The 136,864-nt window shown below is 37.1% G+C and overlaps 1 protein-coding gene across 5 annotated transcripts; it reads right to left on the bottom strand.

Annotated features, from left to right (window-relative positions):
• Nucleotides 1-18,031: 18,031 nt before the first annotated feature.
• On the bottom strand, nucleotides 18,032-127,776 carry LOC128982890 (misshapen-like kinase 1). Of its 5 annotated transcripts, none has more exons than XM_054401942.1 (12): nucleotides 127,487-127,776; nucleotides 107,875-108,284; nucleotides 70,153-70,627; nucleotides 62,795-62,916; nucleotides 59,999-60,127; nucleotides 57,073-57,199; nucleotides 50,408-50,673; nucleotides 47,739-47,914; nucleotides 44,446-44,879; nucleotides 42,452-42,523; nucleotides 33,595-33,783; nucleotides 18,032-18,285 (listed from the first exon to the last, which is right to left on the bottom strand). In XM_054401942.1, the coding sequence occupies exons 2-12, from the start codon at nucleotides 108,162-108,164 to the stop codon at nucleotides 18,244-18,246; spliced, it is 2,322 nt and encodes a 773-aa protein (XP_054257917.1). In that variant the 5' UTR covers nucleotides 108,165-108,284; nucleotides 127,487-127,776; the 3' UTR covers nucleotides 18,032-18,243. The 5 variants fall into 5 exon arrangements, with proteins under 5 accessions (XP_054257917.1, XP_054257918.1, XP_054257919.1 ...); XM_054401943.1 differs by having other exon boundaries at nucleotides 127,568-127,776; XM_054401944.1 differs by lacking the exon at nucleotides 127,487-127,776 and adding an exon at nucleotides 126,935-126,978.
• Between the last annotated feature and the right edge of the window lie 9,088 nt (nucleotides 127,777-136,864).

Here is a 136,864-nt window from a genome sequence, read left to right as displayed (position 1 = left end):
CGATTTTCCTAATATTTAAATAATCTATGCTCATTCTCACCATCTCATGTAGTATAAACTTAAGGGTGCGCTCTACCCCTGCTGTTTTGTGTAAACGCGAGGGTCTGGGGCAACAGTGTTTCCGAAAGTTACACTTAACGTAGCGTAGAATCAAAGTTAGGTTGGCATTTTCAAAAGGATTAAATTATCTAGATTGTTGAGGTTTCAGTATGTTTAATATCGTACCATAAAGCCTGAAAATCTTCTTTGAATATAGGAAAAATGGCAATTTTAAACTGCTTTAACTCATTATAGAATTATTACTTAAAATTCTAAAACCAGGGTCGCATAGATTGTTCTTTGTTTTGTAAAACCCCGTTCATTGTTTTTTACTAGCATGTATGGGTAGTTTACAAAAGCAGTTGCCTTGAACGTCTGAAAGCGCTTCTCGCGGCGCTGTTCAATGGCACAACATAGCTACTGAAGCCCGACAGCCCGAGCTGAGATGATTTCCGAGCTGAGGTAGAGCACACTCTTAACACTGGAACTCGCTAGCATCGGTCGATCGTGTGTCGGAACTGGCTAATTTGGAACTGACTAACCGTCCCAGTAAGGAATTGGCTAACACGGCAGCGCCCATTGCACGGGGCGTTGCCAACCTGTACGACGAAATCATCGTACACAGACGTATTTCAAAATGTCAGTGTCAATAAAGATACAGTAATTGATATGGTTTTTGTTATCAATTCCACTTTTTCAGCACTCTTAAAGAGCAATTTACAAATCATTAAAAAGTATTTATTTTTTATTTGTACAACGTCAAATTAAATGTTTATGATTTCGATCTTAAATATAAATGCCAGTAGCCTATTAGGAAAATAACAGAATATGAAAAATATTGAAAATTCAGTAGTACCAATCACGGTTACTAGGTGGTACCAATTAAACCACTATGAAATTAAAATACACGTGAGTTCTCAAACACGGATGACAGATTTAATGAACAAAATTAATGGATGTCGTAATAAACCAAAACCAATAAATAATTAATACAGTCATTAACCATCGTGACTTTCATAGCTAATTCATATACTTAAAATTAAAGGCTCGTCGTTGAATTGTCCAACTTACGTCTAAAAGTTTGACATATGTTTCATTACAATTGATAGAATATCTGTAAATCTATAGGCATTAAGGCCCCTTTTATTCACCGCGGTTGCCCGCCAGCGGCCTCAGAAGTTGCGGGTAGCCGCGGAGGTTTGTAAATTTACCCGCTTGCACTTAAAAACCGCCGGCGGGTAGCGGTTCGTATAATATGCATTGTGTTATATGGGATCGTTTATTCAACGCGGGAGCCCGCCGTCCGCCGTCGCTCTCGCCCAAGTTACCAGTGTCAGTGTCACTCACTACACGTGGTCTAGTCATTCCTCGGATTCGATTCGGCTCTTCGGCTGTGCGCATTGTCTTCTCTTCTACCTACCTACGTACTATAGTTGGTTGGTCGTGTACATAGCTGAACCTACCACAGTTAAAAATGACTTCATGTCATGTTATAGACATAAATACTAATAACTGAAAGATTTTATAAACGAAGTGAAGTCAAGAAGATCGTTGTGGGATTCGTCCACATAGAAGATTAAATAGACAGGGACATGAAAAAGAGACAATGGACAGACCTGACCTGTGTATATTTGTTTCAGGAATACGGTACTAAAATTTGAGTGTAAGGAGAAGATAGGTGTTATATTAAGGTAGTTAAGTAGTAGCTCAAAAGATATACATTTTAAATTCAATATAAATTATGTATAAAAGAGTACTTTCAGTCTTAGGCTCTTACTAGACGAGGCAGCCAAGTTGCGCAACCAGCTGGGCAGCCAGTCGCCTGTCTGGCTGCCTAGCGTAGCAACCAGTAGAGCAGCCAGTAGAGAAGCCACAAAATTACCAACTAGGCCAGTCTCTTGATGATAGTGGAACAGTGTTGGTGGAACAGTTCTTTTGGGGAGAGACGCTGTCAGAATGCGAGATGAATATTTGCTTCTTCTGCTACTCATGAACAAGAGAAGACGAAGGAAGAGGAGAATGCATATACATCCTATTCTTTCATCAAGAACAGAAAAAAGGATTATATTACACCCTTTTTGACGAACTTTGCGCAGATGATACTGAGATGAACGCACTTCCACGAGTGAACTGGTGTATTTCCACTACTACTGATGTGTGGCAGCGGGCGACTGGCTGCCCAGTGTAATAAGATCCGTAAGCTACACAGGAGCGCGACTAGACTGAGCAGCCAGTGGTTGCCTGTGCGGTCGCCGGGCTCGGCAACCAACCGGCAGCCAAACAGTGGCTGCGCAACTGCCTGCCCTCGTGTAATAAGCTCCATAAGAACCAATGCCCGGTAAGAGTGACTGGCTGCCCGGCTGGCTGCGCAACTTGGCTGCCTCGTCTGGGCCTAGTCTGAGGAAGACTTAGATATTTAAAAGTGTTAACGCTTAAAATTCTCATATAAATACCAAACATTTTCAAATTAAAAGTAGGTTATGTGGGCTCTACCAGTCTGATATAAAGTGTCAATAGTGAGGAAATGTAACTGTCTTGGATTTTTTACCATTATTTATATTATATATTTGATAAAAAACAAAAGCATTTTGTAAATTGTATGCTTTTCACACACTAAAAAATGCTACAACCTATAATTAATAGGTGAATAGGACCTCTAAAGACAAAAATGTAATATATTTTTGTCTGAAATTATCTACAGTAAAAATCATTTAGATTGAACACCACTCTGGCAGTATTTAAAACTTTTACAAAGGATTTCTTTTGCTAGAGTGTGTTTTTAGCTATTGTACGGCCCCGCCGGTCAGGGCACAACATGATTAATTTATAACCAAGACCACAGAAAACATACTACTATAACCCAGAATGCCAACCGCATGGTAAAAAGCATTAAGTGTTTTGAGAGAGCTTTGCCTGTCAATTCGTAGGCAGCGCCACCAGCGTTGCTATGCTGAGTGCATTGCAACGCTGGTGGCGCTGCCTACGAATTGACAGGCAAAGCTCGCTCTCAAAACACTTATTGCTTTTTTTTTACCATGCGGTTGGCATTCTGGGTTATAGTAGTATGTTTTCTGTGCCAAGACGTACTTGGACTAAAAGATGATTTTCGAACAGCCCAGGAAAGATTATACACTATGATTGGAAAAGATGATGACAAGCTTGATGCTGTGCAAAAGAAAAAAGTGTATGGCCTAGTGCTGAAAACTATCAGGCGTGCGACCATTGCTTTGGCGATTTCCCAATCGAGCAACCGAATTAAGGGGATTTGGAACATTGTCAATTCTGAAAGAAGGGCTTGTGAGGAGAGGAGGGATGTAGTCTGAAAAATAATAAGCGCGGGTGAAACCATAGATAACCCTAAAACCATAAGAACCATAAAACCATCAATATTGTAGTTGTTGGAGATATTAATATAAATGTTCTGGATGTGACAGAAAGTTGTAAGCTTTTTGATGTACTTGAAATGTTCAGCATGAGATATTTGGTTAACTTCCCTACGCGCATTGCATGTTCATCAGAGACTGCATTGGACAACGTTCTCACCAATATTACAGATTATAAGCTAAAAGTAGATGGTATTAATACACAAATTTCTGACCATGATGGATTGTTGGTATTTATTGAATGTGATAATGTCAAGGATGTAAATTCAAGTAAAAATAAACTAAATAAACATATATTAAGAGAGGCTAGGGATTTTTCTAAGGATAATTTAGACTTGTTTGTAAAATTAGTGAGTAAAGAAAATTGGATGCATGTTTATATGGCTACAGTCGAAGAAAAGTATTCTGTTTTTTACAATATTTTTAAGTTCTATTTTGATCAATGTTTCCCTAAATTAAAAAAACGCTGTAAAATCAAATACAACAATTGGATTTCACAAGAGTTAAAAAATGAAAAATCAAAGATTATTAGACTGAGTAAGACTGCTCGGGCTTGTAATGATAAAGATCTTTATGATAAGGTTAAGAGATTAAATAAGGAGTTCAGAAAGAAAATTATACATGCCAAAAGACAGTTTTACGCTAAAAAGGTTAGTAATGCTGAAAATGTATGTAAAGCTACTTGGAAATTACTTAATGCTGAAATCTCAAATAAGAAAAAGAATGTTAGCAATATTGAAATAGATTTTGATGGAATCTTGTACAGAGACCCTAAAGAGATAAGTTGTATTTTTAATGACTTTTTTAATAGCTATGTTAATTCATCAATTATTCCTCAGCTAGCTCAAAATGATAGTTTGCATGGGGGTGAGACTTGTCCAAGCTTTCAGTGTCCTCCAACGGCTAAATTTAAATTGAATGCTGTATGTGATAATGATATATTAAGTATTCTAAACTCTTTCGATAATAAACTATCAACCGGTTACGATGAAATACCTATGACAGTATTAAAATATGCTGGCAAACAATTGGTTGAATTGTTGAGACTGATGCATCTGACACTGTATAATAGCAGCAACACTGACCCAGGAAGGAAAACCTGTAGCCTTTTTCTCAAGAGCTCTGTCTCATAGTGAACTAAAGCACAGTTCGGTTAAAAAGGAAGCATATGCAATCGTGGAGTCAGTACGAAAATGGAGACACTATTTGCTAGGCAGAGATTTCAAACTAATAACAGACCAGAAGTCTGTCTCTTTCATGTTCAACTCTAAGATATCGGAGAAAATTAAGAATGACAAAATCATGAGGTGGAGACTAGAACTATCGAGCTATAGTTATGATATTGTTTATAGACCTGGTAAACTGAATGTAGCTGCTGACTCTCTATCACGAGTGTGCTCGATGAGCGACAAAATGAACAGACTTCATCAATATCATGAAAGAATGTGTCATCCTGGTGAAACTCGTATGTATCATTGGATAAGAAGCAAAAATTTACCATACTCCCTTGATGAGGTAAGAAGAATGACTGCTTCCTGTAAGGTATGTTCTGAAGTAAAACCAAGATTCTTCAAACATGATGGAAAATTAATAAAAGCAACATCACTGTTCGAGCGTCTTAGCCTGGATTTTAAGGGTCCTCTTCCCTCTTCTACAAGAAATCGGTATATGCTAACAATCATTGATGAGTACTCACGATTTCCATTTGCGTACCCCTGTCCTGATATGTCCTCTTCGACTGTTATTTGCAAACTGAAACAGTTATTTTCATTGTTCGGTACTCCTAGCTACATTCACTCCGATCAGGGATCTTCTTTATTTCTTTCAAAAGAACTGAAGGAGTTTCTCGCTTTAAACGACATTGCTTCTAGTCGGACTACTGCTTACAACCCTCAGTGTAATGGCCAGGTTGAGAGGTATAATGGTATAATCTGGAGAACAGTAGAACTTGCCCTTAAGAACTATCAACTTGACCTGACAAAGTGGGAATTAGTTCTGGATGAAGCTCTTCACTCTATCCGATCCTTGCTTTGTACTGCCACGAATTGTACGCCACATGAACGAATGTTTGGCCATCCCAGAAGATCACAAAATGGTGTTTCCACACCAACCTGGTGGATGACTCCTGGAAAAGTGTTGATGAGACGTCCTATCAGAAACTCTAAGTATGAACCAATAGTGCAGGAGGTGACGTTGCTGGAAGGAAACTCTGATTACGCTCATGTACGATTGCCAGATGGGCGTGAAAGAACAGTGTCTACACGCAACTTAGCTCCTTGTGGAAAACAAACTGAGAGAACAGATTTGATGATGGATCAACACCGGAGAACCACACAATGGAACTTAATAGTGATGTAAACTCAGTAGACAAAACCCAGGATGTGTCTCATCCCGATGCAGAGGTGATAGAAGAATCTGCAACTCAAGAGCCTCTACAAACCTTAAGGACTGATGAAACCCAATCATAGAGACGAAGCTCAAGACAGAAGAAACTACCTTCTCATCTTAAAGACTTTAAATTATATTAGCCGGGAAGAATGTGATTCCCAGCTGTTGTTGGACATTGTTATTTTATTTGTTAACTAGCTGTACCCGCGGGCTTTGCCCCGTTTAACTTCATAAGTATTCGCATGGCTCAATCACGTCCCAGTTGAAGTTCGTTCTCTACGCTCACTCACCTTTAGGTTGGAGCTCGTTCGCTGCGCTCGCTTGTTTTCAGGTTAGCTCGTTCGCTACGCTAACTCGCCTCCAGGTTGATGTTCGTTCACTACGCTCACTCACCTTTTGGTTGCAAATTAGCTGTTTTCATAAAATTTAAAAAGTCATCCCTTTTATTGTTTATATAATACTTTGATAAAGGTTTTTATGTTTTAATATTTAACATTGGAGAATTTAAACGTTGTTATGTGCACAGGTGTGCTGAGATTGGGGTTTACATTTGAACTTATTCAAAAGTAAAATAGTTTTATGTGCTGCACTCTGTAGAAACACTGTGGCACTATTTCAAATCATGACTAATGCTAATACAGAATGTTGTAATTATTCAAACGTACAAAACAGTTGGTGAAAGTAAACATCTGCTTTTAAATTATATTTATTTGTAAACATTGTATATCAAAAAGTCTGACATTGGCCCACTTAAAACCCTCCGTGGCAGAGCCCTTTCGACAGATCTGTACCAAACTTCACTCGAACCATCCTTGAAAGATGCTTAATAATGCTTGAAAGTTTCATTACAATCTGTCGAGCGGTTTCGGAGTCCATAACGTATATACATATATATATATATATATATATATATATACACACATACATAGTTCCTCTTTTATAGATATATTAATGTTGAATGTTTGTAATCATTATTTCATTCTCTAGATTAAACTCTTAATTATGAATTCCATTACTTGAATTGTGTTAAATAAAGCCTACTCATTCAAGGCAAACAATCTTTATTCTTCAACAGTCTCATATTAAAGAGGATGAAATTTTATATAGTTCTGCATTTCATTATTTTATTTATTTTTATTACACACCTTATAAACTTGATTTGTAGGACAAGAAAAAAGGTCTTTTCAACTAGCCCTAACTTATTGAAAAGGCCTTATTTGAAATTTTGAAAAACGCAGAACTATAGAATGGTATTTGCACTAGTGTGAAAATTTAAAAACGTACGTTTTCAGGAAAAGCACTTTGCAAATTTTTTTCCCCTTTTTTCAAAACTTTTATTTTTTTTTTTATTTCATTAACATTTTAAGTTTCATAAAATGTCCATGGTAACGCAATATCTTTGGTAGTTTTTTTTTTTTTAAAGAGCATCTTTAGTGGAAAAACACAAAATCCTGTCACGACCATAACAGACGTTTAAATGAATATTAAAAATAGTTCATATTATTTTTATAACTATGTTTTGCTATAAACTAATTTACTTTTATGGCCATTATACAATAAAAAGGTCACTGATCTTTTGGTATATTTGGTCTTTCTAGAAAAAAATAAAAAACTCAAAAAATTGAAAAAAGCCATTAAAATCTTTTTAAGTTTGTATAACTCCGAAAAAACTTACCTGAGACCCGAAAAATCGTTATGATTGTATAGAGGTGTGCTTCTTTTGTGTATAAAACATTGAAATATGACAATAAATTTTTGAAATTTTTATGATAGAAATAATAAACGTGATGGTCAGGGACAAGCGGTACGGTCGTGAATTTTCTGAAATAATCTAAATCTTTCTAAACAATCCTTCAATTATACTGTTAGTTATAATAAAAATATGTCTTTAAATTGAACTAAACTATTCAAATTACAATTATATTAAAGTTATTGTCACGACCAAACACTATAATCCATAAGGCTGGATTGGTCGTGAAAAAACCCGCGATGGTCGTGAAACTTACTTTTATGGCCATTAATAAGTCCCAGGAATACCTTCTCATCTTAAAGACTTTAAATTATATTAGCCGGGAAGAATGTGATTCCCAGCTGTTGTTGGACATTGTTATTTTATTTGTTAACTAGCTGTACCCGCGGGCTTTGCCCCGTTTAACTTCATAAGTATTCGCATGGCTCAATCACGTCTCTGCATGTTCTGGTGGTAGCCCTGCACCTCATGTTCGAGGATACAAAGTGGACTTCTAGATTAATCTAGCAATTGAAATATCTTATAAACAAAAATTAACACCATGTCTACTTCATCGAATGACTACGTACGGTCATGGACACACCAAAATTACAAAAACACAATCTTTCCTTTATTAATCTTGTAATTCCTCCTTTCAACTCGAAACGACCGGCACTACAATCCTGACGTACGCCCCGAACTAGTCTCTAAAACCAACTGACTCCATCGACGCCAGGCTTGCCACTGTCATGCTCCAAAGTAGAAAATTTTTCCCAAATGGTCGTGACGCCAAATCGAGGGACAGACTTATTTTGTCATGTTAGTCAGTTTGCAATGACAATAAAATTATAATGTGCTCCTTTTTTGTAAGTTTAATAACCATTGATGACATAAAAATATGGCTTTATATATTTTGGCATGAATAATTAGTCTAAAAACAGCGTGAAAGTTGGAAAATGTACCCTAGGGACACGTCATGGTCGTGAATTTCGAGACTTTAAAAATAGGAAAAAATACCTAGAACCTATTTAAAACCAAATAAATGTGTGTAACATATTGCCCCCGTCCCAAAAATATTAAAACACATAATAATAAACTACAAATCCAGTATCTACGAAGTAAAAGGCCAGGGACATGAAAACATACGTTTTTAAATTTTCACTCACTACTATAAGCCGTTTAGTAGCTATCATTATTGGTTAATTCGAAAACAGTAATCTTGGAAACCTCTGCAAGCGCTTCTCGCGGCACTGTCCAATGGTGCAACATAGCAACTGAAGCCCGAGCTGAGATTTCCGAGCTGAGGTAGAGCGCACCCTTAATTGCATATTCTTGAACGTTGTAACAGGCCAAGGCTTCCTTCACAACCTCTTGGGCCAAAATCATAGCTCAATTTCTAAAGTTTACTACGAAAAAAAATAAACAATTTGTGAACACAAACATGCTTAAAATATCTACGAAAAACAATGGTAAAACCTAGAACTACAATGTAAATTTCCACTTTTTATTTTTATACAGGCAAAAATCATAACCATAATTGTTACTGATAATTACAAATCAATATAGTATTAGTGAAAAAATCTGTAATTATCTGTAGATATAATTATGACAGAATAAGATTTTTTAACGTGTTTCCTCAATGTGAAATTTTTGCTCTAGAATCCATATATAAAGCCCAAAGTACCCATGAACTTTTGAGAAAACTACAAGTCACACCCCCATAAACCATACTTAAAATGTTCGTTATGACGAGAAACCTTGCGCAAAACTTAAAACTATCCATTATTTCATAAATATATGGTCGTAATTGCTTTCCAAAGGGAACTTTCCATATGCCGGTACCTAGTGTTAAAAATACCTCAGCTGTACTTATTTGTATGTTATTCTTTTAATTTATTGCCTTATTAAAATCATGTGTGATTATTTGTTTGTATCACTGTATACTGTTCGTTTATTTCAGCTTAACTTAACCAATCAATAGTTTTATTAATACTTATGAAGTAAAACGGGGTGAAGACCGCGGGTAATAGCTAGTACTTTTTAAATTCTGATACATTTAAAATGTGAATCATTAAAAAAAATATGCCGGCACCACCCATAGCCACTGAGTGACAAAATCTCAGCACTGGCTTTTTTATCAGTTAACATGTTATTTTATGCCCTGCAAGCTGAAAACAGCAAAAGTATATCCTTTTCACAAAACAGGCTGCAAGGAAGATATGAGCAATTATAGACCAATATCGCTTGTCTCGACAATCTCTAAGGTTTTAGAAAAAACTGTCCTAGCACGACTTATGCATCATCTTAAGTCCAACGAAATCCTGCCTAAAGGACAACATGGCTTTATACCTGGAAGATCAACCATAACAGCAATCACTGAGATCGTCGAACACGTCATTGACAATCTGGAAACTGGAAGGACTGGTAGTGGAACTTTTCTAGACCTGAGTAAGGCGTTTGATTGCCTTGACCACCAGCTTATCCTCAAGAAACTTGAAGCCTATGGAATTAGATTAGAGACTCGGCTAAGGACTGGTTCCTGAAAGGAATGCGCCAGGTCATTGAAATCAGTTCCACGAAAAACGGCAAAACCACCTCTTTCAGATCAGAGCTGATGAATATTGCCAGAGTAGTCCCTCAAGGTTCAGCACTGGAATCCATAATTTTTGCATTGTTCGCTGCAGATCTTCCCACCTACATGGAGACACACAGTCATACTGTCATGTTTGCTGACGACTCAGTACTGTTAACCAGCAACTCATCAGCCGAAACTTTGGAGATTGAAAATTTCATTTCAATCAACAGAGCCAGGGATTACTGTTTCAACAATGATCTTGTTTTTAACGAGAGCAAAACACAACAAATCTTCTTTGGAAGGTTAAAGAATGAAGTGTCGTCTCCTCCAGAAATTGAAACAGCTCTGTTCACTAAATACCTTGGCGTAATCGTAGACGACAACTTTCGATGGGATATGAATGTGGATTTCCTCAGTCACAAACTCAGTTCTTCCCTGTTTGCTCTAAAGTGGATCAACCATGTCCGCTACACCTGAGCCCAGACAGCACACTTTATTCCAGGGACATCCCATAATAGTCCCATATGCCCGCATTCTTCTTCTTATTTATTTTTTTGGCATTTAATGTTATCATTCATTTTAACATAGATGATTGAAAACTTGATTTGGGTATTGGATAAAGAAAATAAGTTGTATCAAAGCTGAAGCTGAAGCTGTAGTCAAAGCTTAAAGGATAGTTGAATGTTCATTTATCTCTATCTGAGTTCAGCGTTAGGAATTTGTAATTACAGTAATGTAGTTCAATGATTACCGTAGCAAATTTTGAAACTTTCAATATTAAATAGTATTTATATTTAGAGCACCTGATATCATCATATTTAAGAATGCCAAATACCACAACCCAATTGGTATTTTGCTAGCCACGAAACAACAACAAAATGGTAGTGTCTCAGACTTAAGATGCGGAAGGGACGGATTTAATTCCCGGCACAACCACAAAAACGTTGCACAAAAACTTGATTCTCACGTTGACCCCTTGTTAAATGCCACGGGCGTAGAAAAAAATAAGAACACTGAGAACCAATTGTTCAGGCGGTAACAGTGACGGCAAAGTTAGTTGTGTTGTGTAGGCTACTTTGTCTAGGTTAACTGTTGCTTACTCGGCAAATATAATGGAGTCGTGTTGGGTGCAAGTTCTTAAACACTTCTTAGATAAAATAAGTTCTCTGGTTCAAAATCTTTGTCTGATTTTGGACATTTTCTGTTTAGCATGCAAATCAGCACCGCCACCAGTTGAAAGGGTATTTTCGTAAACCAATTGTAATGTTGCGGTATTTCTTCGTTATTAAAACTACAAGTCTCAATTATGAAAATTCTTTGACCTTTGAATAAACTGGGAAGCTTGAACACATTAAACTAGGTCCTCAAAATATCTTAAAAACCACTCATTTTATCACGTTATTTCCAAATATTTTTCCGGGGGAGGACCATTGCTGGGGGGGTATTCCCCCCAGGCCCCCCGGAGACCCCCCCCCCAAAAAATATATGTCTAGGACCGCCCTTGGAGTTGAATGTGATTAATGTGTTTGGATTAATCATTTGTCTTTCTCATTATTGTTTTTTATGTTTAGATTTCGAATGAGACCATTGTGTTTTTACTAGTATATTGTTTATATCTATCTGGTCGCTCTGTGTATACATTAAAAGTAAAGGAACCTCAACCACAGGCTTTGCCTAATGAGGCCCTAATTATTTTCTCAGATTTTTTTATTCAAATGTCATTTTTATTGTACATACAGTGTATGGTTTTTTTGTGCTTCAGATCACTTAACACTGACTTGTCTTTTGTCAGCCTAATGAGAAAAACTGACTTTTTATTTCATTTCAAGTCTATTTTTATTATAACCAAGTTGTTTTTTGGTTTTACTTCAAGTGAAAATTAATGTACAATAATTGTGAAAGATGTACAATGTATTGTAAATTCTTTGAGGAAATAAATATAATTCTATTTTATTCTATTGTAATTTTATTTAAGATTTCTAGATGAAATATTATGATTATTTTATTTAAAATGTCAATATTTCAAAAACGGAAAATAAAAATGAAAAAAGGATTGCAGCATTGAGTTCAGCATAAAAATGTAATTCATAATGATGGGTCACAAAACCATCTTTATATTTAAAATAATTTATCACATTTCAAAATGGCGGATCCAAGATGGCGGCCAAAAAAATACATCCGTCATAACCAAGTGAAAATAGGTCGACAATGACTTATGGTCTTAGTTTGTAATGCACAATGTTAAAATGGGCTAAAATTAAAGTTATAAAAAGTCCTCATTTTGAAAACGGATTGTAATCAACATAAAATTCTAGGATCATCTTCAAATGGTCCAAAATCGTTTGGTCCAACAGTAAAAACTCGTTCGTTTGGTCCAAAATCGTTTTATCCAATTTCATTTGGTCCAAAATCGTTTTATCCAACACTTTAATACGAGTTTGTTTGGTCCAACAGTATAAACTATTGCATCCCTCACATTGAAGGCGTTCAAATATCTGCCGTCGTATACAATAATAATATTAATACAATTTTTGCTATATATAAATAAATATATGTATATGTACGTGTATAAATGCAAACATATCAATCATTTAGAAACATAACATAAGCGATTATTTGAACGCCTTCAATGTGAGGGACGCGATAGTTCATACTGTTGGACCAAACAAACTCGTATTAGAGTATTGGACCAAACGATTTTGGACCAAATGAAATACTCCCCAACTGGAGGATAAAACGATTTTGGACCAAACAAACTGTTTTACAACTGTTGGACCACACGATTTTGGACCAAACAAACTGTTTGACCAAAACATTTTGGACCAAATGAAATACTCCTAAATTCTAGTTTGAAATTAAATGTTGGGTCAAAAACCCTACCTTTACATTTGAAAAAAAAAATTGTATCCAATATGGCGGATCCAAGAAGGCAGCCAAAAATGTATACCCAGTCAAAATGAAGTACTTACTACTTTAGAATGATCTGACGTGGTCCGGAGTAGATATCTTAAGAAATGTAGAAAAAAATATGGGGGGAACTTATTTAAAACTCACAACAGTAACACTTCAAATATTTTTTGGCGTTTATATATTTACATATGTAACTATATCAACATTTTAAAAATAAGCATGGGAATTGGTGTTTGAATGAAAGTGCTTAAATCTGATATCCAAAGTCATGACCTGACCCACTGGTGGTTCCAAGGGGAGGGGGCTTCAAGGGGCTGAAGAAAGTACCAATCGGTGTTTAGGAGGATATGGCCGTAGCCTAGAGTATGGTAACAAATTTATGAATGCAATCGTCATAGTTTGTTATAATTTGTCATAATTTGTAAATATCTACTTGCTTATGACAAACAACAGGTTAAATGGGAGTTTTTTTTTTAATTTGAGACAGTTATAGGCGTTAAAAATTGCGTTGGAAAGTCACTAAACTACTAAAAAAATATATAAATAATTTCCCCAGACCCCTTCTCATGACACCCCCCAAGCAGGGCCGGTTTAACCCATACGTGAACTACGTGGTTGCATATGGCGCCACAAAAAAGTGGCTCCAGTGGGACACAATTTTTTTTCAGAAGTCAAAATTGAAAACAACTTTACTGACAAGTGAAAAACTTAATTTTGTTTTTTTTTCGCTGAGAGTTCAAATATACAAAGCACCACACCAAAGGCATTTATTCTGTTTGTACCAACAGCACTTGAAAAATGTGTATAATTGTACAGCACTTCAACTCAAGGAATCAAGGCATTGATTTGCAGTTTCAATTTGTAGTGAGCTGACACTCGGCAGCGTACAGCGCGGCGCATGTGGGTTTCATTTTATGACTGATGCTCGAGATAAGCGCGCAGCGCCACATGTCACAATAAGAAACTTCCCCCTCCCTTCTTCCCCTGATCACTCACCCCTCCTAGAGCAGAGCAGTACTGTACGTTGTTTTGCTCTCTTAGTTGTATACCGTTACTGTTTTTCATTGTAATAGGCTTTATAAAAACTTATATGGTATCCAAGTTATCCTGTACAAATTGGTTTCACATTTAGAAATAAATTATTATCTTAGGGTTTTGCTAAAGTGTGATGAGTAAAAGTGTAAAAATTTTAAATTTCTGTGAATAATAAACAGTAGTTGAAAATTTTCACCACATTTTACCCCACATATACCCTATGACCACTATTCACCGCAATAATAATGCACACTGATAGTCAACTCAACTACAACTGACTGGGACGGGTGGCGTCGTCCTGTAATCCAGCTACTAGGAGGTAACGAATTGTGGATATTTATAGGCATGCACTGTGGATGCGATACTCCCCAGTGTGGATTAACGTCCGCACTAGTGAGTACTACGAATATCCGCAGTACTATCCTGATAATTAGACCAATTCGTAATTACCAAGGCAAAAATGTGGTTCGGATTCCACTATAAACTGTAGGTCCCATAGTTGCCATTAGCTGTATGGGCTATTAATTAACAGCTGTGTCTAAGGAATGTCGGCCTTAGTCACTAACAAGACTACAAGATCGCGCCACTCATCCTACACTCATCTCCATTCATACTTGGCTTAAAATACCTACTTTGTATGGTCGCCATTTCATAGAACAGTATTAACAGTACAACAGAACAGTATTAACAGAACAGTAAGGTTATGTGAAGAAATAATTTGAGGAATCAGCAAAAATAATATTAAATAGTTGAGGCAGGGGTGACAATAAAACAATTCTATTGCAATGCTATGCATACAGATTGTGTATTTAATATGCGGGCAGCTGATTTTGCGGCCCTAGGGATTTAAAAACCTGCTCGGTCCCCAAATGACGATGACAGCTGGCATGGCCAGCAAAACGTAACTTTCAGCCACCAATTAACGTATGTAAAACAGCTAAAAACATCATAGTGTGGTGAAATAGTTATTTGTGTAACTAGGGGTGAAAGTGGCACTTTGCTGCACACGAGAGCAATGTTTACGCACGAGCCGCAGGCGAGTGCGGAATGATCTCGAGTGCAGCAAAGGCCTTTTTCACTCGTGTTACACATTATATTTTTCCTACAGTCACTATAAAACATAAATAATTAGTCTTTCAAACACTATACAACACGTTTTTAGGTTCAGCTAGCAACACAATTACACAAATGGTGCCCTGGAGAAAGTAGTACGCGTGGTCCGTATCACTCCGCTATTTTTCCTCGGCAAGAAATGTGCTCCGTCTTTTGAGAATATAGTTCCGTATGTTTTTGTAATTTGAAGTGGTTTCCGCGCCTAAAAAAAATGCTTTAAAGGTATTTTCTTGTTTATTAGGACCGTAGGAATGTTTTAAAAACGTTTAAAAGAAAAGTCCAGAAAGTTCAGAAATACCAAAACTATAAACACGAAATGACAGGTTAAATCGTAGTTATAATAGTCAATCAGCTGTTCATAGTATTATTATCTTTAAGTGTTGCCAACCTATTTCCAAGCGTATACGGATTACGTGCATAATAAAACCACGCTGTTTTGTGTTGTTTGGTTGGAATCCTGATGTGCGGCAAAGTATAAACCGTGCGGCAAAGTATAAACCGTGCGGCAAAGTATAAACCGTACGGCAAAGTATAAATATGCAGCAATTAGCAGCTTTCTGTACTATAAACAGTACAGGGAAGCCAACTTTGTCGGGTGACTGTAGGAAAAAGTATTTTATTGCAAGTATTCTTCTAACCTAAACTTATAAAAAAGTTCTTCCCAACATTTCACAAATAGGGTTAAGTTATGTTCCTATTGGGTGGGGTGGGGGGGATTTCTAGGTGGCGCTGATTCGGGTGTTCGCTTAACTCTGAAAAATTCCTAGAACCGGCCCTGTCCCCAAGCCCCCCGGGAGCCCCCATTGACAAGGTCCTACATCCGCCACTAACCTGACCTGACCCCCCCCCCCCCCCCCCCCCCCGAAAGTTTGTCCTGGCTATGGCCTTGCGAAATGCATGACAATCTTTCTCCATTTAAACAATGGTAAACAACGTATAAGGAGTATTAGCATTGTTTAAATGGAGAAAAGTGGTCGTGCATTTGGAAAAGAAGACATTTCTCTGTTATTATTTATCCATTCTTAACAAATAATAAGGTATCACTGAAAACTACATAAAATTTACTAACTTATTTTATCTCTTTGCAACTTTTTTGCTAAGTTAACGGTTTTTGCGAAATTTGCATCAAATATTTTAAATGGCTGCCATTTTGAAACGTTTAATGATTTTTTTGTATAATTTTAAACAAAGATAAGCCTTAAAAAGATTAACATTTCTGCAAAATCTCAACGCTGTATCTCAAACCGTTTAGGAGTTATTAATGTTTTTGTAAAAAACACATAAATGCCGACAGTTGGTAAACTAGACACCACAGACCCATGTTCCTATGGTGAAATATGTTTGTCTTGACCTAAGTAATAACGCTATATACATGTGTCCAGAGAGTTACGGGACACCCTGTATAAAATATCATATGTTCATGTTTTCTGAAACCTTAATACGCCATAGAACAAAAAAATCTAAATAATGTTTTTTACAAAATTGGTCATTTTTAGTAGCAACTCCCCTTAAGGGTACGCTATACCTTAGCTCGGGCTTCAGTAGCTATGTTGTGCCATTGAACAGCACCGAGAAGCGCTTGCAGAAGTTTAAGTCCTCTCTAATTAATCAGTTAAAACTTAAAATTTCTCATCTGAAGGATATCCCTTACTCCTTAGATTCAAATTTATGACCCTACCATTTTAATTAATTTTCTTCTAAAAATCAATTTATATGTGTAAAAAATGATATAGAAAAAATCTTATTTAGAAGTATTTACTAGTCATTTCCCACTTAAAATTCTACGATTACCAAAAAATTAAAACGATACAAGCCTCCAAAAATAATAAATGAATAAATTAACATTAACATATTTTCTATCAGTTAAGAACTAAGCCTACAGTGAGGAAGATCCGAAACCCTTGCATTAGCGCATGGCGGACAGGTAGAGCGCACCCTTAAGCTACCAACAGATTTCATGCTTCTTATAAAAGTTTGTTCAATCAATATGCCTGACCAAACTCCAGACCAGAATTCATTGGTCCTTCTAGTTGTAAAAAATCCCACCTTTGCAAATTTATCGAATTCTTCCTTCGGCTTAACTGATGACACAATTATTGTCATATCTTTAAGGTACAAGTAACTTGATATGGCGTATAGTGTGTGACCACTGGCATGAAAAATAGGAATCATTTGTGATACACAACTAAGGTGGTTATTTCAGTTCCCTGATCTCTCCCATCAGTGTAACCAGCTTAAAGTACTGTAACCAAAGTTCTGCTGCTGGACCATTGCAACTCAGCTTGTCCAACTAATGGTTGAAACTAGATGAGAGCTCTTTGCTTTCATTTATTTTGGGAAATCTTTTTAACAGCTAGGTGATGGATTGATGGGAAAATCTATCAAAAGGTTTATTAAAACTACTTTCTTATGATCGGGAATACTCATCTTATCAATTACAATGTTCGCTAAGCTCCGATGAACTAATTTGTGCGCTCGAATAGATCGGGCATGCATGACCTGATAGCATTTTGTCAATAGAGTTTGGGGCATATATTGTACAAAGCAATTCTTTTAACCCACTTCCGGCCATGATTTGGCCAATACTACCAAGTTAAGGTAAGACTTTAATAAGTGGAATCATCCCAATCATACTACAACCTTTGACACTGGTGAGTTAGTCGAGGCAGCTCAACTCTTGAATTTTTTGAATAAATCGTTTATTGCTAAAGGTGTCTTATTAATTCTGTATTAACTGTATGGTCCAGAATTCTGCCAAATGCAGAATATCCAAATTTGGAAGTGCTCAGGAGTCAGGACCTGGACCAGAACATTTTTTCCTACATGGGATAGGGATTACAATTGGACAATTGAAGAACATTCAGCTTAAATATAGGCTTTATTACAATAAATAAAGCTGGTACTGACTCTAACTAGTTAACAATACCGGTGTTCAATACTATAACTTACAAATACACAGACTGTTTATCAATATGGTCAGGGAACTGGGTCTGGTAACAATAATTTACAAAGGTTGAAGGAAGGAAAGGGGGGTGAGATCGTTTGGCACATCATTGGTCAGCCGAGGATCTTCAACCTGAACACATCTCTGAGTGTTCCTCCCACGCATTCACCTGAAACAAGGTTACAAGGTTAAATTAATAAACAAGAACTAATTGAATGATTACTTGCTGTCAATTTTCAGATAATAAGGTCTACCTGATAACAAAAGATAGCTAAATTTAATTAAAATTTAAAGTCAGGTCTACAGCTTTTACTTTCTCCCCACATAGTATATGGAGAAAGTATTGTTTTCGTCAACATTTTCGAGTTTGGGTTTTTAGTGGATATCCATTTTGGGTCCCCCTGAACCCCAAAAAATAGTTTTCAAAGTGATGTCTGTCTATATGTGTGGATGTGTACAGAGCTACAGACCTGTGGTCCGATTTTGATGAAATTTGGTATGTAGGTCTCTTCGTGCCTCCAGGTATTTTTTATTTTTTTTATTTTAATTTTTAATGGTGATTTTTCCATAAAACCCATAAAAAACTTAAAAATCTAAATTTTTTTTAAATGGCCTGAACGATTATGATAAAAATTTAGTATGTTGTAGCCCTTTACATGCTGAAAAAAAAATTGTAGAACTCCTATTCCTGTCAAAATTATGGTTCATAAGTTATTGTAACTTATGTTATTTTCCTATAAAACCCATGAAAAAAGAAAAAAATTGAAACAAAATAGTGCAACCCCCCCCTCGTTCCAAAAAAAAATATGGTGGTTCAAAAGTTAATGCAACTTTTATGATTTTACCTATTTAATATCCTAGTTACTCTCATGGCTTAGCCATGATAAAGTTGTTAACAAGCTAATGGGAGCAGGCCCGCTTTTATAAACGGGCAGACTGGGCATATGTCCTGCTTCAATAATATAATACACATATATATTATTTCAAAATCTAAAGCTAAAACTAGAGGCTGCGTGAAAAGTTTAACAACCTAACCTACAATCTTGACTTGACCGACGACGACTGTAGTTGCAGTTTCCCGCTGTCAGATACAGTAGTAAGTCAGTGTTACCATTGATTATACAGAGGTGGTACATATATAATCAATATAGTTTTGCTAATCCAGTAAACATTTAAGTACCTTTAATACATTTAATTACCAGTACATTTAATTACCTCTGGAACTATATTATTCGTATTCCCAAAATTGTCATATTCATTACCCTTTTTATAATCCATTTGGAACGCCCATAATGCAATATAAACATATAGTAAATAATTAAAATAACTGTTAAATGATATTTTCATAGTGAAGTGAGTGATTTTTTTTACAAATGGATTTTCATTTTGGGTTTAAATATGTTTATATCTTCACAAATAATAAAAATAATTTTAAATAATCGTTGGGTCAAGCTTGGTCTTGGAACCAAGATGTTTTAGATTTTTGTCACAGACCCAGTTGAAGACGTTAAAAACAATGATCATGTTTTCGAGACCACGGTAGAGATGATCTCCACACGGCCGCGAGAGTTGTTCATGATTTTGCCACTATCGCGCGAGACGAAGATCATATTTCATGACCGCGGGAGACGATGATGATGTCTACACGGCCACGGGAGTTGATCATGATTTTTCCGCTATCGCGCAGGACGACAGAAACATTTTGTGACCGCGGGAGAGTATGATGATGTCTACACGGCCGCGAGAGTTGTTCATGATATTGCCACTATCGCCCAGGACGACGATCACATTTCGTGACCGCGGGAGACTATGATGATGTATACACAGCCGCGAGAGTTGATCATGATATTTCCACTATCGCGCAGGACGACGATCACATTTCGTGACTGTGGGAGACGATAATTATGCCTACACGGCCGCACAAGATGTTCAGCATTTCCCCGCGTCCAAATGAGTCGTTCATGATTCCACCACGATCGGAGGAGACATAGATAACGTCTCAGTGCTCCCAAAAGATGTTCACCATTTATACGGGGCCACATGGGTCGTTCATGATTCTGACAAAATTGGAGGAGACTAAGATGACATCTCAGCGCTCACGCAAGAAATTAATAAGACTTATTTATTACCTAGTCTCCTAGGTCTTTTTTCGATAAGATTGTTGGAAACAAAAGGTCAATTCATATAGTTGAAGCAATACCACGTGTATTTTCTAAACCCTTAAATTCTAACCTTTGAAGAATCAGAATATAGAGAGAGGCCTCTCTGGTGTAAGCTGCCGGGGGCCTCATAGATTCTTAATACGGCCCTGCCCGTGCCCCCCCCCCTTCATTGGGGGTTTCCAGACCCCCTGGAAGTTCCCCCCCCCCCCAAACTTCGTCTCTGGGTCCACCCCTGACGCATAGACGTCTGCCAAATGGTAACAGATTTCAAGGCACCCTTCTCATAGTAATCTAATCACACAACACAATTTTATACTTTTTGATAGGTATCAAATTTGAGCTAATAGTTAGCTATGCCGAGACCGGAGCTTGATCGAGAGAGACCTTAATTTATAGACAGCCCTCGTAATTTTGCTTGAGGTTTGTTTTGATACCCTAAAAAATTAATTTATCGTTTAATTTGATTTGACTAAACTATGCAGTTTAATGATTTTTTTTGTTTTTATTTATATAAAGAAATTAAGTTTGAACGAATTATTAACTAAAAAGAAAATACCTTCACTCCAGCAAACTTGAAGACTAAGCTACAAAAATATTTCCTTAATCAAGTCACATTTTTATCCACATTTAAACAACATTACATTTAACAAGTAAGTTACCTAATTAAGATTGATGTACGGGGAAGGAAAAATATCCCCTCCCCACGGCAGGAAAATTACATCACAATAAGATAATTGGAATTTGCCAGATTGGATTTATTAGATCTATTTAAATAGGTATCATTAAGTTTAACGAGTACCTAAGTTTGGAGGTATAAACACAATAATGTGTGTTTTTTTTTTGTAAAATATTAATAGCTTAGTTAAAAATAAATACATTTGCCAAGTTTGGTCAACGTATATCCAGAAACAAGCAAACTACAACAGTTTACTAAACTTATTCTCCATCAAAATAACAAGGGAATTTAAAATTTTAATTTTTTTGAATTTATCTGTAACCAATAACCGTACAATAACACTTCAATACAGTAGACTCCCTCTTATTCAGACTCCTCGGAACCAAGGCCAGTCCGGATAACGGGTTTTCCGGTTAAACCGACGTCCCCAAAGACTCGTTAAAACGGACCGTTTAAATGCATACTGTATACAGTATTTGACTTCAATTTAGGAGAGCATTGTATTTAGACAAGTGATCACTGGTCTCAAATCTTTTCCACGAGAACAGTCATTTCAGTACCACCCACATCCTGCCGATCTAGTCCGGTTAAACCAATGTCCGGTTAAAAGGTGTCCGAATAAGAGGGAGTCTACTGTATACCAAATTAATTGGTTTTTAAGATCTTCAAAATGGTTAAAACAAAAATTTGAAAATGCTATGTTTTCAGGGTCAAAAAAAGAAACCCCCATTTTCAACCCATAATACCATGTTCCCATGGTCCGACCAGGCTGGTTCGCTAATCATTCAAGTTCACCTAATAAATACCTAAAGGGAAATTCGCTAAAAGAGTGTTTTATCATATAGAATATTTAGGCAATTGGTCTAAATAAATAAATTTGCCAAATTTTATGAAGATATTCCATAAACAAACAAACGAATCATTCTTCTTTTTATCTCTATAAGAATAGCGTGGGAATATTTAATTTACAGTTTTGTGTAATTTTTCCCAAAACCTTTAATAGTAGCCTACAACAATGGTTCAATGTACTAAATTGTTTTTAAGCTCTACACAGGCTCTGACCGGATATCACATAATGCAACATTTTGAGAAATAAAAAATCAGAAAATATTTTTTATCTAACTATGGCTTTATACAAATTTTTGGAAAGGTCATTAACCATACTTTTACAAAATAACATGAGCAGTGCAGGACATGTTGATGGATAAGCTAAAAAAATAAATAAGGAAAGAAACGCACACAAATTATTCCAGGCCGTCCCCAGCTAACTTAGTTGCTCCCAAGATACTATTTTAAGGATATTCTCTCCCTAAAACATTTTAAATACTACTTTTGGTCCAGTTTGAAATTGTATCAACTTTAAAATTATAAAATATAAAGTAAAACTAAATGTACCAGCCCACTGAGACTGTGGCCCAGCTAAAATTGATAAAAACTTATATTTTTTTGTCAATTTGAAGTAATACCTAAGGAAAAAGTTATATAATTCAATTTTATTAGTATCCCTACATGCAGTACAATATTTAAAAAAATGTGTTTCGTACCTAAGCTGCTTTAAAATTTTAAAATTTTTGATAATTGTTAGGGGGACGGTCAGGAATTGAAGGGGACGGCCTGGAAACATGATCAATTTGGAGTATAAATATGAAGGATGAGCATAATTTTTAGTTTTGAGCTTTAATTATAGGTAAAATGATAAACAAAATATATGTTTTAAATGAAAAAAGTGTATTATTACTAATTCATTCCAGGCCGTCCCTAACAAGGTTTGATTCTTAAGGGACGGCCTGAGATTGAAACATCGTTTTTTATCAAAACTATCGCTAACCTCAAGGAAAACGCCGGTTGCGAGGATTTTACTTGAAAGTGATGTATTACCGTTGATAATATGTACTAAAAAAAACTTACAGGACGGTCTGGATTGTAATAAAATCACGCTTACCTTTTTGTAAACTTAACTTCATGTGGAAACATAAACTATACGTGAAACAATTATTCTAACCACACAGAGTCAAGATGGCGACCTTCTCAGGAAAAGCCCTTTTAAAATTTTTTGTTCCGTTTTTTGAAACTTTTTTTATTAGCGAATTTCCCTATAGGGAAGTAGCTATTACCGTAGGTCTCATGGTAAGACCTAGGCCCGGGACCGATTTACTTTTTCATTTTGATGTCCCCAGAGGCCAAAAACACCATTCGTTCAAATTTTTATATATCTATATATAGAGATATATATATATACTTTTGTGCCCACCCGGTTTGGCAGTCAGTGCGCTGGTAATTTACTCGGTGTGGCAGTCACCCGCCCGAAAGCCAGTCAGCTCTCCCATAAGCCAGTCAGGTATGGCTTCCCGTGCACTTTATACGTATGAAAACAGCAAACCGGTGCTGCTGCCTGTGTCGATAAGCGTAACTGCAATACCAATGCGGAGACTGTCTCATCGTGTGTTCTATCGTGGAGTAGTGTAGCCAGTACGGCACCCTACCCTACTTTGTAGCGGTAAAACCCAGCGGTCTGTAACCTTCGTTTACTCCTTGTTACTATTTGTGTTGGGATAGTGATTAACTACGTGTTAATGTTTAAACATGTTCATACTCCAAATAAATATGATGCACCTCTAATAAGGATCGTCGAATATTAATTAATTATAATTGGTTGAATCTTGATCCTACCCGTTCATCATCTCATATTTTAAGTTATTTTGATTTTTTTTACCTTCAGTTGAAATTTTAGTCAACTTCTCCTTTATACAATATTTTTTATCCTAGTATTTACAGTGTTTCCACGGACCGGGAACTATACAGATTTTCTTTATCTCGAGAAATATACGTGAATCTTGTCCGAGATACTGGAACTGTTTTTTACGCAATTGCGTAACGTGAAGGAGTAACTATTACATATGACAACGATATTATTCTATCTGATAAGAATAACCATGAAACTACACTCGAAAGATAAAATATTTTTATAATAATTTCAATTTTACAAACAAACTATTACAGGAATTATATTTTGGGACGGATGAATGATAAGGAAGCAACAAAAAGTGGTCACGAGTGCAAATACGGGGGGGGGGGGGGGAGGGGGTACAATATAACGAACGCCAGAAACGATTATTTGTTTACTTTTCAGATTCCTTATCAAATCTCTCTCTCTATCTCTCTCTCTCTCTCGCTCTCTAACAATGTACAGATTGTGGACTTTACTATTTAAGTTTTCCTGCAATTATTTCAGTTCAATCCCATACCTATCCTTATGGTTTCCTATCTATTATTTTTCAAAATAAATAGTAAAGCAGGTTAAACTATTTTTTATTTTATTTTCTTGAAACCAAACACTCTTTACCATCCGGTATTCTGCAGAGTCAAATGTTTAACACTGTGTTTATAAAAATTGAATGGCCACACAATTTTGTGTTTTATTTTTTTTTACTAATAGTAACTGGGATATTTATATATACCAATAAGTGCTGCAAGCTGTAATAAATGCTGCTGATTAATATCAAAATAAGTTATAATTTATTTTGTATAATAAATCGGTCATTGAATACAAACCATATAATGGGTTTTCTATTTGTAACTTTAACTTGCAAATACAGTAGAACCTCGCTTAACTGGAGTCGCATCATCATGATGCCTATATATTATATAACCTCACAAATTCCAAGAAAATGTTTTATTAACTGTGTTTTTCAGTCTTATATTTCGATATGAACGATATATTTAACTATTTACGGTAATTTTTATGTGCAGTAGGTTCCCAATTATTGAAATATTACAGTTCATTTAACAAAAATAAGATGGAAGCAAAACGGAGAAATATCGATCAGTATCGTCAAGGTCAACCTATACGCTCGCACCTACAGACTGACAATCTTGCACTGACACTGACATACTGACAATCGTCTGCTTCTGTCTGCTGTCACAACACTACAATATTTTGTGGTTGGGTCGTTGGGTGATTAGTAACCATGACAACTTGTGGATGTAGAGAAACCAAAGAAAGAATAGAACAAAGAGAAATAATAAGAGGTGTTTTACATCATTTTTATCTTATTTTTATCATTGTTATTATTACCAGAAAGACTTAAGTACAGTACTATGATTTTATGGTGTTTTATGAGTTATTTAATATTTTTATCCCCATACTTCTGTTCTGAAACATCATGTAGTAGTAGCCTAGGATGACTACGGTATCAGTAGTCTTCTAGTCTACATTTTCATTTTGTTTTGTTCTTTACGTGATTTATTGCTGTACAGTAAGCAAGTTTTGTTTTGTTTGAGTAAGCATACGGTGTAGTTTTTATTAGTAAACCAAGGTTAATGACTTAACATATCACGGTTGCGCAATACCTATTGTATTTTGACTATGTAAAATGCAAATTTATAATCACGTTAACGTCCATTTATATAGTGTCCCGGAACGGCATTGTTCCTGAGTAAGAAACATATAAATATCATATTTAAACTATCCAGAAGTCCTTAGTTACTCACATGGGGAAAAAAGTTTTAGGCCGAAATCATTTGAAACCTGTACATTACATATTTTTGGTCGAGTTTTCGACCACTGGACGACCACTAGTTAAAGTTAATTGTATTACAACAATCTTTATAGTAAGCAATATAAGCTTGAATCAGACTTATCTGCCTTCAGCTAATCCATCATATGATAGTACGTTAGAGAGTATGCCCATGCTGAAGTTTTACTTATACTTGAAGAATGACTTAATTTAGTACCAAGAAATAAATCACACCCCTTACATACACTGTGCTGTTTTAATGCTGTGTAGTTGATTGCTACTGTATTAACCTGTGATCGCATATTAATTCATTCATTAGGAACGTATTTAAAAAAATACTACTTTTATTTTTTTTATTTCTATGATTTATTTACAATAACAGAAATGTGTAAGATTAAAATAAATTAATGTGTTGCATTGTCCATTTAAAGTTACATCATAGTAAATTAAAATTCCACTGAAACTTAAACAATAAAAGCCGAAATTAGTTATAAAGAAAACACGAGTTTCCTTTATATTGCTTTTACAATCGAAATATACATACTGAGCCACGGCTCGGTCCCCCGGTACTTTTCATTTTAAATATTCAAATAAAGTCGATTATTTTTAATGTTTTATGAAACGTGACATAGCAAATTTCCACGGAACTTTTTTTGTCGGCTACTACTTTATTTTATTTTTTGGTCAGGTTAGTTTAAAAACAGTGGATTCTGTATACAAAAAGTGAAATGTTCTAAATCATATTTTTTTTATTTTTGGCTTATGTACGTAATTTAAATTGTACGAGAGGGGCTTCCCACCGTGCCGGATTGCGCCGTGCGGGCATATTTTGATCCAGTGGCGGGTGTTTGGTGTTTTGAATAAGAATACTGAATTGCTCGTTTTAAGATCGTATCATTACAAATCCTATCATTTTAAGATTTGCTTACACTTACGAGAAATGCATTTTCCATTTGTACATTTCTCAGGTACAAATTTTATGAAATAACGTACATTATTGCGTTGTTTGACAAGTAGCTGGGGACCAAGCTTTGTTCGGGAAACTTTACACTTTGAGAGTGTTCCTTGGTCAATGTAATGCTATCCCAAAAATAATAATTTGCGGTATTTTTTTTCTTGACATTTAACTTCTATTCAAATAATAATATCATAGTTTACTGAAATGATGAGATAGAAGAGTTTTTACAAATTTGTTTGGTTCCCCTAAATGGCCGAAACTATAGAAATTACCCAGTATTTTTCACGCTGAATTCAAAGAAGGCTATTAGTAGTATGAAAATCTTCCCACCTTCCTTCCTTTGAAGTATTAGTCACTGCAAGAACTTGGACTCGCTCCAAAACCAGAACCGAAACGTTTAATTTACCCTCAATTTTTAAAATGTAATAAGTTACAATTTTCTGGAAACTCAGGACACTTTCTGACTGAAAATAATTACGGTTGATCCTTGTTGGTGAGTACCAAAAAGGAACCTTAGGTATAAACATGGTTGTATATCCAAGTTTGGTTGTCCTTGATATTGCACTATTTCATTGACACTGACAAATTAGGGCTAGGCTGCACTATAAGTTAATTGGAAGTTTATTTGATATCTAGTCCTAAGCTTATAGCCATCTTAAGGCAAACATAACCAAAACCTAACCACAGACATATAAATATAAGTGATATAAATATAAACACTCATCCTCTGTAGGCCTAAACAGCTACCTATCTATATTTTTTTGGGTTAGGATTAGTACTTTTTTGAGAGAGTGTCATTATGTACTGAGCACACTTAGATGATATAGGGTATCAGTGATTTATGAAATTATTTATTTATAAAAAGCAACCTAACGGAGTTACCTTAATGATGCACACAGTATTTAATACAAAAATTAAAGCTTATGCCTATGTATATTAGTTTTAAAACAGAGTAGAATAAGGCACCTATAATCTAGATTAGGCATTGATTAGTGTTTATAAACTAAACATGGATGAACCACTAAGTCAAGCTACTAATCCAGTTGTTCAGGCTAGGCTAAACTGAACTCTGAAAGCATCCATCTCAAAACGGTCACAACTTAAGAACAGATCCCAGAATTTGATTTATTTTAAACTTTATTTTTCTGAAATAGATAGCTAAACTGTCCAGTGCAATCATCCCACACTGCAAATAGCAACACTCAAACTTAGTTAGGTAAGCTAGTGGTAGGTTACAACTAATTATTATCCCTGTGACCGATTCAGTGTAACATCTGACATCAGTCAGAATCAGACGACATTATTGACAACGACACTCGTCGTGTCGTTTCTTTAATTTACGGTATAATATAGTATAAAACATCTACCATATCCATAATAATGTTCTACCACTGCACCTAAACAGCAGAAAAAAGCAAATCACCAAATTCAAATCACCAAGATTCGCACAATATGACAAATTATTTATAAATTTAAAACAGTATATATCTTCTGTGCCAGTAGTTAATGCGTGATTGAACTTCAAACAAACAAACAAACACACAAACTTTCACATTTATAATATTAGTAAGATAAGATGTATTAATTAAATATTAATTACTAGCTGTGTGCCCGTTCTACGCACGGGGATCCTCTAGTGGTCAGTTGAAACCTTCCTAAATAAAGAAAAACTATTGGTTTGCATATTTTCAGATATGCTAGCCAAACTATTATATACAAACAAATACAGTATCTGACAGTTAAAAGTAAAAAAAAATGCGTAATAGATCTATGAGGGGTACACTTCCATATCTGTTGGCACAAACAACTAAATTAGTAATATTGATTATTCGATTGTTTAATTCCATATATCGTTTGGTTAGTTAGGTTAGGTTAACCTTACCAAACTAACCAAACAATATATAGTTAAAATACTATACCTCAACCTCGCCATTAAACATTCAGGTTGGAAATTTCACTATCAAAGGTGCTCTTGGCCTGTCCGTACGGAACACTGAGTTATATGTGCTACCAACTTATGAATAATTGTTTAAGCCTACGAACCCAAGAGATGGATAATTGGTCTGTTGGACGTATGGTCCAGCGAGTAGCACATAGCGTTGAGAAGACACATTAGAAATACGATTTGAGCATAATCCGTAAACCTCTGTTACAATCACCCACTGCAGTTGTCTCTAAACACTTTACACAACCACCATTGAAGTGCCGTCAACGAGTTGAAACCTTATATGTAAGCTATTGGTAACGCTTATGTAAAAAATGTAAGTTTCCCAGGCATATAGAACACTGAGTCAAAGTCTTTTCCCCGGTTATAAACCCAAAACTCGATAGAAATTCTATACACAAAGAAGCTCTATTTTCATTTACGGTTACCCTACACATTATTGCACTTGCGATTAATTAAATCCGTTATGTAAGGAAAAACGGTTTTAATCCAACTTGGTTTGGATTTGCTTTTGAAACTTGATATGAAATGATTGCGGTATTTGTAAACAATATTCAATGTAAACATGTCAGTGACAGCTAGAGAAAAATAATCTTGATCCGAACAGCTGTTCGCTATTTCATATGATGATTATGTGATAAACATTGTGAGAAAACTTGACAAAAATCGCACAAAATTGGGTTTTAAACGTCCGTAAGTTTTTTTTACAAAGTAGCGAGGCCATATTTTAATAGCTAAAGACACTTTCGCCAATCCAGTGAATACATTAAAATGATTCGAGGATCTTGATAGGTACTCTCGTTTTCAGGAGAAGGCCGCGTAAAATGGCCTTTGGACCGTGACAGACGGAAGATAGACAACAACGGAATTGAGATAATAATTGATGATTGAGATAATAACGGAATTGAGATGAAACTTTTTTCGGATTCTTGAATGTTTAAAACGTAAAAATAATCTAAAAGTTGATGATTCTGAGCAATGTACAGACAAAACTCTAATTTTATTTATATAGATTAGTACCTGTGGTGATTTTTATTAGAAATTTATTGAAGTAAATAAAAAGCAAAGTTAAAAACCATCTGACCAGTGTTTTTATTTAAAAAGTACGTAGGCCTATTTGATTGGCTTTGTTTTCTGAACTAAAATATCTATTTCCTGATCTATTTTTAGTTCCTGTTTTCGAAACATAATTTGGCAAAACAATTATTTATTCATTAAACAACTTGATCGAAAAATAATTTCTAAACATTGGAGGACAATTAAAAAACTTTTGAATTCTAATAAACCTAGCTGCCGTACCTGTGTTTTACATCGGAGAGGATTTTGAAGAGACAAAGTTTGATACACGTCACATATTTCAAATCCCACTCCAAACACGTCATGTTAATACGTTTACTTCCTTAACTTAAGAAAGTCACAATCTCCAATTAACAGGCTCGTAGCAAAAATTAAAAGTTTCACAATTCGAATAGTTTCTACCTTTTGGACCGCAAAATCAAAGAACTTTATTGACAGCATTTAAAGCTGACTTCGTTAAACATTCTGTTATCTACATTCTTCAAAAATGTAAACATTGTGAAACTTTGGAATCCCATGGGGCGTAACTCAAAGAAAACACGTTAAATGTAATCGGTATATTTGTTAACCAGGTACAGGGCTACCTCTTGAATTGATATAGATAATAAATCGAAAAATAAAGAAATATAAGTTGATTGATTATTGGCTCTTACAAAAGGGTAAACAATCAAGGAACATGATTTAATTAAGTAACCACACATCACTGAGTCTATATCTTCATTCTTTCTTGTAAAAATCGCTTTGATTGTGGCTATATAAAATAGGGAAGTAATATTTCACTGTACAACGAGCTCAAAAGCTCGAGAACCAGCAATAAGATGGAAATAACCGGCAGAACCTTTAACCATCCACTGGCTCGCTGGTCGCTACCCCAGGTCGGTCGGTAGCCGGGTAGCCCATCAATGGAACCCGTTAGGCTCGCCCCTACCTCTCGCCACAAAAGAGACAAGAATTTTGCCTTGTTCCACACGCCTTTGATTGTTTAAGGCGGGAAAACTATTTGTGTGCTACGGCCCGCGCAACACAGGATATTGTTTTCGTATTAGTTGGCCTTTTTCCAAGATGACCGTGACCGTTAACTTATTTTATGGACTCCCTTGGAGAATAATTCAAAACTACAAAGAACATTTCTAATCCCACAGTATACTAGCTATTTAAATTATAAACACTTTGGTGTTTGAAAAATATTTTTGGACGATAAATTTTGCAGCTTTTTGAAATCATTCAAGATGGCCGCTTGCCTCCAAGGACTCAACAATAGGCCTAATTGTGCGACTATAAAGCAATAACTTCCCACCTTACGCTTGCGAATTAGTACGGTACATATTTGTATCCACAGTTGCCAGGACGACTATTAAGACGACCAAAGATTACATTGACATTTAGGTATTTAATCTGTAGAATAGTAATTGTTAAGTAATCTGGAAGACAACTAATTAAAATTAAGTGCGAAAGATGGGTTATGAGAGTGCTCAATGCCTGAAGCATAATCCATTTGTTTGAGGTGCGGATTTTCAAGCTTGTAGAACAAATAAATATCACAAAGTAGAAGGGCAGGAGTGAAAGTGACTGAAGTGACGGGATACCCGGGTGGATTTTCAGTGACTGGATTCCAGTGGTACGCGGTAAAATATATAGTGACTGGCTTAGCAGCACAAATTTTACGTGACTGGCTTTCCCATGCAAATGCGGTGGTGACTGCATTAGCATAGCATTTTTTACGTAATTATATTTTAGTATTTTTAAGAAAAAAAGAGATATATACGTTCAGATATGTCTAGGCTTAAGATATTTACCAACATATATTATATATATATCATAGTCTTGAAATATATTGGGGGGTGCAACTGACTGACTTCCAGTGTATATTTTATGTGACTGGCTTCCCGGGCGCGGCCGTGTGTATATATATATATATATATATATATATATATATGTGTCCATCCGCACGATAACTTGAGTAATTTTTGTCCGATTTTGATAAAATTTGGTTTGAAGGTGTAAGGCGGGATAAACTCGAACGAGTTCGCGAACCAGCATGATCGGACTATGGGAACGGGGGTTTACGGGGGGTTTTATGGGGTAAAAATAGGTTTTTCCCATTTTTGACCCAAAAAAAATAAAATTTTGCAAAATCTTTTCAAACCATTTTGTAGAGCTTAAAAAAACAAATAATTTAGTATATTGAAGTGTTACTATGCGCCTAATGGTTTCGGAGAAAATTCCAAAAAAATGTAAATTTTAAATTCCCATGTTATTCTTATGGAGAATGAGTAAACCGTTGTAGTTTGCTTGTTTATGAACATATTTTGATCAAATTTGGAAAATGTTTTTATTTCTTACTAACTATTAACATTTTACAAAAAAAGTTTTACCCTCCCTGATGCAGCAAACCTAAGTACCTGTTAAAATAATTCTATTTAAATAGGAAATAAATGTTAAATTTTTAAGTAGACATTTTAGTGTAAATCCAATCAGACATATGGAAATTCGCTTAGTCTGCAGGTTTGCTGCGGCGGGGGTATTTTTATTTTTTCATTGACATTTGAAGTTTCATAAAATGTCCATGGTAACGCAATATCTTTGGTGATTTTTTATTTTTGATGGAAAAACACGAAATTTTGTCACGACCATCACGGACATAAAACTGAATATTAAAAATAGTTAATATTATTTTTATAACAATGTTTTTGCTATAAATTAATTTACTTTGATGGCCATTATACAATAAAAAGCTTACTATAAGCTTTTGGTATATTTAGTCTTTCTAGAAAAAAAAAAAAAAAAAAAAAATTGAAAAAAAGCCAATAAAATCTTTTAAGTTTGTATAACTCCGAAAAAACTTACCTGAGACTCGAAAAATCGTTATGTTTTTATACAGGTGTGCTTCTTTTGTGTATAAAACATTGAAATATGATGATATTTTTATTTTAAAAATTTTTATGATAGAAATCATAAACGCGATGGTCAGGGACAAGCGGTACGGTCGTGAATTGTCTGGAACAATCTAAATCGTAAGTTTTTACATTTTCACTCGACAACTAGACAAAGCTACCAAAAAATTATGAAAATTTTTCAAATTCATAAAACAAAATGGCGGGCATTAAAAATTTTGTTTCTTAATAACTCAAAAACCGTTGATTATACAAAAATGTTACGGTACAAGAATAACTTTTTTTTAGGCAATTTCATTCAAATCGATTGACATCTTATTTTTAAAGATTGGACGAGTATTAACTGAGATATGACAGGTTTAGTGATACGTGACCGCTGGAGGTTAGTTGCAGCGCCTGCTGAAAGCGGTCACGTATTATACTGTATATATTATGTATATACGTATATATACTGCATGTAGGGATACTAATAAAATTGAATTATATAACTTTTTCCTTAGGTATTACTTCAAATTGACAAAAAAATATAAGTTTTTATCAATTTTAGCTGGGCCACAGTATAATATATACAGTAGTTGCCATATCTCAGTTAATACTCGTTAATACAATCTTAGAAAATAATGTGGTGTCAATCGATTTGTAATGAAATTGCTTTAAAAAAGTTATTCTTGTAAAATCTTTGCAAAATCAACGGTTTTAGAGTTATTTAAGAAACAAAATTTATAAATGGCCGCCATTTTGTTTTATGAATTTGAAAAATCTTCAAAATTTTTTGGTAGCTTTGTCTAGTTGTCATAAATGTTTGTGCAAAGTTTACATTTTGTATGTTTAACCATTCTTTAGAACATTTTAATAACTGAAAAAAACAAAATGGCGGCTGTGTGAGTAACTAAGGACTTCCGGACAATTTAAATATGATATTTAGATATGTTTCTTACCCAGGAGAAATTCCCTAAAATATTGGTAGAGAGTTTCGGTACACTCTGTATATAGCCTTCTGGGGTCATCAAAATGAAAAAGTAAATCAAATCCAGGTCTAGGCATTTCCGTGCCTCTGCGGTAATAGCTTCTTCCCCATAAGGAAATTTGTAAAAAATATCTTCATAGTTTCACAGAACAAAACTTATCGGTTTTTCACATTTGTTTAAAACTCTTCACTTACGGTCTCATTATACAAGCAATATTTGTTGCCCTCTGGTGGTAGCCCTGTATAGAATAGTCATGATTATATAATAGTTGGTCATCGCACCTGACAGTCTCGGCTGCAGTACCACTGGTTGCCGCAGCCAGCACACACAAACTGTGCTGCCCGCTGGTGGCAGCCCTGACATTGAGGTACATTCTCCGGCAGTTCTCCCCCCGGACCTGCTGCACTGCCAGAGTCTCTCCCCTCGTCTATGATCAGACGATCACCATCACCTTCTTCATCTTCATCTTGCTGTCAACATCCACATATCTCTTTAAAAAGCAGCCTTTGGCATTATCTTTCTTATTCATTAAAGCTAAAAATTGTAAACATGATTTCTACTAGTTATAATAATTTATTTAACCCAATAAATTCACTTGAAATCAAAATTTAAAATTATGTTACAAAAATGTATAGCTTTTAAGGATTAACACTAATCCAGTCTTTTGGAGAACATGACTAAAGTGAGCCCAATTGATTTATGTGGGTATTTTTAAGTTTCTCAGTTGATACGTCTCTTTTTGATTGGAACACATATTCAAGATCAAGCCTTTCAAACATCAGGTAAGTTGCATACACAGTATCAGTCCTGGCATTTTGAAACAATGTAAAGTTTTGGGACCTGATGTGGTTACCAGTAGAAAAGCATTATTACGTTTAGTAATAAAACATTCTGTAATATCATAAAGTCATCATGACTATAATCCATGATACAAGTTCCGCCATTGTGTCAAAATCATAAAAATCTACCGCTGCCACAGAGACACAATCAACAATCATCGTCTCCTGAGTTTGGAATCAAAAGTCACTGATGGTTGGAATAAATCCTGTCTGGGAAAATCCTAAATTAAATGTATAATCATCGTCTCCTGAGTTCGCGGAAAACCCCTGCAATCGGTAAGACGTTATCATTGTCACTCATGACGCCAAAAAGTCACTGATGATTGGAATAAATCCTGTCTGGGAAAATCCTAAATTAAATGTAATCCCCTCATGAAGATAAAAATATATTTTCCAAGAAATGTCATGAAAAAGGTTGAGACCACCCATCCTCACCTTATCGTTATAATCAAACATTATTTTCAATTAGGGAAAACATGTTTAGACAAAGAAATAAATATCAAGAACTTCTGACCATTATTCAGCACCTATAATAAATATCATACAGCAGAATGCAGGCGCCATCCTTTTTTTTAAGGGAAAGGAGGGAAAATGCTTTTACGCACACAGGTAGCCAGCCTGTAGTGTGAAACTCCTGGATTTATCACAGAATACTCACTAAAAAATCCCCTCTACTCTGTTGGACACAGACCTGGAATTGTTTGTCACATTACGTCATACCAACATGTGACCTAAGCCCTCAGGGCTCTCACCGTTGCTGGCATTTAGATAATCTATGACCTACACCGCATCCCAGTCTAGGTCGAGCTTCTTGGCAGGGAGAATACCCTAGATGTAATTTTACACACAGGTCCAATTGTCCTCACCCTCCGTCATCATCGGTATGACCGTGTCCACCGACAGCAGTCCTACTAATTGTTGAGCCTCCAGGCGGGGCCTTTCCCAACGCTAGCAGTGGAAAAAGGTATGTTTATGTTCCACGTCATCGGAAATATGCCTAGGCAGTATATGCAATCGGGTGACACGGCTTTGCCCATCCTGAACAGGTACGACCGAAAAAAGCCGTGACCCGTCAGAAATTGGGTGAGGTAGAAGTCCACCTCTCCGCACCGCCGATTAACCCAAGGTTGGACGTGCTGTATCAGTCGCCTAGTCCAGCGTCCCCGTGTCTCCTGTTCCCAGCTCTCCTGCCACAGCTGGTAGGTTGGGGGTGCATTCCTCTGTTTGTGCCTGGTTCTCCCCACGGCGCTGATAAATTGCCTTTCTCTCCACCGTCTCCGCTGCCAAAAGTTTGACGGGGATGACTCCAGCAACCACAAGGACGGGTTCGGATACTGTTCGGTAGGCGGATGCTACTGTTAGTGCTGCCTGACGCTGCACTTGGGCGAGCCGCATCCTATATACCTCCTTATTGAGAGTGTCTGCCCACACCTCCACAACGTACAAGAGTACGAACTGGACAGAAGACATTAACAGCCTGGCTGGACCGAGGCCCTCCGACATTGGCCATCAACCGGCTAAGAGAGGAAACTACCCTAGCGGCCTTGTCCGCCATACGGAAAATATGATGCCGCCAGCTAATCTTGCTGTCCACCATAACACCAAGGTACTTGGCAGTACGAACGGTCTGGACTTCCACGGTCCCTACCCTCAACGGCACGAGTGTCAATCCGTTTTTTATTAGTATCACGATAGTTTTGCTCAAAGTGAGCGAGATACCGTGATCTGCCATCCTAGCGTTTATGGTACGCATAACTCGGTTCAGCTTTAGCTGAGCCAGCTCAACGCTACGTGCAGCTATCAAAACTGCAACGTCGTCTGCGTACCCAACCAAAACAGTTTCCTTAGGCATTTCAGACCTCAGGAGGCTGTCATAAGCGACATTCCAGAAGTCTGGGCCGAATATTGAACCTTGGGCAGCACCGGATGTGACACTCATCTGTAGGCCTTCTGTAGTGTCATACATGATAAGTCGGAACCGGAGATAATCCTCTATGATACGCATGAGGTATGCCGGAACGTGGAAGGTGTTCTCCAGAGCATCCAGCATATCGCACCACCTCGCGGAAATAAAATGTGTTTCGCACATAGAGTTTTACGAGCAGCACAACCTTACGAGAGAAGTGGTTCAAATCTTTAGCTCTCATCACGGCTTGCTTCACCTCCTCAACAGCGTCAACCGTAGACTCAAGGACTTTGCCTGCTGTATCCAACATACACAGAGGTCTGTACGGGGATGGCAGGTCTGGGTCTCCCTTCCCCTTCCCAACAAGCACAAGCCTAGCTGTTTTCCAGCACAAGGGGAAAACTTCTTCGACCAGGCAGGCGTTGTACTTGCGCAAAAGGATCAAGGGGTTAGTAGTCAAAACCTTCTTGAGGACTTCGCCGGGTACCCCATCGGGTCCAGGAGCATTATTGTTCTTCAGAGATAGGACGGCCGCCTCCATCTCTCCAAGACTGAAAAGTGGTACGTCATCCACCCTTCCAAAATCCTGCAGTGGGCGCAACGTGTGAGCTGGGAAAAGGGACTCGACTATCCTCTCCATAGTGGCCCCATCCATGATAGAAGGTGGAGAGCGGGTGCCAAGTTTCTTGGTTACAAGTTTGTAACCCAGGCCCCACAGATTGGAATCAACATTGTCCCTTAATGTCTCCCAGCAACTGCGTTTACTCCGGTTGATGGCTCGACGAAGAGACTTCCTAGCCACACTGTAAGCGCCATCCTTACAATAGATGAATCATGTTAAAAAAAATTGTTCCTTTGGCGTTATATACAACCTCCACTCATTAAATAATATTCTGTTATTTAGTTTCAGTAAAACTAAGATCTTATAAAACTCAACAACTGTCACTACTGTATCTTGACTTTTAAATTAATTCAACCTTTCAAACAATGTTATGCAGTGAAACACCAATCCTTTGAACTAATCTAATAAATCCTTATAGCACATATTGTATCCATTAAGAAGGTTCCAGCTGCCAGCTGTTCAGCACGTAAACATGGTCCTACAAAAAAAACCCCTCTTGCATTATTAAAGTGTTTATCGAGTTTAAAACTGTAAAATATTCACAAAGATCCAAACTATGCCCTGGATAAACTAAAACTTTGTAACTGTTTTTTTTTTTACAAAATTGTTTTTCAAATCCGTAAATTAGTCCTTTTTACATGTGATTTTAGCTTCTAATAGTTAAACAATTATTTATCACTACCTATTGCAAGCTCTGATATGTTAAGAGCACAAAAAGCACACAATCATTGGATACAAATTAGTTTTAGAGTGTTGAGAGACATACGTTGTACTGAGAGGCATGTTTAGAAACATTAAAATGTTTAGCCGCCATCATAAATTGACCAGGTAGAACCCTCTTAATTTCAATTTTAATATAATCAGCTGTTTCGAATATCAGAGTAAATTTCAAAGTATTTACTGTTCAAATGTAAACAAACATTTGATCTCTAAGAATAACATGGAAACTTTGAAGGTCACTGGGGCAGAACCCTAAAGGAATTTCAAAAAAGGTTTTGTTTGATGGCAAATCTATGTGCCTCCACCTATCCAACGACACCTTACCATAGCCGGATTTACCACTAGGCCGACTACGCCAAGGTGTAGGAACGCAAACAAAAGGGGGCCGCAAAGGATTGACAAAAAATTTTCAATTTGATGTGATTGTAAGTGACGATGATAATGTCCTCATGATCGCGGCCCACAAAAGAATTCAAAATTTTATCGCGGTCGTGGGTGTCGAAGATTATGTCCCCGTGATTGCGGCTCACAGGAGATAATTACGATTTTGACCCAGTCGCAGGAGACGATGATGATGTCCTCATGACCGCGGCCATGGGAGTTCACAATTTTGCCGTGGTCCCATTTGTTGATTACGTTGTCCCTGTGATTGCGGCCCACGGAGAAAGGTTCACGATTTTGCCATGGTCGCTGGTGACGGTGATAATGTTCCCGTGGTTGTGGTCCACAGTAGACATTAAATTGAAATTAAAATCCTTCTTCATTGAGGCAAACTTAGGACCTCAATGTTCAGGTTTTCTTACAGTTAATCTTACATCTTACAGTTAACGACGTTTACGATTTTTTTCCCGCGATTGTGTGGAATTTCCAAGACAGGGGTGGGGGCTGCTCGAGTAATTGGGCCTAGGGCCGCAGGTACCCTAAATCCGACACTGTCAATCCTTTATTTCAAATATAAAAGGAGGGTCTGTAATATTGAACTGTTTTAACCTCCCAATGCCTGCGTCAGCCAGTTGCCTCACCATGGAATATTCCCATCAGCCATGACTCGACGCCAGGCGCCAGGCCAATGTTCCCAGAATTATAACGCGCATGACTGGAATTCGCTGAGCTCTGCTCAGCAAATTCCTCGCTGAACCCAGTAACTGTGCAACTACAGTTTGTCTAACGCCCCGAGTGATCGTTAGGCTGCAGCACTGTCCAGCGTTGAACTGGCGTCAAGCGGCATAGCCGCAACGTTGATTGGCTGCTGCCTCTCCACGGCCAACTTGGCTACAGACGGAGAGCACTCCTCGGGAGGCTATGTTTCCCCTCTTTTCTAAATTGGAATTAATCATGACAATCTTCATCTTGGCATTGTAAACCTATAACTTAACCTAATTTGGAATTGTATTTTCTCATAAGCTAGTACTTTATGATTATAAATTTGTTAATAAGTAGTTTGTAGTTTCATTCGGCAACCTGTCACAATATACTATTTTAAAGAAATGAGGTACCGTACATTAGAGTCCCGCAAACTCGGCACTCGATAACCCGGCAGTCTGAATAACTCGGCCATAACCTGGCTCAGAAAATTAGTGATTTTTCGAGTCCACGTTAATCATGGACTCAAGCCAGCTTAAGTCAAATTATTCGCAAATCGTACTAAGTACTCGTTGTACTATATCTGATGACTTAATACTGACTTGTAATCTATATATATATAAAGCTCAAATACCACTGACTCATTCATTCATTCATTCACTCACTCATCACGAAATCTCAGAAACCATAAGACCTAGGAACCTGAAACTTGGCAGGCATCTTCCTTTTGGGTAGTAGACGCTCACTAAGAAAGGATTTTACCCTCCGACCTCTGGGCTTCGCCCCAGCGGCTCTGGAGTTTCCCATGTTAACCTTATGAGAAATGGAATTAATGAATCTTAACAGCTGTTTCAATTGAACAAGTTGGTTCTGTTATATGAAGTTCAATAGCATTAAAGTTACAAGGATTACCAACAGGGTGCAGCACTATTATTTCTTTTACATTTATGACTACAGCTAATTTGCAACCAAAAGGTGAGTGAGCGTAGCGAACGAACTTCAACCTGGAGGCGAGTTAGCGTAGCGAACGAGCTAACCTGAAGGCAAGTGAGCGCAGCGAACGAGCTCCAACCTAAAGGTGAGTGAGCGTAGCGAACGAGCTCCAACCTAAAGGTGAGTGAGCGTAGTGAACGAACTTCAACCAGGACGTGATTGAGCCATGCGAACAAGATCATCTTGAAAATTAAGAAGTTAATCGGGGCAAAGCCCTCAGGTTACAGCTAGATGTATTCCCTTTCTCGTGGGGTATCTGTGTCTATACTCTTAGTTGTTACCCACGGGCTTCACCCCGTTTGACTTCATAAGTATTAATAAAACAATTGATTGGTTAGGTTAAGCTGAAATAAACAAAATTACTGTATCCTGTTTTGTTTATTTCAGCTTAACTTAACCAATCAATAATTTTATTAATACTTATGAAGTCAAATGGGGTGAAGCCCGTGGGTAACAGCTAGTTATGAATTCCCTGTAATATAAATATAAATGAAAAAGGCGGTTAAAAAGCTTAACAATTGTATTGTTCTTATTTTTAACCCTAGTTCCCGATAGCCCGGCATTTCACAAACTCGGCACCCTTCCAGTCCACATTACGCCGAGTTTGCGGGACTCTACTGTATAGTAATTTGTAACAAATCTTATTCTCTTTCAGAATAATACCTTCCACATTGGTCAATTTTCTCACCATTTAAAAGTTATTTGCAAAAAAGCTTTTAAGCAACTTTTGAATTTAAGTGGTGATTCAGTTTTAATTCTAATAATCTAATTCAGTGATTTAATTAAGTTATAAAAATTCAGCATTAAACTCTTCAAGTGCCATTTTAAACTCAAACAACATTTAACACAAAAGCTACAGTATATGGAATACCCTACACCACAGGGAAATAATAAATACCCCCACCGCAGCAAACCTGCAGACTAAGTGAATTTCCATTTGCTTGATTGGATTTACACAAAAATGTCTCCTTAAAAATATCACATTTATTCATTATTTAAATAACATTAATTTAACGAGTACTTAGGTTTGCTGCAACAGGAGAGGGTAAAAATGTGTTTTTTTTTGTAAAGTTTTTATACTTTAGAATGAAATGAATGCATTTTCCAAATTTGATCAAAATATGTTCATAAACAAGCAAAGTACAACAGTTTACTTATTCTCCATAAGAATAACATGGGAATTTTAAATTTACATTTTTTTGGAATTTTCTCCGTAACCATTAGGCGCATAATAACGCTTCAATATACTAAATTATTTGTTTTTTTAAGCTCTACAAAATGGTTTGGAAAGAAAATGTTAAATTTTAAATTTTTAGGGTTAAAAATGGGAAAAAACAATTTTTACCCCACATAACCCTCCATAATCACCTGTTCCCATAGTCCGATCATGCTGGTTCGCGAACTCGTTCGAATAAACGTAGGTTTACACGTTTGTACCAAATTTCATCAAAATCGGATGAGTTTTGTTCGAGTTATCGCGCTAACGGACACATATATAAATATATATATATGAATTTGAACGGATGGTGTTTTTGGCCTCTAGGGACCTCAAAACGAAAAAGTAAATCGGTCCCGGGTCCAGGTCTTAACATGAGTACTACGGTAATAGCTTATTCCCTATATGGGAAATTCGCTAAAATTACTTCTCTGTGCCTACACTATCCCTGTTTGAAATAGGGATGCGTGTGGACAGTCTAGTCAAGTAGCGGGGAGTTGAACAAATCAACAACTGGGCCTAGTAACTCGTCTGACATAATCGACCTGTGTAAACCAGGCTTTCATGTCGTATATATAAAAGCAATAAATTTAATTTATTGTATATAAGAGTTTTAGTAACTTAAACTTGTCTCAAACAAAATATAATATTTTAAAAGTAAAAGGTTGCCATATTGCATTATTCATTTTGCCTAAGAATCAAACACTATAAAAATGTGCAATTTGCGCACGGGACCCCTCATGTATTTATAAAAATGTATTATTTATTTAATCCGAGCAAAGTTTGAGTCTCCCAGTTATATCAGACGCTAAGGGCACTATCCCGACCACGACCACGATCACGACTCTGACTGGTCGGATACGGCCAGTTTTATAATAGGCGTAAATCGAACAGGCTGACTGGTCGGACCCTGGTGGCACGACCAATGTCTTTGCAGTTTGTTCGGGCCCGACCCGCTGGCTGTTGCAGCCAAAAATAGCACACAATGTAATGGGATGACGCGCACTACCCCCGACTTGCCTCCAACCCGACCAGTACACCACTCCTATACACCGTTTTTCTTCACTTCCTATACACTGTCTCAAAGAAGTGTCTTGTCTCCTGATTTCACCAGCAACTTTTCTATGTAAGTCATCAACGCTTTTAACAGACATTCTTGTGTAATTAAAAACCGCCTGTCTTCATATTGACGTAGCTCTTCATAAAATGTTGCAAACTGCCCTTTTGTAGACCTGACAGTTAACAATGGATGTACCCAGTATCGTTTCTTCTTCCACTTAACGTACCTACGATACAAATGCAACACATCAACTACTTCTTCAACATCCATCTTGTCGTGCTCTGGTCGCATGGTGAACGACAACGACTGGTTGGGCGTTTGGTCGTGGTTGTGGTCGGATAGTGCGCGCCGGCATTAAACGGTTTGAGATAGGACACATGTTGTACCGGTATCACATTTTTTGCTTGTTTTGACCTCCCAAATAATCTGGTAAAGTTTGTCGTAGTTGAAGCTGGACACACTGTATATAAAGCATATATATATATTTATTTATTTAATATAAGAATTAGAACGGATGGTGTTTTTGGCCTATGGGGACGTCAAAACAAAAAGAATAATCGGTCCTGGGTTTATCTTACCATGAGACCTACGGTAATAGATTATTCCCTATAGGAAATTAGTTAATATTCCTTATATTAAAACCCTTATTAAACGAAGATATGTTCTTTTTAGTATTGAAAAAATTAACCTCTAACTCACCAGCATGACAACATCATCTTTGGTTTTATTTGATCCCGAAACAGGGGTGATGGTGATTTCATTTCGATTTTTCTGCAATAGAAAAACATGTTTTAATCACTATTGTCACTAAGGACCGTTTTTATAAAAGGGCCCAGGGGTACAAGAGGGCTGCAAGCAAGAGAATAGATTTTAAATTGTATGCTAATAGAATCCTCCCCACTCTCGGTTCTTATCACTGAGCTATAATGAATAGGCATATCTGGGGATAGCACTTCTCGAGGAGATTTTGTGCTAATGGCCACCATTTTGTAGTGGCATGAAGCTAAAGTGAATAAGAGTAAAACCCAACCACATTAACATTATTTGTTAAATCATATTGATTGTTGCTTACTGCAAACAATTTATTTTACTTGACGTTAAACAATTTGAGCTTGTAGTTTTACTTGAATATTACAAGGGCTTCAACTGAATTCATTAGCAGAGAGCTGTTGGAAGAACTGAAACTCAATGAAGTGTTTTAATCTCTGGATAAGTACAACTCTAGCTAACTCTTTACCAAAGGCTGGTTTGAAGTAGTCAAACTCTAAACTACAGTAGAACCCCAGTTAACCGAAATAAAGGGGGGAGAGCTGTTTCGGATGACCAATTTTTCGGTTAACCCGTCAAATGCTAAAAATAGCATATGTACTGCCATGGTGAGTTGGAAAAATGAATTTAAAACAATATCTTTATAATACAGTGTTTTATTTCAGCTAAATAAATGTTACAATGGGTTAGAAAACACTTAAAGCAAAACAACTGAAGTTACTAAAGCCTTTTACATTACGTATTACTTATATTTTAGTCCTGTATTACAGTACAGTAGAACCCCGGTTAACCAAAACGGTTCCATAAAATAATACAGGGCTAAAATATAAGTAATAACAACGCTTTAGTAACTTCCGTTGTTTAGTTTAAAGTATTTTATAACCCATTGTAACATTTCTGTAGCTAAAATAAAATATTGTATTGTATTATATAGATATTGTTTTAAATTTATTTTCTAACTCACCGTGGTATATAGGCTATTTTTAGCATATGACAGGTTAAACAAAAAAAAAAAATTGGTTATCCAAAACGGCTCTCCCCCCTTTATTACGGTTAACCAGGGTTCTACTGTATATTATGGAACAGTTTCGGTTAAACCAAATTCGGTTAACCAGGGTTTTACGGTAGTAATACTTCAAGTATAATAACTAGTTCAGTGGTTCACACTCATAACTCATCACAACTACTGCCTGCATGTTGCTACTTGAACATTTGAGTGAAGATTTGTTTGTCAATTGTTTTCAAACTTTTTGCAAACATCGAATTGCAGTATAGAATAGTTTTTTTCGTTTGTTGCAAAATCTTTCCGCAAAAAATTAGAAACATTTGGTGAGTCGGTGGCTCAGTTGGTAACGTCACAGACTTCGTGCCCAAAGCAGCGATGTCGTGGGTTCGGATCCTGGTCACTGCCGCAAACATTTATCAGTACAGTTCACCTTCGTACTGTACCGGCTCACCCCTTGCTTTGCTAGATACGTTCCACGCACAGATCTGTAGTCTATGTGGACGGGCAAATGCAAGGTTAAAAGAGGCCGCCAACCTCTTTTTTCAACAAAAAATAAATAAAATAAAATAAAAAACACTCAGCAAACAAATCTTCATGTGAGCACAAAGCTTAAGAGACTTTCTGTACAATGAGATCTTGGAGCCTTGGGTGATTATAAGAATACTGAGAGTTATGAGAAAAATGCACAAGAGAATAAAATGAAAAATGTACATACTATGTCACATACAAACCAATGAACATCTAAGGAGAAGCCAAGTCTGTCATTTGAAATCTTGGACAATTATTTTAAAATATATGTACAGGTTTAAAAACATCTTAACATATAGTAACCTTTGTGCTATGAAGCAGACATCTTAAAATAATAAAACGTCACCTAAAACTAATCACTTTTTCCTAATAACAAAACAAATAAAGTTACCTTGGATGAGGAGAGTATTTCTGAAATGTTGACTCCGCGTTGGTGGGGGGGCACGTGATGGTGCGGTGGTCGGAAGGTAGGTGTTGGAGGTAAGGGAGCAGAAGTGGGGTTCCTCTCAGGGGCAGTGAGTAGACGGGCAAGGGTGGGTGAGAAAGTGGTAGCTCTGGGACCCGGGTTGGACTTGGTCAGTATACCATGCAATAGAGAGGAGTGTGGAGGTGGGGCCGGAGGTGAGTGAGGAGCAGAGACAGGGTGAAGTGTCACCTCGGGGTAGGGAGGGGGAGGAGGTGGTGGCTTGTTGGGTTGGGACATTTTGGCAAATTGGACAAGAGCATCTTTAAAACTCAAGCCACCAGAGCCTGGGCCTGAGAGCATGTCTAAGTGATGGCTACCACGTGAGGAGTCTGCACTCGACGGCCTCGAACTATCCTGACCTGCCCAACAGCCATCACACTTTATGTTAATAATACTAAACCATATGTGATGCATTTAATAAATCTTTTTAAATCCATTATTTTAGCCCCTGAGCTGCACCTTAACTAAAAAATAGGCTTTACCTTCGTCAAACAGCTCAAATGTTGTAACTATTGGTTATAGAATCCTCCAGTCTTGCTTGGAAAATGAAAATGTCAACCAGTACCATTTGTGCGACAAGCCTATTCGTATTTGTAAACTATATTGGTATTGTAAATATTTGTGTGTGTTATCTAACTTCAACTTCGCTACTTTAGCCGAGATTTGTGTCTGATGATGGATGGCATTGTGTTACTGAAACGGCCGTAACCAATAGTTACAAGATTTGAGCTGCTTGACGAAGGTAAAGTCTACTTTTTAGTTAATAAATATAATATTAAATAAAGGGTTGGATTGTTTTCCCAAGCATATAAAATTTGTTTGAAGATTGTTACAACTGAACCAAGTGTTAACAGCAGCAAAACCTGAAATTGTTTAAAAGTTTTAAGTTATTAAACATTTTACATGGATATATACTCTTACAACAAATTGAAGGTATTCAACAAAATTGTATGTATTTAGTTATGAATATTTTTATTTTATTTTAACACGTTCGCTGATGACCGCTAGATGCCGGGACGGCGCCAGGAGCTGAACTAACGCTCGCCGCTGCGTAACATTGCCGCCGATACACTGAATTACAGTAAAAACAACAGTAGTTATACTGGATGCCAATGTTCTGCAATAAAACGGGCTTTGAAATGAAATGAAAATCGTTTATTTTTTCAGGCAAAGTTAGGGCCACATGGCCCCTTTCTTACACTTAACCTGACATTCAAAAATATAACAAAAATTATGTTACATTGGGATAACTTAATCTAATTAAACATAAAAATATTTAACAATTCAAGAACCTACATTTCTCAGAAAAAAAGAAAAAACATACAAATTTAACAAAAAATAAAAATAAAAAAACACATTTACACACTCTCCCATAAACGCATCAGCAAACACGCAAAACAACAGTAGCCCTAGGACACGCCAGCCGAGGCCATCTTCTCAAAATAGATTTTTTTCAGTGCCGCCACAAACTGGGAACGTTTTTCAAGTGTCTTAATGGGTTCCACAGACGACAAGCGGTAACAACAAAAGCCCTGATATAAGCTGTGGTCACATGATGAGGTATACACAATAAATAAATAAATAGCTTTGGACATAGTATTAAGTGATTCTGATAGATAGCAGCAGTACCCAGGTTGCAGTTGGTAAAGTAGTGTCGCTATCTACCAGGAAAGAGGTGGTACAAAGCCATGTTCCAAATGACCCTGGTGGTGATTTTGGGAAACTATATTTTTTATTGTCAGAAAAGTACGTCCCCTCGAGCTGCAAAGAAATATAGGACCCTCGTGACATGCTGGCTGTTCCAAGGAAACGTTAGACAACAATGAACGGTGACGTTCCGGAACGTTCCTAGCTCCTGGCGCCTTGGCCCGGCTGACGTTCCGGAACGTCCGTAGCAGCGAACGTGTTAAGACAGCTCGAGACTCAAGATTCAAGATGTCTTTATTAACACAGTACAAATTTTCGTACATGAATAGTGTCTTTTGTTACTTACTACCTAAATTAGCAATAAGAAACATTTAAACAAAATACTATAGGCTACATTATTTTAAATTGAAATTACTATAATCTTCTATTTTGTAAGGTGCAAGGTCAAGTAAGAATGCCTTCAGTTTTTTCATAAATTTAGATTTGCCTTTTTCTTTTTTTAAAAAGCAAGAAAGTTTTCTAAAAAAATAGTTTCCAATATAAGAAGGTTTATTTTTTTAAAAGTTCAAGTCTTGGTTTTTCTTTAGCTAAATAATTTTTACCCCTTGTATTATAATTATGCACAGGCAATTCTTGAGTCTCAGCAATATTTAAAAAATATTTAATTGTTTCAAAAATATATAAGGCCTGAACTGTAAACATGCCCATCCCTTTAAAATAAGATTTGACGGACTGGTTATATTTTAATTTATGTATTATCCTGATAGCTTTTTTTTGTATTTTCAAAATCTTTTTAAATTCTTTTTCTTTGTCCCACCATAAATACTAATTCCATAGTTAATATGTGATTCAATATGAGCATGATATATCATTTTAAGGACTGATCCTTCACAGAGATATGACATTGTTCTTAGGACGAATATACCAGAATTTAGTTTTTTTATTAAATACTCAACATGTTTATTCCAGCTTAAATCCTCATCTATTATCAAACCCAATAGTTTTGAGGTTTTAACTTTAGCAATGGAATTTGTATCTATATCTAACTCTATACTTTTATCATTTTTGTCTTTTTTTGTTTTGAAAAGAATGAAATTAGTTTTACTAGTATTAAGTACTAAATTATGGTCTTTTAAAAACTGATTCAGACTTTTTAATTCTGATTTAGCAGACATTTCTAAATCAGTTAGGGATTTCCCAGTTGTGTTAAGATTAATATCATCTGCATATATACTTATCTTACTACCTGGGTCTTTTAGAGAATTTGGAAGATTTTTAAGGTAACATATGAATAAAAGGGACCAAGAATCGATCCCTGTGGGACACCAGATGATATCTTTGATAATTAGATCTTGTTTTTTGGATGATGTTATTTTTTGACAAAGTTGATATTTCCACAAATTGGTAACGTTCCTCTAAGTATGATTTAAACCATTTGAGAGTGACTCCTTTAATACCCAAATTATCAAGTTTAGCTATTAATTGACTAAAAATCATTAGATAGATTTTGATCCTTCAAGTAAATAACCTCAACATCTAATGCATATAGTGACTACATTTCAAACACTGACCCATGAAAGGAGGGTTCTCCCTGACATGGGAGCCGGAGCCGAGGGCCATGTTAGCCATGCTCATTAGGGCTGGGCTACCAGATATCCTGGTGTTGACAGCAGGGGGGGGACCTGAGCCCCCCTCCGGCCCCCGCATCCTACGACCTCGGCGGGGCACGTTCTCTGGGTGTCGAGACCTGTCAACAGACACAGTTACAATCATATAGGCGATTTAAGGGTAGGCCTACATTCACACGTAAAAAAATTAAATCTTGGATGATAAATTACAATTGGAAACTTGTACTGTTTCCAATTATTTTTTAATTTGAGTAGCTACTTTGTACGAAATTCTGTGGTACACACTCTTTTAGGTTCCCCCCTCCTATTGTTAATTCAGTTAAAAAAGTTGGAAATAAAATATTTTTTATAAAAAATATTTTACTTGAATTCAAAACTTGATAGGTATTCTCTTAGGTCAGGCGTATCCTGAGAGGCGCCTGGCGCAGCACACGGCAGAAAACTGTGCGGTCATGTTTCCTTATGGCGCAGCGTAAGCTGAGACACACGTTTGTATGTCTAAAGTGCACACAAGAGCCGGCATGTCAAACTTTGTAGCACAAATATAGATTTTTGCAAACACACCTCGCATCTTGTGGTCAAGATGGCAAAGAACGAGTGACTGATTGAGTGTGTGCATGCGAATTATCGTGTGATGTTAACCAAGAAGATGCAAAATGGCATGATTTGACTATCGGAAAGGAGTTTTATGATAAAAAATCATTGTTTTTCCCATTTTTTGTCCCAAATAACATAAAGCAACATTTCTTAAAACTAGATTTAGAGTTTTAAAATCTAGACTGTTCAGCATAACGAAGCTTTATAGTAAACTTAATAACCACAGTAAACATAAAAAAAAACTGAACATGTGAAACTCACACATTATTTTTAACTGTTGTTTGAATTCACTAAAAATACGTTAAAATTAATGTAATTTAAATAGGGGAAAAATCCAATCCCATATCGGACTCAGAGGAGTTAATACTATCGCTGATCTTGATGACTGAGCCTCAATATGCGCTAATCAAACATTCGTGTGAAGCGTAGCTTACGCTGCTGAAATTGGCTTGCGTGCGTTGAATCACCTGAGTCTCCCTCAGCATACGCCCGGCCTTGAGCCGTGGAAAATGTAAACTAAGACTTGTTAAAACTATTAGCTTTAACAATTGATAGAACTAGACTTTCCATTCCAACGATAAAGTAGTGGTGGTCTTTAAAATCAAAATCAGCCTGTAGTAATTGAGTTGAGCCATAGCCACCATACTGATAGGGCAAATTATTGTAAGCTATAGCATCTGTTAATATGTAACATCCACTAACTCTTATCAGTAATAAAAACTAAGGCAGTAAATAGAATTTTTGACTGTAGCTTCCTCTATGAGTGGCTCATTCAACTGTTATTTAAAAAAAATTGCTACAGCTGGTCCATGTAAATGGGACGTCTACTTCAGTATTCAAAATTAAATGCTATTACTTGATAAAAGACATTACAAATCTATTATTCAAAGGATATTTTGTATATTTTACGTCTTGGAACATGCATATTTTTCAATACAAATTAAAAATCAGTACAGAAATTAAATTTAATGTTAATCCAAACAGTTGCCAAATCCAACCTTGCCAATGTTTTGTGTTACTACAAAGTATTGAAATGATTACACACAATATTGTTTAGAAGGTAAAACACAAACATAAGAAAACTATCTTAACTCAAGAGATGATAAATCCAACACTCAACTATCCAACTCACAGGTTATTGTTATCCTTGTGAGAATAATTTTTCTGAACGACCGCATTTAAAAATGTGAAAACATTTTATTTAAAATAAATCACCTAGTTTTCATTTTCACTAAATGCTAGCAAGTTAAGATTTAAATACAAATTTTAAATATTGCCTGTAATTGTTTAGCAACTTGTAAAATAAATAAGGTGTCCCTAACAGAAGATTAAATGCTCTGCAACTTTTAGAAGATTGGTCCTAATATAATGGCAAGATTTGTTTATTTTTTAAAGAATTGTTACAAGGCATAATACTTTTTAAAAAGTACCTATTTATTTTTTAACACCCTTATAATTTTCACAGGAAGATTCCAAAAGCATTATAGTGTGGTGGATTGCACAATAAAATATTATTTTTCCAACTTAAAGCTGTAGACATTATTACACTGTAAAAAAAAATATATCTTCGTTTATCTGAATGTATGGACAGAATACAAAACCGTCAACACACATCATTGGACACAGCATTTTGACTGTAGGCTATGCTTTTGTAGTTTAACAACATTTAGATTATCACAAAGGAATCTGATTTATCCAAAAGAAAATAACTACACATGATTTGACAATCATGGAACATTTTGTAAGAGTAGTAGAGAATTTCATTGGTGAAAGGGGATTTCTTCAAGGTCAAGAAATGGAAGAATAAATTTTATAAATTTACTTAATATTTCAATTTTGTTAAAAATTATATTTTTATTCTTTGCAAAAAAATGTCCTAACCACCCGTTAAAATTTGTTTAGACATAAAACTGAAAATTTCAAAAACAAAAGGGGAAGTAACTTTAAAAAAAAGTTAAATGTTTTTATACTAAAGAACGGCTAGTGTGTATTGGGTAGGTTAGGACGGTATGTACCTATAGTCCGCGATGATGGATTTAACATCAAGGATTGGCCCTTGCCTTCCTTCTCCAACGATAGGTTCCTGAGGTCCCGGTTTGGGCAGGATGGGTCGCTGCTGAGGTCGCGGGGCCATGCTGCGGGGCTCTGGCAGGCGGGGGGGACCCCGTCCGTAGGGTCCTGGACCTGACGACACTATTGGAACCATCATCAAACTCCCGTTGTTTGTGTTACCTGACGAACTCGGTGGTTGATGAGTGTTGTTGATGTTAATGACTTTCGGCTGAAAAATATTGGTTAAGTTTAGTCACAGAAAACATACTACTATAACCCAGAATGCTAACCGCATGGTAAAAAGCATTAAGTACTTTGAGAGAGCTCTGCCTGTCAATTCGTAGACAGCACCACGATAGTTTAGACTGATTATCGAAATGTGCTTTAAAAAATAGTCCTCAGCAAGTTTAAAATCAATTATAGGCTACATTAAACTATAGTCCAGGCAATGAAGACAAAAATACCAAATAGGGGAAAAGATTCATGTACAGTAGAATGTCAATAATTAGGATTAATTAGGACCGGACCCCCTCCGAATTATTGAAGTTATCTTATAAAAGGGCCACCAGCACCAATTGAGTAGACAACTTTTAAAAATTTTCTATTATAGATACAGTAAAGAATTTAAAAGAGAAAAGCACTGTAGTAGAACCTCGATTTACCGGGGGCGGATCAACCATGGTCAATAGATATCACTAAAATAATTACATAACCTCCTCATCCAAGAAAATGCCATGAAAAGTTTTAAAATTGTATTTCATACTTATAGCATACTTGCTGCTGTACCCGTGCTTTGCAACGGGAAGAGGACACAAAATAGAAACATTTTAATTTGATCTTTACATTTGTTGTATAAAAAAAAGTTACACATCCACTAACGCTTGGCTGCACTTTAGTATCCATTGACATAAATTAAAAAATATATTCTATAATGAAGTTTTATATTAAATTTAATAGTACTGCACCCTGTTGGTAAACCTTATAACTTGTTAATGCTAAATGTCGCATTGGTGTGCGGTGGTCTCAGACAAAAGACACAAACCGGAGGGAAAACTAAATTCAGTCACCCGTAGACCAGTATTGTGAAAAGCCAGAGATTGTGTGGTGTGAATAAAATGGATGAGGAAGTGGGCGTAGCAATATGTTGTGGAACTGTATACAACTTGCAGAATTAAACGAAGGAAGGGAGCATACATTTTCTGTATTTTCTGCATAAATCTAAAATGAACGACTACTAACTGTAAAGAAAATTATTACAATATATGGAATAAGCTGAAATATTTGAAATCGAAATAATATTTTTATTATTTTCTGCATAAATAAAAAAAAAACAACTACTAACTGTAAGAAAAATTATTACAATACTAGTGTACACGATGCTCAGAATCGAGCAATTACGAAGAAGTAAAGTAGTTATTTAAAAACAAATAATTGTCATCATAACTTCCGATGAGTTTAAAAGACTCAACTCATAGATTACGTACCTAACAGTTCCATATAATCAACATTTCTTGTAAATATTTTATAATTTTTCAACAGCTGATCTGGGTTTTTAAATGTTTCCAACTTATAGCCGTATTAGGTTGTCCATGTTGATCTTTGTCAATGATAATGTAGTCTGCGTACTGCGTGGTACCACCCATTGTCGATAAAGTTTACAAATTTCAGTCAATTTGTTATAGCTATAACATATATTGTTTACATGACTAAGAACTACCTGATTTTCTGCATAACTTCTCTGTCGCAATTTATTTTCATCAATTGGCATTCATTTGGATGGTTACCGTTATATCGTAAATTATATTTACCTGAAAAAATGCAGAATTGAAAGGCCTAATGTCGTCCAGATGGTTTTTTGTTTCCCTTAAATGTGAATAATAATGTGAAAAAATGGGAATCCTTCAATGAAAGTTTTATTAAGGTTTCTTGGATGTAGTCACATTCTTTTAAAATCACTTGACTTTTATGAAAACATATATTTAATGATTAATGTCCTTCCCATACCAGTTTAATTCAGACTTAGAGGGGTTTCCTTTGCCAATCATCATAAAGTTAAGTCCATGTTTCCTACAAAAAAGTAGCACTTTGGCTAACATCCTTGTTCATTGTTTGTGGGAATCTTCATATTGTAGCTGTAGGTGTTCTTCTTTATATAGGTTGATAACGATAGTAAATTGTTTTTAAATCTCTATTTCTTCTACTTTGTGGCGTTCTATGACTTTGCTATGTTTCCATGGTTAACAAATCGGTCCTTTCAATGATTTCTCAAGAAATACAGTACTATGTCAATTCATTTTCCTTATTTGGTAAAATATATCAAATTGTCCCAGGCTTTCTCGATTTTTTACATTGTAATATGTACGAATGTAAATTAAAATAGTAAATATTTAGTTTCAACAAAATCAGTAAATGTACCCAATGTGTTTCATTGAATTGAAAAATAAATAACAGCAATTAAATTATACAGCTGATCAAAATGTAAACAATTATGTTCTTCATAAGGATAACATGGGAACTTTCAAAGCCACTGGGGCAGAGCCCAAGGGACTTTTTCAAAAATGTAAGGCCAGTTTGCAAATCTACACGACACGCTCTTTCCAATGAGACGTCAACGGATAAAATCTGTTAAGAAATGGCGGAGGAGTTCAAACGACAAATTTTCATGTAGCATATTAATTATATAGATATAGATAAGTTGAAATATTTGAAATTAAAATAACGTTTTATTATTTTCTGCATGAATTAAAAATGAACTACTTAGGTAACTGTGACAAAAATTATTACAATGTATAGATAAGTTGTACTGTATCATGCCCTCCGCGCATGTGCAGAACTGTTAGTCTGACAGCGTTTTGGCTTCAGAGGAAATATAGGAGGCGATCACAAAAACACCCGAAAACGTCTTCAGACAAAACAACGTGTCTGAAGCCTCCGTCTCATCAGTGTGTGATGTCTCCATTTAACTGCATGGTAGGCCACTCGCTTCTGATGTCATTCGACAAATCGTTTGGCGAAAGATGTTTTGTCTGATCAGTGTGCGGCCGGCCTAGGTACAATTTTTATAAGGATAAATAAAACAAATTCTTTAATATTTGGTTATTAAATTACCGTAAACATACAGCTCTCAATACATAAAATTCCTCAATAAGTTTGAAAAATTAATGAAATTTGATTTTTTCTTGATTTTTAGCAGCAAACGACTTGATTATGTAGAAAATAGAATTTTTGCCGCTCTTACGTGTTTAGTTGAGATGATACTTGCTGATAATTGCTGAGTCTTTGATTCTCTTATCTAATGATCAGTGGCTGATCCAGCCAGGAATCGCAGGGGAAAAGAAATGGAAAAGAATTGCCTGTGACCATGGCAAAATTGTGAACACCTCCCGCTATTACAGAAACATTGTTATTGCCACCTTTGATCGCATCTGAATCGTGATTTGTGAACATCTTTTGTTATCACGGGCACATGATTAACATCATGCGCGATCTCGGCAAAATCCTCAGCGTCTTTCTCCATCACGGGGACATGGTTATCATCATCTGGAATCGCAGAAAAATCTTTAACATCCCGGTTATCTTGAGGACATGATTATTGTCACTTGGATCGCGGAAAAATCTTCAACGACTTTCACCATCACAAGGACATCGTTATCATCAACCGGAAATAACCTTAAAATTTCCTCTGCACGCTTGATAAGTTCGGTCAGAGTCATGCAGTCCTGGCATCGAACCATAAGTTTATATTCAGGACGCACATTCGTGTATATCACATCGATTTTGTCGTGGGATGATATAGACCCTCTCCTTCAAATTAGCATGCTTAACGCGACTACAAAATCTCTAAACGGCTCTTGGTCACTCTGAGTCCGCTTACGTATCTCCTCGTCCAAGTTACGGCGATAACCGAGTGAATTTCGATATTGAATTTCGAAATAGTTACGAAAATCCTGAAAATCGGCCCACGTTTCCCGGTTATTACGATACCATAATAAGGCGTTACTGGTCAACAGTTCCGTTAGAGCCCTGAAGACCTGGTCTGGAGTTAAGGAATATGCCTCCATTAACTCCTCCAAGCGTTCCAGGAACGACACCGGGTCTTTGCGACCATCAAAACGAAGGTTCCACTTGCGCACGACATTGTAAATGGAGGCTCCGTCTAGCGATTGATGGCCTGAAGGGCCAGCGCGGCTCCTTGGATCACCGTCGCGTAATTCGCTGTAGTGCTGTAGTGACAGGTGTTGACGTAGTAACGGCAGTTGTAGTGGTAACAGTGGAAAGGGCGGTAACGGCGGGTATGGTGGTAACGGCGGGAGCGGTAGTAGTTGTAGGCGGGTCGTTGTTTTTGTGCGGCGGCCTTTTCCCTGACTCATCTGGCGTCAGTACATACATAACTGGGAAAAGATACGTCCAAAGGCGCAAAAATAATTCCCAAGGACTCGTTTAAAATTATTATTCTGAAATACAACAGTTGAAGGTAAAGGTTGTTGTCAAAAAATATACAAAAGACGATATAACTGTCGTAGGGACTCATTGTAGAACTCTGATAGGAACGGGGGAAACCTGTAACTGACCAGAAAGATAAGAAGTTAGACGTTAGACTGTTGGTTTTATCTCCAAACAGCAAGCGTATTGATGGTTCGGTAGCGGGTGGACAACTGATCCTCAGGTCTGCTCTTCTGGCCCTTCATCGCCATCGCCCCTAGTGGCGGGGTAGCTAACCAGCGTCCTTCCCTCTACGATGACGTAGGACGGCCTGCCCCTACGATTCCAGTGACAACGCGGGCGCGGCTTACCCTGAACGTAGAAAAGTAATATCTTAAAATGAAACTTCTAAAATCAGGTTTTTACCCCTTGGCGGGTTTTGGGTCGTTACAAGGTCCTAACTGGAAAAACTGAGGGGGGACAGATTTTGATAGCGAGGATAAAAATATGCCTGTTGGAAACAAACTTTTAAAATGAAAATACCAATTCACGTAAGCTTAGCATTTGCAATGACCATCAATATAGGTTCCACTGTGTAAAGGTTTTTTCTGCAGCTCTCAGAGCTTCTGACTTAATTGTCAGGGTAGCTGAGAGGTTATTAATGCTTGCCTTCAAATTTAAAAGTCGCTGGTTTGATTCCAAGCCAGATCCTTACCAGGCCCAGAAGTATTATTTGTCACTAAGCTAAAAATTAATTACGCTATCTATCAAAAGGTTGGCGTTAGATACAGTAGACCCCCTCTTAACCGACCTCGTATTAACCGATAATCGGATTATCCGCCTTCGATCGTGAAATAATACAGTTTGTTTTAACCGACCTTGCTTTGAGAGCAGCTCGTTTTAACCGCCGCTTTCTAGAAATCTCGGCACTTCCGCTCCCACGCTGGGCGATGAGAACTGAACCATACGCTTATCTCCACAGGATATGACTAAGAATAAATTATTTTGTGTTGATTACAAAAAATATAGCATAGCCTATTGTCAGTTTGTCATCATCGTTCGTTATCGTAGCTCGAGCACATTTGATCTGATATGTTATCTGTGCGGCAAATTTAAAACGCCACAAAGTGCGTTACGATTTTGAGAACTGATTATCTTATTGCTGGAGTAAACAAACAACGCAACTTGTAGGGAGGGCAGGGAAGAGGGGTTAACAACTCCAAGGTCAAGCTAGTTTTTGTGCCTCGCTCGAGCCTACAGTGGGAGGTTATAAATAAACATCACTGTCCCTTGTAACAAAATGATTGCTTGTATCTTTAATTTCGACAAAAGGTTTTGACTGTATTACGATGGATTTAGAAAGCATCAGTTAATACATTACAGTACTAAAGTTATTAAGATAGGAATGTTATTGACTGTTGCCTAGTATTATAATATATTCCACTGAAAGTAGGCCTATTAGATTTAACCGTGTTTTGTGTTTATTTGTGACTTTTCTATCAATACGAAAAAGGAGATAAGAGTAGTTTATTTTATAACTAATGCAAATATGACTTCAAAATGTTGATTATATAATTCCAAATGAATAACATTTCATTATGTTATGATTTTATTGATTGCCCGTTTTAACCGACCTTTTGAGTTATCCGACGTAGGTCCGGTCCCATTAGGGTCGGTTAAGAGGGGGTCTACTGTAGTAACAATACAAGTGTTTGGACCGTTCCTTTACAAAAAAACTTCAAGAAATGCCAATAGCGTAAACAATTTAAAATATTTAAAACCCGCTTTTCTGAATCAACAACCATTTCAACTGAACACATTGCTCAGGGCGGCTCCAGGAATAATTTTTTGGGTAGGTCTGACAAGGATCAAGAAAGAGCTTGATCGGGGGAAGAGAGTTTTGAGGAACTTTCCCCGCAAATGAGGGAATTTGAAAATTTAAATGATAAATAATTAGTTTGAATGCTTTCCTTCATTTACATATAATTAAATTTCTTTATTTTTTTATAATTTTGAAATATCTACCAAAATTTTGGGTAGGCCAGAGCCTACCTGGCCTGCCCTCTGGAGCCGCCCCTGACATTGCCGTCCACGGACGGGACCACAGCTAGTGCTTTTTTAATATGTAGACCCTAGCTATATATCATGTACAATGAATGGTGTAATATCTTAAAATGATGCAAAACTATTTGTAGTTAACACATACTTTGTTGCTCACATTGTTTGGAGGCTGTTCTTCTCTTATTCCATTCTCTGACAACACACTGGCCAGTCTCCTTCTACGCAACAGCCTTTCTAACATCTCCTCTTTGAGTTTTCTCAGTCGCAAAATACTGAAATTGAAATAAAACTGTTAATAAATAAATTTAAGCCTCATAATGACAAATAAGTAAATTTATTTTGATTTTTTTTACATATATGCATAAGGTAATTCAGTTACAAAATAAATAATTAAAATACTCTCTTAGAATACAATTAATTAACATTTTTTCAACCAACGACTGAAATAAACCTATAATAATTACCAAAATTATAAAACTGCTTGGAATGATAGTAATTGATACGGTACTGCCAGTTAATAAACAAAGTCTCAGACACTGAAGTAGTCCACAGACAAAAAATCCCTAAGTCGCCTTTAGAAAATAGCAAGTTCTGAATCAATTTTTGCTGATTTGGGCACAGCGCTAATCAATTTAGTCCTATTCTAAAACTACTGTTGGAAAAGCAAAACTGTTAAGTTCCTTTGAGATTTACAGTTATTAAATAAATCCCCTTTACAGGAACAAAGCTTGAGATGTCACTCAATAAAACATCTGGTCTGTCATCAGTGGCGGCGATAGCGGGCCCGCAGGGACCGCGGTGCGGGGGGGCCCGCGAGCTATGGAGGCCCGTGAGCCCTGACCGGGATTTTTCGGGAAATTTTACCGGGACACGGGCCCGCAATTGTGTGACAGGCTCACCCACACGGGGCCACTATCATAACGATATTCATATAAAAATTACCGTACGTTTTTTTATGCCGAAAATTTGTTAAGCCCAGTAAGATCACTAGGAAAAAGTAGTTTACAACAGCTTAACTGACACTATTATTTGGCCGATCGATATAAATTCTCTACCAACTTAAGTAAAAGAATTGTCATCAGTCATGCAGGCTGCATCAACAGTCCTCATGGGCTGCGTGAAGGTGCTATTTATAATAGCGCCGTAGCCGGTATGCCGTATTTAGAACCAATGTGTCCCCGGCCTAGGATAATAAAACATTAATGTTAAACCTCCTAGGCCCCGGTGGGGCACACCAGAGAGGGCCCTCAATGCTGATTTAACTTAATGAACTTGACAATTTTTTACGATCAAATCGGCGAAGTAACCTAGGTGCCTGATGCACTAGCTAATAATTCCATTCTTTCATTGACGCTAAAGAAGGATTTTCGTTTCACTTAATTTCTTACTATTAGAAGGCTGCAATTTAGATTTGTTTACTTCGCACTTTAGACTTGTTTACTTCGAGTCAGGTAAAAAAGTTTACTTACTTATAGGCCTCGGGCCAAATCTGAGCGGTTCAAAATCGGTTTGCTTTGGAAACTGTTGATTTTTATATAATGTCGATTTTCGAGCCGAGCAGAGCCTGTATATAAGCTTGAGAGATCAAGCACAAAGTCAGAAAATCAAGCTCAAGCCGATTTTCTCAGTACAATAATGCCCAATTAAAATTAAAGCTTTTATGTCCGCGAGGATCACGCTCAGGAAATTGAAAGATTAGGCCTACGTTTTTGCCGCGATCGTGGATATCGACGAGAACATTTCCCCGCGGGTGACGATGACGATGTCTCCGCGGTTGCAGGAGACGTTCAATATTTTGCCGGATTCCGGAAGACGTTATTGACATTTTTCTGCAAGCGAGATATATTTAGGATTTTGCCGTGATTCGGAAAAAAATGATTTCCCCGTCACCACGGGTCGCGGGGCGGGAGATTCATATTGCCGCGATCATGGAAGACGATGATGACGCCTTGGGAGATGCTGTACCAAGCTAAAGTGCAAGTTTAGGCGGTAATACATGTGATATAATATTTTTTAAGATTATTGGGAGGCGGCCCGGTGAACAAACTTGCGGGGGGGCCCGCGGGCTCTTATCGCCGCCACTGTCTGTCATAAATACAATTTATAAAAGATGAATACTCTTCATCTTTATTTTGTGCACTATATAGAAGCAGGTTGTTGGCTTGAGAAGTCGGGTTGGTCAAGCTCTGGTCCGGTCATTTATATTAGAGGTGTGAAAGTGGCTCAATTTCCGATCAAAGAAAGTGTCTCTAAAGATTTTCTAAAATTTTAAATTTAACAATTTTGTTGCAATTGTGAGAAATAGTCATGATTTTGCTGCCATTCAGGGAGACGATGATGATACCCCACACCTCCAGAAGTTGTTCATGATTCTGCCGTGATCGCAGAATATGTTCATTACGATCACAGGAGATTTATTAAGATTTTGGAAGAGGGACCCCGACATCCTCTTTTCCTGCGACCTTCTGTAAGTTAATTGCCTTCTCTGTGTAATTTTCTGGGAATGCTCTTGCTATATATTGCAACTCCCTGTCCATTACTCATCCTTATTTGAAACACAGTTGTTGCAGAGAAGGTGCACTAAGTATTGACTTGGGCTGACAAATTGATTGGATATGTGGTTGATAGGGCATATAATGCAAGGTTTTCTGAGAGGGCTGACACTGTTATGAGTATTGAACAATTGAAAAAATTACTTGTAAATATTACTTGTTGACCTGAAAAACATCGTCCATAAAGTTATTTAATTTCCTAGTGAACAATTTTCCTTTCCGTAGACAAACCAGAAGAGTTGATTGTTGCTATATTGGGAGGATAAATTGATGTACCGGTTCGACTTTTTCAAATCCCTGATCACTATGTTTTGGTTTCCCTCCTGTCATATTATCATCAAGACATTCTGTATTTCTTCCATATAAACCAATTTATTGACAGACAGCAGACACTAAAATAAAAACAATGTCAAAATTTAGTTAGTTGTTATATAAGGCAGCAAAATAGTTGCACTTTTTAGCCTGAATATGAAAGAGTAAAGTGAATTACAGTTTCCAGTTTTGAGATTCAAAGTGTACCTGTTCCACTCTAGCTCCTTGGCTCTCAGCAGTTCTCCGAGGGCTCCAATCTCTCTCTGCAGCTTGTCTGCTGCTCGATTCATCTCGTCCACACTCTCAGTACACTCCTCCACATACTCCCTCACCAGCCTGTACACAAACACACCCACACATACATACAAAGTTGTTCAATTTGCAAGTGCTTAACAATCATACCAAAACTTGTATTGAATTTATCTGCATATAGTTGAATAGGGAACATACAATGCAAAATACTGTAACACATATTTTACAGTCCTGCAATCATTCAAACTAGTGTACATGTTGCTCGAATTCGAGCAATTGCAAAGTGTTACAGGAGTTATTTCAAAACGAATAACAGTCATATTTACAATGAGTTTAAAAGAGACAACTCAAAGATTACTGGTGTGTAACTCAGACCATATTTATCTTCGTTATTGATAAACCTAAAGCATTCCGGCCGGTTTTCTCCTTCTCAAAATGCCTCGCTGTACAGGCAACACAGGACATTGATAGAGGGCCAATTGAGAACGAAAGTCGTTTTGGGGTAGTGTTAATGCGCATTTGTAACCTAATAGTTGAGATTGTCCATGGTCAGGTGCTGACTGTGATGAGTTAAGCCTATTAAGCGCCACTGTTCTGTAGCTGCGTTCGTTATCACGATTACGCCTCCTGTCTATGTTTCGTTTTCGTCGCATCGGAGGCATTTAAAAGAAAAAAAAACAACAAATAAACAAATTATAGGTACACAAAACAACGATAAATGCACAAATTTAAGTTAGAATCATGCTAACACGATCCGTCATAACGACACAAAACAACGATAAATACACCAATTTTAGATACAACCTATTCGTGGATACAACCACAACCATACTAACACGATCCGGCTTAGGGGTTATGTTTACACAAACTCAAATAGTAAATAAATGTAATCAATGCGTTTCATTGGATTGAAAAATAAATAACAGCAATTAAATTATACAGCTGATCAAAATGTAAACAATTATGTTCTTCATAAGGATAACATGGGAACTTTCAAAGCCACTGGGGCAGAGCCCAAGGGACTTTTTCAAAAATGTAAGGCAAGTTTGCAAATCTACGCAACACGCTCTTTCCAATGAGACGTCAATGGATAAAATCGGTTAAGAAACGGCGGAGGAGTTCAACCGACAAAGTTTCATGTAGCGTATTAATTATATAGATAATAGCATATGATTTTTTTTATGCCTGTAATTCTATAAATATCTAAATATATAAAAGGCAAAGCCCTCACTGACTGACTGACTCACTCACTCACTCACTCATCACTAATTCTCCCACTTCCCATTTACCTAGGAGGCTGAAATTCGGTACACCGATTCTTTGGGCATCAAATAGGAAAACTAAGTAGTTTTTATTCTGATCGGGCTTTCGGGCTCCGCCCCGGGGGTTCTGGAGTTTCCCATGTTAACCTTATGATTTTTCATATTTAAAAGGAATTTCTTAACAGCTGGTTTCAATTAAACAAGTTGGTTCTGTTCTATGATGTTCAATAGCATTAAAGTTACAAGGATTACCAACAGGGTGCAGCACTATTATTTTTTTATTTTTTTTTATGACTACAGCCAATTTGCAACCAAAAGGTGAGTGAGCGTTGCGAACGAACTTCAACCTGGAAGCGAGTTAGCGTAGTGAACGAGCTAACCTGAAGGCAAGTGAGCAGAGAAACGAGCTCCAACCTAAAGGTGAGTGATCGTAGCGAACGAACTTCAACCAGGACGTGATTGAGCCATGCGAACGAGCTCACTTGTGAAGTTAAACGGGGCAAAGCCCGCGGGTACAGCTAGTCCATATATAAATCCCAAAGTACCCATGTACTTTTGAGAAGACTTAAATTCACACCCTCATAAACCATATACTTAAAATGTTCCTTATGACGAGAAACCTTGCGCAAAACTATCCATTATTTCATAAATTGCCCTATAAGATCATAATTCCTTTCTTAAGGGAACATTCCATATACCTAATTTTAAAAATACCTCAGCTGTACTTATTTGTTTGTTATTCTTTCAATTTATTACTTTACTAAAATCCTGGTGTGATTATTTGTTTGTATTAAGGTATTCTGTTTTTTTTTTTTTTTTTTTTATTTCAGCTTAACTTAATCAATCAATAGTTTCATTATTACTTTGAAGTCAAACGGGGTGAAACCCGTGGGTAACAGATAGTTGCTATTAAGTAGGCCTACTAATTCAATGACATTCAGGACCAGCCAAAAGGCTGTGCAAGCTTAAAAGGGCAGGGTTAGGGGCGAAAATGGCAAAGATTTTGAAGATAGGTACAGTAACTAAAGATATGGACTATCACAACTCATTGAGTAAAAAGTTGAAAAATCATAACCCGCTGTAACTGGAGCTGTAACTGTAACTGTTTAAAATGATAAGTACATTTATTTTTATGCCATTATTTTTATCTTTCTGAAAGAGAGGTAGCGGAACTCCGATCCGCCGCATTCCTCCGCTAATCGAGCACTGCATAACCATACTAAGTAAGTAACTTACAAAGTATGTAGTCTATAACATAAGTAAAACATGTGATGCCAAAGTTCTTTTATATCGCCTTGCAGCAAATATTGCAAACATTTCTTGGTATGAGTTAAACAGGGAATGAGTCAGTCATGGGTGGCAGAGCCAAGACATCAAAGTGGCCACTCACATGGTAGGAATCTACCTGCAAGCTAGCCATGGTGATATTAGTAAAATAATTTCAATGAGGTTAAGCCAAATTCCCTTAATTAGGGACATTTAATGTTACCTCTCTCTTTCATCTTCCCCATCATCTGGTTCCAACCTTTGCCTCTTGCTTCCTCCGTCACTCTCACTGCTAGAGTTCTCACCCTCTCCTTCCACTTCAGTTAATGCTGCTCTTTTCCTGCTCTGAGACAAACAAATATGAAATATTTAATTCTGAGTTACCATAGGGGATATTTTATAAAGCACTGTTTTGACATTTGAGATTAAAATAGGAGGAATAATAAAAGTCTAAAAAACATAAACCCAATTGGTAAAGACACAATTATCAGATTATCACACAAACTAACGGAGGCAAGGCTTAAATGTTGGATTTTGTTCTAAAATAGCCCACGAGGATAGTTCTGGAACAAGGATATTTCCTGACAATCTGATTTTACAAAGATCATTAGTTTGCAAACAGCCGACATTGCCTAGGCCTACTTAATTGAGATGCATAACTTTGGGAAACATACTTTATCTGGAAAATTCATATTATTGGGAAACCAAGTCTCTCCAATGTTAAAAATGAAAGATTTATGGTTTTTCAACATTTTTCTTTCTTCGGTTAAAATGAGAAAGGTAAAGTACCCAGCTGTAATGTGAATTTTCATCACAGTGTCCGGAAAACACTTGGTTTAGTTCTGCAAATCGTCAGCAAAATCGTCATTTTCGAGTAACTTCAAGTGAACAGTAAAAACATATGGTACATTTTTCGGTTTGCTAACCTCAAAATTTGTTTGAATACGCTTCTAATAAGACAATATTTTAAGTTATGTTTGTTAACAACAGAATGTAAACATTGATGACGACTTTGTATAACCTCAAATTATACTGTATGTAGTCTAATTTTGTAATGATTAGACGGTTATTTTCACAATATGATGAAAATAGTTGTTCATCACACAGAGCAAAAGTATCTTTTTTGGTACTTAATCGTATTTCCAAGCTCGGCTTCGCCAGGCTTGTTGGACACAATTTCGTACCAAAAATAGCTACTTTTATCGCTCCTAGTGATGAAAACTTCTATATATTAAAAAAAATTGATACATTATTTTGACCAGACAGTTATTTAATAGTATTTTCATTACTATAACCTTTGAAATTCTAAGATTTAGGTAGAAACAGTGCTATATTTTATTGTCAATGTCAGGTTTTTTCAGCAATGTTGTAATTGAGACGTTTATATTATGGTAACTTGAGATACTCAATGGCAATTTAACTTGAATAACAATTATTACAATTAATAACAATTAAGGCAATTAATAACAGTTAATAACAGTTCAAATTTAAAAGTCTTTTGGGCAAAGCTTAGAAGGTGAAATTTATGTAGAAAAGGTACCTAACAATAAAAAGATAAAATAACTAGAGACTTAAAATAATAGTACGTACTATGATATTTAAATTAAATTCCTATAGCCTATATATATTTGTTAAGTAAAATTATCATATGAAATACTGGTATCAAAAATATCAACATCATAACACTTAAACCAAGCAAACCCCCAGCAACTAATAATTATTACAATGCTTAGGGGCCTACCGGTAATGGTATAGGTGGTATAGAGTGTATTCTAATTAACTGAAACTGTGCAACCATTATTAGTATATTATTATATGGATTTAAGTAAATGGGGAAAGTTTTCCCTCGGCAAATTAAAGTGGCCAGAGAATAAGGTATGGTTGTATAGATGCAAAACCTTGGTTCAAGGACAGGTCCTCTTGATTGCAAGGCATACATCAAGGAACTCTCCTGATAACTTTTTATGATGGCTGAATGTTTGAGATAATTTGTGTTAAATATAGAATAAAATTCTAATTAAGTGTAAGAAAACACCAACAGTAAGCCCAATCAATTTCCAAAAGAGAAGAATATTAAATTGTTATTTTTAAAGCTATTTATCTGTTATATATGAAGTACTGTAATTGTAAATAAGATGATTTAACTGGTTTTTAAAGAACAAGGTGATACAAGGAGAAATGTTAAATACAGCATAGACTAAAGATCAATGAAATTTAAGAAATTGTAAATAAATACACAGTAGCATATTAGAATTATCATGAAACGCTTAGTTTTGATTTTCTCTGATGTAATAATGTGATATTGTCAATGCAAAATTTAATTAAATGCAAGGCTAAAATGTATTTGCCATGGGATGTAAAATGAAAGCGATAAAAGCCAACAGTTGATGATGTATTACATTTTATTCTTCTTCTCATGTTAGTGTCATCAGCTAAAGATTCAAACCTAATAAGTAAAAACCACTCGTAAATGATTATAGTATATTTATATATTCAAACTACTTATTTACTATTCAATAAAAAATCCAATTAGAATATAAATAATAGCTTATTCTCTGTATATGGGAAATATGCTAGAAATAACAATATCAACATGAATTAAATGTTTGCGTGCAGTGTGCATTTAAAATTACGATAATGAAATATTGAAATGCATTATGTACAGATACCAGAACAGTGTCTTACTAATATTATAAATCTGAAAGTTTGTGAGTTTGTGTGTACCGGTATGTGTGTTGCTCAATCACGCATAAACTACGGGACGGATTGGGCTGAAATTTGGCATGATGATAGCTCACATTCCCAATTAACATTTAGGCATTTTCTAAACTAAAAAATCCTCTCGGGCTCTGCCCCAGTGGCTCTATAGTTCCCCATGTTAACCTTATGAGTACTAATATTTAAATGGAATTAAAGAATCTTAACAGCTGGTTCAACTAAACAGTTTAATTATGTGATGTTCAATAGCATTAAAAAGTTAATAGGTTTACCAACAGGGTGCAGCACTATTTTTTTATTTTATTTATGAAAACAGCTAATTTGCAACCAAAGGGTGAGAGAGCGTAGCGAATGAACTTCAACCTGGAGGCGAGTTAGCTTAGCGAATGAGCTAAACCTGAAGGCAAGTGAGCGCAGCGAACGAGCTCCAACCTACCAAATTTTCTTAAACCGTGTCCTCTCCCAAAAATGTAATTAGCATTTTATACTTATATGCTAACCCCGTACGAAGGACGGGTACTCTGCTAGTGATCTATATATGAGTGAAAATTTAAAAACGTACGTTTTCATGTCCCTGGCCATTTACTTAGTAGATACTGGATTTGTAGCTTATTATTATGTGTTTTAATATTTTTTGAGACGGGGGCAACATGTTACACACATTTATTTGGTTTTAAATAGGTTCTAGGTATTTTTTTCGTATTTTTAAAGTCTCGAAATTCACGACCATGACGTGTCCCTAGGGTACATTTTCCAACTTTCACGCTGTTTTTAGACTAATTGTTCATGCCGAAATATATAAAGCCATATTTTTATGTCATCAATGGTTATTAAACTTACAAAAAAGGAGCATATTATAATTTTATTGTCATTGCAAACTGACTACCATGACAAAATAAGTCTGTCCCTCGATTTGGCATCACGACCATTTGGGAAAAAATTTCAACTTTGGAGCACGACAGTGGCAAGCCTGACGTCGATGGAGTCAGTTGGTTTTAGAGACTAGTTCGGGGTGTAAGTCAGGATTGTAGTGCCGGTCGTTTTGAGTTGAAAGGAGGAATTACAAGATTAATAAAGGAAAGATTGTGTTTTTTGTAATTTTGGTGTGTCCATGACCGTACGTAGTCATTCGATGAAGTAGACATGGTGTTAATTTTTGTTTATAAGATATTTCAATTGCTAGATTAACCTAGAAGTCCACTTTGTATCCTCGAACATGAGGTGCAGGGCTACCGCCAGAACAGAGCCAAATAAGACGTAATTTCACGACCAAAGTTTCACGACCATCGCGGGTTTTTTCACGACCTCATCCAGTGATGATTGGAAGTGATGCAAAATCAATGATAAAGAAGTGCTTGTCTTCCTTTACAGACAGTAGATACAAATTCCAAAAAGAAACTTGGCAGTCCAAAGGTTGATTATGAAACAAGCAAGTGACAAAGTCCACTTGGAAAGTGTTTATTTCATCTGATACTCCCACCCACAATGCAATGAGAGGCAATGGTCCAAAGGTCTATGTGAGACCAATGACCATACACAATACTCAAAATTGTATATTTGCTATTGCTCCCTGTAGTCATCTATTTGATTGTTAGCTAATTAAAGAGTAATATCATTCTTATCCAAATCTTCCATTTTATAGAAAATCCAATTTTTCTGTTATTTTATGGGAAAATCACTATTAACCCATTTGCATCGGATGACGTACTAGTACGTCAAGTCAGTGATGTACAGTATCACGGCTGACACTGGTATGTCACCCATGAAATTTGAAAATTTGGTTTTTTCAAAAAATTAACCATTTATACTTACAAATATATACATATAATATTTAAATTTGTTCATCAAAATATTATGTTCTTTAAATGATTTCATATTTACGTAATATAGGGAGCTATTTAACTATTTTTATGAAAAGTATGAAAAATAGTGAAAACATGTCATAAATACATATACATATACAATTAAAATACATAATTTTATATAGCCTACATTATATGTTTTATAATATTTTCAGCTATAAAATACTATAAAACAAAATAAAAAATAGACTAATATTTTTCCAGGCAGGTATATGCACCTCTTTTAGTAATATATAAAATAGTATAAACATATCCTAATCCTAAATACATATACCGTATCCTAAATATACATACAAAATTAAAAAATATAAAATATTTATTTTATTATTATTTTTAGCTATAAAATACTATAAATCATCATAAAAATGTATAATTTTTTATTTTTAATGTTTCAGTGATACTGGGATTTTTGGTAAATAAGTAAAACGGTGCAAATGGGTTAAAAATCTAATTTTGAAAAAAATGAAAAACAATTCCATGAGATACTATAGGTTAGTGCCTGCGGGTTTTATCTGTAAGAGACAGTTTCCATCTTCCACAAGTGAAATGTGAATACCCTGGGCATGTATCATAGAGGGTTTACAGATATTCTGGCTGTATTTTATTATTTTTAGTGAATTTCCCATAGCCTATAGGGAAAAAGAAATTTGCTTAAAATTTTTTTTAAAGGTCAAACCTATTACCCAGCATACTATTTTTAAAAAAACCTCGACCGATTTTTAAAATTTAAATCACCACAGACCAAAAACACCATCGGATCAGATTCATCTATAGGCAATATTTTATAGATTTAGATTATATCTAGGCCACGTGACTGCTCTCCTTCAGATTCACCTCCTTCACTCCATTACCTAGCATACTATACAGTGGTCACTCACCTGACTACTTGTGACACTCTGTCTTCCTCCTCACTGCATCCTCCACTGCTCTCCTTCACTCCATTACCCAGCATACTATACAGTGGTCACTCACCTGACTACTTGTGACACTCTGCCTGTCTTCCTCCTCATTGCATCCTCCACTGCTCTCCTTCACTCCATTACCCAGCATACTATACAGTGGTCACTCACCTGACTACTTGTGACACTCTGTCTGTCTTCCTCCTCATTGCATCCTCCACTGCTCTCCTTCACTCCATTACCCAGCATACTATACAGTGGTCACTCACCTGACTACTTGTGACACTCTGCCTGTCTTCCTCCTCATTGCATCCTCCACTGCTCTCCTTCACTCCATTACCCAGCATACTATACAGTGGTCACTCACCTGACTACTTGTGACACTCTGCCTGTCTTCCTCCTCATTGCATCCTCCACTGCTCTCCTTCACTCCATTACCCAGCATACTATACAGTGGTCACTCACCTGACTACTTGTGACACTCTGTCTGTCTTCCTCCTCATTGCATCCTCCACTGCTCTCCTTCACTCCATTACCCAGCATACTATACAGTGGTCACTCACCTGACTACTTGTGACACTCTGTCTGTCTTCCTCCTCACTGCATCTTCCACTGCTCTCCTTCACTCTATTACCCAGCATACTATACAGTGGTCACTCACCTGACTACTTGTGACACTCTGTCTGTCTTCCTCCTCACTGCATCTTCCACTGCTCTCCTTCACTCCATTACCCAGCATACTATACAGTGGTCACTCATCTGACTACTTGTGACACTCTGTCTGTCTTCCTCCTCACTGCATCCTCCACTGCTCTCCTTCACTCCATTACCCAGCATACTATACAGTGGTCACTCACCTGACTACTTGTGACACTCTGTCTTCCTCCTCATTGCATCCTCCACTGCTCTCCTTCACTCCATTACCCAGCATACTATATACAGTGGTCACTCACCTGACTACTTGTGACACTCTGTCTTCCTCCTCACTGCATCCTCCACTGCTCTCCTTCACTCCATTACCCAGCATACTATACAGTGGTCACTCACCTGACTACTTGTGACACTCTGTCTGTCTTCCTCCTCACTGCATCCTCCACTGCTCTCCTTCACTCCATTACCCAGCATACTATACAGTGGTCCCTCACCTGACTACTTGTGACACTCTGTCTTCCTCCTCACTGCATCCTCCACTGCTCTCCTTCACTCTATTACCCAGCATACTATACAGTGGTCACTCACCTGACTACTTGTGACACTCTGTCTGTCTTCCTCCTCACTGCATCCTCCACTGCTCTCCTTCACTCCATTACCCAGCATACTATACAGTGGTCACTCACCTGACTACTTGTGACACTCTGTCTTCCTCCTCACTGCATCCTCCACTGCTCTCCTTCACTCTATTACCCAGCATACTATACAGTGGTCACTCACCTGACTACTTGTGACACTCTGTCTTCCTCCTCACTGCATCCTCCACTGCTCTCCTTCACTCCATTACCCAGCATACTATACAGTGGTCACTCACCTGACTACTTGTGACACTCTGTCTGTCTTCCTCCTCACTGCATCCTCCACTGCTCTCCTTCACTCCATTACCCAGCATACTATACAGTGGTCACTCACCTGACTACTTGTGATACTCTGTCTGTCTTCCTCACTGCATCCTCCACTGCTCTCCTTCACTCAATTACCCAGCATACTATACAGTGGTCACTCACCTGACTACTTGTGACACTCTGTCTTCCTCCTCACTGCATCCTCCACTGCTCTCCTTCACTCCATTACCCAGCATACTATACAGTGGTCACTCACCTGACTACTTGTGACACTCTGTCTGTCTTCCTCCTCATTGCATCCTCCACTGCTCTCCTTCACTCCATTACCCAGCATACTATACAGTGGTCACTCACCTGACTACTTGTGACACTCTGTCTTCCTCCTCATTGCATCCTCCACTGCTCTCCTTCACTCCATTACCCAGCATACTATACAGTGGTCACTCACCTGACTACTTGTGACACTCTGTCTGTCTTCCTCCTCACTGCATCCTCCACTGCTCTCCTTCACTCCATTACCCAGCATACTATACAGTGGTCACTCACCTGACTACTTGTGACACTCTGTCTGTCTTCCTCCTCACTGCATCCTCCACTGCTCTCCTTCAGCTCCACCTCCTTCACTTCCTTTTTTTCCTTTGCTTCCTTCACTTCCTTTATTTCTTTGGCATCATCCTTCTCCTCCTTCGCACTATCCTCTTTAGTTCTACACTCCACACTAGCACTGTTTTCCTCACTGTCCCCGTTCACGCTCACCACCGGCTCCGCTGGCTTGTCTTTGTCGCAAGAGTCACTTTTCTCCTCCTCGAGGTTTCCATTAGTTCCATTGACTAGTGGTTCCACAGATGTGAGTAGCTCTGTGGGGGGTTCTGGCACTCCCGGCTCGGCCGATGGTAGATCCTCTTTGCCCAATTTTAGCTCCAGAATGGTTGTTTTGGATGTGACCAGCTCGGGAGCACTTTCAGCGACCATCTCTGAACACTTCTCACTCTCTCCTTCCATCACATGCATCCTGTTGAGGCTGAAACAGAGAGGCAGACTGTATGTAAAACCAAATCATAGATGAAGTATTATTCTATGACCAAATAGTGCAATAATACATGGTTTACTGGCATAACAGCAGTTACTGTTAACATTTTTAACTTATTGATGCAGTATAATATTGAGAACATTTTATATTAACTATAGTATGAGTCAATGTCCCAGAACATTTTATAGAACATCAATTAGGTTATCCTATGTCGACCAAATACCATGGATAATTTTTAATTGAAAAAATTTGATGCTACATATTGTATGGATTTTGACAATCATTAAAAACGAATTTCAAAGTTGTTATTTATTGTAGTTCTACAATAAATTGAAGGATGTCATAAAAGCGTCATTCGACGGTCGTCAAATCGGGAGCGTTTCATAAACTCCAAATTTCACAAACTCCAACGCTTAAAATATTAAATAAACAGAGCGGTTCATAACCTCCAAATTTCATAAGCTCCAAATCTATAACATTCAAATAATCACTGTTTCACAATGTCCAAGTTTCACAAACTCCAACGTTTAAATATTAAATAAACAGAGCGGTTCATAATGTCCAAATTTCATAACCTCCAACGGTACAGTCTGGGCCAGAAGTCTCTCTAGTGGTTGCCACAGTCAGATAGCAGGCACCGTTCGCCAGCGCTCAACTACTGATTATACGTACATTTTAATGATTGAAGAACACTCAGATGTGTGACTCAAATATGTGTTAGCACACAATGTGCAAATCAAATTTACATTTTAGCGAATTTCCCCTATAGGGAATAAGCTATTACCGTAGTATTCATGGTAAGACCTGGTCCCGGGACCGATTTACTTTTTCGTTTTGAGGTCCCTAGAGACAAAAAACACCATCAGTTATATATATATTTATATGTGTGTCCGTTAGCGCGATAACTCGAGCAAAAATCATCCGATTTTGATGAAATTTGGTACAAACGTGTAAACCTACGTTTATTCGAACGAGTTCGCGAACCAGCATGATCGGACTATGGGAACTCTTAAGAATATATACTTATACTCTTAAGAAAGCAATTACGGAGCAACAATGATACTTCGTGTTACACCGCTACAACAGTAGAACGTGTAGCGCCTACATACCGAACCACGGCAACCTCTGCAGCGACTTCTGGCAGATACTGTACCGTTGGAGCTTATGAAACTTGGAGGTTATGAACCGCTCTGTTTATTTTATATTTAAACGTTGGAGTTTGTGAAATTTGGACATTGTGAATCGGTGATTATTTGAAAGTTATAGTTTTGGAGTTTATGAAATTTGGAGGTTATGAAACGCACTGTTTATTTAATATTTTAGACGTTGGAGTTTGTGAAATTTGGACATTATGAACCTCACCCGTCAAATTACATACAGTACCTGAAGATGACAAGTTGAAACTAGTTGCGGCACAAGCAGCATTTGGATTAAACAGAAGCAGGTATTTAAACCAATGTTGATATTCAACCTAATCCGGAGGCCAAATTAAAATTAAATATCATGGTACTGGATGACTAATATACAGGGTGTTGAAAATGTCTGGAACCAACATTATATCTGGTGAGTGGTTAAAGAAAAACAACTGATATGTTGTGTATGGATATACTATGGTTTTACCTATCTTTTGGTGCCTTATGAAATTTTTTACCACTTATAGGGAACGCCCTGTGGAGGATGCAGTAAAAAGTTTTAATGGAAGCCTATGGTAAATGATACATGATTTTAAAGGCCATTTTTTTCTGAGTAAGGAGCCACAAGTTTCATCTCAAAAGGACCACCCTAGCGAAAATGGCGACTGTTTGAAATTTAAAAACCCACTTATAGGAAACGTCCTGTGGAGGATGCAGTAAAAAGTTTTAATGAAAAGCCTATGGTAAATGATACATCATTTTAAAGGTCATTTTTTTCTGAGTAAGGAGCCACAAGTTTCATCTCAAAAGGACCACCCTAGCAAAAATGGCGACTGTTTTTTTTTTTACTGCATCCTCCACAGGACGTTCCCTATAATTGGGTTTTTAAATTTCAAACAGTCGCCATTTTCGCTAGGGTGGTCCTTTTGAGATAAAACTTGTGGCTCCTTACTCAGAAAAAAATGGCCTTTAAAATCATGTATCATTTACCATAGGCTTCCATTAAAACTTTTTACTGCATCCTCCACAGGGCGTTCCCTATAAGTGGTAAAAAATTTCATAAGGCACCAAAAGATAGGTAAAACCATAGTATATCCATACACAAAATATCAGTTGTTTTTCTTTAACCACTCACCAGATATAATGTTGGTTCCAGACATTTTCAACACCCTGTATTTAAAAAGACATTGCGTTGAAACAGGCCATTAATACCATAAATAATATTCATTTATGGAGTTTAAAATTCAGTAAAAAAGCTAGTCTGAACTGAGGTATATACTTAGTAAGATAACTTAGTAGGTTGGCTCCAAAAGCCGAATTTTCTCATCATCACGTGACACTTTACCCACTGCAGCCTTATCCGTTATCAACTCCCAAGGACTTCGGCAGCAAGGTCATAACCCCCCCGTTTTGCACATTTCTTTTGTTTCGCAAAATTCAAGGCTGCCCCCGTTGAACATTGATAGTGACCTCGGTCTACTGTTTAATGTACAACCCTGTCCATTGTCCGTTGACGTTTCTCCATTCTTCAGTGATTCAAAACTTCCTAAACTGTAGTTTCAAAATATAATCTTAAGAGTCGTAGGTTTTAACTAAATAATTAAAGGGTGTGTAGGCGTGATCACTGCATAGTGCAATAATGTCAATGTGCAATCTAAACGCACTTTTTGCTAAATATGTGCATCAATCAAACTTGAAATCAACTATCAAAACCCCGACAAAATCGATTGTATTTTTGGAACATGAAAATAACATAGACGGATGTTGGAGGGGAGAGCGAGGCGCTCGCAGGGTACACTATACCCTATTCACCCAGAGCTTCTTCTTCAATCTTCAGCCGGATCAGGTGTCAGGAGTTGTGAGAGAGAGGGGTGGTCGAGTCCGATCTGCTTCCTTCTCCCACCACCACCCACAACACGTCACTTTCAGCGGGGTAAAGGTCAACTTTGCACCATCCGTCAATATGATTCTAGTGCAAGTGGGGGACAAAAATGAACGCTTACTTTACCGAGAATCGTATTAAAACACCATTTCCTGTATTGTACTGCAAACTGGAACAGATTATCCGGACAAATCTTTGGTAAAGAAATCGTTAAAATCTAATAATAATTGCGTTATAAGTCAACATCAACAAGATAACTTAATCGGCTGACAAATTTATGTTTTATGTTTGTTCATAGTAAATAAAAATTTTAAACAGATAGGTAGTGTGATTTTCAGTGTTTAGACAAAATTAAAATGTTTAATATCGTCAGTAGATGCTATGACGTCAGAAAGTAGCTACTGTAATATGTTGCTATGTTCCTTATATTACAGACTGTAATTTAAGGAACATAGCAACATAGCCTAAACACTAGTTGAGCGAAGCTCTTTGAGATCGGAACTTACGCAAACTATGTAATCAGATAACCCAATAACGGCTGAGCATATTAAAGCCAAACTTTCCAGGGTTATTTTGAGAAACAGTGGACATGTCATTATACAAACAGAAACAAATTTCAATTTTATTATGTCTGTACAAATTAAAACTAACCTAAAGTTTTTAACATTGGCCTTATGGGTTGCTATCATGGTTATGCTAATTGGTTTGTCGTAGAAGCGATGCAAGAATGATGTCACGCCTCGGGATCGGCAAAAATTAGTAGTGTAGACGTCAAAAATTTACTCTGTATTTTGGCAATATTTTGATCAAATTTTGAAAATTTTTAGAGATCCTGGAAATAATCCCTTCATACAAAGAGTATAGTTTTAAAATTATTATTTGATTGGTTATGTTTATTTTATAAAGTTTATCTTGGATCAAACTAGAAACGAGACATTGTCTTTTTTTGGTCAAAAAAGTTTTATCTGTGGTAACGTTGTGGATAATTGAATATTTTACTGTTCCTATTCAACTTTTTTTTATTGGGCTTAGTTTTGTAAAAATTTGCGTTGAACAGAGCGGCAAATCCTCATGTGAAGGGTTCGGTGGGTGCTAACGTGCTAGCCACCCGCGGCTGTCGTAGCATCGCATTCGCATACCTAATTCCTGCAAGTCGACTGAATTATTCCAAGCAGGTTGTTTCTTTTAATTTTCCTTATTGCTATTAGTTTTGCATCAAATATTGGTTTAAATACAGTAAAAGAAAGTCTTCGTTATTGAAAATATAACCTGCATCTATAAAGCAGGAATTCTAAATATTACTTACTTTCCGTGATATTTAAAATATTGAAAACAGTCGTCTAATATAAATACCTGTACAGAAGTACAGTTACGATAACTATACGTAGGCATATTAGACTAGACTGCTTGGCCCGTACGTACTCCAGTCATAACCAAGCTATGATATGTCTCTGATATGATATCCCTTCTACTTTCACGTACTGTTTAGAATAATTAATTGTTACAGCCAACAGAACCTCATGTTGACATTTTTAAATCAGGTTAGTAATTTACTACAATCCAATCAAAAAGTGTTTACAGTGCAGGCTCAACAACTCAAATTAAATGGCGTAGCCTATTACAGAAAGGTATTTTATATTGGGTTTTCATAATTTTGTTGTAGTTTATTATGAATGTATTTAATTTATTCATGCTGTAATTTATATGCCAAGGCCTAAACAAACACATCTTCATTTCAAAAGGTTGTCGTGTGATACTTCAAAGTAATCTTTGGACTACTAGTCCAGGAGCTGAGGGGGGTTGAGCATGCATGAAAGTAGTACGCAATGTTATTGCTGATTATTGTATTATGGACTGTGGTGATCAAAATTACGTATGTCGCCTATTTCAAAAGTGGTCGATAAGGTGGGGGGGAGGGGGCAAACATGGCGGTTTGCGCTATGCGTTAAAACGCTGATAGTTCGAAAACGGTAAAAGATAGAACATCGGTTAAAACGTCGTTGTAATCCTAAAAATGTGGACAACAATAATGGTCATTGGGTCCGAGGTCGTATCTCTATAAATAAACAAGTTATTGTATAAAATATGTAAAAATGGACTTTTCGTGTAGATTTTTTACCGAAAGTAGAATTAATTTGTGAGTGTCGCAAAGAAGTAATATCAAATATCTTTGCTGATAGTTGTAATATGGACTGTGGTGATACAAAATACGCATGTCGCCTACTTTTCAGGTGGTCGAGAACTTGGGGGGAGGGGGGCAAAGATGGCGGAACGCGCTATACATCGAAATTACTGTAGCTCGAGAACGGTACGAGATAGGACATCGGTTAAAACGTAGTTTTAATCCAAAAAATATAACCAATAGAAAAGATCATTGGGTAAAAAGTCGTATCTTAACTAATAAAAAAGTTATAACAATAATAAGTTTAACAAAATCTACATCGTACAGCTATTTTTTTCGAAAATCTTATGGATTGTTGATAAATAATAGTGTAATTACTTAATTACTCGGCTAAATATTAACTAGATGCATTTTCTTATAAGAAAAAAATATATTATTACGAATACATTTGGTTTAAAATGTAAAACACGGCCTCCAAACTACATATAATACTTGGGGTTTGGCCGCAATCAAATGCATAATACAGACTACCACTACAAATCCAGTTTTAATTATTATAATGTTGTAGGTTATTACAATATGATTATGTAACAGATTCTTATTTAATACAGTTATATGAAATAAAAAACATTACTACAAAAGTAAATACCTTATAATAAAAAATACGGCAAATCTCTCCATTCTATCCATAACAATTACACTGGTTGTTCATATTATTTGTTGAATTTAAATAGGTACCTTTTAAATTTCTCTTAGCACCTGTAACACAAATAAAAAATTGTAAATATTTTCTTTGATACAAATGTATATACATCTATATATAATTAATGCATGAGAGCGGTCAAGAAATTTAAAGTTTATGGTGTTTATATTTACAATGGAATTAAACTACTATATATTATATTTCATATTTCATCATTATCTTATTTGTTTGATTATTTATTTATCATTATTTCATTTATATACTCAGTGTATAATGAAATACAAAATACAAGCAATCATTATTTTAAAAACAGCAGCAATTACAACACAACCTAACGGACGAACCCCAAGGCGTTTGGAGGCCGTGTTTCACATTTTAAACCATATGTATTCGTAATAATATATTTTTTTCTTATAAGAAAATGCATCTAGTTAATATTTAGCCGAGTAATTAAGTAATTACACTATTATTTATCAACAATCCATACGATTTTCGAAAAAAATAGCTGTACGATGTAGATTTTGTTAAACTTATTATTGTTATAACTTTTTTATTAGTTAAGATACGACTTTTTACCCAATGATCTTTTCTATTGGTAATATTTTTTGGATTAAAAGTACGTTTTAACCGATGTCCTATCTCGTACCGTTCTCGAGCTACAGTCATTTCGATGTATAGCGCGTTCCGCCATCTTTGCCCCCCTCCCCCCAAGTTCTCGACCACCTGAAAAGTAGGCGACATGTGTATTTTGTATCACCACAGTCCATATTACAACTATCAGCAAAGATATTTGATATTACTTCTTTGCGACACTCACAAATTAATTCTACTTTCGGTAAAAAAAACTACACGAAAAGTCCATTTTTACATATTTTATACAATAACTTGTTTATTTATAGAGATACGACCTCGGACCCAATAACCATTATTGTTGTCCACATTTTTAGGATTACAACGACGTTTTAACCGATGTTCTATCTTTTACCGTTTTCGAACTATCAGCGTTTTAACGCATAGCGCAAACCGCCATGTTTGCCCCCTCCCCCCCCACCTTATCGACCACTTTTGAAATAGGCGACATACGTAATTTTGATCACCACAGTCCATATTACAATAATCAGCAATAACATTGCGTACTACTTTCATGCATGCTCAACCCCCCTCAGCTCCTGGACTATACTACAGGCATATGTAATGGTAGCACAGGTACGGTAGCTTCGTATAGAAACGGAAAATTACCTAGAAGATATCCAATTTGCATTTTAGTACAATTTGACCCACACATTTATTTTTTGAAAAGTAAATTGAACCCACATTGTACAACGGGTTGTTTGTTGCCTATCCCCAGTATGGTGTAAAATGTTCTCACAAAGGCAATACCTAACCCATTCAATAAATCTTGTCTGTCGATTTCGGTACATTGCAGTCAAGAATGTACTGCAGATCAGGCTGGGGTGGACTTAGGAAAGTCAGAATTTTATTTTTACTTACGTAGCATTGTCAAGAGTTAAAACAATCGAGGGCTTGCTTATTGAGCAATTTTCTAAAGAGAGATTCAAAAGCAAAAATAAGAGAAAGCAAATGGTAAGTAAAGAAAAAAGAATTGTAAATAAGAATAAGATTATTAATTTATATCGATGCTCACTCCGCTCAATTGGCAGACATGAGGGAGATACGTAGTATCTTATATGGTCACAAAATTAATATTTACTTGTAGTATAATGAGGGAGGGGTATGCGCGAACAAAGCAATAACTGAGCCAAAGGTGAACAGCCGCGAGTCTGTAGAACCCATCATTATCCTGATCAGCTGATTTAGTGGGTCGCTCAATCAGCTGTTGTATTATTAGTCATCCGAATAGCCTTCATGGTTGTTAAATAGTTATAAGAATACACATTATGCGCAAGATTTTTTATAAAAGATTTACAATATTATACTGTATTTACAAGATTTACATATAATATAATTTTTTTTATTATGATGTAATTACCAAAATTTGAAATAGGCTAACTCCAGTTCTACGGATTGGATTTTAGAAAATATGTAGCTAATGACTCCCTTAAAATATTTCGTTAGAATTATAACTGAATCTCCATAAACAAAATTTTAGTGACGTTTAAAAAAATATTTTCGTTTGATAGTTTGATTTGGCATTAAAAAAATCATATTTTCCCTCTTTTAGCATTACATTGTAGGCCTATGATTCTACCTAAATATACAGAACACAATACCTAAACCAATAGGTACCATTCAGTAGGCCTACTGTACATTAAATTGTGAATAGCAGTTGTATTTTGTGACGTAACATAATGCAGATATACTTTGTACCGTTCAGTACTGTACATTAAATTGTGACTAGCAGTTGTATTTTGTGACGTAACATAATGCAGATATACTTTGTACCGTTCAGTACTGTACATTAAATTGTGACTAGCAGTTGTATTTTGTGACGTAACATAATGCAGATATACTTTGTACCGTTCAGTACATTAAATTGTGACTAGCAGTTGTATTTTGTGACGTAACATAATGCAGATATACTTTGTACCGTTCAGTACTGTACATTAAATTGTGACTAGCAGTTGTATTTTGTGACGTAACATAATGCAGATATACTTTGTACCGTTCAGTACTGTACATTAAATTGTGACTAGCAGTTGTATTTTGTGACGTAACATAATGCAGATATACTTTGTACCGTTCAGTACATTAAATTGTGACTAGCAGTTGTATTTTGTGACGTAACATAATGCAGATATACTTTGTACCGTTCAGTACATTAAATTGTGACTAGCAGTTGTATTTTGTGACGTAACATAATGCAGATATACTTTGTACCGTTCAGTACATTAAATTGTGACTAGCAGTTGTATTTTGTGACGTAACTTAATGCAGATTTACTTTGTGCCGTTCAGTGCATTAAGTTGTGACTAGCAGTTGTGTATTTTGTGACGCTATGTAGATTTACTTTGAGCCGTTGTACTGTAGTTTGTAACGTCAATGCATGCACATTGCTTTGTTTACATTGTGACGCTGTACAGTACAACAGGTTCTCCGCGTCACTACGTTACACCAGCCCCCAGAAAGGCATTTCCTTGCCATCGACAGCCGACATTCCTTGTGTTAAGGTTTTCTCTGTATTCAGTGTCCTTAGCTAGAACTGGCAAGATCTCCCTTTTCCCAAAACTACTTCTAAACGTCCTTTCTTAACATTTACATACCTAAAGATTGCAAATAGGTATGTAGTTAGTCTTCGGCTAATTTGTTTCTAATTCCTAATTTTACTTGTATATCTGGACGATACGCGCTGCTACATTTGTATTAAACGCCCAGTGATACACTATTTAATTTGTTGTCTATGATGACACAATGTGGATTTCATTGGGCTTTTGTCCTTCGATTGGAGGAGGTTAATTTACAGGGTAAATGTATAGGACTATGGTATTTTTCAGCTTTCTAATTTACAAGTCAATTAGGCTTGTGTTGTAGGATACTATTTATTGTCAAAATACGGCTCTGGTAAATCTCATTTGAAAAAATGTCTAAATAATATAAATTTGTATACTATTGTTGTGTTAGTTATTGATATTGGCTTTCATTGGACTTGAAGTGCAAAATTTAAAATTATTACGTAATCAATGTAAGGGGGGGTAGTATGCTTACTACCCCCCTTACATTTACATTTGTTGTTGCTTACATTTGTTGTTGCTTAACCTAGTTCTGTAAGTAAAATTAATGTTTAAGTTGGAAATAGCTTTTTGTGTACCGGTATTAACAGCAGAACTGTAGATGGCAAGATTTTCGTAACACAGATTGACTATTTAGTTGTATGAAAGATGTTGTGTATAAAATGTGTATTTTGGCTGCGTTTGTTTTTTAGGTTATATCTCAGAGCAATAAAACAAAATTTTTCGTTAAAATAATTTTGTTTTATTACTCTGAGGTTATGTTAATTTGATTACCGGTTGTTCGTACCGGATCTGCGGCTGTGGTTTGTGTACAAACGCCAACTGTGAAATCAGCTTATTTAGCAAGTGGGAATGATCCCTTACCGCTATAGAGCGGAAAAGAGCTATTTTGCGTACTGTTTACAGATGTGACAATGTGATCATTTACATGCAGTGGTAGGACAAGCTATATTATTATATCGACGTTACAGGTAATTACACTAATAAATATACTGTAGGCTTATCACTTAAATATTACAACTCCGACAGTTAGTTTCCAACTATTCTGCGGCACAATACAACCATCACTGATTGGATCACAAAAATAATATTTGTAGACTAAGCGAGATATTGTGCGGATACAGTTTGTTGTCAATGCAACGCATTGTCTAGTCTTTACTATCAAATAGATCAATTGGTTTCACCTTCCAAAGTTGATAATGCGAACGAGTGTCTCTGAGATAACAGCAACACATAGTAGCCTACATTGCAGTACACTGGTGCGAGAGCGAGAGTTACGGTGTATCTATACCATTCCATTGGTCAAATAGCCAAGTACTGTACTGTAACATTTGACTACTACTGCCCTTCGTACGTAGGCTATACGAGTTCCGGAGTAATAGCAATTGGTTTACCGGTCTACCTTACAGTATTAATTTACCGCAGTAAAATAGGCAAGTAGGTCCCTATTAAAATGTGTAGGGTCAAAACTATTATGCAACGCATAAAAACAATATTTAGTTGGAAACTAACCGAATGAAACAAACATCAATCATATAATCACTTCGATTTTAATTATCCACTTGTCAACGAGGCACTAAACCAAAACCTCGCTGTTTTACAAATCATTCGTCACCTAATTAAATGGTGTACATAAAACTATTACCAATTTACTAGCAAACAATAAAACTACAAGACCACAACACCAAGACATTATTGAGACCATTACACAAAACTGTTCGTATAGAAATTGCATCGTCACCAACTTAGCAAGTTAATGTGAACGTAATGTTGTTTACCTTACCCGTGCTGATAACCGCCGGTAACCATCACTACAGACATGTTGCCAGACGCCGGTAGTCAACTGCGTGCAGCAAGGGTGGCTAGGGTGGTTGGGGGAGGGGCGGTTTTGGGGGCGGAAAATATGAAATCGATGTTGGCGTCGCGGCGGGCGGCGCGCTGCACATGCGTCAGTCCCGGACGTCCCCACGTCGTCGTCAGCTGTAGTGAGTCACACACACACACACACACACAGCCGTGCCACGACTGTTTGGGTTATAAATATATAAACAGATGATTACAACCACCCACAATAACCAATGGGATCATTGTTAAGGCGAGCGGTAAGGAGCGATCGTTAAAATGTTTAACTCGGGGAAAAATTGAACATACTGTATTGTAATTGAAATGTGGACAGTGAAGATAATGTTTCTGATAGAGATGCGCATTTGTCAATTGTTTTATTAAAAACTCTGAAATATAATAAAGAATCTCATAAAATATGCGTGGAGTTTTAAAGGTGATTGATTTTTCGACACTAGGTAGTCAAACGGGCTCTATACTGTACTAGTATTGTTATAAACCTCGTTACAAATAATTGTGAAAACAACATTCAACCAAAGCGACAAAAGGTTTGATTCAAATCTTGCTACAGAAAGCACTGATTAGGCGTAGTTGGTGGAAAGCGTATTGCTCTTTCTGCAAAACTCGCCGATCGATGGGTCCAGTCTGTGGTCTGGGAAGGCAGATGGAAAGCGATTTGTTCTAACGAATGGCGAAAAGAGGACGGATTTACCGAACTTAACTTCTGCCAGACATCCCACGGAGTGACTGTTTGTTATGTTTAAGATTAAGACATTTATAATACTACGTATATTAGAGCGTAATTTATACCGAGTTGTCGAACATAATGACGGGGTCTAAAAGAACATTCTTCAAGGAGTTAAAACCACTTGCATTATCAAACGTGAAACCAAATGTAGTTAAAAGCTCTTTTCTGTAAAATTGATTCCATTCAAACATTCAAGTACCAAGTACGGTAACATTCAAGTACGGTCCCGGAATACCACTGCAGCTACTTGGATCCCCGATTAGTCCAGATTTGTTGAGGGTTTGCAGTACCAGTAGACAAACAGATGCGAGGAATACGCGAAGTTTGCGTACAGCTGGAATTTAGCGAAGACTGCGTACAACCCGCCAGGTTGATGTTTGACGAGGGTGATACAAGACCTGACCCTTGAGGCAGTGGAATTTGATAGGCGAAGTTTTCGTACACCACCAATAACAACGCCTTGGTGTTGACTATAAACATTTGACTTAAGTAAAAAATCAGTTCTTGCCGATTACAAAAAACTGATAGACCTACAAAAGAAAGTATCGAGCTTTGAAATTACTATGTAGATAAATAATATATCTGTAGATGTAACAACCGCTCATACATTACTATATATGTGTGGTCTAAGAAAAATCTGTCTAGTGTAATGTATGAGCGGCTGTTACATTACACATATTTGTTTATACATCAAAGCTGGATATTTTTATTTAACAACCATAACAACATATTTGGGAAATATTATAAATGACGTAATTATTAGTTGTTAGTCAGTTGCACTACTTAATATAATTAGTAAGTTTTATGTAATCAGTAAGAACTGATTTCTTGCTTGAATTTGTATAGTCAACACATAGCCGTGGTTCTTGGTGGTGTACGCAAACTTCGCCTATCAAATTCCACTGCCTCAAAGGTCAGGCCTTGTCTCACTCTCGTCAAACATCAAACTGGCGGGTTGGTTATATACTTCGATGGTTGTACGCAGTCTTCGCTAAATTCCACCTGTACGTAAATTTCGCTGTACGCAGACTTCGCGACACCGATGCGAGCGGGGCCGAGTGCTGGGGGTGAAGTGGGGGATGGCCCAGTCCGGTTTCGCAGGCCTACTCTATAGAGCACTAGACCGTTTTGTAGCGAGGGTAGTGCTGTGTAGTGGGTAGTGGGGCGATGGAAGATCTATTTCCGCGCGTTTGCCGGGCTGCTCGGCGTCCAAGGCTGAGACCTCGGCCAAAGGTCACTCTCACCCTTGTGACCTCGCCGATGCTTTTTGTGGTAACAAGTTACACTCCGACTTGGGACTTGGCAACTGGACATGTCTGCGGAGACTAATGTTGAAATTAACTAGCCTACCTATATCGGTAATTGTCTAAATTCGACGGAATAGTTGCGAAGTATGGTGTTTAGGAGAAACATGACTTTAAAATTCGAATGTACACCGTATAAAACAATCTAGAACTAAGCTCTTCATTATAAAGTACATTATAAAGTACAAAAATTCAGTCGCTGCACATAGGCCTAATCCTTATCTATACATAATGTTATCGCTGCAACATTAGCACGACCTACTTGCCCTGTCCTAGAGGAATATGGAGTTTTCCGCAGTCATGTTACGATCGACCACACAAACAGTGACGAAAGTAGCTTTGTCGTGGTTGGTGGTTGGCTGTCGCGCGACCTTGACACGGCACTATCAGCTGTTATCTGTGTCACCAAGGCCACACAGAGCCCAAGTAAAAGAGGAATCACTTGTTGAAATATGCCAACTTCACATTCCGAGAAGAAATTCATCAGCGATATTGTTATCAGTAAACAGAACCAACCTTATCTACACGGCCGAGATTATTTAATGTATTGTTCGCTAAACTTTTTCATAGTGGATTGTATACACCATTGCCATATTTCGTTTTGTACCATAAAATACAATATATTTTTATACAATTCAGTTATGTTGTCAATAGTAAATTAATTAATAGGTCTGTGTCAAAAGATTTCCGTCAATAAGTTGTTCCCGATACATCGTTATCTTGAATTTGCAGAGATTTGCTCTACACTTGTTTAGAAATATACACTGTTTCAAATGCAAGATGAAAAAGGCAAAAATTAAAATTACTATCTACGAGATGAATAATATGAAACTTGGGAAAGCTTAGCTCTAGGTAGCTGTAATTATAGTCCCCTAGGTAATTATAGTCATATGCCTCATTTTCAACGTGTCCACAATGTAGACAAATGAACTAATTCAATCGTTTTAGGACTTATCTTTTAAAAGTTAAGTTTGTTGATTAGCCAGGGAAAGCCTTCTAAGCCTCTAGTAAACCAAGAACATTCCGCAAGCGTTTGCTGTCCCTGTCAATCGGGCCAAGGACCTTTCAATCTAGCCTGTGTCCTTCGCCGACAACAGACCAAGTGCGGAGCCGGTGGCGTATGATCTACTGTATCATCCAAGGACAAAGATGCACTGGGATATTTAAATATTTCTTAGGCATTTATAGACAACACTTTTCTTTTTCACATTCTAGCCCTTCTAAATTGTGAAGAGAAAACGTCTTTTATGTTCAGTAATGTTTAAAAATTATTTATGCTTTATGAACTTCGACTAAATAAAACTTTCCTAGGATTTAGCTATGACAACACTGTGCCATATTTCGACAAGATCGATCGAAGTAAAAATTGACCTTTTTCAAGGACAGGATAGACTAATTATGCAATATTGCAGCAGCTATACAAGCGAACAGAATTTGGCATCAACAGTAGAGCCTTCCGACTGGATTTCAGCCCTCGCCCTTCTCCCCTTCAAAGATTACAAACACTCACCCCATTCTACCTGACCCTAGGATCAATACTCGCTACTCGCTCCAGGACCCGTCACCGAACAAATACTGTACTGTACAATCCCAGGAACGGCTGTTCTTGGAACAACCACATGACTGACAGTTCGCGGAACTCCGGCGCGACGCGACGTTTCAAACAGCATCTCTCTGCGGGGGAGAAATTCGGCGTGGCGTGGCTGACTGTCGGGAAAAGAAGATCTAGCAAACCCAAAACAATAGTTGAGAAGGTCGCGGACCAAAGTATTAAGCTCACTATGCTACAGAATTTAGTTTCGTGCGAGTTGCAGAATATTAATTAGGCCTATATGAGTTACGATGGTATAATTTACAACCGGTATGTAAATCTAGACCACTGTATAGCGAAATTATTTTATCTTATGGTTGGAGGATTTTTGGTAATTACAAATAAAGAATTATAGCATTACTATACAGTTAATAATACAACAAATAATAGGGAAAGTAATTTTTTTTTTCAACAGCCTACGCTGTAGTAGTAGTTTTTAAAGTTGGATAATATAAAAATAACTAGTTAGATAAAAGATATAAGTACTCGTATAAGTTACTGTATAAAAAAATAACTCATCAAATCGTCTTCTTCTTTTGATTCAGTTGCTAAATATAATCGACTACGCTGATGAATCATATTGATGGGTTGATGAACTACTTGTTTTAAGATTACAATGTGATTGTGACGCCAAGATAGTAAAAGTTTCAACTTTCTTTCAATACAATGCATATATTTACAATAATGTTGACTCATCAAACTAAAGGAATTGGATTTAAAACAATTTTTAAAAACGCGCTCTTTTTAAATATTGAATATTGTTTGTGTGTTGAACAAATAGGTACCGTAACAAGGTCCAATAAACTAAACGAAGTACTGTACTCCTAAAAAACTATGTATTCTTTCCCTTATCGAAAAAAACTAATACAGTATAATATCGTAAGCATTTAATATCTAGAGCAGAATAAAATAACTAAAAATATGCCGTACCTCCAAAGTCCATCCAAATTTATAGAGAAAAATGATTATCCAAGGTGAAACACATCCCACATGATAAACACAATAGAAGCGCGAAACTCGCTAAACCACGCCGAACTCGAACTCACACCTCACACCTAACCTAAACTGCAAACGGAAACGGTGGCTCAATGGATCGCGACAGCTGTGAACCGTCTGGCGCGAGCCGCATGGGGGGAGGGGAAGTGGAGGGGGGTGCGCAGAAGGTCGGCCGAAGTTCGTTTCCTTCGGCGCAGCACAGCGTGTGACCTGACCTCTAAATGCCCTCTAAACCCCCCGACCAATGAGAGCAGGGGTGAACAATCTATTCCAGTCTAAAACGAACAGTGAACTACGCTCCCGCCGCAAATAGATGTCCGAAGGTCTTTAGCGTTACCACACACGGACGCGTCGCACGTGCAGACGAAATTAGGTCGATGCAGTTAAATAAAATCTGTGCGCTTTGCAAGATGCAAACAAAAGTGGAAATCCGCCACCTCGGTGTCATGTCCGGGGATGGTTATGGTGGGAGGGGCGAGTACAATGGTGAAGCGCGTGACATCACTTTATACCACACACACAACTGCAATACTGTGTCTGTATTAGTATCCATTATCATTGAGAGAAAACAACCGCTGTTACCTGCATGTAGTAGTATATCACCAAACTTGTATACTTGTGTAACCCCTTACAAATATTGCACCGTGTTTGAAATACAAATAGATGCACTGCATTGACACGAATGGGGTGACATGACAACCTTCAAAACATGTATTAAAGGGCTCGAGTATACATAGCTAGAAGCACTGCCATTGTTCATGAAAAACTCTCTCTGCCAATAAAGTCATACATTTTACACCATGAGTTTTGATGAATGATAATATTAATTTGCATCTACTCCAGGGAACAACACAGGGCGTGCTCGCTGATTTACTGATTTACTCTCATAATGTTTATAACCGCCATAGTACTAACATTAAATGCTATGTACTTAACAATGTGTCGTCCTAAAATATGGCTTGGTTGGACAGTGAAATGTTCCAATCAGCGCATCTTGTAGCGGTGGCTTGGCTCAATCCAACCCAACTGCGTTCATTTATCAATTGGCAACAAAAACGTTGGAATTAGATGTCTAGTTTAATTTGTATCCATAGTTAAAGGTAGCATTAACTTATTACTGTAGGTCCCTACGCTTATTCTTTGTGTTATTAATGTTAGTATTATAAAACATACAATCAACGCAGTTTTACGTTACTGAATAGTGGACAGACCAGCGAGCACTGAGTAGTGTAAACAGAGAGACAACCAACATGTACTCATCAGTATACTGTAGTATGTTTCGTACCAGTATACAGTAGTATATTTCGTACCAGTATACAGTAGTATATTTCGTACCAGTATACAGTAGTATATTTCGTACCTAGGGCCAAAAATGAGGGTTTGCCGGCTCACGGTAGAAAGCTGCAAAACCATTTCGTCCCGTGGTACGAACGCTTTTTTCACCACACTACTGTATACCATATTTATTACCACTGGCCTATTTAACTTTAACACAATAATTATTCACACTAACTGTCAACACAACTACAACTTTAAGGTTATGTGTACCTAATATTTTGAGGAAACAGCAAAAATAACAATAAATAGTTAGGCCTAATAATTGCCTAAGCAGCAGCGAGAATAAAACAAGTCGATTGCAATGCACATGAATACTGTTTGTTTATTCACAATGTTCAATTTACACATTCATACATACATTAATTTTTCAAGTAAATAAGCAAATAGGTAGCTGGTTTTTGGCCAACACCTGCCCGGTCCCCAATTGACGGTGACGCCTGGCATGGACAGCAATACGTAGCTTTCGGCCTCCAATAAAACGTTTGTAAAACGGCTAAAAACATCGTACTGTGGTGAAAAAATATTATTATGTGATATTATAATATTTCCACACAAAAACACACGTTGTTAAAAAATGAATGAAGCGTCGAAGACTGTTTGTAAAAATAATTAATCAGCGATTGACAGTCGTGCAACTTATATTGATTAATTGTATTAGTGCTTACACAACGTATTGCTCCTCCGCAGACGACGTCTTCAAGCCAATGCTGTCCATGGACATCCTGAGCAAAGTGACCTTGAGTTGCTGGACCACCCCTAAACGTGGGCTGAGTGGAGACTCTGAACCCGACGATACCTTCTTGTTGCGCATTGCGAAAAAACCCTACCTATAAATTATGCTACTACAAGAAACTTGTATAACAGAAGATAACTGTTATAACTGAAAAATGAGAAACGCGAAATATAACAAACATAAAATATATAATCGCAAAACACAAACCACCACAGACAATCACCTAGACACGGACAGGTACAAGGTCGCAGCACAAGTGGCTGTTCTGGGTCCCATAGTCACAGCAGACAGACAACGGTTTGGGGTTTTCTAAGAACAGCCCGCGCCCCTAGGTTCTGGGAACTCTCAACAAAAACTTACCAGCGATCACATTGTACACAAATGCAACTTGAGGACAACAAGCACGGGTGGATAAGACATAGCGACTACGAGTACACATGCATCAGAAGTTAGTTCTTGACCAAGTCATGTATATTACAATAGTACAACTGTTACTATTGCTATCAACCACTATACGAATTACACATTTCTCACCTATTTCTTGACCAAATCTTATTACAATAGTGTAGTACAATCTTTACATCCGAAAAATTAAGCTTTAGAGAAAACCCCAGGAGAACATGCGACATTATTACTTTACGCTATTACAAAGTAGAGTTAGTTACACAGTCGAATATTATTGAAATATATCGAATTTTTACACCAGAAAAATTTAAATCCATAATATAGTAATGAAAAGGAGAACATGACAGGACTTAAGTCTCAGTTATATCTCGGTCAGGTCACTCAATATTATTGTTCCATCACCAAAATTTAACTTTAAAGAGCAATTTTACGTGAGAAAATTTTGCAATAATTGTAAAATTATTTTCTTGTTTTCTAGGGATTTGTTTCTTTCCTTGTATTACATAATTCGTACCGTATTGCTTCGAGGTAGATAATTACAAAATTTATTTGAAAATAAAGTACACTTAAATTGTACTACACTAAATTATAATTGTTCTTATATCAATACACCCTATAATGATGTGTGAATATATGACCAATAAAACTTTATGTGTGTTTTTGATCATTTACAGGAATAGCTAAGCGAGTAAAATTTAATCTTCAACTACAACTCATTAACTTATTATAAAAATATAAGAAACTACTAATTAGAAATCATAAACTATCTCAGAGCCTAGTGTTGCAAAAAAATCGCCACTTTCACTAAAAAGAATCCAGTAAGCAATTAGCTGCAAAAACACTGGCACATAACATTTGATACTTTACCTAACCCGCCATGTTAAACTTCCCTATCCCAAGCGTGATGTATACAACTTCCTTACTTCTCGAGTGATGTAGTTGAAAAAAACTCACTCGGTGATGTAATGAAACCATTGAAACCCATTTAAGTAACATTGAGTGCTTAACTTAAAAAAATATACCTCTATGGAGGCATCGACGTTCAACGCTAGAAATCAGCTGTGCGCTTGAATGTTATTGTTATGCTTTAAAGTATTTTCCTAACCTAGCTTTTGTTTGTAAAAGAACTTACTGTTAGACGATGAGTGAAATGGATAATGAAAAATATTGTACGTAAACCCATTTTTAAATTGTCGGGTCAGGTAAAATCTTGTACGTTACACGTTGCGCAAGAGCGTGTTTACATCTCTTAGGTGATTATGCAACTCGCTTCCGCTCGTTGCACAACATTCACCTGCGTGATGTAAAAACGCTCTTACTACACTTGTAATGTAAATAGCTATTAGAAATGTCAATGACAACAATGATCAAAAATATTGTTAGAGATATAAAAAACAACCCCAGCTATAAAAAACACATTAAGGCCGAGAAGTATCACACTGATTTTGTGACTGTTTTTCGCGAATTAAAATAGCTATTTACCTTACAAGTGTAGTAAGAGCGTCTTTACATCACGCAGGTGAATGTTGTGCAACGAGCGGTAGCGAGTTGCATAATTTACCTAAGTGATGTAAACACGCTCTTGCGTAACGTGTAACGTACAAGATTTTACCTGACCCGACAATACAGGAGGTTACGAACTAGTAGTTTACGCAACGATTGCGTTAAGTGAGTCTTTAGGACACGAGTAGAAAATCTAAGGCACGAGCCTTGGCGAGTGCCTTATAAACTTCTACGAGTGTCGTAAAGACTATTAACGCGAGTTGCGTACACTACTTTACCTACGACCGTTTTTTAATTACTATCAATCTGGATTCAATTACTAACAATCACTAATGATAACTTTTTAGAGAGGTTATGTTTTCGTGTATTGTCATTGCCACTGAAAGTGATGCAACGACTTGTTGTATAATCAGCTGATTTCCTGTAATTACGTGTTTGTTAAACTTCGTTAAATATTACATTGCTAGCAGCATTCTTACCATAAATAATATTGTATCAGGTACAATTCGGCAAATATTTCATTTATTTTTGGACTTCCACCAACTTAATTAAGAATACGCGAGTATCAACATGAACAAGTCGGATCAACAATTAAATTGGTCAACTGATCAGCTGATCAGCTGATTAGTTGACGTTCGAAGCATTACAATTTTAATTCTTTTCTCTCAATACTTGAACCTCATTGGTCCGTTACCTGTGTGGATATGAGAAAACTATGCGGATATGAAATGAAACTATGCGGATATGAAAGTAAACAGCTGTAAAGTGAAACTTTTCAATTCTAAGAACTGGACTGAAATGGCTACTTTAAAAAACGGTCGTAGGTAAAATATTTTTCCTACAGTTACCTAACAATGTACATGTTCTCTCACTGATTTGAGAAAGCAAAGTGGCCAATTCGCTCATCAGTGAGACAATGTTAACATTGTCTCACTCTAATTACTTTGTCTCACTCCAGATTTGCAACGTGAAGGCACGAAATAGTGAGCGCGTAACATGCAGGCAACGTCGTATGCGCGCGAAGTACGTTGGCAGCACTGGCTGTAAATCACCTGCTCAGCTGTTGTACTGTTGTATTTGTCACTTCACATTAAATGTTATATTAAAAGTTCACTTCTGTGTAAAAATAGGTTATGTTTCTTCACCAATTAATTAGTTTTATGGTAACTGTAGGAAAAGTATAATGTGCAACTCGAGTTCAAAGTACAATTGCCTCACTCGAGAAACCATTCCTCACTCGCCTACGGCTCGTGAGTAAGGATTTCTCTCGAGTGAGTCAATTGCTCACTTTTCTCACTAGTTGCACAAATAACTATTTCATCATCCATTTCACTCATCTTCTAACAGTAACGTTCATTAACAAACAAAAGCTAGGTTAGGAAAATTCTTCAAAACATAATAACAATAAAATTCAAGCGCACAGCTGATTTCTAGCGTTGAACGTCGTTGGCTCCATCAGCTCCATAGAGGTATATTTTTTAAGTTATGCACTCAATGTTATTTAAATGGGTTTCATTACATCACCGAGTGAGTTTTTTTCAACTTTACATCACTCGAGAAGTAAAGAAGTTGTATACATCACGCTTGGGATAGGGAAGTTTAACATGACGGGTTAGGTAAAAGAAATAATGATGACTTAACCATTCGTCCTTACCGTTTTGAGGGAAACGGAGAACCGGTCACCTCTGGCCCTACCGCATATAGAAGTTTGGTTAGGATATGTTAAGTCAGATTAAATAAATATGGCCCCTGAATTTACGACCAGTGGCCGGAACCTCTACACTCCCATTTTGAACCTACTCCAAGAAAAAAATCAATTTTTATCCCAGATAGGTGTACTATATATTGGTTAAAATTTGTGTGAGTTTTTCTTACTGTTATTATCGTTTCATGATTATATTTTTTTACTATTTAGCCAACTTAAAGTGTTGTGCATTGTTTTTTTTTAAGTGTGTACAATAACTGCTTTGTCAATGTCAATTTTCAATCTAGTTTGAACAATTATTTATTGTTAATTCTAGGCAAGATACGCCGCACTTAAATTATTTAAAAATAAATACGAAATGAAAAAGAATTATATTTATTTTATGGGTGTTATATGAAGCTCCGCTATTCTCCATTGGGCGGGCATTTCAGGGGATACTTCTATTTTTAACCTATATAAACACTAGGAAATAAAATAATAGGGGAATTATTAGCGCGTATGTCATATCTACTTTTCTATTTTTTGTAAATGAGTGAAAGTAAAAATGGCAGAAAAAATCTAATCTGTTTTTTTGGCGTAGAATTAAATGTAGAAAGCCTTGACAAACGAATGATAGGAGACAAAGTGAGTCGGTGGCTCAGTCGGTAGCGTCGCGGACTTCGGGCCCAAGGCAGCGATGTCGTGGGTTCGGATCCTGGTCACTGCCGATAACATTTTATCAGTACAGTTCACCTTTGTACTGTACCGGCTCACTCCTTGCTTTGCTGTAAACGATCCACGCACGGGCGCTTAGTCTATGTGGACGGGCAGATGCAAGGTTAAAAGAGGCCGCCAACCTCTTTAAAAAAAAAAAAAAAAAAGTGTAAAAATATTTTAATTGACAGCAAGCATTAAGTGAGAGAGGTGACGACAGCACTTCTGGCAGTGGCACTGTAGCAATCCTCGACTCTCCATGAAAAACATCCCTGCGGCTCGACCCCTCAACCCCACGACCGCTGTATACCAAGGCGGTCAATGAACTGTGTGATGTCACCCCTCCTGATATCACCCTCCAGACTAGAGCATAAATAATAAAACTTAACCTAGGATAACTGGATTGCATGCGAATAAAACCCTAACTAATGCGGGATTTATTTAATTACTATTAAGAAAAAAACATTTAGTTAATATACAGCTTAAACTAAGCACTATTCGTTACAATTAATTATAATTCCTAGTCATAATAATTTTAGAAAATTTTTCAATTTCATCCTGTAATTTTGTTAAATGCGATGGGTTGGACATTTTGTCTTAGTTTCTGCAGTTTACCGAACTCACAGTAAGGTAATAGCATTGTACAGAAACCTTTCACCGTCAATGTGCGGAAGGGTACAGAGGGCGTTGAAAGGCAACATAGTACTGCAGTTATGGACTAAAGGCAATAGCTGAGTGCAGAACAGCTTGGTCGCCGGCTTAATAAACGCTTTGCTGAGCTGAAGACATTCAAGCGATAAAGAGATTCTGTAGTCTGTAGATTCAGGCTGTAGAGAAAGGTACGAGAGAACGAGAGTGTGAATGCTAAAGCCGGGTTTACACTATGTAGCAAAACCTGCTATATAGCAGATTTGTGTAACATCTAGCAATGTTATATAACATTTGCTAGAAGTAGAAAAAGTTACTTTTCAAAAGTGCTATATAACACTGCTATATGTAGCAGATCCTGCTAAATATAGCAAAAATTGTGCTATCCATTGGGAGTCGGTAAAGATCAAAAGAAATACTTGCTACATCTAACATTGCTATATGTAGCAATGTTATACAAATATTTTACGTCTAGCATCTGCTACATGCTATATGTAGCATTTAGTGTCATCAGTTCACAGTTGTAGCCTCCTGTGTACGGACGTTTTTGCTCAGCAATCTTTGTTTACAATGGAAGGACTGGAAAGTGACAGTGCGGGGGATCGGAATACTATTATAAACTTTAATTGAACTGTTCCGTGGAATACCGGTGTTGTGGTAATACGTAAAACGTTTTTGAGGCTACTTTTCGTAGCCTTATTTCGCGTCTTAATTATGGATCGTCAGCGTGATCGTCATCATTAAGGTCCCATGATAAATCTGCTACACTGTACTTATTTATCGGAGGAAGAAGCGGTCGAACCTAAAACCTTTGCTTCCGCCTCTGACTTCCAAAAAAACCTAAGGATCGCCGTGATAGCTGCCGCGAGCAGCAGCCTCTACGGCGTGACTTTTCGATACAGAATACGAATGAAGTTGTGCTACATAACATATAGCTCGAGCACCGGAATCACTAAAATTGTCTGTAACTTTTTTGTATAGCAATGTTATATAGCAAAAGTTATATAACAATGTTATATAGCAAAAGTTATATAACAATGTTATATAGCAAAAGTTATATAGCAGGTTTTGCTACATAGTGTAAACCCGGCTAAGATAAACAGAGCGGCTAGAGCGCTAAAGCGAAGGGGCTATGTAGGAGTGGGAGAGCTGGCAGTGCCGGTGATAAGAATACTACTCCCCGGAAAACCACCCCCCCCCATGAAACGTGACGTCACGAAATGTGCCAACAAACCAATATGGAAGCTGTGTCCGCGACTGGAATATACTACCCCCCCCCCTCCCTAGCAAAATGCGAGGCTCTGTAACTGTAATTCTAATTCGAGTAATTCCGTTTGATAACAGATAAGGTATGTGGTTAATAGGAAACAGAATTTTGAAATGTTACAGCAAGTTTGGTTGATTAGGTTGGGTTAGTTCAACGAAAGTTGAGTGCTCGTAACTAGAAAACTATCCCCGTTCTTTGACGTCAATATGGCTTGGGGGGGGAGGTGGGTAATTGTCAGGGGTGGGGGTGACCCGCAGTGACGAGGGTAAGGAGTAGGGAGGTCTGGGTGCAATACGCAAACCAAGCAACCACAGTTCACTGACCCGCGCCACGACGTCACAACCACCAAAAGGAGGGCTGGTAGTGGCAAGGGTAAGGAGTAGGGAGGTCTGGGTACAATACGCAAACCACGCAACCAGAGTTCACTGACCCGCGCCACGACGTCACAACCACCAACAGGAGGGCTGGTAGTGGCAAGGGTAAGAAGTAGGAGGTCTGGGTACAATACGCAAACCACGCAACCAGAGTTCACTGGCCCGCGCCACGACGTCACAACCACCAACAGGAGGGCTGGTAGTGGCAAGGGTAAGGAGTAGGGAGGTCTGGGTACAATACGCAAACCACGCAACCAGAGTTCACTGACCCGCGCCACGACGTCACAACCACCAACAGGAGGGCTGGTAGTGGCAAGGGTAAGAAGTAGGAGGTCTGGGTACAATACGCAAACCAAGCAACCAGAGTTCACTGACCCGCGCCACGACGTCACAACCACCAAAAGGAGGGCTGGTAGTGGCAAGGGTAAGAAGTAGGAGGTCTGGGTACAATACGCAAACCAAGCAACCAGAGTTCACTGACCCGCGCCGCGACGTCACAACCACCAAAAGGAGGGCTGGTAGTGGCAAGGGTAAGAAATAGGGAGGTCTGGGTACAAACAATATCCAAATCAAGCAACCAGAGTTCACTGGCCCGCGCCGCGACGTCACAACCACCAAAAGGAGGGCTGGTAGTGGCAAGGGTAAGAAATATGGAGGTCTGGGTATAAACAATAAAACAATATCCAAACCAAGCAACCAGAGTTCACTGACCCGCGCCGCGACGTCACAACCACCAAAAGGAGGGCTGGTAGTGGCAAGGGAAAGGAGTAGGGAGGTCTGGGTACAATACGCAAACCAAGCAACCAGAGTTCACTGACCCGCGCCGCGACGTCACAACCACCAAAAGGAGGGCTGGTAGTGGCATGGGTAAGGAGTAGGAGGTCTGAATACAAACAATAAACCAAGCAACTAGAGTTCACTGACCCGCGCCGCGACGTCACAACCACCAAAAGGAGGGCTGGTAGTGGCAAGGGTAAGGAGTAGGAGGTCTGAATACAAACAATAAACCAAGCAACTAGAGTTCACTGACCCGCGCCGCGACGTCACAACCACCAAAAGGAGGGCTGGTAGTGGCAAGGGTAAGGAGTAGGGAGGTCTGGGTGCAATACGCAAACCAAGCAACCACAGTTCACTGACCCGCGCCGCGACGTCACAACCACCAACAGGAGGGCTGGTAGTGGCAAGGGTAAGAAGTAGGGAGGTCTGGGTACAATACGCAAACCAAGCAACTAGATTTTACTGACCCGCGCCGCGACGTCACAACCACCAAAAGGAGGGCTGGTAGTGGCAAGGGTAAGGAGTAGGAGGTCTGAATACAAACAATAAACCAAGCAACTAGAGTTCACTGACCCGCGCCGCGACGTCACAACCACCAAAAGGAGGGCTGGTAGTGGCAAGGGTAAGGAGTAGGGAGGTCTGGGTACAATACGCAAACCAAGCAACTAGAGTTCAGTGACCCGCGCCGCGACGTCACAACCACCAAAAGGAGGGCTGGTAGTGGCAAGGGTAAGGAGTAGGGAGGTCTGAATACAAACAATAAACCAAGCAACTAGAGTTCACTGACCCGCGCCGCGACGTCACAACCACCAAAAGGAGGGCTGGTAGTGGCAAGGGTAAGGAGTAGGGAGGTCTGGGTACAATACGCAAACCAAGCAACTAGAGTTCAGTGACCCGCGCCGCGACGTCACAACCACCAAAAGGAGGGCTGGTAGTGGCAAGGGTAAGGAGTAGGGAGGTCTGAATACAAACAATAAACCAAGCAACCAGAGTTCACTGACCCGCGCCGCGACGTCACAACCACCAAAAGGAGGGCTGGTAGTGGCAAGGGTAAGGATTAGGGAGGTCTGAATACAAACAATAAACCAAGCAACCAGAGTTCACTGACCCGCGCCGCGACGTCACAACCACCAAAAGGAGGGCTGGTAGTGGCAAGGGTAAGGAGTAGGGAGGTCTGGGTACAATACGCAAACCACGCAACCAGAGTTCACTGACCCGCGCCACGACGTCACAACCACCAACAGGAGGGCTGGTAGTGGCAAGGGTAAGAAGTAGGAGGTCTGGGTACAATACGCAAACCAAGCAACCAGAGTTCACTGACCCGCGCCGCGACGTCACAACCACCAAAAGGAGGGCTGGTAGTGGCAAGGGTAAGGAGTAGGGAGGTCTGGGTACAATACGCAAACCAAGCAACCAGAGTTCACTGACCCGCGCCGCGACGTCACAACCACCAACAGGAGGGCTGGTAGTGGCAAGGGTATGGAGGTCTGGGTACAATACGCAAACCACGCAACCAGAGTTCACTGACCCGCGCCGTGACGTCACAACCACCAACAAACAACAGTTCATGTTGTGTTTTGGAGACCCTTAACAAATTTGATTTTTTTCACAAACATAAAATTTAGTGTTTTAAACTTTGGGATGGTATGTAATAAATTAGTAATTGCCTTTGCCCATGGTCTGGTTAATGGGGAAAAACAGTTGTTCAGCTTTGTCCAATTTAAATTGAAACTATTAAATTGCTGAGCACCAAGTATCGAGGTATTTAAACGAACTCTGAAGTAAACACTTGGCTCAACGGCATTGGATTAAATTAATACAGTCAGTACGTTAAATGAAATCTTTATCAGCTTTTCATGGCTATTAACATACAGTAGGTACTTACAAGCGATCAATGAATTTACTATTTTTGGGGTTTCTTTTTAAATGCTACATAATAGGACATGGAATTAACTGAGATGTTTTTTGTTCCTTTTTTAATACGCCAACATTATGAGATTGATTACTGTTTTTCTATCGTGAAAATAGGAATGAATTAACAGGACAAACATTTAACTAATTTTTCAATCTGTCTAGACTGTTATGTTATCATGATCAGTACTGTACACTTAAGAACAACCCTGGTAAAATATATAAATAATTTATAGTATACTAAATACATACATACCGTCATATGAGTGGATATAAATTACATACGTTTCATATGTTTCTTTCTATTAATGAGCTCATAAATTTAGAAAAGGCTACGCCCTTTTATGCGAATGTAAATGCAAAGGTACTGACCAAAGCTTGCAATCACTATAAGTTTAGATTCCTAAAAATTGCCAATAGGTACAGAAATTGCATTTTGTAATTGAACTTGTCTGTCTCCTGTGGCTTCACCGACCACTTAGTCGACTCATTTAGTCCTGGTGAGTCGGCATCCAGTTCAGATCGTGACAATGTCAACCGGTACCGTGTGTGCGGCAGGCCTGTTCGTTGTGTTTTCGTTAGTAATTGTAAAAGTAAAATGTTATTCGTGTTCGTGTTTTGTGTTTCAACTATGACGACGCTACTTCAGCTGAATGTTCAACGTCTGACGATGGCATTATAATGCCGGAACGGCCGTAACTCAAGTTACAACAGATTGAGCTGTAGACGAAGGTAAATACCTATTTTTAATTAATATCACACCTCAGGGGCTAAAAATGGATTTTAAAAACCAGGAATATACCAAATCAATTGCAAAGATTGTTATAAATTTTATATCGGACAAACAGGGTGATCAAGAAACTGTAAGTAGGCCTATATAAAATAAAAGCTCTTGTTAAAATCGGAATGACGACAAACCGAACGATTCATATCTTCGTCCTTCGTTCTTGCAATACGTGTAAATTGACATAACCTCAATGTGGCTGTGATGAGAGGAGTCGGTATTGGTATTGCGCAGTGAAGACTGTATATATTGAGAGATGAGAAGGTCGACGATGGCTTGACGGCCTCAAGGACTTCTCGGCCTTGGGAGTTAGGACCTAAGTGTAAGTACCAAGGCCACAGACAACGAGGTCGCCCGCTGGAAAATGGTACCTCCACTATATTGCTGTAGGCTGTAGCCTTTCTCAAACTCTTACGTAGACTGATAGACTTGACGTTGTGTACTTCTTTCTCTCTAGAAACTCGTATGCATTAGTTATATTATGTTGTCGACCCTGAAATTGTCCAAAATTGTGTGAATCATGTTTATTGTTCATTGTCAGGACGAATTTCAACAAAGACAGCATTAAAAAGACCCAAAGTCCTTTCATGTTATTATTTTGTAGGTAGGCCATACGTTAGTATGCATTGGAGAAATGGGGATTTATCATATATTTGTTTCTGGAATGTTATATTTCACTGTGTTTTAAATCATACCTAAATCATCCCCTGTACAAGGACATAAAACATTTTACACTTTGTAATTCAAGAACAATTTCCAACATCAACATTTCGTGAAATGCAGTAGTAATATTGGGTAAACAGGTACAGTTCTTAAATTATATTACTGTATTATCAATTATTTAATTTCTAAACCATAAATATTTCACTCCCAAACAAATGAGAAGAGCTGCAACGGGTTGGTAGAATTGGAAGCTCTTATCACAGAAAGATATAAATAACGATCTGATGGTCTGGTGATAGTTTTATAGCTGCTCCTCAATATAATCATAATGACGGGCATAATAGATAACAACTCCTTGAAAATCTCAGTTTTAACAAAGACGACAAAGTAACGCAAATAAAGATTTTGATAACTTATGTTTTTTTTTGTGTCAACTAATTGTTGGACTCGAGACTCGATGCTGGTTTTTATGGATCAATATTATAAAACTAGCCGCTGTACGCGTGCTTCGCAACGGGAAGAAAAATCAGTTTTATAATCATTGAAACATATTTAGAATAAATAATCTATCAATATATCTATACTATTACTGTATAAATAAAAGGCAAAGCCCTCGCTGACTGACTGACTCACTCACTCATCACTAATTCTCCCACTTCCCAATTACCTAGGAGGCTGAAATTTGGTACACTGATTCTTTAGGCATTAAATAGGAAAACTAAGCTGTTTTTATTCTGATCGGACTCTCGGGCTCCGCCCCAGTGGCTCTGGAGTTTCCCATGTTAACCTTATCTATAATATTAAAACGAAACTGTGTTTTTTTATTTCACGATTCTGAATCAACCACTCGACGGATTTTAATGATTTTTGTGTTGAAAGAAAGATAATTTTGAGAACTAGGGAATGTCGAAGCCATAATTTTAGTTTAGGGTCCCAGTTTTTTAGAAATTAAGTTTTAATTTTTAAAAAGTCTAGCAGCCGACGCTAAGATTCTAAACTAGCTTTTGGCATAAAATAATTTGCTTAACATAACAGCTGTAAACATTCAGCTTTTGTGTCACAAATTCAGCATTTGGATAGAAATGTAAAGACATACTTAGGGTTGACTTATTTATATATACTATGTGTAATGCAAATCATTGATACGTTCAATTCTTCTGTAAGAGGATGACAGATTAATTAAAATATACATAGTAAAATACTAGGATGTTCAAATTATTTTTTTAAAGCAATCTTTGTAATCTTTGATTTGCTTTAGAGCAATATAATTTTTTTAACTAACAGCTGGTTAAATATACACTATGGAACTATGAGGTTATTTTATTTACTCTTATTTTGTCATTGATTATAGGAAATAAGTAAGATTAGTAGAGATAATTAGACCACAGTTTAAAATGGTTTAAACCAAAATTAATTAAACCACAGTACAAATCGAGGCTCTGTACACGAGTCTTAATAAAAAAGGATAAATACAAATTATTTTACTATTCCACTTTTCGAGGAAAGAATAGAAAAATAACAATGTTTACATATTTTAATTCTTCATGGTAGCTTTTTGTTTACAATTAATGTTTGTCTGCTTTAACTTTGTTTGGATTAGGCCCGGAAATATTGATGTCATAAAAAGAAGATTAAGAATAATCAGGAATCACGATTTTAAATTACCACCACAACCTCAGCCGAGTTTTATACAAAGATTGAACACAACGTCAACATTGACCTAACCATCCTTTTATGAAATCGTGTTCAGTGTGGTTACGTTTGGGGTTGCCAATCAGCGCCACCAAACGTGAAAATATCACTTTTATTTCAACTATGAATATGTTGTAGTTTAAATTAACTAACATGGGAAACTACGATGTACACTTATTCAATGAGGGTGGACAATTATTAAGGATAGAACTGATAACGGTATGTATAATAAACATTGTCAATTACGTCATTAGCTTTACTAGCGTGTTTACTTTTTATATTCCTGCTACATGTTACCAGTTCTATTTTTCAAATGAATGTTATTTGGACCAAACAACTGTTTCAAAACAAACTGTTATTGTTTTAAGTTTTCTTTGTTTACACTTATTTATTTAGAAATTAATGCAGTGAAATTGATATAAAGGATAGGTGTGACGATTAGTTTTGATGTTAGGACACCAAAGTTAAATTATGTGTACTGTGAATTTTATTGGATATTATCGTTTTATTTTAGGTCGTTTCTATTCAGGCCTACTGGAAATTGTGTATAGTAGTTGTATTGTGGTGATAATAATTATGGAAGAGGCAGGTATGCTATGGAAGTTGGTATCGTTGACTAGGTCTATCTATACACTTCTCAATTGACTATTACTCTCTCTACTGTAGGCTACTTATAATCAGTGTGCGTCTGTGCGAATCGGCTGCAAATCTCACTTCAACGCTTTTCACATCGTAAAAATTGCAGAAATTGCTGTTTTATTGTAAAATTATCGGATTTAAAATGCATATCGTATAGGTCTATGATGGAATAAACACATTTTTGGTCACACAACATTTGTTTACAAGATGATTTTTCACATTAAAACTGCAAGAAACTTTGTCTTTATATGTGTAAACTAGCTGATCTGAATTGTACACGGTTTTAACTGACTACTGAATTCCAGTACGTAGGACGGGCTAACACCTCGTGATTATTTAAAAGGATTTATTTAAATATATAGGATAGTACCTGGAGACCGAGCTTTGCTTGGGGAAAATCATTCCCCACTATGCGATGCCAGCCTTTACTACTTCCTTCACCATTTCCTATGTCATTGTTTCTCTCCCTTCTCATAGCATTTAAGTATTAGAGATGCATTAATCTAACTGACACAAACGGTTCCTACACTCTGCGATGCTAAACTTTACTACTTACTACGTCGTGGACATGTTGTCATCTCTTTCCATTGCATTTTAGTATTTTAAATACATTAATATAATTGCCAACAACATTTCCCACACTCCGCACTGCTAGCATTTACTAACTCCTATGTCTTGGACATCTTTCCATCCCATCTCATAGCATTTCAGTATTTCACTTTCAGATACAGAAATCGAACTGTTACAATTGGTTTCCAGTTCCCAGACTCCACAGTGCTCGCCTTTACTACTTCATTCATCTCTTCCTACGTCGCGGACCTGTTTCCCTCCCTTCCCATTGCATTTTGAGATTGCAGATACCTTAATCAAATCCTTATAAACAGTTCCCACACTCCGGACTGCTCGCCTTGACTACTTCCTTTACGACTTCCTACGTTTCGGACCTGTTTTCCTACCTTCCCATAGCATTTTAAGATTGTAGATACCTTAATCTAATCGTCGTTAACAGTTCCCACACTCCGGACTACTCGCCTTTACTACTTCCTTCGCCACTTCCTACGCCACGGACCTATTTCCCTCCCTTCCCATAGCATTTTAAGATTGGATTAAGGATACCTTAATCTAATCGTCATAAACAGTTCCCACACTCCGGACCGCTCACCTTTACTGCTTCCATCACGACTTCCTACGTCACGGACCTGTTTCCCACCCTTCCCATAGCATTTTAGGATAACACATACCTAAATCTAATCGTCATAAACAGTTCCCACACTCCGGACCGCTCACCTTTACTGCTTCCATCACGACTTCCTACGTCACGGACCTGTTTCCCACCCTTCCCATAGCATTTTAGGATAACACATACCTTAATCTAATCGTCATAAACAGTTCCCACACTCCGGACTACTCACCTTTACTACTTCCTTCACCGTTTCCTTCGTCACGGACCATGTTTCCCTCCCAGCCCATAGCATTTTAGGATAACAGATACCTTAATCTAATCGTCATAAACAGTTCCCACACTCCGGACTACTCGCCTTTACTACTTCCTTCACCACTTCCTGCGCCGCGGACCTGTTTCCTCCCTTCTCATAGCATTTTAGAATTGTAGATACCTTAATCTAATCGTCATAAACAGTTCCCACACTCCGGACTACTCACCTTTACTACTTCCTTCACCGCTTCCTTCGTGGCGGACCATGTTTCCCTCCCTTCCCATAGCATTTTAGGATAACAGGTAACCTTAATCTAATCGTCATTAATAGTTCCCACACTCCGGACTACTCGTCTTTACTACTTCCTTCACCACTTCCTGCGCCGCGGACCTGTTTCCCTCCCTTCTCATAGCATTTTAGAATTTTAGATACCTTAATCTAATCGTCATAAATAGTTCCCACACTCCAGACTACTCGCCTTTACTACTTCCTTCACCACTTCCTACGCCGCGGACCTGTTTTCCTCCCTTCTCATAGCATTTTAGGATTGTAGATACCTTAATCTAATCGTCATAAACATTTCCCACACTCCGGACTACTTACCTTTACTACTTCCTTCACCATTTCCTACGTCGCGGACCTGTTTCCCTCCCTTCTCATAGCACTTTAGGATTGTAGATACCTTAATCTAATCGTCATAAACAGTTACCACACTCCGGACTAATATTTACCACAAAACTAATAACAACAATTAAACGAAATAATCTGCTTGGAATAATTCAGTAAGACCACCAGAAATTATGCGAATCGGTGTATTGTTAATCAACGCTTAATGGTATTAATCGGACTCCTTTTCTTTTGTACTGTCTTTTGTAAATAGGCCATATGTGCATGCGCAAGACCCCACATGCGCAAGCTGAGGTGCCCGTGGGTACAGAACGTCACGTTATGTTTTAAAATGTAAACAAAATGACAATAATGGCGGAATGTTTTCTCATAAGGCCCATGTTAAATTTTCAAAAGTTTGTACTCATATTATGGCGAAAATAGATTTTTCCTGGCTATACCACTGGTTAGAACTTATTTTTGACACAGAACTTAGTTATTCCGTAAATATAAACGTTTTTGTTAGAGCCGATTCCCAGATCGAGTTGACAAGTATTCAAACTTTACTCGTATTATATATAGGATATTTAAAAAGAATTAATGAATCTTAACAGCTGTTTCAATTAAACAAGTTGGTTCTGTTCTATGATGTTCAATAGCATTAAAGTTACAAGGATTACCAACAGGCTGCAGCACTATTATTTTTTTTAATTTATGACAACAGCTAATTTGCAACCAAAAGGTGAGTGAGCGAAGCGAACGAACTTTAAACTGGAGGCGAGTTAGCGTAGCGAACGAGCTAACCTGAAGGCAAGTGAGCGCAGCGAACGAGCTCCAACCTAAAGGTGAGTGAGCGTAGCGAACGAACTTCAACCAGGACGTGATTGAGCCATGCGAACGAGATCATCTTGAAAATTAAGAAGTTAAACGGGACAAAGCCCGCAGGTACAGCTATTTGTTTTTATTACTGTTTTGTTTATTTCAGCTTAACTTGACCAATCAAATACTTTAATACTTTTAATAGGTACTTTAATACTTTTCAATGAAATGGCGACCATACAAAGAAGGTATTTTAAGCTAAGTATGAATGGAGATGAGTGTAGAAAATAGTACTGTATTATTAATACTTATGAAGTCAAACGGGATGAAGCCCGTGGGTAACAGCTAGTTACTGTATAAAGAAGAGATGGGGTCTGCCTGTGTTTATGTGTGTTTGTATGGGCTAAACTCAAAAACTACCGAACGGACTGGGATCAAATAGGACAGTAATAAAGCTACAGCTCCGAGGATACTATAGAACTATTCCCGCTTCAAAGTTGCAACTGTCAATGCCCCAAAGTTCTGAGGTAAGAGTTTTAAAAGTAGATATTGAATGGTCTCCATGGTAACAAAGAACAAACCCACAAAAGCTTAAATGTAAACAAGCAGAAATGTCAGATGAATTTTGATTTCACATTTACACACAGATGATTCAAACATATGAAATATATGGGTATGGATCATAAACATAAGAAGTTATGTCACTCACCCGAATGTAAATATTACTTAACATATCTTAATGGAACTGTCAAACCATATGTTAATGTTATTATAGTCAGTCTAAAATAATTGTGAGGTTGAAATTCAATATATGCAAGAATTATATTCTATTTGTTTTATTGTTTTGTTTTTATTGTTTGTACAGTTCTTAAATATATTACTGTATTATCAATTATTTAATTTCTAAACCATAAATATTTCACTCCCAAACAAATGAGAAGAGCTGCAACGGGTCCCGGGTCCAGGTCTAACCATGAGACCTACGGTAATAGCTTATTATTAATTCATGAGTTATGGTCCGAGCGCCGGGTGGCGCAAGCGCCTCGCGGACTACGGTACCTGCTACGTTGTGACTGATTTGAATACTCACTCATACCCTTTTCTGCACTGAAATCCCCGTAACAATCATCTGTTTTATATTGCAGTCAGTTTTTTTAAGGAACCATTTGTTCATTATGATTGAACTACACAAGGAATAAGACTAGGCTAGAAGAAATGATTTGAACAATAAATAATCTTGTCATTTAAACGTACAGTATTTAGAATTGATTTTAATTTCTCTAGAAGTTGTGTTATGATGTGCTCTGGGCTACTAAGATAGGTATCTCAAAACCCACAATGATAAAATATGCTAACTGGTTTATCCAAAATGAGTTTGAAATTTTTTTTATTTTTAAGCGATAATCATGCATTTATGCTTTATGCTTTGGATGGATTGTTTTAAATATAATTTCAGTTCTGGTAATGTCATTATACAGTACAAAGTAGCGCATTGTAATGACATTTTCGTAATTAGTTATAAAAAAAAAAAAAAATAGTATAGGCATGGATAACTGTAGGCATGGATAACTGGATAACTTATAGTAGGCGTGGATAACTGGTTTCAAAATTCTAAAGCGATTCTTCACTTCTTTAAAACGGGTGGTGTTTTTGGCCTCTAGGAACCTTAAAACGAAAAAGTAAATCGGTCCCGGGTCCAGGTCTAACCATGAGACCTACGGTAATAGCTTATTCCCTATATGGGAAATTCGCTAATAAAAACATATATTAAATCACAAAATGAACACAAAGATGTAAATTAAACAAATGTTAGTTGTAATGTGGACGTTTACAAAGTACTGGAGTACTATCAAATCATCCACTCTCATAACTGGAAAGTAGATATTATCCATCATCTTCGCTTAAGTCATCACATTTAAGTCCTGCACATTCATAATAAATGGTTCCATCATTTCATCACGCAGTCATTCTTTTATAAAATCTTCTTCCTGGATATTTTCAGCATGAATTACACATTTCTTCCAGTCTTCTACTGTTACGTTCATCATGGCATTTTCAAGAAGGGTCCTGACATCCTTTATTTTGAAAGACGTGTTATTTTGCGCTACTCTCCTTTTCATTTGAGTCCAAATTAGCTCGTGCGTCTTTTATAAAACCATATAGAGCGGACCCTGCGTGACATAATTATTGTGACAAGCATAGAACACTTACCTACTGAAACCTGAAACCCTCCCTAACCGTCTAAGCTTTCCCAAATACTGTATACTTGCGGACCCTGCGTGACATAATTATTGTGACAAGCATAGAACACTTACCTACTGAAACCTGAAACCCTCCCTAACCGTCTAAGCTTTCCCAAATACTGTATACTTGCGGACCCTGCGTGACATAATTATTGTGACAAGCATAGAACACTTACCTACTGAAACCTGAAACCCTCCCTAACCGTCTAAGCTTTCCCAAATACTGTATACTTGCGGACCCTGCGTGACATAATTATTGTGACAAGCATAGAACACTTACCTACTGAAACCTGAAACCCTCCCTAACCGTCTAAGCTTCCCCAAATACTGTATACTTGCGGACCCTGCGTGACATAATTATTGTGACAAGCATAGAACACTTACCTACTGAAACCTGAAACCCTCCCTTACCGTCTAAGCTTTCCCAAATACTGTATACTTTCTTGCATGGTTTTGGTTGGCCCACGTCTCATCCAGGGGGGAGGGTAGGTTACCTACACTAATCCAGGTCCCGTAGGCTGGGTTATAATCCGGTAGGTTAGTTGCGCATTGACGGCTTGAACTCTTGATCTCTTGAAATTATAAAGACTGAAATTATAATCAACTGAAATAATCCACAAAAAAGCAACTCCCGAATGAGTTAAAAGTTAAAGTAGCATGTGCCAGTTGTAGCGATTTCTCAGCAATACTACATTCTTTGTCTTTTGATGATTTGGATGATGATATTTCAATAAAAATTAAAACTTGAATGTCAACCATATTCTGCTTATGAAAAATGTGCATTTTTAGTTATGTTCAACCAACAAACACGACACGAGCAACTATTTTTTTCTATCAGGCCGAAAGACACTGTCACTCACTCCACTACAGTACCACCATCACACGACATAAACTCAGAAATCCAAAGACAACGAAAGATTGCAATCATCCATATAGGTAGAATGCCGTTGGTTATGGGAGTTTCGTTCCTACTTCTTTATTTGTTATTGTTTATTGTTACACTTCTTTTTAATGTTTTTAGAAACTTTGTCATTTTTAAAATCTATTAGTCCTACCCGACAAGTTTTGTAAACTTGGCGAGGCCATGCATGTAATACCTTAAATAAATATATTTGAATTTGAACCTAGATACAAACTTGGATTTGGACCAGAGAGCACAGCACGTGCTTGCTGATACTGTCTGGTCTAGCCTACCCTGGACATTATCAGGTATTAGCCCGGTGGCTGAACATGTGTTTATACATTAGATAAAGCATAAAGATACAGCAAAATGTGTGGTATATAAGAACTTAATAAGTTGAAAGTCCGAGGATTTGGTTACATAAACGTTTAATTTGTAAGGAAGAAAGGGATGAAATGTTTCTAAGAGGAGTGCTTCGCGATGAATGAATGCAACGTTGGAGATTTGCATATGGTTTATTGGGTATTTTAGCGAAATACAGGTAGAAACAAGACATTTACAGTGTTAAGTGTACTGTAAGTGTTTGACTGACCTGAGAGTGAGCGCGTCCTCCTGCTCTCTGCGCTGCTGACTCGGCACCAGACCAAGGGCCAGGAGAACATCAAAGGCGTGGCCGTACAGGAAACTCTCCTCTTCTATGGGATCGATGGTGGGAAGACGCTTAGGTTTACGCTTGGGTTTGCGGCGCTTGAGGACCGGAGCTTGGGTCAAGTGCTTGACAGTCCTGGACCGTAGACGACCGCTGAGGCTACGCGACCGTAGCGAGACCCACGGCACGGTCGGTACACGGGACGTACGGCGAACACGGGTACATTGCGGCATCCTACACTGCACTCATCCCTCGGCCTACACGTGAGTACTGCGTTCATGAGCTGGCTATAGTCAGTGCGGGCTTTTGTTATGATTCATCCATCATAAGTAGTTTGTGGTTTGCAGAAACACCTAGTTTCAAAAATAAGCCACAGGTAATAATTTAATACTTTGTTAGTTAGTAATATTCATTAATTAAGAATAGAAAAAGATACACTGGGAATGTTACTTAACATATTTAACTGATCTATTTAACAACAAAGTGTCACGTGTAAAATATCTAAAATTTTCCACGTTTTATGTCGGCCCAACAAGGTAAGCGACTGAGGAGAAGTCTGTTCTCCATTCTATTCATGTAGTCGTAGGTATTTCCCGTTTTTATACGATTGAAAATGCGTGAATACTGAATAAAAAGTATTATATTTAAATTGTATTTAAACTTAGCATTTCCCCCCACAGTCTTCTACATAATTAATATGCCACACGAAATTTGTCAGTTAAACTCCTCCGCCATTTCTAAATCGATTTTATTCATTGACGCGTCTCATTGGAAAGTGCGAGTCGCGTAGATTTGCTAACTGACCTTACATTTGTGAAAAAGTCGCTTGGGCTCTGCCCCAGTGGCTTTTAAAGTTCCCGTGTTATCCTTATGAAGAACATAATTGTTTACATTTTGAATTTAATTGCTGTTATTTATTTTTTAATTCAATGAAACGCATTGGGTACATTTACTGATTTTGTTGAAATTAAATATTTACTATTTTAATTCATGGTGGAAGGAAAATCCTTATATTTTAATTTACATTTGTACATATTAGAATGTAAAAAATCGAGAAAGCCTGGATAATGTACTGTATTTCTTGAGCAACCATTGAACGTAAGAAAGTCATAGAACGCCACCAAGTAGAAGAAATACAGGGTGTCCCGTAAGTAAACAGCCAAACTTCGGGAAATGGTTCTATGAGTCAAAATAAAAAGAAAATCATAATAATATTTTTCCAAAATCACTTCGTTAACCACATATCCGTCATTTTGTCATTTTTTACACAAACATTTTTATTTTTGAGTTTTTTCAACAGATCTTTATAAAACGTGGTATGTAGGTTAAGGTAGAAAAGCCCCATGTTAAAAAAACCAAACCTAAAACCATCCATCTTGATCCAACCTAAAATTTCAAAATGGCGGCTATTTAAATTGTTTAAACTTAAATTGATCAAAAACGGCTAATTTTATGAAAAAATTTACGAACACTTTTATTTAGCATTTTTAATTCCCTATCTAACGATACCAAGCTCAAAAAGATCGATAAGAAATAGCTTAAATATTACGATTTTTAGTTGGAGAATGGTGTAGAATAAGGAAGAAGCTATAGTTCGGCCGAAAGCAGGGCTACAGATATACATATACTGTATATCTCTAGCCCTGGGCCGAAAGCGACCTGCGCTCTAATGCTAAACCAATGCTATACGAGTAGATCAATAGATGCGAAACTCGATTTTAACTGTTTTTCTTAAAATCAGGCGAGTCGGGCCTGCAACTCAGTTCGGGGCTGTTGTTGCAAGGTGTGGCACTGTGGCAGGGATACGGTTATCGTTATCAGCACGAGATAAGAGTAGATAACTCGTCACCTGGAACCTAGAGCCGATAGCACCAGCGATGACGCGCAAGCGGCCAACAATCATGCGGTACTTCAATCCAACTCTCATACACATGTTTCCTCTTTCACAGATAAAACATACATGTATCTATAATATCTATAGTACTTCAACAATTTGAAATACAGTAACTTATAACCTTTTACATGACGAGATACAGTAAACAGTAAAAGTCATTCCCAATATAAAATGCTCTTAAGTAAACGGACGCTGTCGCTGTCATAGATTTGTAGTTATTTCTATGAAGCGTGTTTACTGTTTGTACTTGGTGTTTCGCAGCATGTCTGCACACATTTGCATGTTATTGCTGCATTATTGATGCAACTGATTGATAACCTTATCAAACTAGGCCAAGGAGCTCGTCTTACATTGGTAAACCGACGACCAATCAGAACCCGCGTCTTCACACCTCTTTATCACTTTGTGTTTGGTTTATGTTTTATGTCTACGAAAAGTCGGAAGTCAAAGAACTTTTTAAAGATACGTTTCACCCCACCTCTAACTTTTAAATTCGAGTGTAGTACTGTGGTTAGTTTATTTTAAAAAAATTTTAATGAGTTTAAAGTGTAAGTTGTGTGTACTGTCCTTGAGGTATTTTTGTCGTAGTTTACAAAAATATTTTTAGGTAATACGTGATAAAAATGGCACAGGCAAATCCACACATGCCTACATCTACATCTTTACTTATGTTAAATAATACACGAACAAGAATTTTGGAAAGCAATACTTGATAGATTAATACCACCGCCACAGCAACCTTGCAGACCTAGCAAATTTCATGGCTTGTTGGATTTTCACTAAAATATTTCCTATAAATTTCAGATTTATTTTCTTTTTAAACAACAATAATTTAATTTAATGAGTACTTAGGTTTGCTGTTACAAGGAATGTAATAAAGCACGTGTTTATATTGAAATGTTGAAAAAAAAAACTTAGTATGTGTTGTAACTCTTTATAACATAATAAAAGATAATTCAGATAAAAAAGTGTATTATTCCATTAACATAGAATAGAAACTAAACATAAACAATAGTAATCAAAAAGAATAAAGATCATATGATCAGCTGGTAATTCAAATGCAGTCTATTAGAAATTATAACAATCTTCCCCACATAAGTTTTGAGCTCACACATAAGCCTCAAGGTAACTTGGCGGTTGTCGAACACGTGTTGACCTACGTAACTGAGGTGACTCAACTTCATCAGGAATCTGAATGTCACATTCAGGATGCTGAGCCTCCACTACCGGTATTTGGCCAGTCGTGGAACGTCGAGGTGATTGATCTTGAATTCTGACTTCATCAGGAAAATGGATGCCACATTCAGGATGTTGAGCCTCCACTACTGGTATTTGACCAGTCGTGGAACGCCGTTGTAGCGTACGACCGACAATGGTTGAACCACTGTTTGGAGAGCGTTGTAATGCTGGTATCCCTGGAATATTGAACCTAACAGTACGTCTTTGAATATCTTCTGACTGTTGGTTAGTGGAGCGTCTTTGATTATCTTCTTCCCGTTGATTTGTCGTTTTAGGCGGTACTCTTGTTCTTATGAGTTGATTGATGTGCCTTTTGATTAAGCGTCCAGAGTCAAGCTTTACCATGTAATGTCGATAGCCCAGTTTGGATTGGATGGTTCCAAATTCCCAGATTTCGGCATTTCCAGAGTAAAGGCGAACTTGGGCTCTATCTCCTAGTCTCATCGATCTTACATGTTTTGTCTGCCTAACTTCTTTTTCTTTATTTATCTTCTTTGGAATAGGAAATATGGCATCCAGCTCTATTCTTAATCTTCTGTGCAAATAAAGTTCTGCTGGGCTTTTCCCACATGCAAGTGGTGTGGCTCTGTAGCGTAGAAGCATTTTCCTGACCTTTTCTGGCATGGTGCCCTTTTCACTTGCCATTGATTTTAAACGTTTCTTCACAGTTTGAACATTTCTTTCGGCTAATCCATTTGTAGCTGGATGGCCTGGGGCAATAAATTTTTGGGTAATACCATGATCAATACAGAAGGCTTTGAATACATCGCTTGTGAAAATTGATGCATTATCGGTGACCAGTGAATTGGGGTAGCCATGGAATGAAAATATTTCTTGAAGTGTGTGTATTGTTGTTTCAGTTGTAGGAGAATGTCTCATGACTCGGACCTCTGCCCATTTTGACTTGGCATCAATGGCAACTAGAAAATGATGACCCTCGAAAGGACCTGCATAGTCTATATGTAGACGTTCCCAATTGGAGTGAGGCTGATCCCACGGGTGTACTATCACCTTCGGGGGGTTGTTACGGAGCTTAGCACAGATTTCACAAGATCTAACTAGGTCTTCTATGTCATGGTTTATCCCTTCCCAGTACACATACCGCCTTGCAAGTTGTTTCATTTTTGTTATACCGATATGTGTTGTGTGAAGTTCTCTCAAAATTGAATTTTTAAGGCTCTGTGGAATGACAACTCGATCTTGCCAAAAGAGAATTCCATCAAGAAGGGTGTAGGGTGTGTCTTCGTTGCTTGTTTGTAGAGTTTTCATAAGAGATTTGAGATGAGAATCGTTTAATGTTGCACTTGCAATGGTCTGATTCGTGATAGCAGTTGAAGAAATTTGGAAAAGTGACTCAGCATACAGAAGGTGAACTTCTTCATTTATCTTCATATCAGTTGATCTTGAGTCTTGAGACAAAGGTGCTCGAGATAAACAATCAGCATTTTCATTTTCATCTCCTGATTTGTTTTTCAACTTATAATTGAATCCAGATAGAAATTAAGCATATCGAAGTAATCGAGCTGTTGTCATTTTCGGCAAAGAGTGGTCATGACTAAAGATTTTGCTCAAAGGCTTATTATCTGTGACAAGAGTGAACTGGCTTCCATACAAGTAGTTATGAAACTTTCCAACAGAAAATATAATAGCAAGTGCCTCTCGATCTAGTTGATTATAATTTTGTTCTGCAGGTGTTAGTGATCTGGATGTGTAAGCGATAGGGCGTTCATGACCATTTACGATGTGGCTAAGTATTCCCGCAATGCCAACAGGGCTTGCATCGCAAGAAAGTACAACTGGCAATTTTGGATCATAAGGAATCAGGACTCTGTCACTGCAAATCTCTTGCTTGAGCTTTTGGAAGGATGATTCACATTCTGTCGTCCATTGAAAACGGTGTTTCTTCTTGAGCAACTCCCTTAAGGGACAGGACAACGTAGATAGATTTGGAATGAAACGTGAGTAATAAGTAATCATTCCAAGAAATCTTCTGACCTCATCAGCGTCGTGCGGTCTTGACATTTTCATCACTGCCTTTATCTTCTCGGGAGATTTGCTGATTTTATTTTGCTCAATCAGGTGTCCTAAGTATTCAATCTTTGTTTCAAAAAATGTACATTTCTTTCGATTTAGATGCAAGTCGTATTCTGTTAGTCTTCTTAAACACATTCGAAGGTTGTGAGCACATTCTGTTTGGGTTGCTCCATGGACGACTATGTCATCGAAATAAGCTTCACACTTATTAAGTCCATTGAGGATTTGTGACAAAATTCTGTTGAATTCTGAGGGAGCGGTTTTTATGCCAAAACTGAGACGGTTCATGAGAAAGGTTCCCTTATGTGTTGACATAGTTTGGATTTCACTACTTTCTTTGTCTACTGCTAAATGTAAGTACGCTTTATAAAGGTCAAGTTTGCAAAAGTATTTGGAATTTCGGAGACTGTTAAGAACATCTTCAACCGTCCTTATAGGAAAATTAGCCGAGACTAGCCTCTCGTTTACACCGCACTTGTAATCCACACAAAGTCTCAGTCCACCATCTGGTTTGGGAATGATGACGAGAGGTGATCCCCAGTCACTTGTCGCAATCGGAGTGATGATTCCCTCTTTTTCTAAAGATTCCAACTCCTTTTCAACACGTTCTCTAAGTGCATATGGGACATCACGTTCTTTTGTAAATACCGGTTTTGCGTCATCTCTTAAAGTTAATGAAACTTGAATGTTAGGAACACAACCAATTTTTTCCTCAAAAATTGAAGCAAACTCATTCAGAATGTTATTAATATCTTGAAAGTTCTTTCTGTCGCCATCAACCAAATGGACTTTTGGATTAGTTTTCATGTCATGATCGATTTGTTTTAGTTCAATGTCGAAAGCACGGATCAAATCTCTACCTAAAATAGGATCGTGGCCTGATGAAACTACATACACTTCTGCTTTTAAAGATCGTTCTTTATATTGTAATGTAACTTTTGCTTTTCCTTTACATGGCACAATATCATTGGAATAAGCTCGAAAATTTAGATTTGAAGGTTGAAGATCTATTCCCAAATTCAATGCCAAGAACTTATCCTCTGGTAAAATTGTGTACCGTGCGCCAGAATCTACTTCCATCTTCAGTTTCTTGTGGTTTATCGCTACCTCTATTATGTACTTTCCATGTCCAGGTTCAATTTCGTAGAGGTTGATGATTTTCTGATCTTTGGATACTGAACTGATTATGTTGCATGCCCCGTAGGAACAATCAGATTGTGAGTCATTGATCATATCATTGTCAGAGAATCGGTTAACTTGTTTACTTGAAGCATATTTCTTGGTCAGGGTATTGATGCAAACTTTTTGAATGTGGCCATTCTTCTTACATGCTTCACAGAATAGTTTTTCACGCCTTATTCGACACTGGTTTGATCGGTGGTTAGATGTTCCACATCTGAAGCAAAGATTGTTGATTCCTAAGGACTCATAATCGATTCTTTGGCTTGATCGATGCTTGTATGATGGCTTTTTCCAGGGAGATGATGTTGATGATGATGATGATGATGTCCGAGTGGATGGATGATCGTGTCTAGTGGTCTTCTGAATTTTCATTATATCTGGCACTGAAGAACTAGGGATCAGAGGTTTTGAAATGTTTGAAAGTTCCTTGCACTGGATTTGGGCTGCTTCAAGAGCTATAGCTCTCCTGACTATTTCATCAAAGTTCTCTTCCTTTCCTTGTAAAAGTTGTTCTCGAATGCTATTATCACGAATGCCCCTAATGAATTGAGCCCTTAAGAAAATGTGAGCTGTTGAAATGTTTTCTCTGCATTCACATTTTATGTAAAATTCACAGTCAGCAAGTCGTTTTTGCAAACTTGCAACATAGTCAGGTATGTTTTCACTTTCTGATTGGTAAGTGGAGAAAAAGTAATGCTGCGACACTACAGTATTCTTTTTAGGCGATAGCATTTCGCCAAAGGTTTCAACTAGCTGTTCATATTCCAAGTCTTTGATTTTCTTTGTAGGTCCTTTGAATGCAACTAAGTTGTTGTAATGGATAGAACCGATTGATGCACATAGAATTTGAGCTTTTTTAGTTTTGTTTGACACATTCTTCATGCTGAGATAGTTTTCAAATCGTTCAATATAGGCTGAAAATCTTTCTTTTTCTGAGTTGTAACTTTCAAATTGAGCAGTTGGATCTGGTGTGTTATCTTTCATTGTTTGTTCTATATTCTCAAACAACAGAAATAGAAGATCCATTTGTTGTTTCTGGCCTTCTATGAATTTGTCAAATTGTTCTGAGTTCATTTTGTTGTTGTAACTTGAATGTTCCTAAGCCTGAGATGTAGTTATTAACATGTTATTTGAAGAAAAGGTAATTGAAAAAAAAATGTAACTGGTCATTAATGTATGAATAAACAAATTTATACATTTACCTCGTCGCCAAAACTGTTGTAACTCTTTATAACATAATAAAAGATAATTCAGATAAAAAAGTGTATTATTCCATTAACATAGAATAGAAACTAAACATAAACAATAGTAATCAAAAAGAATAAAGATCATATGATCAGCTGGTAATTCAAATGCAGTCTATTAGAAATTATAACAGTATGAAATAAAGAATTGTGTCAAATTTGATCAACATAATATATCCATAAACAAACAAATTACAACAGTTTATTTATCCTTCATAAGAATAACATAGAAATTTTCGAATTTTAAATTTACATTTTTTAATTTTCACCGTAACCATTAGACATGCAATAATGCTTCAACGTACTACATTATTTGTTGTTTAAGCTTTACAAAATGGCTTAGAAGGAAATAGCATTAATACTCCGCAAACGCGTATGATTAATACGCAAGTTAAATATACAGAGTGGAAAAAGTCCCGGGATGGTTAAATAATTGCAACAATAATAAAGATAGAACTATACAACTTGGTACACAGTTACTGAGCATTAAAATCATTTTAAAAGATTATTCAGTGGTACGCTACGTCCTCAGGGGGACGACCCGCTAGGAGTCAGAAGGAAATATTAAAAATGAGCATAGGTAATGTGCACATTAAATACCGCAAATATGAACTCAAACGGAAAACCGAGTCAAAAATGGCAGCCATTCAAAGATATATTGAATCTTCCATTTAGAATCTTTTAACGGCTGCCATTTTTTACTCAAAAGTTCTTTTGAGATCAAATTTGCGGAATTGTGTTCTACTAATAAGGACCTTTAATTTTATGTGCATATCAACCCAACCTCTACTTAAATTTAATATTTTCATCTGACTCCTAGCAGGCCGCCCCCCTGAGGAGGTAGCGTAAGCACCATCAACATTAACCGGTGATAATCCATCCATGAGTGTATTACCAATTTTGGACAACTCTTACAATGGTGAACTAGCGAACATTAGTTCTTAGCACCGAGCTAGGGTATGTTATTATTGTAAATGCTGTGTATGACAAATATAAAGTTGTTCGGTGCAGCGCGGTGCTAGACCTCCGAGTTCTGACTAGATAAAAACTGCTGAGACTGATCCATCTGATCACCAAAACATCGATAGTATATGCCATCTGAAAAACATCTAGTGACCTAGCTAAAAAAGTGAACTCATAGGCTATTAATATACTTGCTTTTGTAATGTATATTTTTACGATTCCTTATATCCCAAAGCTCCCAGGACTTTACATCTAAATAAACGTCTGTCATTTTCGAACAAGAGCAATTGTTGGTCCTATCTTAGCATTTCACAGAACAATAGATAAAATACCCCCGCCGCAACAAACCTGCAGACTAAGCGAATTTCCATTTGCCTGATATTGGATTCACACTAAAATATTTCCTTGAAAATACCATAGTTTTCCCTATTTGAATATAATTAGTTCGAGTACTTAGGTTTGCTGCAACAAGCAGGGTATTAAAGTCTTTTTTTATGTTAATAGTTTAGTAAGAAATAAATAAATTCATTTTTCCAAATTTGATCAAAATATGTTCATAAACAAGCAAACTACAGCAGTTTACTTATTCTCCATAAAAATAACATAAGTACGGTATATTAAGTTTACGATTTTTTAGATTTTTTTGTAACTATTAGGCGCATAATAACGCTTCAATATACTAAATCATTTGTTTTTTTAGCTCTACAAAATTATTTGGAAATAAATTGCTAAATGTTATGTTTTTTTCGTCATTAATGTGAAAACCCAATTTTTTTCCCATAAGACCCCCATAAACCCCCGATCCCACAGTCCGATCATGCTGGTTCGCGAACTCGTTCGAATTAATGTAGGTTTACACGTGTATAACAAATTTCATAAAAATCGGATCATCTTTGCTTGAGTTATCGTGCTAACGGACACACATATAGGCCTATATATAAACATACTATGTGCTTATATACAGTATATGGATTTTAACGGATGCTGTTTTTGGCCTCTGGGGTCATCAAAACGAAAAAAGCAAATAGGTCCCGGGTCCAGGTCTTACCATGAGTACTACGGTAATAGCTTATTCCCTATATGGGAAATTCACTAAAATTAAGACTGTTCTACAGTAGAAATGAGTTACATCTCAGAGTAATAAAACAAAACTCAGTAATAAAGTTATAAAGTAACAAAACAGAGTAATAAAGTTTTGTTTTATTACTCTGAGGTTACATGCAAGATGTAAACTAGAGTGTAAAAATGATGGTTGATACGAAGTTATCATTAAATCTATAGACGTCACATTCCATGATACTTCCAAGGAAGTTCATATGCTTCTCAGAAGAGTGCTGTGAGTCATCCTGGAACAATTCACAGGAAGCAAGGATAGATCATACAGTATTTTTTTTCAGATGTCATACTAATTCTGTTACAAAATCTCAGAAAAAAGTGTATCTTTTTTATTATTCTTTTGTCATTGTTATTGACAACCTGTCTATAGTTGGGTTTTATGGGGTCTGTGTAGTTTGTTTGCTATTCAAAGCCAAGATGCATGGTTCTTCTGTAAGTATCCCAGTTTTGCTTATTCGAGGGTTTTTTCTTTCCCCTTGAATTTACTATTGATAGATCTGAGCCACATAACTATAAGCGCTATGTTAATTTTAAATATGTCTTATCACAGAAAACAATAACTATTAGTAGTGGAAACAATTAAAGATCTGTTGGTAGCAGTCTATCTTAAAGATTATTGATAAGATCGACTTAAATGCTGGCTGTGTTAACGAACATAGGAATAAATGATGAAGCATTATGACGAAAAAAAACTGTTTGTGTTTCGAGTTAGTGTTCAGTGAACATATTTGACATATGATTACCAAATAAGTTTCTCCTTGGTTGATTATGCTTTCCTTTTTTCCCAATTGATGTTGTCTTAATATGATGATCCATAACCCTTAGGTTATATCTTTTTATTGGTCAAATAATTCTTCAATGGACTGCCTTTTTCCAGGGATAGTACGGCTTACTCTTATAGCTGGCCTTGTTTCTTTGCTGGGATATACCCTACGACCTCGTAGTAATTGCTTTACCAGCACAGGGATGGTACATCTTACTCCTATAGCTGGTCTTGTTTCTTTGCTGGGGTAAACCCTGCGACCTCGTAGTCATTGCTTCACCAGGACAGGGATGGTACTACTTACTCCTAAAGCTGGCCTTGTTTCTTTGCTGGGGTAAACCCTGCCGCTACCTCGTAGTCATTGCTTCACCAGGACAGGGATGGTACATCTTACTCCTATAGCTGGCCTTTTTTCTTTGCTGGGGCAAACCCTGTGACCTCGTAGTCATTTTTTCACCGGCACAGGGATGGTACATCTTACCCTATAGCTGGCCTTGTTTCTTTTCTGGGGTAAACCCTGCGACCTCGTAGTCATTGCTTCACCAGGACAGGGATGGTACATCTTACTCCAATAGCTGGCCTTGTTTCTAGCTTGGGGTAAACCCTGCGACCTCGTAGTCATTGCTTCACCAGGACAGGGATGGTACATCTTACTCCAATAGCTGGCCTTGTTTCTAACTTGGGGTAAACCCTGTGACCTCGTAGTCATTGCTTCACCAGCACAGGGATGGTACTACTTACTCCTATGGCTGGCCTTGTTTCTTTGCTGGGGTAAACCCTGTGACCTCGTAGTCATTGCTTTACCAGCACAGGGATGGTACAGCTTACTCCTATGGCTGGCCTTGTTTCTTTGCTGGGGTAAACCCTGTGACCTCGTAGTCATTGCTTTACCAGCACAGGGATGGTACAGCTTACTCCTATGGCTGGCCTTGTTTCTAAGCTGGGGTAAACCCTGTGACCTCGTAGTCATTGCTTCACCAGGACAGGGATGGTACAGCTTACTCCTATGGCTGGCCTTGTTTCTAACTTGGGGTAAACCCTGTGACCTCGTAGTCATTGCTTCACCAGCACAGGGATGGTACAGCTTACTCCTATGGCTGGCCTTGTTTCTAAGCTGGGGTAAACCCTGTGACCTCGTAGTCATTGCTTCACCAGCACAGGGATGGTACAGCTTACTCCTATGGCTGGCCTTGTTTCTAAGCTGGGGTAAACCCTGTGACCTCGTAGTCATTGCTTCACCAGCACAGGGATGGTACAGCTTACTCCTATGGCTGGCCTTGTTTCTAAGCTGGGGTAAACCCTGTGACCTCGTAGTCATTGTTTCGCCAAGTTGCGCAACTCCACGCCCAAGGACGTCGATGTAGGTCACCGCTCTGTCAGCAATACAAGGACAAACTGATACCAGTGATAATGTTCTGGTAACTTGTAACCTGGCTCTTCAATACAACAATGATCCCTCACAGAACTTCCCTCACTGAGGTATTGTTAGTTGAGTACCAACAGTTTATCTTTGGAACAGTAGCCTAATCGTGTATTCTATAAAGATTCGTAATATCTTTATGTCTATACTCACAGAGGTATCGTGTTATTATTATATCGAAAAATCTATGCTTTTTCTCCTTTTTGTGTGTTTTTTATCTATAATTTCTAAATTAATTGGTTTCTTTTGGTCTTTAACATTTTAAACTCTTTGATTGTAAACACTGGTGTTAACTTAGCTGTTAAAATAGTGCTAAAATATATATACAAATTCTTGTTAAAAACAAAATTCCTGTCGTAAACACTGAACATCTCTTAGTCTCTTGGGAAAACATTTCGATAAAATTGCCGTACTTTGGATTGTAGTAGCTATAACTACGATGTAAACGCGATTCCATATTTTAAATCTGTTCAGCTATTTCGGTTATATTTCTCAGAGAAAATGCTGTTTTATTAAGGTTAGTTATTTCTTACGTTAAAATAGACTATGTATTGTTTTTTTTTTCACCAAAAACATCGTTATACAGAATTGTACAGTGTTTTAGGGCGCTGGGCCTATAACTGAAAATTCTATGAAAAATGCTATGAAAATTCTCATGTTAATGAATAAATGAATAAATATAATGGCTAATGTTTTTCTGAAAAGGGTCCCAATAAGAAAGACATGTATTAAACAAATAGTGAGAATTTTCATTTTCTGTAGAAAATCTATATACAGGGTTAGGCAAAAGTCTGGAACCCCCTTGTTAACTTTTTAACGCGTTGCAGTAGGAAAACCAAACTCGGCACATATTTACAACATAAGAAATTTCACTTTTTCATAAAATATACAACTTTGCCCCAGCCCCCAAAATGGGGTATTTTTGGGGCAGCCCCAATTTTTCAAACGTAAACACCTATCATGTGACCCCTCATTTTAAAGGGTTTATCAAGAGAAATTTGATAGCGCAAACCAGAGGTCAATATCGCACCCCTAATCAAAATGGCAGCCAATTTAATTATTTAAGATGAGCAAGCAAGATAAAGTCTGGACACCCCCAGTTAACTTTAAAAAATTTCATATTTTAATACTGACGAAAAGGTGAATTCTCTTTTTTTTTATAAAGGTATGCTGAGTTTAGTTTTCCTGCTATAACCTGTTAAAAAGTTAATAAGGGATATTTCAAAATGACTGCCATTTTGATTAGGGGTGCGATATTGACCTCTAGTTTGTGCCATTTAATTTGTCCTAAGAAACCCTTTAAAATGAGGGGTCACATGACATGTGTTTACATTTGAAAATTTGGGGCTGCCCCCAAAATACCCCATTTTGGGGGCCGGGTTCTAGCTTGAAAAACTGCATTTTTTATGTTGTAAACATGTGCCGAGTTTGGTTTTCCCACTGCCATACGTTATAAAGTTAACTGGGGGTATCCAGACTTTATCTTGCTTGCTCATCTTAAATTAAAATTGCTGCCATTTTGATTAGGGGTGCGATATTGACTTCTGGTTTGCGCCATTCAATTTCTCTTGATACACCCTTGAGGGTTCACGTCATGATTGGTGTTTACATTTTAAAATTTGGGGCTGTCCCCAAAATACCCCATTTTGGGGGCTGGGGCAAAGTTGTAACTTTGATGAAAAAGTGAAATTTCTTATGTTGTAAATATGTGCCGAGTTTGGTTTTCCTACTGCACCGCGTTAAAAAGTTAACTGGGGGGTTTCAGACTTTTGCCTAACCTGTATATAATTCCGTTAAGTCTAAGGACGGTGAAGAAAATATTAGAAGAACCCAAAATTACCCCTGCTCTGCACCACAGTCTGTCAAAGATCCAGTCATTTTTTAATGGAAGTACTGCAACAGTGTTTCTATGAGCTGTTTTAAACCAGATGATGTAATCATAGCATAATTGTTTGTTAATTGATTTTAAAGCGTTCTGTTTTTAGGTTATAATGCTAATGCATTTTTTTATTTTTTTAACTTTATTTATTTTGTTTTACAATCTGTTCAGTACTGTGAACAATTAGTAAAAGGTATAATATAATTAAGTGACTTGACCAAGAATGCAGTGATGAAAGGTATAGCGACTACGATGGATAGTATTTAGGAATGGTACACAGCATTAACGGAGGTTTAGGGCAGCAATTGCTGCCATGATCCCCCAGTATTTATTTACATAACTGTAAACAACTTAACTTTGTCAATTTTTAGCGAATTTCCGTATAGGGAAGTAGCTATTATAGTAGGTGGCACGGTAAGACCTAGGCCCGGGACCAATTTCCTTTTTCATTTTGTCCTTTTTCAAAAGTCCCCAGAGGCAAAAAACACCATTAGTTCAAATTTTTATATATCGTCCGTGAACGCGATAACTTAAGTATTTTTTGTCCGATTTTTATGAAATTTGGTTTAAATGTGTAAGGCAGGATAAACTTGAATGAGTTCGCGAACCAGCATGATCGTACCATGGAAACGGGGTTTTACGGGGGGTTTTATGGTGTAAAAAATAGTTTTTCTCATTTTTGACCCTCAAAGCACAAAATTACCCAATTTTTCTCTAGACCTTTTTAAAGAGCTTAAAAAATAAATAATTTAGTATATCAACATGTATTTGTACGGTTATTGGTAATGGAGGAAATTCAAAAAAATTTAAATTTAAAATTCCTATGTTGTTTTTATGGAAATTATTTAGAAATGTCGTAGTTTGCTTGTTTGTGGATATATTTTGATCAAACTTGGCAAATTGTTTTATTTTATACTAAGCTATTAATATTTTACTATAAAGCACACTTTATTAGTTTCCATGCACCTAGGTACTCGTTAAACCTAATGTTATTCAAATAGATTTTATTCAAAATCAGTTCAGACGAATGGAAATTCGCTAAGTCTGCAGGTTTGCTGCAGAGGGGGGTATTATTGTCTATTACAGCTTTTTGCTACTTAGCTCAAACCAGTTGGCGTTATAAACTAAACAAAATAATAGTGCTATACAGTTACTACTAGGATAGCTTTCATAGCAATGAAAGCCAGTTGAGCGGAACAATCATGTTTCATGATTTTTAATAAACCAATAAATGAAAAAAGTGTATACATTAGAAATGAAAGTAAGGCTTTCTGTACTATAATCTGTGCAAGGAAGCCCACTTTGTCGGGTGACTGTAGGAAAAATAAATAGAATAGTCGGTTTTGACATGAGCGAAAATGTAAATAAAACATCTGATCTGCTGTTTTAGGTTACGGGTTTTATTTGGTACGTACTGTATTTAGGGAGTAGGCTAATAGCATCAGCAATAACTCTAAAATATAGTGCATAACTCTGCATAAAGTGCGTACTTTAAGCACTTGTGCAGTAATTTAACATCTTCATATTGATTTATGTACGAACAGTATTTTTACAATGTAAAATGTACTGCTTTTCGATTAAATAGAAAGTTTGGTAATCGTGGTTGGATGGGAAATGCCTTGTTTTGGGGCACAAAGACGAGGAAAAGTCAATTTTTACAGTTTGGACTTAAAACTGATTTGACTCAAACACCGCTTGAGAAGGAAAATAACATTATTTATAAAAGTTGTAGACAATTTTATTCCGTGCTAAGATTTACGATTCCATCATTGGTTCAACTAAAATCCGGATTACACGACCCGATCTCGGAACCCTTAATCAGGCCCGATCGACGTCGGCCCTGAAATCCGACGTGTAAACCCGTGCTCCTGCTCCTGGCCATGATCGGTGAAAATCGCGAGTGTCATATGAGATTTCTGCCGACCAGGTGGGAGAACATTGACGGTCGGGAACTGGTCTTCGTACCCATAGAACTACCCGGACTTTTGTCTTTACATTGTCGAATTCCACCGGAAATAGCTTCCCCACCTAAACACCCTCTAGATCTAGACATTTTTTGAACCCCTTAAAACTTTTTTAAGGGAATTTGATCATTCTATGTCGTATATTTTAATTTTTTTTAGATATAAGTAATTGATCATCTGTCAAGTCAGGGGTATTTGCCCTTTATAATAAGTCTGGAGAGGTGATGCAGATACACTATTCCCATGGTACTGCGCGTTTAACATGGGTTTTATATGGGCAATTGGAGTTTTTGGTTAATTACTATAAAACGACCAAAGATAGACAGTAGGTTTACATTTAAAAGTTGTTTGTTTTTACAAGACCTTCAAAATGATACACAATTTTACACATGTTGTCATTTAAAAATTTTCATTTACAAGGCTGCCAACTAAACAAAATTAAAATCACTGAAAAAATATTTAGTTTTTTAAATGTTGACTTGTCGTATATCAAATTAAATCTGAAAACACGAGAATTAAAACTTTTCAAACAGAACGAAAATAAGTTTAGTGGTTTCCAGTATTCTGTAAATATCAATATTTTCCATAAAAATGGCCACCATTTTGAAACGGACAAAGATAAAGGAGTTCTGTTTTCACTAAATTGTTTTTCTAGTCTAGAGCTTTAAAATGATGCATAACATAGCATATGTTTACTTTTGAAAACTCTTGAGATTCGAACCCATGACCCCCAGTTTCTCGAACACCCTGTATTTTAAAAATGGTAAAACTATTTTTACGTTGTTCCTTGGGCATGAATTAGTGGGGAAAGGTTTTGTTTCATCTCTGTATGTCAAGCCGTTCGTCTGTAATCTGTTTAGGACAGCTTAGAAGACTCACCCTGTATAGGCCTACATCTATAAAGATACCTGCCTAAGGGCGGGCCTAAACTGTACCATAATCGTGCATGGCTGCATACAGACTGATCCGCGGTCAGAGGGTAGTTTTGGATCATTCAAACTGACCCGGGGGTCTGACAGGTAGATAATAGGGTCGCTTGAAACATGTGATCTGACCCGCGAGTCGTTGTGGGAGGGCGGGAAATTCTCCAGACTTCTACGGGATAAATAAGTTGAGCATCAGACTAAGTATTTCCTTATACAACCACTAATATGATTTAGCCTAATAGCTTATTTTAGCAATTTGGTTGATTTGGCTTAAATATTTCTATCGTATTTTAAAATCTTTCACTTAGTAAAACTAATTGTTATTTAGTACAAACCAACAGAAATACATCAATGATCATTTATATTGCGATAGGGTTCTATTGAGTTATTATAACTCACTCTATGTGTTAAACGAACTTTGGAGGTTTTTTGTCATTTTAATCTTTGTATGTTATTTAAGCTGAGCTCAGTGTGTGGTGAGTGCTTCGCCCCAGGGCTCTCAAAGCGTCTATGTTAATCTTATAGAATGCTAACATTTACGTGAGATTTCACGTGTATTACTCTATTTGTTTCAGTGTTCTTTATACTATCCTTAAAAATAATACATCGATTGTGGTAAATTATTGTTTTGTCTGTTGTTGCTTTCTTAAATTTAAAAATGTAGTTTTTTATGGTTTATAGGATATGGTTATGTATTTCTTAGTTACTGTAAGCTTTTTATGATAACAATATATTTGTTTTTAAATTGGTACGTAAATTGGTACGTTTCATTACAATCTGTCAAGCGGTTTCGGAGGTCATAAAGGACAAACAAACAAACAAACATACATACATACATTGGATTTTATATATAAAAGTGTTTAAAAGACTATCGGCAAGCTACGCGATACCCATATCAAAATACAATGGCGATTATAAAATTATTAGTGGGAGGAATATTTTATACTATTCAAGACCTACATACCTACCTTGTTCGGTGTGTATTTAATAAACAAACACTCCTGAATGATGTAAAATGCTCTAAGATCATCTTTAATTTTAGTACAATCTAGACAAATCTGGAATATTATTTCTAGAGCATTCCAGATTAATTACTATCACGCACTTCCATAGCTAATAAATAAGACCTCATAGCTATAAGACCTCCTAGAATATTACAGATCGTTTTAGAAAACCATAAAATATTGAATAAAATTTAATATTTTCATATACACGCATATTGTAGGCCTACGCTGCCTTGTCCAAAACATGTCCAAAACCTTTTATTTTCAGTATCCAAATCATGCAATATAGGAAGTTTTATATAGAAAAAGGTCGTTCACAGGGAGGTGGTATACACAGGTACACTCACCCTATAAGGAATTTGACTAACGTCTTCTCTGTAAAAATGCCTTGCGTAACGATGTCTATCTATTTTATTTGGGTGAAGAATTCCAAAAACTCGATCCGGCGGAGACTAAGTATGCAGTTTGTGGTTTAAGTTATTCCAGCTACCCTCCTACCGTCATACCGAAGTAAAACCTTATTTGTATCCAGCACTTGATTTCAGTTCTGTGCGAAATTCAGATTATAATGATATGGAAACTTATATAATATTTGGACGGGATTGAATACACACAATAAACTAAATTAAAGACCAAACTAGGCTAGCTACCTATATTAAGCCAAATCAATTAAATTAGCTAATAGGCTAAATCATATTAGTAGGTATATAAGAAAATACTAAGTATATTACTCAACTTATTTTTCCCGTAGAGGACGGGGAGAATTCCCATGCCTCCCTCAACGATTCGCGGGTCAGATCACATGTTTCAAGAGATACTTTTATCTACCTCCAAGACCCCCGGGTCAGTTTGAATGCTCCAAAACTACCCTCTGACCGCGGATCAATTCGAGCACACGCTCGTGCATGACTTCGCACTTCGTATACCTCATACCTGCAACCTAATTTCAGTATAAAGACTACATAACACATACAACTCAGTGAAGGATTTTCAGTTTTGATATTTACGACTCATATAGACTTTGTAACCCTTTGACCCAGGACTTTGACCCTAAAATCATTTATTTTGAAGCTACCTGAGGCTAATGTGACAATCCATTCAAATTAGTATGTATTTATATTCAAGGTCGCATGGTATCAAACTTGGTATAGACTACGAATATCTAGGTTCGGTATACTGCCTGTCGACGATCTTACTGATGCATGGTGCAATGTAGGCAGGGCTAGAGATATACATGTATGTTAGTAGTCCTGCAATGTAGGTCATCATCCTGCCCTAGTAGGCTAGGCTACAGACATTACTATCTTCTGATTCTAATAAGAAATCAATAAACATTCAAATGAGCAAATCTAAAACAACGGCATAGCCTACATACCAACTTGCAATGCTGATGTAAGCCACATTCCTAAGCACCCTTTTCATGTAAATCTGGTATTTCGGAAAATCTGAAAGCTCATAACTTATAGCTTGTAAACAAGGAATAGCGGAGTGTGCAACGAAATGTTTTATAAGTAGATTCAAGATAGCATCATTTAACAAGCATGTACCTAAACTGCACGTGACCCTTACATAGTTATGGTTAAACTCCAGTCGTAAATTATTTATTTTCAAGTAAGAGCTTAAATAATTTGAGGAATTTAGCTATTTAGTCATTGAACTATAGACTACTTTAATCTGACGTTAAATCGTAATGTAATAATTTATTATATATCACAGACATACAAGGATTTTAATTAGCAAACCCAGCATGAATTAAATAAACTTCTGGTAACAAATCATTTATACATCGTTACACAGTAATATATTATTTGATAATAATGTTATTGCACGATATGGTTTGAAAACATCCTAAAAAACATTTGACAAACAAACACTACTATCATTAGTTCCCAAATACTTTTAAAACACTTATGATAAAACATCTTACACAAACAAAACTGCCTATCATGTGCGTTGGTGACAAAAAGCTTCAACCATTGATAATAAAGTTCAAGGACGCATTACTCACGCTGGTTACTGTCTCATGTAAGCCTATAGCGCCTCCCGCACGGTGCGGCGGCCGGCCCACGCACTAGAACCATAAACCGGGTGTAATGTCAACCGGCCGCGCCGGACCGGCCCGGTTATATTCACAAACAAACCAGAAATCGCGGGAAAATCGGGCGATGATAGAGGGAAGGGCGCGACTGCGACTCGACTGGACGCCGGCAGACTGCGCTGACGTGACGTCACTTCTATCGTCCTTGTCTCGCACGACGTCATCCTCCTCTCCACTCCCCACCGCACCACCCCACACCCGGCCCCCCTCTACCAAGACTGCTGATTACTGCTGCTGCTGCATTTACCCATTTACCCCATCTCTCTCTCTCTCTCTCTCTCTCTGATCTGTCTCTTTACACTGGGCAGGCATACAGAGATAACCACCCGCACCGCATCTGGGCTTCATTAAACTGAAGATATATTGGCAAATTCTATCACATTTTTAAGAAAAGAAGAATACAAACATGATGTAACACAGCTAAATTAAATTCATACTCTATGCCTGACAGTATTGTTCAGATGCAAATTATAACTTTGGCAATGGAGAGCCTATGTGCTATAAAATACTCTCAATGGCCTGAATGTGGAAGGGGTTTTCATAAAACAAGTCATAAATAACGCTGGCTGGAAGAACGCTGATAGAGCAAGTATCCAAATCCTTTAGGTTTTTTTATTTCTTATTTGAATGCACATAAAATACATATTATTATTGAATTAACTACTATTACAGTTAATGTTTTACCAGCTTATAATGAAACATGACATTTTTACAATATGATGAAATCAGACTTGGAAGTCTCAGTAAAATCACAATAAAATACTAGAAATGGAGATCACCTTTTATGAAGTCCCCCCTCTTTAGAAAACCCCATTAGAGAGTTGCTGATGTGCATTTCACTAATTTACATCCATAATTAATTAATTTATCTTTCTATATTTATAAAAGAGGAAGTTTGTAGATATATATATATATATTTGCTCGTTATGGACTCCAAAACGGCTCGACAGATTGTAATGAAACTTTAAGGTATTATTAAGAATTATTCAGAGATAGTTTGTATGAAGTTTGGTGCAGATCCGTCAAGAGGGCTCCGCCCCAGTGGCTCTGGAGTTCCCCATGTTAAACTTATCAGCACTTATATTTAAATGGAATTAAATAATCTTAACAGCTGGTTCAATTAAACAATTTTATTCTGTGATGTTCAATAGCATTAAAAAAGTTAATAAGTCTACCAACTATTAGGGGCTTGAGCTATTAGCTAACTATTAGCTCTCAAAGCTTGAGTATCATCAGAACCATTTGGCCCTCAACCTCCTAGACAACAGTCTACATGTCTACAGACTAAAAAGAGAAAATGTTTTAGACCTTCCGACTCGATTTGTACAGCAGCTCTAAAATTTATTTTCTTTGTTTTTTTTTGTTTTTTTTTTTTTTGTTAGTGCTAAAGCTGTTTAGCGGCTAACTCATGCATTCCAATTTTTATTTTATTGTTTAAAATGCCATCATATTTACTTATTGTTTAATGCAAAACAGATTGTAAATAAAACTATGTTAAAAAAAACATTTTGTTTTCCGTTTTATAATGAGTGACGTAACTAGACAGGGTAGGGGAAGACCTGCAAGACGTGGAAGGAGTGTCCAGGAATTCAACAGACTTAAGAAATGCAAAAGAGAACGTCATGTAGGGTAACTGTGAAAGAAATCCAGAAACTGTTTTACAACCTGTCTTTAGAAGAACGCTGGAAAAGCATGCATTGTGGCGCATTTCACTTCGCAGAGGAGGCCACAAATGGACATTTCAACGCATGTTGCTTCAGCTTCAATGGACATGCTACAACCACATTTCGAACTTCATAAAAAACATAAGGCAATACAACAGTGCAATGGCTATTGCGTCGCTTTCCCCTACACAAAAAGAGATTCCGGGAAATGGGCCTTACTGTCTTAAAATTCAGGGACAAATTCATAGACATATTTCTGACTTACCACCACCAAATGGGGAGTTGCCTCCATAATAATTAATAATCATTTTAACCTTTACATGTGGTTCCCAAAATGGAAACTATAACAGAATTCGTAAGATTACAAAACAAATCTTCAATTTTAAACTAGAAAATAATGTGCAATGTTTGGCTGTATGATTTCAGCTCTGATTCGTCGCTCTCCGGGCTCAGGCCAACCGTGTGCACGGTAATTGATTTAATCATTATTTTACAATTGTAGGCTATTTCATTGACACATTAGAAGCAACTAATATACGACTCCAACGGAAGGAAAACCAAGATATAAAACAAGAAACACTGTTAATTTTAAGTAACATAAAATTGACAATTTTAGAATTATATTTAGAATATTTGTCTTTTTATATGTGGTCTTTTATTGTAGTGTTAGGGGCTATGGTCCCTATAGGCCACTAGTTTTTTTTTTTTTTTTTTTTTTTTATTTATGACAACAGCTAACTTGCAACCAAAAGTGAGTGAGCGAAGTGAACGAACTTCAACCTGGAGGCGAGTTAGCGTAGCGAACGAGCTAAACCTGAATTCACGTGAGCACAGCGAACGAGCTCCAACCTAAAGGTGAGTAGCGTAGCAAACGAACTCCAGGACAAGATTGAATGCTGCGAACGAGCTCATCTTGAAAATGAACGAGCAATTGACATAAAATCCACATTAGGACAGGACAGGACGACGTCTGTCGGGCCAGCTAGTACTTGTAAACAGTAAAATAATGTGACAATAACTAATTTATAAGTCGTTGAATATGGTAGCAAGTTTTGAACCACATCTGTGTGTAATTAGAAAATGTGGGAATAGGTTGAAATTACTTACCATCTAATACTTCTATTAACCAAAGCAGTTGCAAGTCTTCGTTTATGGTCCGTGTAGACAGTGAATCTTCTTCGTTTTGGAGATACATTTAAGTGATCAGCAGAAGTCGAAGGTAGAGCGTCATCTTCGCCCAGGTCACTACTGGAGACTGTGGTAGGTGCAGTTTGTCGATGCATCAAGCCTCTCTTTAGTGATTGAAAGCGGAAAACTGATGAGGAAAATGGTTTGGTAGTCGATGAAGGAAGTTCTTGATTCTTCCAAGACGGTGGATTTTGGAGGATTGAAGACGTGGCTTCAAAAACTTCTCTTGATATTGGAACTGAAGGAACTTTGGGTATTTTTAGGATACTAGATGACACTTTGTGGGTCATGACCTTCGCTACGACATGTGAAGGAGAGGCAGGTCCTGGAGTGAGCAGAACAAGCGAAGGACTGCTGGTAGTGGGGTGGTCCGTGCCATTAGAACTGCTGGTCACTACCAGGTGTCCTGAGCCAGGAACAAACATTTGGACCTGGAACAAACAAATTAAAATGTAAGTGAACATGTTGATAAGAGACTAGGAATGTCGTGGTCAGTGCCATTAGAACTGCTGGTCACTACCAGGTGTCCTGAGCCAGGAACAAACATTTGGACCTGGAACAAACAAATTAAAATGTAAGTGAACATGTTGATAAGAGACTAGGCCTGTCGTGGTCAGTGCCATTAGAACTGCTGGTCACTACCAGGTGTCCTGAGCCAGGAACAAACATTTGGACCTGGAACAAACAAATTAAAATGTAAGTGAACATGTTGATAAGAGACTAGGCCTGTCGTGGTCAGTGCCATTAGAACTGCTGGTCACTACCAGGTGTCCTGAGCCAGGAACAAACATTTGGACCTGGAACAAACAAATTAAAATGTAAGTGAACATGTTGATAAGAGACTAGGAATGTCGTGGTCAGTGCCATTAGAACTGCTGGTCACTACCAGGTGTCCTAAGCCCTGAGCCGCTTTAAGATTTCTAAAACTATGAATCTAACTACATGGAAAACAGATTAACCCCATGATTGTAAAATTACATACTAATATTTTGTATTATATTGGTCGATAAGAGGGAGGAGGGGTAGGAATTGAACGCCCCATAACATTAAATAGACTAAGATCATTGAGGTGATCTTTAAATTGAATTTAGGTATGAATAGTCAAGAAAAAAAAATGTTACGTAGACAAATTTAACTAGTTATGCAAGAATGCACATAGGCTACTCTTACTTAGGTTGTTTATGTGCTAGAATACTCTTTTCCATATAGGGAATAAGCTATTACCGTACAATAGGTCTCATTGAAAGATCTAGACCCGGGACCTATTTAATTTTTGGTTTTGATGCCCCGAGAGAGCAAAAACACCATTCGTAAAAACGATATGTAATTGGTAAATTAAATAATTTGGTTATAATTCATTTCCATTCTAGCTCCTGAGCTGTTATATTCAATGTGATAAATAAATAGGTTTACATACCTACCTTATAATCCGACAAACAGCTCAAATAGTAGGTTGTTTATGTGTTTCAGCTTGTATCCGCCATTGTCAAGACATTGCAGTTGGAAAAAATACTTATCATCGTTTACTAATGTCCATAAACTTTCACACATACATACGCGAACGAATAAAAAATAAATAGGCCTATTACAATAAACACCTGGAGTCTACAAACTGTTATAGTTTGCTTATTTTATTTATGGATATGTGTTGGTAAATGTATACTCGTATGAGTTATACGATACAATTTACATAAAAACTATTTTTTCTTCCCCAAATGGGAATAAATTTAGTCTGCAGGACTGCTGTGGCGGGAGTATTTTGTTAAATTTTGTTGTTTGTTGTTTAAATCGCTTTAATGGTTTTATAGTGAAATTCTGTTTAGTTTTTGTTAAGAATCTGTTTCCATATCACTTCTTGTATTTGCATAAGTAAATGGTTAAACTTTCACCTCATTGTTCTTGTTGATTCTTGTTATGTTTGTTATTGCTATCCTTGTTATTATTGTATAGTGCTATTTTTTCCAATCATTTCATTATTGTTATTATATTTTTATGCAAAACAGTGCAATCTGCCAATGTATATTATTGTATAATGGTGTGTCCGTATGAAATAAATAAATAAATATAAGTTGAATCGGCGATAGTTCATTACTCGCCTCCCGCTCCAAATTCTTGGGTCGCTAGCGGCACGGTAGAAAATTAGTGTGTCGCATCCCGCATCCGGCACGGGTCGCTTCTGGCACGACACCGATAAAAGTGACCACCGCGCGGAGTTGGACTGGACCCTTCGGGGGGCTAAAACTTTTCCTCGTTTCAAATATGACCACCGCGCGGAGTTGGGTTATCCCATTGAAGTATATAACACAACATATACTTCGATGGGTTATCCCCGTTCCCAGAGGCTAAAAACACAATCCGTTCAAATTCATATATATATATATATATATATATATATATATATATATATATATATATATATATATATTTATATATTGATAGAAAAAGATAACCATAGTACCCTTTAAAATATATAAAAATATATATATATATACATCGGGCAAAAATGATCCGATTTCAATGGAATTTGGTAAAAACGTGTAAACCTGTCGAGTCCGCAAACCAGCATGATCTGTCCATGGGGACGGAGATTTATGGAGTTAAAATTGGATTTTCTCATTTTTTACCCTGAAAATTTAAAATTCGATTCCTCTCCTAACCATTTTGTCGAGCTTAAAAAACAAATAATTTGTTATATTTAAGTGTTTTTGTACTGTTTTGTATTGGTTACGGAGAAAATTAAAAACATTGTAAACTTAAAATTCCCATGATAATTTTATGGAGAATAGTCTGTTGCGGGTTGATTGTTTATGGATATATTTTGATAAAACCAGGCAAATTTATTCATTTTATTCTAAGCTATTAATATTTTACAAACAAATACACTTTATTACCCTTCCTCTAGCAGCAAGCCTAGGTACTTGTTAAACCTAATGTGTTTTTTCACCGGGAATTCGCTCAGTCTGCAGATTTGCTGCGGCGGAGGTATTTTAAAATTAAAACGATTGTTTTTAAGTAAACACTAAACAGTTCTGTTCTTGTTACTACAATCATTGAGAAGAACTATTTTACACTTAATGTATTATCATCATTTTTATTTTTATTTTTATTTTTACCATAAGCAGATTGGATTGACCAAGGAAGGACCCAGATAAAGGAGGGGTAGTGAACTTGTATCGATCTTGTCTGTTAGTTGTAACTGGGAAAGTTGACATTCCCCTGCCCCTATTTTGGTAAAAAGTTCCCTCCCTCCTTCTAACTTTTGTCTTCCGTCATAATTGTGCTGCCTATCATTAAAACTGCTACATCTCATCTTGTATGTTGTGTGGTTTCTAAATTAAAGATAATTAAATTTTAATAATATTATAATTGGGAGGAATAACAGTTATGCAGGCAACTTGAATTTCAGTATGAGTCGGAAATAATTGACGGATATTTAACTTGTTAAATTCTTCTAAATTTTTATTGCACGTACCAATGTATAAATATAATGTATGTATGAGTAAAACACTTTCAACGAATTTTAGTGTAACAAACTTACTACTCATCATACAGAAAAAATTTCAATTTCCTAAAAGAAAATATTCACGAAGAAAATGACACAGGTTTATGTGCATTTCAAAAACAGGATTGCACAGGAAAGGGAAGTTGTTGACTGCAAAAAAGAGCGGCTATCCTACATCAACTTTTCGTTTTGAATGTTGGCAATTCTTACTTACCTCAAATTGTCGATGTTGGCTGTGACGAATCCAAAATAAGGTAATTGCAAAACAAATATACTGGAAACTACTTCACAAACAATTTTACAAGGCTTTTGCCTCGAAGATTTGCGAAAGAAGAATATCTCTGAATACGTGAAATATCCGCACAGAATCAGCTGGCGCTTTATTGATCAACAATAGGCGATAGTTTTGCAGTTGGCCACTAGTAGCAGTAGTGTCGCCGTTTGGCGCGCTACCTAGCAGATCTTCTGTACACTAACACTAGTGGTTTAGTGTTTTGCCGTGACCACGAAAGAATGCGCTGTGTGTAACTTGAACACCAGCTGAACCTCACCCATGGAGATCATCGACCCCAACTCAAGTTAAAATCGCTGTACGTGCGTCAACTCTTGGGAAACTGTTCCTTTAAAATATATATTTAGACCATACATGCCTACTGTAAATTATGATGAACATTTATAATGTTTCCTGTAAGCACGAGTGGTTTTCCATGATTTAGTTATGTAGACATTATAGAACAGAATAGGCTACTGTATCCCTAAACGTGTGTGTTTTTTTATAACATTCCCCTGTTTGTTTATAGTTTTATATACATATCTCTTACACTCGAAACTCTTTATAGTCTCCCACAGTATTCTCAGTATCATAATGTGAACAGATAAACTAGAGAATGCGCTTCTCATTTTGAACCATAATGAAACGGGTAATGGTTAGCTGGTCCCGTAATCCGAGGGTCGAAAAAGGTTGGGGCAATAAAACGACTCCACTGGTCCCGAGAGGTCCAGGTAGTTTTGGGGCGGCTAATCCAGTGGGGCAATGAGGCATGAAGCGTGATGTAAACAAACAATAAATACTTGCAGTCCTGTCCTCGGCATGAATGGTGTAAATTTTGGAATTCCCTCGCCAGGTCATCATCCCATCGCGAAGCTCTAAACAATGCATCACTACACTCTACACGTCAACAACAGCAAATACTTGCAGCGCTCTTGGTATCAAAGAATGTTGCGAATTTGGGGTTTTGTAGCACTCACCTACCAAGGGGGAAGTTGATAAATATACCTTTAAACATCTATGAGAGAAGTAAACAAAATTGAGTACAAGAGGTAGTACTGTAGTAAGCAAAGTTAGTAGGGATATTTATGTTCAAAATCAAATGTTGAGGGGAGAGAAGGAACGTGGAGGAAAAAGAAGACTGTAGCAATGAAATACTTCATCGACAAAAAGCTAGAAATTCCTTCATCAAGGGAGATCGACGTGGTCACTTTTAGCGAATTTCCCCTATAGGGAATAAGCTATTACCGTAGTACTCATGGTGAGACCTGGACCCGGGACCGATTTATTTTTTCGTTTTGAGGTCCCTAGAGGCAAAAAACACCATCCGTTCAAATTCATATATAACACCACACCGTCCGTTAGCGCGAGAACTCGAGCAAAAATGTTCCGATTTTGATTAAATTTAATACAAACGTGTAAACTTATGTGTGTTCGAATGAGTTCGCGAACCAGCATGATCAGACTATGGGAACAGGGGTTTATGGGGGGTTTTATGGTGTTTTCCCATTTTTGACCCTAAAAACTTAAAATTTAGCAATTTCTTTTCAAACCATTTTGTAGAGCTGAAAAACAAATTATTTAGTATATTAAAGCGTTATTATGCGCCTAGTGGTTACGGAAAAAATTCCAAAAATCTGTTATTTTAAAATTACCATGTTATTCTTATGGAGAATAAGTTAGCTGATGTAGTTTGCTTGTTTATGAACATATTTTGATCAAATTTGGAAATGCATTAATTTCATACTAAACTATTAACATTTTACAAAAAAAAAAAAAAACACATTGTTACCCCCCCTGTTGCAGCAAACCTAAGTAGGCATACTCGTTAAACTAATGTTATTTAAAATAGGGAATAAATGTGAAGTTTTTAAGGATACATTTTAGTGTAAAACCAATCAGGCAAATGGAAAATCGCTTAATCTGCAGGTTTGCTGCGGCGGGGTATTTAAAAATATGTATCAAACGTTTCCTTACCCAGAGAGGTTTAGTCGAGGGGAATAGAGTCTGTGAATATAGTTTTTATATTCCGACCGCCCAGTTGTAGGTTGGTTTAAGCGTGTCGTAACACTTCGGCCCAAGTAACACTTCGGCCCAGTAACATTTCGGCCCGAAACCCTCAGATGTGGCCTACGGTCCAACTCTCTACCTGCCCACTAGTAGCCTAACATTTCGTCCCAACAAAATATTTGACAGGTTAGGTTATGTTAGGTTAGGTTAGGTCATGTGAGGTCAGAGGATGCAAGGGGTGACGGTTGGGCGACATTCCACCAGAGGGTGGTTGCAAAGTATACAGGTCATGTACCTCTTACTACCTGAACTGCGTTCCTCAACCCTTGTCAATTTTTCGTCGGGCCGAAATGTCACTCCATTAGCTTATTTAATCATCTGTAAAAGCGAGTGGGACGAAGTGATACTGTTTTTCTAAGAAATTTGAGTTTGGCCGAAGATCGTTGGTCATGACTTTAACCTACAACGTAAACCTCTGTTACAATCACCCACTGCAGTTGTCACTTTACACTTTACACTTTACACAACCACCACTGAAGTGCCGTCAATGAGTTTAAACCTTTTATGTAAGCTAT

This window comes from Macrosteles quadrilineatus, unplaced genomic scaffold, assembly GCF_028750875.1.
Source record: "Macrosteles quadrilineatus isolate MER2022 unplaced genomic scaffold, UCM_ALF_1.0 Scaffold_1__1_contigs__length_201487025, whole genome shotgun sequence".
In the NCBI taxonomy this organism is placed as follows: domain Eukaryota; kingdom Metazoa; phylum Arthropoda; class Insecta; order Hemiptera; family Cicadellidae; genus Macrosteles; species Macrosteles quadrilineatus.
This window is presented reverse-complemented; position numbering and strand designations above follow the sequence as displayed.

Excerpts from the sequence above, each read along its gene's own strand:
- LOC128982890 (XM_054401942.1), bottom strand. The coding sequence starts at position 108,164 with ATGCCGCAATGTACCCGTGTTCGCCGTACGTCCCGTGTACCGACCGTG. Across the intron at positions 60,128-62,794 it reads GGGGAAGATGAAAGAGAGAG|GCTGGTGAGGGAGTATGTGG; the intron begins GTAACATTAAAT and ends GTTTGTGTACAG. Across the intron at positions 18,286-33,594 it reads ACTGCAGCCGAGACTGTCAG|GTGAATGCGTGGGAGGAACA; the intron begins GTGCGATGACCA and ends ACCTTGTTTCAG.